This window comes from Melanostigma gelatinosum (genome assembly GCF_949748355.1).
Source record: "Melanostigma gelatinosum genome assembly, chromosome: 2".
In the NCBI taxonomy this organism is placed as follows: domain Eukaryota; kingdom Metazoa; phylum Chordata; class Actinopteri; order Perciformes; family Zoarcidae; genus Melanostigma; species Melanostigma gelatinosum.
Window position 1 is genome coordinate 21,453,716 of NC_136635.1, and position 101,906 is coordinate 21,555,621.

A 101,906-nucleotide genomic window follows, 5' to 3' on the forward strand; every position below is an offset into this window, starting at 1 on the left:
ATAATAATGATGTGTCCGTTTCTGGATTCTCAGTGGAGACGTCAGTTTTTATTATTGTAATGTCAGTTAACTCTATAGACTCAAGCACAATTAGTTCGAGCTTCTCAGCACATGTTGGTTATGCACTTCTATGATTAATACCAGACTTCAAATGTCACCTTTCTTTAACCATAATGTATCAATGTACTTATAGACGATAAACTCCATGCAAGGTCGGATAAAGAGTTTTAAGTCGAAGGCAAGGGTAATACATCTTCTACATAAAACGTTTGCTGCGGGCAAATATATTCCTATTACTTGAATCCCTAAAATTGTGGAAAACATTAAGACTAGCAAGTGCACTGAAGATGGACTTTACACCAGCACTCATTAAATACTTACTTTCCTTTTTACCCCGCCTCACCAGAATCCACAGAGCAGGATTAGTCCAGCTCATCTCCACTGTACCATTGCCACTTATCCTGCAAACTAATCCAGCCGCCATACGAGGAAGGCTTATTGGCCTTCTGCTGGTCTGCGATGCTGACCAGAAGACCACGTGGACACTGGGGAGGTTTCTCTCCATGCCGTCTTCAAAAGGGCTTCAAAGTCAGGTCCCTTTTCAGGGTGTTACTCAATACATTTGTTCACAAAAGTTTCTCAGTAGTATTCTTTATTCGCACAAGCAAAAGTGAAAAGCTGCTAAGGTTTACAGATGTGCTGTGCAAACAAGAGCCAAGGCTGTTTCTAAGTTAACGCTCACCAGAAACAACGGCACAGGCAAGGGAGCTCAGTCCGGCGGAGATTTGTTGGCCAGAGAAGAGACGCTCAAAATTTAAAGACAGAGCTGACAGACGGCCGTGAGGTGCATAGCAGCCATGTGGTGGATTTTAGAACTATATGAGAATTCTTTCAGATTTGACTTTAAAATAACCAATTCTGAAAACATTTTAAAACTGTAACTCACATTCTCTTTGTGACTGAAATGTGATAAAAACCCAGGTCATCTTTTTATCGCTTGCTTTAATCTTCATTTGGATCCACTGCCCTTTAGTGTTTTAACAAAAAGTTACTTTTTTTTTTTGCTTCGTCTCTCGAAACTACAAGAAATCACAAATCCATTTTTGTTTAAACGGTGGCTTTCACATTTATGATACAGTAATACCACGTTTATTCCGGCATCACTTTTTGAAGACCCATACAAACGGATGTAGTTCATAGGAATTAACTCCGGTAGCGAATCTATTTGCTGGTCAGCTGTCCAGCCCGTGCCACGGCGCACCGGTTGCCATTGTGCAAGTGAACCTGCTCCATTCTTCCCCTCCCGCTGCAGCCGGTAGCACGCCGTCATAGCCGTTAGGAGGTAATGGACACCATGTTGTTAGGACTCAGGATCTCAATCCAGTAACCATCAGGGTCCTGAATGAAGGCCAAGCCTTTCATTTTACCTGAGGAGGAAATAAGAGGGGGGGGGGGGGGGGGGGGTTGTTCATGCTGTAAGAATAAATGTGTGAAATACTTTCTGAATGAGTGCGTTCTAACCTCGGTGCAGTAATGACAATACAGGTACTGTTGTTACGTAATGAGGCAGTGAAAGGAAAGCTCCAGCCAGTCTATACAGTGTTTTAGGACGATACATCGCTTATATCTTTTGTTAAATACATAAAAAGGTGCGAAAGTAGAAATACTTATTATCGGTTTAGAATTTGCAAACATCAAATGTATTGCTTTATTAACCTTGGGGCGACGTGAATGAAACACTGTGCCGTGTTGAAATTAAATATACAGTAACATTACCTGTGAGAAAGCTAGTGTTTCACCTTTATTGCAGTGTATTTGAGCTATTACTGCCCATCCAGAGAATTTGAATCAAGACTTCTCTCTCTTGTATGAATGGTTTCAACCCTAATTTCAGTTTGAATCATTTTCCATTTTGATTAGTCAAGCACACTAAAACGGGACTTTGAGAAATAAAGAAAGCTTTAAGGTAAACAAATAAAAGACTACCGGTAGTCTTAGTGATTGTACTGTCCATGACCCTCGTATCCACAAACACGTCACATCTTACCATCGTCTGGCTTCTTGACGAACGTCACTCCTTGCTCTTCAAACAGTTTGCAGGCCGCATAGACGTCGGGAACTGCAATTCCAATGTGTCCTGTTAACGCCACAGAGACGGGTCACAATAAATCCACAATCCAGCTGCACAACATTCACTCTAGTGAGCCTTCAAATAGTAACGGTAAACACGTAGAAAGCTAAATAAAATGTATTGTTAAAAAGGAATCAATGACAGATGAATTGGCTTATGAACTTTTAAAACACAGATGAAGACCACGAAAACGTTACAGTTTAACCAAGAGTGTTTCATCCCTTTACTGTGTGTTGCTAAATTTCAAGTGCATACAATCATATAGTAGATGCCTTCATACAAGAAAGCGCTCTCATTTGGGACAACAAAGTCTTGAAATTGTAAATCTCACTTTCAAATATAGTTCAATTGATCTTTTCTGTCTTACCAAAGCCACGTGGATCTGAGTTTCCATTGTGATAAGACTGGCTCTCATCAGCCTCAGAGCCCCAGTTACTGAAAGACAGGAGGGGGGGGGGGGGGGTACAAGAAGGTAAGAGCGGAAATGAAGAGAAGAAGAAACGAGACAAAAGAAGCTCCTATTGAAGACCCTTACTGCGTCAGCTCAATGGTGGCTCTCCTGGAGAAGGTCCAGGCCGTCTTCTCCTGCACAGCTGTGGGAATCTCCTTCTTGTCCTCGTAGCCCAAGAAGAAGAGTGAGAAGCGCATGGCGGGGAAGTCAAACTTCTGCAGGAGCCTGGAAGACAAAACCACACTTTAGCCACCAAGTCCAGTTTGCGTATGGGAGACGTGCTCAACAACCCGCGCACAAAAGCAGCTCCAAAAAATTTGCATTATGTCACTATTTGGGAATAATTTGTTGCAAGTGGAAATATAGATTCATTGAACTGAAGCCCACACCACACACTCACGTCATGCCGAGGATTTTGGTGTAAAATTCCAAGGATTTGGCCGGATCTTTAACCCGCAGCATAGTCTGCTGCATCATGAAATCCTAAAGACACAGAAACATCAACAACAACAGAGCTTTAAGACACTCTCAGTCAAGTGGTCGGCAACACAAGGAATCAAATCACAAAGATTACAAGGATGTCAGGTTATCGTTCCTCTAAAATGCAGATGGAACAGTAATTCAAATGTTCAAGTGTGCAAATACAAAACAAAATAAAGTAGAACAAAAATAGCTGTCCACAAACAAATTCAAAAGCTCCCATGTTAGCCCACATTTGAGGCTCGTCAGGGTGTTTCCCGTTATGCTAATTCCCGGTGAGTAGAATGTGCATTTGAAAAGTGCTCGCCAGAAACACTGCAGGCCCTGCTTCCACCACAGGAGAAATAGAAATACACTAAGGATTAACACGTGAGATGTAAGGCGCAGCAGGGATAGTAGATGTTTTATATAAAGAAGTGTATTATATCATTATGTTACAAAGATATGCGAAGCCTTCCAGACTCATTTGCTTGCAGGGTATGAATCTCGGTTGGCCGTGGCTGAATTCCAGCAGAGGAACAAAATTTGCACCCTGGCACTCACTCGTGAGAAAAGGGATTCCAGCCAAACTACACCTCTGTGCGAGCAGGCGCATATAAATAAATGATCACCACATATATGTGAGCTACGCCTCGGCCGGTATCGCCACACACAGCGGATCAGCCCTGTTTGGGTAAGTGAGGTCCGATGGTGTCCTAAAAAGCTAAGGGCCCGTGTCACAGAAGCGATTTGCGAGCAAACGGCGACACGAAGGATCGTTGCTCGTAGGTTGCAGGTAAATTGTGTGTTTTGATATGTTCAATGTGTCAGAACTGATGCGAGAAGAAACCCGTCTCGTGAATCGCAACGTATGCAAAGCTCGTTTTCCCTCTGATCCTAATGTCCCACGAGTGCGAGAACACAAGCGCCGCTCTGTGTCCGTGTCACAGTTGAGCGTTATCTCTGTGGGTTAGCAACCGTTCCCCTTTTCCTGTGGCCTCCCTCCAGCAGTGTCAAACTTTCACTATGTGCAAAAGTGTCAACACAGTCATAGAAACTCCCCAAAAACACTGCTGCGGCATAACCCATTTCCCCCTACTCCCCAAACAGTTCTTCTGCCACCTTGTTGCTAAAGTCATCACTTCTGGGATGGGATGACACAGAAGCTGTGCAATTAGTTACGCTGTTAAAATCTGATTATGTGGTAAACTCGAAGCAAACAAACCGCAGAGGAGAGGATCATGATGCATCAGAGGTTTCTACGGGTGTCCATACAGTATTATGACATCTCTTTTATTCCTCAGCGTCAAACTCCATCAGTTGTGGACTCTGATTCCGGGATCCTGCTCACACTTCACCTGGAGGCACATTCTTTAAAGTCCTGAGCGTGGACTTTGATGATTGAGGTGAAGAACCACCAGAGCAAATATTTGAAGAAGCTACTCCAAACGACCCCAAGTTAACACGTGCATGCGGAAGAGATGGGAATCTCCAGTGCCCAGCCAATTTGGGAGATATTGTGATTACTGACCGTGTATTGATTGATTATATTATTATGGTATTGTATGTACAAAGTTGTATACACGGTCTGAGAAAGAATACAGGCAACACAGTTGGAGGGACGTTAAATGGCGGGCAGTGAGGACGACAACACGTATAAGGAGACACTTAAGTGAAACCTGTGGATGTGGATTCATTAGCCTGGTTAGCTTCAGCCCGCTAACTTAGTTGCTTGCAACTCAGCCCACATTAGCCGTTCACAGTCCCGCTTGCTTTGCGCCAGAGCATGAGAGCACAAGTTATTCAGGCCAACTTACGGGCAGTTTTTTGTGTTAGACTTGTTGTTACGCATGCTTTGATAAAATCACGTCTCAACTTTTCCAACAAGTTTGGAGTGAGTTTCTGTCCACACGAAAAAAAGTTGGGCTGCAAGTTAGCTAGCTTACAACAGCCCCGTATTTAAGAAAACACACCAAATACGAGTTACCTGAAATGGGCACGTGGCTACAACACTCGCTGTGAGCATGGGCACACTTGTTTTACAGAAGCGCATCACTGGTCACCGGGTAACTAACGCACATTTGAGAAGAAACCTCGATGTCCGATAATGGACGCAGTGCGCAGATCTCGCTCAGCCTGCCTGGGAGACGTTGGCCTGTTGGGTTTCCTGGTGTCTGGTAGAAGTTTAAAAAAGGACGACAACAGACTTACCTTTGTGATCGGGTCTCCATCTTTGCAAGCCGATGTCGCTGCCTCGTCTGACAGACCTTTGTCGCTCATTTTCGCGAACAGACCGTACGAAGCAGGACCTCAGCTCGGCACGGGGCGGACTGACAGGGAGCGGGACTAGGCTGCGGGGAACTTCAACAGAAACAGCTTCCGGCGCCAGATTCCAAAAATAAAAGACGCCTTTAAAAGCAGATGGGAGAAGCAGAATTCATTTGCATTGCAGGACAGCGCTGGTGGTCCATTGACCCGTCAGAAGAACTTCCTCCTTTATAGTTGTCAATGCAGTGCCTGTTGAAAATATGGCATTACGATCGCGATTGACAATGAGGATATAGAGTGATTGTGCGAGAGAGCTGTCACTGGCTTTTATTTCCACACTTTGCTCCGTTACACGATCCTTATGTGCAAGATTTGGCAGATGAGGTGACTGGAGGTGCGAGACAGTCACCGCGGAGACTCCTCTGCTCCAGTGAAGTATGATACTCGCATAGAGTATCTGTTTACAGTTTGTCGGTGTACAGTATTCCTTATGTCACTACGGAATAAACATAAATGATTGGTTAGAAGATGAGGAAAAAAACGTCCCGTAACCGGTCCTTGGATAAATAAGTGTCTGAGTATTGCCAATGTATTCCTAACCCTCACCTCGTGTGAGCTCGTTGGCGCTGTAATCAGGTCGAGCATTCTCTTTTTAGCACTTGCATTCGAAGTGAAGCACTCAACACATGCAAACAATATTATTTTGAAAATGGAGACAGGAAGTGCCAGTTGTGATCTGTTGGCTAGACAAAGGCTCAGTGTTATGTAACAAATGAAGCTAGGACTATTTCAGTCCATTACCACATTTACATTACCTTTCTTCATTTGACATGTGTAACACTTGCATTTCTTTTTCTTTTGGCAACACAAATAATAAAGGACCAACTGAGCTCCATCAATCTTTATTATGGATCAAAAACACAGAGCAGTTTTCCATGGTAATAATTGTATAACGGACACGTTGCAGAGTTAATTAAAGGAGAGTATCGGCAGGTGACTACATTCATATTTACCATATTCAGATGCTCACAGCTTCATGTCAGTTGGTTTTAGGTGGATCTGAGGAATTCATATTAAGCTTGAGACTAATTAATATCAAGCCTGAGTTCCTGAGACAGTTTAGCTGCGAGAGAGGAGACTGTGGGCAGGCATCGAGTACTTTTCCCCAGACGGCAATGTAAGTTTGTTTGTTTTGAGAACGTTTCCAGATTTCAAAAAAGGTGCAGACCCACTGAATTAGTACTTGATAGAAACTTTTACTAACAACAATTTAATCAAACCTTTTTATGACAGTGTTGAGTAGGAACTTATAAAAAAAATATCAATTCTGAGAGGATCGTAAAGATGTAATATTTCCTTAGTTTCTGGTTTTACTTGCGATGCTAAAACCAACCACTGCAGGACAGTTAGTGTTCTTTTAGTAAGACCTTTAAAAAGCAATGAGCCATGTGGGAGAAGCAGCGCCACACAACCATTTCCTCTCATAACGGAATTCAAAGAGTTAAAACAGTTTCTTTCACCTCCACTTTCTTCCAGATAACTACATTAACATACGTTTAAACAAAACATCTTCCCATTCTAATTCCACAGTCCAGTCACCTCATACACCTGTCACCCTATACACTCACAAGAGATCATACAAAAAGAAATAGATGAGAGAAGCTAGGAAAGCCCTTTTTGACGAAGCTGTTCATCCACGTGCTCCGGCAGAGCAGGTGTTCAGTAGCTGCGTCCGAACAGGGTGTAGTACTGGGCAGGCTCCTTGCCGCAGACGCACATCTGACCGGGCTGCAGTGTCCTCAGGGGTGAGAAGGGGATGCAGAGGCTCTTGGCTCCCATGGAAGGAGCTCCAGGCTCCAGGTCCTGGTCCCTACAGGGCCACCAAGCACAACAACGTCTTTTAATGGTTGAAATTCTAACACAAAGCAAAATGGGGTCAACACGGCCAGGAAACACTAATATTTAACATTTGGTATTTAAAAAAAAACAAAAAAAAAGGATGTGAATGGGAAGAATCATATATAGTACTTTACAAACAACCTGAATCTTGAATACATGCGTTGGAAAATGACTTTTTACCCCCCTGGATGTGCTTATTGCATATGTATATTTTACATCATCTGTACTGTAATGATGTGGTCGGCTTGGTTGTCGGGTTAAACAAAGCATGAACTCAATCGTTTTGGCCGGTGACATGTTGGACGTACTTGGCAGTGGTTTTCTTGATCCAATCTTCGCACTCGTTCCCTCCACAGAACGGGATCTGGACAATCTACCAAGCAAGGTGAATGTATTGTCAATCGTTCCCTCAGGTGAGAGACAGACAATTTGAACGTTGTGTGCCGCATGTGGCGGTTTGTGTTCCTCACCTTGCCCTGTTCCAACTCTTTCTGGAACTGCTCCATCGTGTCTGCGGGCACCATGTTACTCTTCAGGTCGTCTGAAGCTCTGACAAACACACACACACACACACACACTTTCATCAGTCTTCTTGTATGTTTACGAACGCCACGTAAGCGTCTCTTCATTCTGCTGTGTATTCTCGTTTGGCAGCTGGATCCGTCACAGTGTACATCGGTTCTGACACAATGCTGCCCCCAGCTGGTTGGGGGACACATGATCATTTAAAATTTTGCCCACTTGTCTTTCTTCTATCACATGAAAGGAAGACACATGGTGTTAAAATCCTTTCAGTGAGGCGAGAAAGGTTTCACTGCAGCTTTTTCTTCCATAACTACAAAACATGCCTTTCTGTGGTCGGTTGTACTTGAATGCTCATATGTCAAGTTTCTAGCAGAGTGTAGTGCTGCATCTTACTTGTTGAACAGGTTGTTCTGGATGTCCGCCAACATGGCGACCAGCCTCTTCTCCACCTCGGCCTCTGGAATTGTCCCCTTTGCGCCCGAGTCTCTCCTCACTGCGACGCACTGACGCTGCTGCATATCTTTAGGACCCACTTCCAGACGGATAGGAACTCCCTGGACGAAACACGCAGACATACAGAGGTAGAAACAACAAAGAGAGAGAAAGATAAAGACGCAGTCACTATCAATGCCTTCACAACAATCCTGCCTGTGGTGACTCTTCCCTTCTTTGTTTTCGATGTCTCATATTGCTGCCTTTAGATAAAGCACTTCAGTAACCTATTATTTCTGACCTTGAGTTCCCAGTGGTTGAACTTCCATCCTGGGGAGTAATTGTCTCGGAGGTCAGTCTTCACCCTGACGCCAGCATCCTGCAGCCTGGTCGTGTACTTAGAGCACTGGGTCAACACTGCCTCCTTCTCCTGCTCCGGCAGAGAGACAGTGATCCCACATGGGATGACGACAACCTGGAAATAAGAAGAGACTTTTTACCCAGTGCTGTATGAGAGAGGGATATAAAACAAAGCAGGTGAATTGGGCTTAAATGGCATGTCATTATTACACATTTGTCAGTCAACCTGCTGTATTTCCACGTCTCGGTGTGTCTACCTGCACGCAGGCCACCCTGGGTGGCAGTACGAGTCCCATGTTGTCTCCGTGGACCATGGTGAGGACACCGATGGTCCTGGTTGTGATTCCCCAGGAGTTCTGGAAAACCAGCTGTTTCTCGCCCGGCTTCTTCGGATCCTCAAACATGATATCGAACATCTTGGCGAAGTTCTGACCGAGGTGGTGAGACGTAGCACCCTGAGGAGGCACAAGGCAAGATGATTTTATCTTTTGTTTTGCAGTGCAACGCCTACTTTGTTCTACATCATCAACTCTAACCAATCGCTGTCCGACTGCATGAGGACTAAGTGTCGAAATGAAGAGAAAAATGATCACGAATCACTGTCAAAGGAATTAAACGTAATATTCTGCTGGCCTCTGTGTGAAGGGATCAAATGAAGTCAACCAGTATACCACAGTACCTGAATGGCTCGGCCGCTGGCAGAGATGAATGCCTCCACCGTGGTGGTGTAATCTCCTCCGGCAAACTTCTCCTTCTCCGTCTTCCTCCCCTTCACCACGGGGATCGCCATCAGCTCCTCATACACCCTGGCGTACAGGTCCAGGATCTGAAGCACCTGCAGACACATAATGTGTGAAGCACACAAAGACTTAGTTTTGTACAATACAGCATCGTTAAAACAACGGCACAAATGTTGGGACTGTAAATGTGCTGCGCTGTTACACATCAGTTGTGGTGTATTTCATCAGACATAACAGACAGAGGCGCGCTCGTGGTAGATGTAAGGCAGCGCTGCCGGGGCCGTTACCTCCTCAGCTGCCTCCTCTTTGGTGGCAAAGGCTGAATGTCCCTCCTGCCACAGGAACTCTCTCGTCCTCAGGAAGGGCTGGGGGTGTTTGAACTCCCATCTCTGGAGGGAGAAGCGGGGGAGAGAAAAATACGTCAGTCTTCTTTGTACCAGTTTTTGAACAAGCTTGAAACTACGAAGTAAAGATGTATAAATGGTAGGTGTGGAGTAGCTGTGACTGTGGGAGGATACTGACCACGACGTTACACCACTGGTTGAGTTTGATTGGCAGGTCTCTGTGGGACTGGACCCATTTAGCGTAGGCAGGGTACATGGCTGAAGCAAAACAAAACAGACCACAGGTTCATATGGAACAGCAAAACCATGAATAAAAAAGCTATTTACATATGAAGTTCATTGCATGCGTCTATAGTCCATGAAGGAGCTGTGGTTCAGACCTGTCTCACTGGTGGGTCTGACAGCAATGGGCTCCGCCAGCTCGGTCTTTCCTGACCGGGTTACCCAGGCAACCTGACAGAGATGGCGACATCACCATTCAAATTATTGTATTTTATGATTATTAAAGTTGTGCAGTTATATTGTTCATTTTCTTATTGTTTCAGTAAAGTACACTTCTGTTATTCTTTCTTCCCCTCCATTACGTTATTTGACCAAAGGGAGGTCCTCTCACCTCTGGAGCAAAATCTTCTATGTGGGATTTTTCCTTCTCCAGGGCAGCCTGCGAGACGAACATGGGGAAGTAGCAGTTTTCAACGCCCAATTTCTTAATCTCCTGGTTAAAGAACTCTTGGATGACCTCCCAAATGGAGTAGGACCAGGGCCGCAGCACATAGCAGCCGCTGACGTCGTAGTACTCAATCATCTCCGCTTTGGTGATGACCTGGAAGGGGAGGAGCAACATTACGTTGAGGAATTTTCAAAAGACGTTTCAGATAAAGATCGGGATTTTAAAAGTGGTTTTATTGGGGCAACTCACCTGAGAGTACCAGTCAGACAGGTTCTCCTCTTTCTTGGCTTCCAAGCCCAACCTGCCAAAAGACAGACAGCGATGTTAGCGCGACGCAACCTTGAAATCAAGAGGTCCAAAACACTGCAATACAACACATATTAAAGTGTACTGTGTGCTACGGTGTTTCTAATTTTGTAAATCACACATTTTATTTGTTATTTATGTGTGTAGACGTCACGTGTTTGAAGAAGCGAAGATAGTTTTTGTCTGTTTATTTGAGTATTCTCCAATCAAACTTTCAGTTCACTGAAAGAATAGCGTGTCAAATTAAAAGGCAGTGGCGATGAAGCGCTGCCCAAACACAGTTGCAGAGCATTATGGGAAATGAACACAACGATAATATGTCAGGCCAGGCCTCCTGGTTAGTGAGTCGAGGCGCAGGTTCGGGCTGTACCCAACGTCCTTTTCTACATTCAGAACTTCTGCTGAGCTTTTTGAAGGACGCTTAGATCGTCATCCCCCTCAGAAAAGGAAAACAATAGATTGTGTTCTTGCGGTTGTATGAATGTAACTGATGGTGTTGATAGATCGCTGCTTGACCGGCCCGTGAATACGGATGTGCCACCCTTTGAGTGCGGCAAGCGAGAGAAAACTGTTTTTGACCTCAGTCGATTTTTAAAGGCTTAACGCCAACAAAGATGGAGTGAGGCGGAATATTTCGTTTGATAAAAACATGTTGTGCATTTCGTAAACGATTCCATCCACCTGTATACATTTTGACTTTACAAAGATCATGCTAGTCGGAAACAATCCTCTGCAGCCTCCACTGGAATCCACTTCTACAGTGATAGTATTAAACCAATACTATCACTGAGTAAGATAGTATTAAACCAAGACTATCACTGAGTAAGATAGTATTAAACCAACACTATCACTGAGTAAGATAGCATTAAACCAATACTATCACTGTAGAGTAAGAACAAAGCTGCTGCACAGCATTCAAATGTTGATTTAGAATTCAAATTTTGGGGGAAACGTTACGAATGAAGCGTCAAAGCTTCGAACTGTTCGATACAGCCCTAGTGCAGGCACAAGAGTACTCAAGTGCATGAACAAAACACACAGCCATTCCCAGAGACAACCATGCAACTCACATCAGTAGCAATGAAGCCAGCAAACCGGCTTCCAACTGCTAACGGACAACACGGAGATAGAGCTGCACCATGAAGGCAAAACCCTCATCTCCATTATTGGGGCGATAGTGTGATCATGATTAAGAGTCTTTATCCGAGGAACAGAGGTTTTTATACTTTTGCATCTTAGATCAAAACCTTTAAGAGTGCTGGTGTGTTCTGTAGTTACTCTGGATAGAAAACCATGCAGGATATAGATGTTTAAATATATATATTAGTTGTGCAGTGTATCAAAGAGCGATCACATTTCATCCATAAGGCTTACAGCAGACTACAAGCACTGATCAAGCAGAGGGAAAACACACCAACCATTAAAAACTCACCAAATCTTGAATACAAACAAAACCTCTTCAGTCGTTAAGCAACTGTAGCATCCATCTTCAGTGTCCAGGTAAGAAATCCAAGCATGTGCCTCTGTCACCGCTCCAGTATTTGCTTAAAGACTAAAAACATACAACTCACGGCATCGTACGGTTTCAATGAAACCATCCGCTGAATGTTCACTGTTTTGTGGAAACAAATCAACACCTCCGTACAACACAAATGCATCTCGCTAGTGAAGCACCTCACTCAACAATCTATATCGTGTCCAAAGCAGAAAATGCATGACTCCACTGAACCGTCAATTTTAGCCAAATCATTTCCAGAACAACCAACTGTAGCTGCCGTATAATCTCGCCATACATGTGTTCATCTAACTGCCTGTAACTCCACACACCTTTCTTCAGTCTGCAGAGCCGTGCTGCTCATGTGGGACGACTGTAGTTCGACAACTGAAAGCAGGTTCATGCTTAGAAAACGCTGCGGGAGGTTAAATCTGCACTTACAGAGCGAGGCTGAAAGGGTTCCAGGTAGAAAAGTTGACTTCGGATGCAAAAGAAGTGCAATAACATTTTGTTCCTCAGTGTTAAAGCCACACAGCTGATTGAAATGTTGTCAAAATCACAACATGAACTGCAGCAATTATAAAATCGTAGGAGGCGAAGGAGAAATGTGTGAAAATACCATTTTTAATTAAATATTGCCGTACTGCAGAGTAGTTCTGGCCTATTCTCCACACTTCAGAATAGAAACTACAGATTTGAGCAAAAATCACATCATAATCATTTTCATTAACATTGTGCCGGCTGGTAACAGTTCACACGACTGCCAGAGGAGGAAAGCGCTAGTTTATCATCAGCTGGATCTACTTCTCAAACCCTCTTCTTCTATATCCGTTTCCAGTCTCTCACCGTGTTTGTTTCTTAGGTCCTTGACCCTCTCCTGAGCCTCCTGCTCCTCCTGAAGCCTCCTTGCCCTGGTTGGCTTTGTCTCCTTTACCCTTCTTCCCTCCTCCTGGTCCTCCTCCTCCCTGTTTCTCAGACTTGTTCTCCCTCTCCTTGCGGTTTTTGTCCTCTCCTCCAGTGGCTCCAGCAGCGGCCACTGGTTTGTAGTCCTGTCCAGTAAGCGTCTTGTACTTGCTCTTCAGGTCCAGGAGAGTCTTCACGGCTTCATCCACCTTGTCCTGAAATGGAAAGAGAGTTGTGGTTCTTTTCTTTTCCAGTACTACCTGTGTATTCAACACTCTGTGACTTGCGCCTTACCTTGGGGGCCTTCTCGGATTTCAACTTTCTCACGAGCTCTCCCTGTTGGGTCACCTGGGAGAAGAGTTCCTCGCCCTGCGCGGGAGAGCCGGACTTGGTCGAGGAAGCGCTGGACTGGGTCTGGGCCTGGCTACCTGGGGCTTGCAATCCGGGCTTGTAATCCTGTCCGGTCTGCTGTTTATACTCTGCCTTCAGAGCCAACAGCTGCTTCACTGCAGCGTCTACCTGATCCTGATGAAGAGCCAGCACGGAGAGAACCATTTAGGTCTAGCAGCAGTGACAGTTGCAGGACTATCCAACAATACAAAGACTCTGAAAGCAGGTCAAACACTGGTACCAGATGGATATGTAGTGGTTGTGATGCTGCAGTTATAGTCTCACCTTGGACGCCTTTTCAACCTTCAGTTTCCTGACCACTTCTCCCTGCTCAGAGACCTTCTCATACAGGCCGGTGGCAGCAGGGGCAGAGCTAGGGCTGTTCTGGACTGGGGCCTGGGCCGTCTGGACTGGGGCCTGGGCCGTCTGGACTGGGGCCTGGGCCGTCTGGACTGGGGCCTGGGCCGTCTGGACTGGGGCCTGGGCCGTCTGGACTGGGGCCTGGGCCGTCTGGACTGGGGCCTGGGCCGTCTGGACTGGGGCCTGGGCCGTCTGGACTGGGGCCTGGGCCGTCTGGACTGGGGCCGCTCCAGGCTTGTAGTCCTGACCTGTGACCTGTTTGTATTCGGCCTTCAGGGCAAGCAGCTGTTTCACTGCTGCGTCAACCTGGTCCTGGGGACACACGGACAAGCATACTGTGACTCACTTCATATTTCCATTATCCTGTAATGGGTAAACACTGTTGTATCAACACATGAGCATAATCAGCAAAAGACCTGGGTAAAAATATTGGTATTGTGCTGATAAAAATCACTGGCCAGGCCAGCACAAATCTAGCTTTGTTTTAGCGTCGATGTCATGTCTACGTATCGACTGATAGTAGACGTCTTTCAAGCGCAAGATTGCTTGTTTGTCTTCGGCTACGTTTGGACGTCGAGTAAACTTCACTGACAGCCCAAAGTAATCAGCTGTGATTCAGCATATAGGACAAACACCAGTAAGACGTTTCCCACTGTAGCCCAGTCGGCAGCTAAGAACAGCGGTTTGTTTCTCCGTTTCTTGGACAGAGGAAAATGTAGAGGCAGATTCGATAATGCGTGAGAGAGAGAGAGGAGTGTGCCATGCAGCAAAGGTCCCACGGTTGGAATCGAAACGGGGACTTATCGGTTAAGTGGCATTCGCTGGAACCATTCGGAATCCCTTTCTCATATGTTCTACTAAGACTTGTCTTTTGCATAATCCTGTTTGACAATCATTGAATGAAGCATATCAAATAAGACCAGAACTAGCCCTCGAACTACATATACTCTGTTGTACAGGGATCTGTGAAGCAGATTTCCATGACTTTTTCTCAACTTTCCGAGTTTAATCTTATTTGCAGAACTTCTCCGTGCCTTGAAATTACTATTTTGGATCAGCCACTAGCTAGTGAGCCTGAAATGATTTCTACCTCTATCCAGTCAAATGTTATATTGACAGCGTCTTGATCATACACCAATACCTTGGGGGCTTTTTCAGACTTCAGTTTCCTCACATTCTCCCCCCGTTGTGAAACACGCTCATACAGGCCCGAAGAAGAGCAGGAAGAGGAGGAAGAGGAGGAGGTCGCAGGAGATGGAGCAGAGGAGGAGGCAGGAGCGGAAGGGGCCATCCCAGGCTTGTAATCCTGACCAGTCAGCTTTTTAAACTCCGCCTTGAGAGCGAGGAGCTGCTTCACTGCTACGTCAACCTGGTCCTGGTGCCACCAACAAACCAGCTTATCGTTGCAGGTAGTTATGGATGAAATTGACTGGCATGCAAACGACGTGGGGACATGCGCAATGACAGCACAAATAACTTGGGACACGAGCAGCGAGCGACTAGACAAACGACTTTGGACGTGAGCATTCAGGACAAAAAATGAGGACACGAGGGATGACTGGACGAATCGCTCAGCACAATATTAATGGACGGACAGACGACTGACTGACGGATGTGGACATGAAGAGTGAGTGGACAAGCAGATGTGGACACAGTTATTGAACATCTAGATACCTTGGGTGCCTTCTCTGCCTTCAGTTTCCTGACCAGCTCGCCCTGCTGGGTAATTTGGGTGAACGGACAAGAGGCGGAGTCTGTTGATGTGGTGGGCGGGGCTGGAGCAGAGGTGGGAGCGGCCATGCCCGGCTTGTAGTCCATACCGGTCTGCTGCTTAAACTGTGCCTGCAGAGAGAGACCGTAAAAATGAGATAGCAAACATTTGAATAAATCAGGTGTTTTTTATTGCTTTTCATCACAGCTGACGTACCTTTAGGGAGAGCAGCTGCTGAACTGCCTTGTCCACTTCGTCTTTAGGAGCCTTGGCAACCTTTAGTTGACGGACAGCTTCACCTTGTGCTATGATGCTCGAGAACAAGTCACTGGCTGAGGTTGCGGCAGGCGCTGGGGCAGGGGGTGAGGCAGCTTTGGCTGGGGTGGAGGCAGCTGTGGCTGGGGTGGGGGCAGCTGTGGCTGGGGTGGGGGCAGCTTTGGCTGGGGTGGGGGCAGCTTTGGCTGGGGTGGGGGCAGCTGTGGCTGGGGCAGCTGTGGCTGGGGTGGGGGCAGGCTGAGACGAGAGGAAAGGCAGATTCAAAAACACAAGAAGAGCAAGAACCTGACGGGTACCAGTTTATCCCAGACGTCAAAGAGACTCTTCTGGTAAATCTACACTCAAAGCTCATCTATTCTTAGTCTCGTTATCATTACTGGTTGGATCAGTTAGCAATCACTAGCGCCCAGGTTCCTGCTTCTACTGCTGTTGGTGTCCCAAAACAGCTAACTCCTCTTAGAACTTCTGTCTGTCGCCAGCCCAGGGCTGAACTCCCCTTTTCCCTTCTTCAGACTATACAGCGGTCTCCCGCCGTCATTTCACATCCACCATTAGCGGAAGCTAAGAAACAAGCGATCAGAGTGCACTTTGGTCTAAATAATCAACAAGCTGACTTGAGGTGAGCGCCAGAGTGCAGCTCTTTGCTGTTGTTACAGTGTTCATTTAAGAGGTCTTATACACTGATTACAAGTCTGATTCACAGATATAATTGGGCATAATGCATACAGCAACATTTGGATGGGGTTTTCTTCAAGAGCACTCACTGCTTTGCTGGAGGCCTGGCTCTTGCTCTTGTCCTTGGATCCAGCGGTCGGCATCTCCTTGGTGTGTCCATCAGGAATGTAGAGCAGCACACAGGGACTCTCCTTACAGCTGTTGGGACTGAAGATGTTAACCACAGTTAGACACAGACAGAACCACGACAGACATGAGTGAGATCCACGTATTTGTTGATCTCCATGAAATTGGGTCCTTCCCTCTCACCTGACGGGCTCATACGGCTGGTCACAGATGTAGAAGCCCCGCCTCTGGAGCTGGATGACGTCCCCTTTCTTCAGGCTCTGCAGACACTGATCGCCGAGCATCTTCTCCTCCAGCTGAGAAAGCGACAACGAGACGATCAACCAAAACGAAACATTTGAAAATGAGAAATGCGACGCACGCCGTGTGATTAAGAACACGCGTCGCAGAGCAGACCTTGGTGTTTTTATTGATGTACTCCTTGAAGTCGTCGTCTTTGGTGAGGACAGCCTTGGAGATGAGAGGCAGGTAGTTTATGCAGACGGTGGGCACCAGGGGGGCACTGTTTGTGTCGGCCAGCCACGTGATCTTCGTCGTCTTCTTGAAGTCCTTGTTCTCCAGGGCCAGGCGAGCCTCCATGGACACGACCTTAGCGTCGGCCCCCCTGAGCAGAGATAAAAGGAAGCGTTTCGTTACTTCCACGCGACTCTCTACAACAATCCGGATGAGCTGAGCAATGATCCCACATACTTGTTGATCTTGGTGATGATGAGGTTGCCCCAGTTGATGAAGGTGACCATCTCTCCCTCTGAGAAGGTCTCAGCATCGGCTCCTTCAACCAGAACTCGAGGTCCGTACCAAATCTTCTTCATGCCCACCTCTGCGTTCTGGATGGACACAGAAATGAGATTACAATGGCTTCTAAAAGCTCCACGTGTCCAGTAGTACAGCGTTGTTTGTAACAGAATCACAGAACTGAATTGCTGTTCAAAACATGTGTGGACACCAACAGGTGACGGAGCTTCTTCATGGGGTGTGAACATGCAGCACAGCCGCCTCCTGTTGCTTTTCACTTCTACCACACTGCCCGTCTGTAGTACACGGCTGTAAATGCTCTGCACACCATCAGAGCAGTTAACAGCAATGCTCAGGGCGAAAAAAGTGTTGTAGTGGAGAGAAAAATGTATGTCAAAAGTTTAAAAAAAACGAAAAAAGAAACTCTTGAACAGGTGCTGAACACAACAGAAGATGAGAGGGCAAAAAGTCAACACTTTTTTTTCTTTATCTCCTGCATCAGAATTTCTCCAGGCACAAACAAACATCACAAGTTGGAGGTCTGCTGATAACAGTGTTGCTCTAACCTTAGGGTGTTTGGCCACCTCCTTCATCTCCTCTGTAGCCTCTGAGACGGAGACAGGAACCACGTAGGAGCTGGACAGAGCCGTGTACCTGGGAGCTACCGGGTCAATCACCTAAAACGACACACACACACACACACACACATACAGGTCAGTAAAAGAAGCAGCAGACCGGTGCTTTGTAACAATCTCTACATACAAAATGCTGAGTAATGAAAGGACAAAGCAGAGAAGGATGCAACTGAATTCATGAACGGTTTTCTTTAAAAAACAAATCAAAAATGGATCGAAAACTAAACCCAGCTCAGAAACTGACAAACGGGGAAAGCATGAAGAAAGACGAGTGGAGAAAGAAAAGCCGATTTCATGAACGAATCAGCGAGTCGAGGGAAACGAGCCTTTTCTTCAGCTGCTTCTTCAGTCCGCTTTCACTTTCACTCGTTTACCAGCCAGCTCGAGTGTTTAAGAGCCCAAATGCAGAAACAGACCAACACCACCAACAAACTATATATTACACCAGGCGATCACAGAGAAGCGTCTACTTCAATGGAAACTACTTCACAGTACAAGTACAATAGAAGTAGACATTCACAAACAACAGTCTTTTGCTTTGACTGATGGAATGGAACCAGATGATAAGCTCAGTTTCCTCAGAATATAGAACCAGACACTCTTCAAACTATTAATAATACATTTGCATGCTCATTCAAAATAATCATAATTTTAAAAAATAAACATTTATGGTGACTTCGGAAATTAAAGTGTGATGCACTTTTGAAAGCTCACATAAAGGAATGAACGTGTTAAATGAAGTGGATATTCTAAATAAAATGAAGAGGAAACGTCTTAGGTGCTCGCTCAAAAAGCTGCAATGGATTAAAGGATGACGGGAATAGATGGAGAGGAGCACATTAAGGGAGGAGGATGTGATACTGTCTCTGGTGAAGGACTGTCTGACTTTACATATAAATTTAGAAGTTTATGTCACCAGTCTGTTTTGTACAGATTCAAATCTGCATTTTGAAAATCCCTCTGTTAATTCTAGCCATCTCACTCTGAGTTTTAAATCATTCTAGATCACAGAAGGGCTGCAGACTAGAGCATCCTGACAATGCAGTCTCACTGCAGTACTTATAATGAGTCAGATAACTGGTTTGGTGTTGAATATGAGCAAATGGCATCTCCTGTACTGAAGCGCTTCCACAACATCCTGGCGTTATGTCTTATTCTTTCTCCATTACTTGTGATAAAAGCTAGGATCTATTTTAACATGAACATAGAAAACTAAACCCCCCCCAAAAATCTCCCCTCAACACCTCCATTTCGAATCAAACAGCCACATTGACTTTCTTCAAAGCCAAAACAAGCACACAGCTCATTTCAGATAAACCAGCCCATGATGAAAGCGGGGAGGGAGTGGGTGAAAATGAGCAGGAGGAGGAGGAGCGGGAGTACCTTCAGACAGCTAATTGGCAGCTTGGAAACAGAAGAGTGAGATGCTATTTAATGTCAGATACAGGGAGGAAGAGAGAGAGAGAGAGGAGAGAGGTAGAGACACATTTAAATAGAATGGAACGTTTACATTATTTCTCACTGCAACCGTTACACCTTCCTGTTATCGTTTGTTGTTAGTGTTTCCACCTCCAGCCACCTACAACTCCTGCCCTGAGGGAACATCACGCTAACCTCCATCTATGACGCTGGTCTCTTATGCGTCTATCTCGGAGCCCATCGGCCATCGGGCTGATGACGATTTAGCCTCTTGAAACAACCGCAAATATTTCTGGGGTTGCGGTGTGGCCAGCAGCCAAGACTTGCTCTTCCGTCCTCGTTTACAGCCTGATTAGCAACTTGAGACCAGAGAATGGAGTTTGAGTTAAGAGTTGACGCCTAATCTCGAAAAACATATCTGCAAGTTAATGCAGATAAATGAAATCAAAACGCTTATAAAAAGCTAAATGATGGTCAGATGATTGCCGATGGGTTCCGGGATTGCGTTTCAGCCATTGTGTTCCGCATGGACTGTTTATCTGCAGCCTGCTCACACGTGATAGGTCGATGCTACTCAGACTACAAACGGAAACCGGCAAAGCTTCCGATGCCAAAAACCCCGTTACCTACAGATTCGGCCTTCACAGGTATGTCTTTATGAAGATTAGTTATGCAGCAACACTATACTCGGGGCTAAGGAATCCCAACCCAAAACAAAACGGATAAATAAAATATAAATTAGACAAATAAATGATTGAAATGTGCTTAATATTTGACCATCAAAAGCGACTGTGAAGAATGTCTGTAACCACATTTAAACATGAGCGGCTGTTACAGCAAATTGAAATATTGGCAAGAAATTTTGGGGTCCTGAAACTGTCTGAAGAGGGCAAGGAGGAGTGGGTTAGTGGAACATGCATATGAAGCCGAAGTTTGTTCCTAAATCCTGACGCCAACTGTCATCGCTACTTTGGGTAGCTCTTCGTGGTCCTTGATGAATCCTTCGACTCTGTTTTCAACTCCACCATTCAGACGTGATGCCGTCTCCGTTTATGTGCATTTTTAAACGATAAGCTTCACACCTTTTACTTGACTCTGGGATGAAGCAGCGACTGCCAGCAAGGAAAAACCACACAGAGGAAGCAACATGGCGTCCAGACAGATGAAAATGGGGACAACAAAACATGACTGCAATCAAACGTGGGACATGGTTTTTTTGAAGTTTTCGGTGTTATCAGGGGGTGATATGGAGGGTGAGGTAATGAGGCAGGAAACCAGGTAGCAAATGAAAGCGTTCAATAGAATGAGAACGGCGAAGCAGAAAGAAGCCATGCCAGCAGCGAACCCACGTTCTCTGAACCTCTGCCAATTACAGCGTCAGATTCATTACGAACATTCTCCAACATACGAGCCAAGTCAAACTCACGTAAAATGAACCCTCAATCTTCAAAACTGTCTGCAGTTGTATCTTACGAGTTACAGTTCAACGATGGCCCACAGAGGGACCCTTTAAACAGTTTCATCGTGACCATTTCAGTGTACAGCTAGGTTCACTCCAACAGGCCTAGATGTGAGAAGACAAAGGAGAAAAATGTACCTTCTTATTGAAGGCCCAGATCTTGTCCCATTCCATGTTCACCACTGACCGAGATCCACCCTGGAAGGAGGCGGGATAAAAGAAAAACACGTTTTTAAACTGATGCGAAAGCCTTTTGCACTCTATGGAACAGTGAAGCTATAAATAATTAGATTTGAGATATTTGCTAACTCTCTTAAGTCCTTGATTCTGACACTTAAAAGTGGAAACAAAAAAGGTAATTGTGTAGATGTAGATTGTGTTGTACGCAATGTTTAAAAGTATGCTTAACCATCAAAGCCCATGTGAAAATGAAAATGTTTTCATGTGGGGTTTTTTTTTCTGGCAGAGAGGTGAGAATGTCATCAGGGAGGAATCCGGGCTTTTGCGCTGCCCGTCTCTAACTATGACAGATGTACCTGGGCTGCTATGAACTGTTTCAGACCCTCAACGGTCATTCCTCTCCTCAGGACTCCTCTGACAGTGGGGAAGCGAGGGTCATCCCTGGAGGACGAGATGAGAAGACACATAAAACAACATGGGGCTAGAGTAAGGGTAAAGAGAAGAAGGGAGGAATAAAGGGGGCATTGGGAGACAGGGGGTGGTAGAGGAGGTTGTGAAAAGGCCACCAAGAGGGAACAGAAGAAATAGACGCCTTAAACATTCCGGATAGACACACGACGAAGCATCAGTCAACAGATTGATTAAACTAGACCTACCATCCATCCACGTATCCCTGGTCGACAAACCAGGTGAGCTTCCTCTTGGACAGCACCGTGTTGTTGAGGTTGAGTCGGGCGTACTCCCAGACGTGGGGCTTCCTGAGGCCCAGTGCGTCGATTATCCAGTAGAACTGCTCGTCACGATCGTGGTACTCGGTGGTCCTGAGGGCATGGGTCACACCCTCCAAGCTGTCCACGATGGGACAGGCAAAGTCATATGTTGGGTAGACGCTGGAAAAAATGAGGGGGGACAGTTTGAACAATGAATACTTGTCGGGTATTTCAATATGTCCAATATGTGAGGTAAATACTCCAGATGTTCAAGTGCAAATCGTTTCGTTTGTTTTTTTCAAATCAATAAAACTAACAATGTAGTTTGCCCCTCCCAGGAATTGTTGAATTACGTACTTGTAGGTCTTTCCGGTGCGAGGGTGGGGAGTGTTCTTGCAGCGGTAGAGGGTGGGGTCTCTCAAGCAGCCGTTGTTGGAGTTCATGTCGATCTTGGCCCTCATGCAGCAGGTCTGACCGCTCTTTGTCCCAGCTTTCATCTCCGACCACATCTTCATGTTCTGCTCCACCGCTACACAGGAGAGAGAGAGAAAAAGAGAAGATGTAGTTTCAGGGTGTTCAGAAATCCGCACTGTAGCTTCAACCTTCACTGTGACTGGTGAACGTGGGGTGTCCCCCGCCCCCCGGGCGTACTGTTGTTTCTGCATTTGGACTCGGTGCGCTGCTCCCTCTCCAGCTTCATCTGCTCAGGAGGCGTGTTGTCGATGTACGCTTTGCCCTCAGCGAGCAGCTTTTCCGCAAATCCCATTATGGTGGTAAAATGGTCGCTGGTGTAGGTGAACTGGTCTGGATGGATCTGGAGCATGGCGACATCTTCCAGGATCACCTGAGAAGCAATAAAGACAAGTAGAAATAAGAACACAAAACACATTTGTGGCAAGTTATTTTTTTTGTGACAGTACTATTTCTTACAGGTGGCATGGAAATAACTAATTCACATCTTACCTTCTCAAAGTCCTCCTTTTCCTTCTCAGGGTTGGTGTCGTCGAAGCGCATGATGAGCTTGCCTTTGAATGTGACCTGGTAGTGCTGGTTGAGCAGAGCAGCCTTGGCATGGCCGATGTGCAGGTATCTGACCACAGAGAGAGATAGAAAATTGGTCTCCGTTAAGAAAGGTACTAAACGACCATGTGTAACATGAAGCTCTCCGAAACTCCAGATCAAAACGTACCCGCTGGCCTCAGGAGGGAAGCGAACCACCACCTTGCCCATCTCAGCTCCGGGCAAATCCACAAACTTGCCAACATCTTGCTTCTTGTCATCCGACTGCCAATCAGGGACACAAACAGTCAAAGTGAGTTCCACTGAGGTCAAACAAAGATTCGGTTTGAGTTAACTGATCACAAACGTAATAAAAACACCAAAGAATCTGTGAGGATTGAGAAGTGTGTTTTACAAGAGAGAAATGATAAATACATAGACAAGAGCTTGTGTTGTTAACAAAAATATTCACACTAAGACACTATAAATTAGGTTTTTTTCCAGTTAAGTGAGCACAAACACTCCAGATCGGTCCTGCTTGGCTGAACATTAAATCACAAATCGCTTAACAATGACTGAAATAACACTTACCGGTACGTTGGATTTGCTCGATGGAGCTTTCTTACTGGCATACTTGTTTCCCACAGCAGTGAAGGGAACCTGCGAGCTCAGGAAAGAGAACCAGCGGTTGACGTGGGTGAAGGACTTGCCCTGGCTCGGCCATTCCCCACGACCTGCAGATAAGCAACCACAACCTGTAGTGCTCCATTTCACCGTTTAAGCGGAACAAAGTCCACGTTACAATAGACAGACAGAGAACGTGGCAAAGACCCAAACTGGTACATCCTGTATGGTACTACTGACCTTTGAGAGCAGCCCAGATGGACAGGTCAGCCAGGGTGAGGGTATGTCCAACCAGGAAGGTCCGCAGGGAAAGGGCCTTATCCAATCCACCCAGCGCTTCGCTCAAAGCAGTCGGACCACACAGACACCGAGCACTGAACTCCAACCAGTGGTCGACCTGCAGGTACCAGACAGCATCTCAAATGAGCGGGTAAAAATCACCGAACAGAACAAAACATCACTTCACATGCACGAACACACACCTCAGTCTGCTCCATCATGTTGGCTCCGTAGAGGCCAAGAGCTGGAGCCACCCGGGCCAAGTACCGACTGATGGAGTTGGCATCATTGAACTGGATCGCACTGAGGGAGGTGAAGGGCGCACGGAGTAGAAATAAATGAGAAATAATAGAAACACCAAAATTGCACAACTTTTTCTACAGCACGCCGTTGGAGCTCAGCGAGCAATTTGACGAAACAATGATGTCACCTACTCTGAGACGTGAAGCTGGGTGTCTTTGCCTTCCTCCACGGATACCTGCACACTGCCCTTCACGTGCTCTGCTGTCAGCAGCGCTGCTGAAAAGGACAGAGGAGAAAATCCAGGGTGAAGAGTTTGCCGTGAGTCTCTGTAAACATGGCTGAACAGCCTCAACTCAACTTTGTTTCGAGAATCTAGAGCAATTAAGTCAATCTTCACAAACATTTTTGGTTTGAGAACCGGTTGAATTGGTCCTGTGATGCAAAGCATGCTCACTCCGGTGTTTCACGTTACTCTGTTAAATGCGATCTTTGTAGCGGTACTGCCTGCCTTATGCAGTGGTTTTATAACGTGTCAGTACTCGAGCGGCTTCGCATAACAACTCCTGTGATGCCATGGACTTGAGATCAATGCATATACGTAGTATGGCACATCAGCTCGAAGCTCAACCGAAAGATCCTCGGAAGATACATAGACAATTCTCTGGGATAAGAAAAGAAGTGAGGCATCCCTTAAGATTTTAACAGGTTAGAGAAAAAATAAACATTTGAATACAAAATAGACTAATTATGTAGTTTAGCATGCATTAATATATGGCCTTCTGAACATTTTAAGTGCTTTACACTACATGCCAACATTTACCCTATTCATACACTGATAGCAGAGGCTGCCACAAGCTGCTCATTCACACAACTAATGTTTGATCACTATGGCCTGGAGGAGTCGTGGACCCGCTCTACCTGCTGAACCACAGCCGCTCTATGCTCTCAGCATTCCTTTGTCTTTGTCTCATACCCTTACGGTACATCTCAACAGTCTACCATACATGTCTGGTGGAAGAGCTGCAGAGATGGTTTTACTTTTTAGGTTCGACTTTAAAGAGGAAGACTGAGTTTTGTGGGCACCACCTCAACCACTGACCAACGATTGCCCGTGTGCAAAGTGCTGGTGCAAAGCAAATGAAACTAGAAAAAGCATTTCCTGCTGAAAATGTGTTGGAATGCTGAAAGCTGAAATGAATCTCAAAAACATTGCTGAAAATAGATATCCAATTTAAAAAAAATTGCAAAAAGCTGAATAATTCAAAAAGTTGAAAGATTACAAATATGAAGTTATGTCACCCCTCTCCTGAAAGAGCTGAACATTTTGATATTCGAACGGTTTCTGTAGCTTTTTTGAAAGGGTGGGACTGGGTGGGGGAGGGAGGGGGAGAGGAGACATAATCATCATGTTTGACACATAAACAGAGGTTATTAAATGACAGGCTTCATCACAAGCAGTTCAGTTAGAATTCACTCTCTGGGGCTTTTATTTTGAAATGGGGTGTGGGGTGTGGGGGAGAAGGGGAGAGGAGACAGAATCATAATGTTAGATAAACACAAACCGGTTATTAAATGACAGGCTCATCACAAGCATTTCAGTTAGGATTCATTCTGTGGGGCTGGTATTTTAAAATGGCGTGTGTGTGTGTGTGTGGGGGGGGGGGGTGGAGGAGGGGGGAAAGACTTCTAAAGATCCCTAAGACCTGAATGACTGTATGAGAGACACAGAGAGAGAGAGGAGTGTAACCGTAGCTCCTATTGCTCCGATATTAATAATTGAGAGGAAGAATGAGTTGAAGAACAGATCCTGTAAAAATACACACCCATTATAAAGTCAGAAAAGGGCTTAAAAATCATAAAAGTTAAATTGCTGCAGTTCAAAAAGTTTAAAATATATCAAAAAGCTGAATGATGTTGGCAATAGTTGAGGGTTTTCTCAACATTTGAAAGTTGAAATGGTGTCTGTAGCTGAAAGTATGAGGAAGTTGAAGGATTTGAAAGTTGAAGAAGTTTAAGAGGATTTGTAAATATTCTCCATAGAGATCCCATTCAAAAAAAAGTTGCTAAAAGCTTAATAATTCAAAAGGTTTAAAGGTTAGAAATAGAAAAAGCCATAGCAGACATGAGCTGAAGGATCTGAACATTTTGATAGTTGAACGGTTTCTGTAGCTTAAAAAATGAAGAACAAGAAGCGTTGCGACGAAACGGGGGACAGAAGAAATAGTGGAATAAAGAAACAGGATAACAATAGTTGGAATGCTTAACAGCATTCCAACAATGAAATAGCAATCAGCTATTATGCAAAAATGATGCACTCCACCTCCAACACAACGTTTCAATATGCTTGCATCAGCCTGCTGTTTTAACTGGAAACGCACAGGGCGCTGTTTAGCAGCTGACACTTTGACGCACTAACCAGTGGAAAGCTTTGTTGAACACATGAAACAATCACATACTGGTAAAATATGTCATGTTATTGATACATTTTAGCAACATGTAACTGTATACGTCTAATCCAAACCCACCCAGCTGGGCTAACCTGCGTTAGCTACGCACACTGTGCCAACTAATACATAACGTGTGTGTACTACTTGTGCGTGTGTTATTTCCGAGTTCATAAAGACTTTTTGTGTTCGTCATTACGTTTTGTTCATAGGCATCCCACGGCGAAAGCTGCAAAGAGTAATGTAACGTTAGCTCATTGAAACGACTTCCACATGTGGTGCTGAGTGCCACGACGTCAACTTGGCTAACGTTAGCTTACAGAGCCGGTGCTGCCTTCTCTCATGAGCTAACGCTAGCTGGTTGGCCAACGTCATACACGCACCATTTGAACTTATATGGACATGCATACATACTCATTTGAATTCAGATAACGTGAGGCATATAATCCACGTCACATGAGTTACTTCTTTCTTTGAAATAAACAACATGGCTGCTTCGTAGTCCATTCTCGCGTTGCAAACATTCGGCTCGTTTTTATTACAAAATTGGCACAATTACGAACAAGTGGTACACTTTTAATGTTGTTTTTTTAAACATGTCTTTAAACATGTCTTCCGTCTCAACCAAATCGTAATGACTGGTCCAGTGTCTTTAATTGTCTTGGACTCGTGTATTTATATCGTTATGATACACATTAAGGGACAGTTTTAAAACAGAATTTATCTCATTTGACACGTAGAAGTGCTTGCTAACAGCTCGCTAGCCAACTGTGAGTAAGTGCACGCACGAGACTCATTGAAGAAGTTCTTATTAGGGGTCGCACGCTGCAACTCACCTAGAGGCGGATTGCTTGTGTTGATGGTGAGGTTTAACGCCATACTGTGAAATCCTCCTTCCACAACGGTTCACTGTTTAAGAAACCGAACAGCACAGCGGTAGCACAATGTGAAACAGAGACGGAGGGCTAAAACCGATTTTGATTATGACTGCAAACCAACAAGTCATTGGTGCAATACTGCCACCTACTGTTCAGGAGTATGAACAGACAGACACAAAATACAAGCACGGAACTGGAGAAAGGAGGTGTTGTGCTCTGCATATTCCCGAAACTGTTTTTGTTGTTTTTGTATTGAGCAGCATTCAGTGGGTGAAGTGCGTTCGAGTTTTGTGTTGCCAGTTAGCACGTTATTGTACTGTCTTACAACATGATGATTTGATGGTTTATAAGGCTCAGAAGGTGTTTTATCATGTGCTGCAGAATATCACAGAGTAGACTTTATGATAGAAAGCAAATGCAGAAGGGCCTTGACTCCTCACAGCAGTGTGTGGTTCAAGAATGAATGACTACTGTTTTATTTTATGATGACAAAATCATTTGACAAAAATAACAATGACAAATATACCTGAAATATATTTCACATGTAAGATATACAAATTCTGTTGATAATCAGGGTTATGTTTCTGAATTCAGAAGTTGTTTTATATTGTATCTATATATTTTAACTTGGTAAATTGAAATGAGCTCCATACTGTTCATATGCGTCCTCTTAACTGAATGTTATATTGCATTTGTGCTGCTTGTCTCTCTTTCAGAAGTTAGTCACTTGCTCACAATGGACACTCGCTTCACTTTTCAGTGAGTCCAACGAATGAGACCGTCCATTTTCTCAGAGGAAGAGAGACATCGCTACCAAGCAGAGGTCAGCCACTGTAAATTACCTTACATGTGCACTGTTCATAATGAAAATAACATTTTAGTAGCATGCCTCTGTCAGCATACTTCACACTGAATCTGTTTTGCAGAAAATTCTAATGAGACAGTTTGTGCTCATGAAGCAACAGCACCAAGTTCCTGCGCATTTACCATCGAGGACATGAAGACCTGGCTGCTGTCAGGAAGAAGGAGGAGTTAAGCTGCTCATTGATGTTACACTAAAGCTTTCTGCAGGTTGGAACAGATGAATAACAGATTATTTTATTTTTATTTGAACGGTTAAAGGATAAAGGTGATGAAATAACAGCGATGACAGAGGCAAGAAAGCCTCTCGTGGCTGAATCGTGAGTACAACACAGCTCCTGCACGTGACACTTTATAGCATACAATAAAACAATATACTACTAGCTGCATTACCTTCCTGGTGAGACTAACTAAAGAGGGATGTGCACCGGCCTGGATCACGGCGAGGCACTTCTGTCTCAGTCACATGGAGCAAGAGCTCTTGGACGAACTGGACGAAGAAAAGCGCCTGCCACAGAAGTTCAGCAAGAAGGTCAGGACAAAGGTCCAGCACGATCAACAGTGCACTCATTACATACAGTCACTCACTTCTTCTTCTCTTCTCTCTGTGTCTCTAAAGTTGACATTGGAGGGCATTCAAATGTTTGTCTCAGTGATCCGCTCAGGAGCAGAGGAGGATGTGGAAACCCTTCTTCGATCCCTCCTCAGCAAGCTGCTGGAAACTTTTTCCGGCCTTCAGATCACCAGCAGTGCATTCGCTCTGCGGAGGACGAAAGACAAGCAGAGCTCCAGAAGCTGGAGCATAGTGCTGCGCTCCTGGCACCAGATATTGTGGTAACTGCCATGACGTTCCTCCTGGAAAATCAGAGAAGACCGACGCTGCCAGTGTTGAGATTGGCAGACTGCTGGCTGAATTGGCAGGGGCCAGGAAAGGACACATCCTCGGTCAGGGTGGCGATGGGCGTGGCTGTGCGTTTGGATAATGATAATAAAGTGGACGGACCGCAGCGGGAAGAAGTGATTGATCCGGTGAAAGAGGAATACGTGTCCTTCTTCAGTTTCATCTGGGACACGATGACTTGTTGCTTTTGTGGTTGCACTGAAGAGTAAATCACAACAAACAACATACACTGTATAATAACCATATCAATAGCATTCAATTAAAGATTCATTTTAAATTACATTGTCATTTTCATTCGTCATTACATTTTGTGTCGTTTTTGTTTTACACATATGTCATGTTAAATACTATTAGAAGTCCATCCATGCCTTATAAACACTTGAAAAGTCATTAGAGATGGACACCAACAACGTTTTTGTTACACATAATTTACGAGAAAATCAGTAGAGGGGGCAAACCACAGTAAGGCTTTTCATCCCAAACTACAGGGGAGTTGGGTTTTACAGGCCTCTAACTGAGGCCTCTCTCTGATTATTTTCATTATGGATCAATTGCTGATTATTTCCCCATTAGTCAGTTGATTTGTTTGGCTTGTAAAAAATCTTAAAACAGTGAGAAATGCCATCACAAGTTCTCAGAGCCCAAAGTGACACCTTCACAACATAGTCCACAATTCCAAATGATTCAGGATGAATGAAAATGATTAAACTCATTAAAAAGGAAAAGCAACAAATCCTCACATTTTTGAACACAGCAAGTTATAATAAATTAGAATGCCAATCTCCATATTAACTGTTTGTCTAAACAGTGGTTGGTGGTCCTCACTCACCAAGGAGTGGGCCAGTTAATTTGAGTCACAATGTAATGTTCATAAATAACTGACTAACTTAATAAACATCAAACAAAAATGATTAATACAATTACAAAAACGACAAAAATAACCAACGACTAAATGTTGAACAAACAAACAGATTTATATTTGTGTAATAGCCCTTATTTGATAAAGCTATCAGCTAGTTGCTGGTTTGTATTTACGTCCCGCCGTTGACGCGGAACTACAAAACAAAGCAGGAAAAGGGAGTTTCGACCCGGACACGTGTTCCCTGTGCACCTCGTGCACTGTGGTTTGTTAATGGGAATGTATTGTATTAGGTCCGTTCAGCGGTGGAGTGAGAACAGTCACAACGTGATTCACCTGTGCTGCTGCTCACTTATCTGACTTGGTAAAGCAAGTATCACGCGCGGCCTTTATGTTACGTCATTTACGCTCTTCATAACAATAACACTGTAATATCATCTTATCGCCTGCAAATGGCAGAATTTGCATGATCTGTTCTATTTGTATGTTTTTTTATTTATTTGTGTTTACTGTATTAATCATTAGTATAAACGTTTTTTTGTTGTGTATATTTGAGTGTATGTCATATTTTGCCCGTTTTTTAACGATTTCGTCGAAGCATGCTTTGATGTTATTGTGCACATACGCATGTAGTTAATATTACACACTTTAAAATGTAGACCCAGGAGTTAGTTCCATGTTGTTGACTTTGCACTTTGCATTCATTCAAAATAACTAAATGCTGACATACTGTCACTTGGGTTTTTTCAGCTGCAAACATTGAATTGAAATGAAACCCGTCTTTATTGGGATCTTTTTTTAATAAACTAATTGTAATTGTCACAGATCACCACCAATTTAAGCTACATCAAGTCATGCTTGGTCTTGAATTGCTGGAGCTCTCCCAGTCCCATCAGTTCAGACTGGTGCCATCCGGTCTGAATGACCAGTGGCTTTTACTTCAGGCTTGCTCTCATCCTGATGCTCAGCTGATGCTTTGAACTCTCTGCATCTCTGGCCAGGCATGTCTCAGGATAGTCAACATGGCAGGTGGACCATCTCCAGCAGTGACGACGATGACGAGGCCATTCCTCTCTCTGGGACCACAACGTCCGGGCCCCACCGACCCGCTCTATCCAGTCACGGCTCCCATCCGTCTGCTTCACCCCCTAGCCCCAAAGTGGAACCAGTAACAGCCGCTGTGGAGGTGAAACCAGAACCAGCTAACGCCCCTGCATCCTCACTTGTCGTCGGCTCTGAGGCCAGACAGTCGGCAGCAACGAACCAGTTGAATCCAGTGAAGTGTGAAACCAGTCCGTCGTTGGCTGGAAAGCGGAAGAACGAGGCGTCGGACGGCTCAGGCTGGGCTCTCTCAGATAGCGACGATGACGATGGAGATGTGAAGGGGAAGGGCGTCGTTAAGAGGGGCCCGCCGAGCCCCAAAACGAAGAAACCGAAGGAGACCGAGCGCCCCCCGAGTCCCCACGGTCGCCTCTACTACATCGACGAGCCAGAGGACTTCTTTGAGTCCAGTGTTCCTTGTTTGAACGACACCTACAGGTTTTACCTCAACAAGGTCACAGGGCTGGACAGGAAGTACAACAGTGGGGCTCTGCACATCAGAGGTGAGAAGAGCTTCATTTAATAACATCTGGTACAGACAGTTCAGTTAGAGTGACAGTGAAATCATGCTTTTGATCAGTGTTGCAAGTTTATATCCCAGACCAGCAGGATGTCTGGCATCACCCTTTCTTTTCAACTCCAAATCTCCTTCATTGATCCAGTAGAGTTGCTCGGTGTGCTGGGAAGCTCCCAGTCTGAAAAGCTGAGCATGCTCTCTGGGTGAATGGAGGCTGAATATCTTCACCTTACTTGTGTTTTGGCTCTGCTTGTGTGTTAAAAGTTTTTTGTTGTCATTTTATGAAATGGCAGCAGGGCGATCTCATAGGTGGAGAAACCCTCTGGTGAGATGAAGGTGCTAGTTTCTTCCTGTTTGAAATCAGTACAGCTACCACCTCTCGTCATCCGTCTTTTATACATTACATTCTATTCTAGTAACCTGTGCTTTTTCTTTCATTCTAGACATTCTCTCGCCATTATTTGGGACCATGAAAGAGTCTGTTCAGGTGAGTTAAGTCCTGTGAGTTTTTTTTTTTTTAAAGCCATGGCAATGTGGGTCTGTTGATCGGTCTACGACTTCAGTCCAGACTAAAATATCCCAACAACGATGGGATGTATTGCTGTGAACTATTGTACAAAAACTCCTGGTCTCCAGAGGATGAATCCTACTAACTTCGGACAACATGTGACTTTTCATCTGGTCAAAAATACTAAACGAATCACAGTCACATCAGCCTCAGCTGTACTTTGTTTAGTGCTAATTAGCTAACGTTAGCATGCTAATATGCTCAACTGAGGCGGGAAACATGGTAAGCTTTTTACCTGCTGAACATCGGCATGTTTGCACGGTGAGCATGTTCGCGTGCTGACGTTAGCATTTAGCGCAAGCAAATTCTCACAGCTAGCTGCTAGCAAGGCTGAAGACCAGCGATTGTCAACCTTTTCGAGTCGCGACCCCCCAGTGCAGTTTAGTTTGAACAGCCAGCACATTGACGTTGTCCAATGTGCTCCAGGTGCTGTGGACTTTTTCTGTCCCCCTGACCTGCTGACCCTTCTTGTGGGTCCCGACCCCCAGGTTGAGAACCACCGCTGGAGACTCTTGTATGCATCTTCTTATCAGTGTTGGGGAGAAATTCGTCCATTAACACAAATGTACTCTCTTTCTTCATAGTTTAACTACTGCTTTGATTTAGCCTGGATGGTTAAGCAGTACCCGCCAGAGTTTAGGTAAGCTTTGCTTCTGCGGTCGGCCATGAATTAGTTTGGACTTTTCTTTAACAGTGCGTCACAGTTAAAAGGAGATCGGTGTTGTGTCTATAGGGATCGTCCAGTTCTGATCGTCCACGGAGATAAGAGGGAGGCCAAGGCCCGGCTGCTCAAGCAGGCTCAGCCTTTTCCACATATTCGCTTCTGCCAGGTACAGACTCACCACCACAGGACACCGTTGTTCAACATCAGCTTCTCTGAAGTGCAGTTAGGCTGATATTACATACACTGAGCTGTAAAGTAGCATAATCACACTGAGATATTCCTGTTATTTTCCCTTTAAATTGGACTGATGTGTGTGACTCTCCCTGACAGGCCAAGCTGGATATTGCTTTTGGAACTCACCACACGTAAGCTTTTCTCTTCCTGCCTGGTATCATACCTGCTCTTTTGTTCACATCAGTTTCAGATTTTGTTTGCAGCTCTATGTGAGGCTTGGTCTGTCGGTCTACCGTTTTGGTCCACATTATAGAAGTGGACGTAGTCACAGTCACGTAATCGAAATAGCACCGTCATTATTGCACTGTTAGCAACCTATATAAATGTGTAACTTGTATGGAGTATTTCTAAATTCCCCCCTAAGTTCTGGATGAAATGATTAAACATGAATGTGTGCTGACAATGCAGATACGGTCAGTGGAATTGCAAATTGCAGAAGGTGACTTTATAACAGTTGGTGACATGCATTGCATATTTAACAGGTCTCTTAGTTGTTGCCTTATAAAGCAGAACATTGTGTGTCATTGTGCAGGAAGATGATGCTGCTGTGGTACGAGGAAGGCTTCAGAGTCATCATTCTGACCTCCAACCTCATCAGAGCCGACTGGTACCAGAAAACACAAGGGTGCGTCTGTCTTGTTGTACACATCAGTCCCAGCAGCAACGTGAACTTGAGAACGACAGTAGTCTCATGTTGTTTCCAGTCGCCCCTGAATATATCATTTCCAAACCAGGATGTGGATGAGCCCCGTGTTTCCACGGTTACCGGAGGGCAGCGATGACAGCGCAGGCGAGTCACCGACCTTCTTCAAGAGGGACCTGCTGGAATACCTGGCGTCGTACCGCGCACCAGAACTCGAGGAGTGGATCCGGCGAATCAAAGAGCACGACCTGTCAGAGGCCAGGTAAACACGAGACGCGTGCGGCCGCTCGCATGCGTACGCATATGATGCACACGTTGAGTGTCTTCTGTGATGGGAGCAGCCATATAACAATAACTCAACCAGGTACATAGATATAGACATTGATCTGCTGCTAAATGATGGCCCTGCAACATTCAGTGTAGATGTGAGCGAATACAAAATCTGGATTACTCATAATCTTCTACGCATGTCTTCTATTACTAGGGTTTATTTGGTCGGCTCAACCCCTGGGAGGTATGTTGGCTCAGACATGGAGCGCTGGGGCCACCTGAGGCTGAGGAAGGTAAAGATTTATCCTCTTTAATCAGATAACAGCCTGATTACCAGGCGGAATTGGAAAAATATCTAAGTGTTGCTTGTGTAACCTCAGAAGACACTGACAACAGCACTTTGAAATGTGATGCAATGTGGTCTCTAATTGGGATTTCTTATTCTTGTTGTATTAGCTGTTGTATGACCACGCAGATCCTGTTCCCGGGGAGGAGAGGTGGCCTGTGATTGGCCAGTTCTCCAGCATCGGCTCTATGGGAGTAGATAAGACCAAATGGTTGACGGGGGAATTTCAGCGCACCATGACCACGCTGGGGAAATCCTCTCTTCGCCCAGAACCCCCCATGCACTTGGTACGTTCCCGTAGAACCCACTCGACCCTTGCTTTTGTGATGCGGCGTTCAAATCCACAGGACTAAATGTTCGATGCAAATTAGGTTTTCTGCGAGTTCTGCAGCCGCTGCTGTGTTCTCTAATAGAGAATAGCATTTGCCTCAGCTTTAAAGTGGTAGATGATTTTTACACTTCCTCCCTGCAGGACAATTGATTGCCTAAATCTGATTTGTAAAGTGTTCCAGACACAATAATGCTTGATTTGAAAAGTTAACCCTTACCTGCCCCGTTGGCATGAGTAACCGATCTCTTGCATGTAAATGTATTGTGTGTCTCAGACAAAAATAAATGAAAGTAAAACTACATAACTATTGCAAGAATTAAATAAAAAGTTCAAAACATAAGCAATACAACTTGTAAATCCTGCAATGTTTGGCCACAGTTCAGCAAGAGTTGCACAGCCTCACGAGCTCAAAATGAAAACAAGCCGCTTATTGGTTCATCCTTTTTCACAGGTGTATCCATCAGTTGAAGATGTGAGGACTAGTTTAGAAGGCTATCCAGGTAAGCAATGCTTTTTAAATTTAATTTTAAATTTAATTTGTTGACGTCGTTTGTGGAAGAGGGCACGACCTTCACTAAATGCAGGTAAAATTCACAGCATGATCACATTTGCAGTCTTTTTGCTTTCTATTTGTTCACTGAATCGTTCACTTTGAACATCGAATTGCTGGATGGATCTAGCATTGGATCATTTGGTGACTGTTACATGTCTTTTGTCCTCCAGCGGGCAGCTCTCTTCCCTACAGCATCCAGACGGCTCAGAAACAACTCTGGCTCCACTCCTTCTTCCAGTAAGCAGACTTCTGTTTAAACCTAGTCAGGATATCTTTTTTTTTTTAAATAATGCCCATATTGCACCCAAGTAGCTGGTCACACCATACAAGGTTACACACACCTAAATTACATTTGAACTTTGGTCAGAAATGATAGGGCAGGGCTACGTACAGGATGATTTAAGCTGAGTTGACACAGCCATATTCACATTTAGACATTCCATCAAGTTCAATTCCACAGATTGATTGTGTGTGTGTGTGTGTGTGTGTGTGTGTGTGTGTGTGTAGCCGTTGGAAGGCAACTGCAACAGGAAGGAGTCATGCCATGCCACACATCAAGACCTACATGAGGGCGTCACCAGATTTCACTCAGCTTGCCTGGTTCCTCGTCACAAGGTGTGTGTGTGTGTGTGTGCTCTAGCTTTGTATTTGCAGATTTTTTTGAAATGTTTGTTATGTGTCTTTGTGTACATGTGATATCCAAGAGTTTCACCTTCAAATTCATTGTGAAGAACTTTCACTCGATTCTCAAAAATCCATTGTCTTTAATAGTTTTTTATTTTCTATATAAAAACAAACTTATTTTCTTGTTGTTAATCAACACAAAGACAACTTTTCTGATTTAATTTTCCCCGATTATAGAATTAGCAGCATACTGTGTGTTGTATGCAAAACATAACTCTTTTTTGTTTGCGCAGCACTGCGTTCAAATCCTATCCAACTGAAAATGAATTGAGATGATCATATTCCGATTATTAATAAGCTGCATCTTAACATTCTGTGTTTTTAAATGTGTGTGTTTCAGTGCCAACCTGTCCAAAGCAGCCTGGGGTGCGCTGGAGAAGAGCAAGACTCAGGTGATGGTCCGTTCATACGAGCTGGGAGTCCTCTACGTGCCCGCTGCCTTCGTAAGAACAACACACGGACAAACAGCGGCAGTATAACACGTGCCGAGTAACAGTGAAACCTTTACAGAGCCGGCGTACAGTAACGTGTGGCTGTCTCCTTCCAGAACATGAAGACCTTCCCCGTTCACAAAAGTCAGTTTCCTGTCTCCTCCTCTGCTGGTTTCCCTGTGCCCTTTGACCTCCCCCCCACATGCTACTCTCCGAAAGGTACACAACAGAAGTGTGTGTGTGTGTGTGTGTGTGTGTGTGTGTGTGTGTGTGTGCACGGACTGGATTCTTCAGTGAGTCTGTTGGTTAAAATACCACATGGCCTTTGCTTTTTACTGTCACTATTTCTGCTGAAAAGAAACATTTTTAATGTCAGATTTCAGCTTCATACTGAACTCTATGGTCTTTAAGCTTCAGCTTGAAGTGCAGTCACAGTGACCTCTAGTGGCATTTAGGTGAAATAGTTTATACTAAAAGCGTAGCTGTAAAGAGGCTGAAGAGGAAACTGTATTTCTTCCACGAAACACAGGTTCAAATTAGTCTCAACAGCTAACCTGTCAACCGAGCGGTGTTTTGTGATGTGCGACTCTCCCTCTGCTGTGTTCAACAAATTGTCCGGATTAATTGCAGACGTCAAACAAAATCCATTCCCCAAATTGTCCACATCAGAAAGTGCTGTTGGGGAATCGACATATCGGAGGACAACTCCGCCGAATTGGTACTATATCATGTGTTTTGTTCAGCGTGAATCGTAATAATTCCACCAGTGAGGGTTGAATGGATTGGTAGTTTTCTTGCAGAATTAGTTCAAAGCACATCGTAGAATATAGATTATTTCTGAAGCCAGAGCCGTTGATGATCTTGGAGTGGAGCATGCTCTTCCACTGAAACAGTCAATGAAGACGGCATAAATGCTGCCATTGCCATTTTTCGAAAATATGAAACAATGTATTCTATATATTTGAATGTCACTGACCTCTTGTCTCTTTGTTTTCAGATCAGCCTTGGATCTGGAACATTCCGTACAGCCAGCCTCCCGACACACACGGCAACATCTGGGTTCCCTCCTGAACACACACACACACACACACACACCTGCTTTGTTTGTAATTGTCAGTACTGTAGCTACAGTAGGTGTTAGTTGTCATTAACATTTATTTTTATATTTTATACCTGACTGTAGACTCATGTTTTCTACCAATAAATAAAATACTGTTTTCATTGTCCAGGTGTGGTGTAAGGATTTGAATGCACACACCTCATTAGTTTGAGTTAAACATATTGATTTCATTAGATTCGGCGCTCACTAAGATTAATGTTCAGTTGTTTCTTTACACGAGGCCCGTCCAAACAAGAATCAGAACCGTTTATTGCCATTGTATGTTGAACATACAAGGAATTTGACATGACGGGAGGTGCGTAACATTTAACAAGCATCATAACGTGGACAGGAAGCCGTCGTTATCATTCAGGGATTCATTCATTTTGTTTGTATTCTTTAGACGCACTGTAGGTCGTCAAATTATGAGCAGTGAGAGAACAAATTGATCCTTTTAGAGGTCGGGTGGGCTCATATTTTGGCAACTCCTAACACTGATTCAGCAACGTGTTTGTGAAACTTGCAGAGAGTTACCAGTTTGTAGCATGTTTCCTTTCATACAGCAGTGGTGGTCAGGACTGCAGGTCTTCTAGCCTACCAGGTGGATAATTGTATTCTATGGTCTCCCAGGTGTTAATTTGTCACCGATTCAGCAGCTAGAATGCGAACCAGCAGGGCTCTCTGTGTAATGAGCTCAAGTGTCACTGATCCAGCGAAGGGTCACACACAGTTCCCTGTGTTCCTGACACACCACAGGCATTCTGGGTAAAGGAGTTCTAAGACCCTGTTATCACCTTCAGAAGACTCACAAGTAGGATAACTGCCCCTGTGCTATTTGTTCTGAGTGCTGAAGTGAGAGAGACTGTTATGTAACTAAACTGTAATACTGTGACCACCTGTCTGGTTCCATGTTTTGCAGCTCTGAGGGTACAGCACAAGGCAATGGGGGAGGTTTTATTCACAATTAAAAAAAAGGTTTGGATAATATATATTTTTTAAATACTGTTTCAGTAAATCTAAGTGTATGCTGAAATACATGGGAAACATGGATAAGGAAAAGTGATTTTGAAAAAAGGAACAAGTTGGTTGCTGCATATTATAACAGCTCTGAGTCATACATCGGCTACATAAACATAATTCATAATAAAGTCGTATTTCACATGTTAGAAACATCCTACAGTTGTCAATCTGCTGATATTGTGTTGAATTTCGGCGTTGGCCAGGTGTACCTAATAAACTGGCACCGTGTACAGTAAGTTCTGTAAACTGCGACTCCCGTCGTTCCTTGCGTCATTGTGTCAACATGGCGCCTGTCTGCCGGACAAAAGGCGAATCTGTCTGACGGAGGATTGAAACCCAATTAGAGACAGAGGAGACATTTTGGGAAAACTGTCAGTGTCCGTGTGTCCCGGCGCCCCGAGGCAACAGATATATGGTCAAACACACGTCTGCGGAGGCTCTTAGACCGGAATATTAAGGTAAGTTAAGTCCTGCAGCTCCAACTACTGCTGCCGTCAAACGATCCCGCTGGCCCGATACATTTCCTTTTCTCCGTGCGGTGATAACAGAAAACTCCTCAAAAAATAGGGCTGCGCTGCGGCGTTTCACTCGGCGGTTGCTGTCAACACCACCTCAACTGTTACACTCGGTCTTATCCGGACCATACACAGTCGGCGTGTAATTCGGCTTGCACATAGTCCACGAACAAACAGTTGATCAAACACAATGTCAACTTTTCCAGTTGGTCTACACCGCTCGCTACCGCGCTGCACGTTGTATTTTAGTGGCGATAATCACGGCGAACGAGCGACAAAATGTACAATTCCGGTGTGCGTGGAGTGGATTAGTTAATGTTAAATACGCCGGATTGAGGGGTTGTCCTTCACTATCCACATAAACGTCGTAAGACACCATCTGTCGGGCATGCTGATTTCCCCAGAAGCAGGGGGAAATAAAAATCCATATTTTCCCAACGTGATTCGGCGTGAAAGTCGATCAAGGGAGCACTCCGCACCGGGGCTACCTCGACATTTGCGATCGCTACGGTGTAGTGTCTGCGGTCACACGAGCCAGCTGTTCCGTTTCTGGTTACATTTCAAGGCCAGTTAAAAAAAAAAGAAAGAAAGTTGCCTGCTGTAATTAAATGACTTGTGTATGTGCTCAGCTGGCGCGTGTATACAACCGGGGGTACAGTTCAACGGTATGCCACGTCTGGTTAGGATCATGGGTCACGGGGTTCAGGAAGAGAGGTGTTGGTTTCTCTTTCACATGTTTCGGACAAAAGCCAGGGCCTTAGTCTTGCAAGTTTGTTTTGGGAGGTGTGATGATAGGACGCTTCAGCCGAGAGACAATCACCACAGTGCATAGATGCATCACAATGTAATCCTCTGGGGGGGGGATCGTGTTTGATAAGCTCTCTGCTCCACGGGGAGGTCATAGGTCAGGACAAGTTTAGCTACAGAGCAGCACCTGGAGCTGGTAGGCCTTCAGTGTCTTTGCTCAATGACTCCTCAGGATTTGAGTCAAAACTGTTAAAATATTACCCAGGTTTACTAGACCCTCTATCCCTACATTCTTAAACGTCATAGTTTCCTCTTTAATACAAACTACAAGACACAATCTGGAGTTCTTTGATAAGATACCTTTTTCCTTACTGTACCAATGTTATCTTACCAAAGGGAGTGTGGCTGCTGGAAAGGCTCTGTTAATGTACTGAAACTCTAGTGAGCACCAAGCTGTCTGGGTCCTCTGGGTCTTCTTTCTATATAGTGTGGGGGAAAAAAAGCTTAGACTCAAAACCGATCCGACAGCCAAATAAATAATTCCAACAACTTTCCTTACAACGGTAGCGCTGTCGCGATTGACTCGACTTAATTGATAGGAGCACAGTCAGCAGGTTCCATTCATGCAGAGCGGTTTATTTTCAAAGCTTCTAATTAGTCTTTCTTTGCCTGTGTGTGTGGTTTCAGCTCTGGTAAGAGAGAGAACAATAACGTCACCAGATATTGTACGACGAGGTAAATTAAAGCGTTGAAGGATGAAACGGACACACACATCATGTCTGAGGTCAGGAAAGGAGGAACAAAGGGGATGAAGGCAGTTTATACCGTCTCTCATTTAGTGGAAGTGATCGCACCTGAGGAGGTCCTTTCCAGGCAGGAGTTTGTTTTGTCCCAGCTGCCTCAAGTGGGGTCATGTGATCACAAGTAAAAAGAAATCTGCCCACTATGAGACAGACAATTGCACTATTTTTGATGAGAAGCGTGTATGTCAGGGCAGGGCAGCACCTTCTTGCTCTGCACCGAACTTGAAGTAGCGGCAGCTTCAGAGGCTGCCACTGGTCTTATGTGGACCAGTCAGTGGATCCATCTGGCTTCCTTTGGATCATTCCAAAGTAGACAGCATCTGGCCAACTTTCTGTGCTTGTTGTTGTCTCGTTGTAGTTCCCACAATTCACAAGTGCACGTCAAGCGACTAAACGCGGAACCGGGTCATTATAAAAGATGGAAGGTTCTGTTTTCCGTATCAGTTTTGCAGGAAGACGGTAAGCAACGCTCGATAAACACCACACTGAGATAAGTGTGTCGCTGTTAATTTGCAACAAAAATATCGGTTAGTATGAAGTGAAAACATAACAGTTGAGCCGGCCCTCTTCCCATAATTCAGCAGCCCTGTATGGAACCTATGTATCAGTCTTAACTTCATATAGCGTGACTCATCCTCTGCAGCAGTGGGAGAACGTATGGAGCTTGGCTGCCTGCGGTGTCAATTTTTTTGGCATTTTTCCCAAGACGCACGCGCGCGCGCACACACGCACGCACACAACCTCACACAACCTCCTCTATATAAGTGTTGACATGTCTGCTCTGCTGACTTTGATTCTCTGCTGTGGCCTCTTTTTCTTCTCTGCATCAGAAAGAAAAGCATCAAGACAGATGCGTTATGTTGTCTCTCAGTTCAGTTCATTATTCCGAGGATATTAAATCAGTGTGTTTTTTTTTAAAGCCACATTGTAGCGAGCATGTTTTTGGTTTGAATAAATACCATACATTATAATAGCAGGGCCACGTTATACGATTATACGGGTTGGAAACTATGATAAAAGATGTATTTAATCTGCAGGAATGCATTGTATATCTGGATAGCAGCTGCTGAGCTCTGGTGTGTGTGTGTGTGTGTGTGTGTGTGTGTGTGTGTGTGTGCACGCTGTAAATCTGCTGGCAGGAAGCTAACAGATGTGACCGTTCTTCCATTTTGTTCTGTAATTGTCTCCTTGATGGGATGTGAAGCTCAGCTTGTAGAGAGAGGTCACCAATGAGCTGAAAATGTATTTGTGAATCAGGAGTAGAAAATGTGGATTTTCCTTACAACAAGCTCCATTTTTGACAATATTTATGGCCAGCGTTCTTTATGCACGAGCCACTCAATGTGTGTCAATTTCCTCTCGACAGTACATCTTGACATTTATGTAAATAGGAAGTCACATTGAGATTAAAAACCTCTTTTGCATGCGAGACTTAAGCAAGACAGGACATAGAACATCAGATCACAGCAGTGATCAACCGTAGATATGACAAAAAAAAACAACTGGAGCTAGCAGTGACCACTTCCTGTTATTCTAAGTTCAAATTCATTTAAAGGGATAAGGCTCTCCAGTTCACGCTTTGCCTGCAGATCGTTCCAGGACCGGGGCCCGTAGTGGAACCGGCTTGTTTTTTGACCGCCTAAAATGAAGCCATTTGTGCAACCTAAGATAAGACAGCGTGCCACAGTTCCAATTTAATGTGGTCCACAGGATCTTAAAGGAACAGCGTGTAACATTTAGGGGGATTCGTTGGCCATGTATAACTATGTTTTCATTCGTGTATAATGACCTGAAACTAAGACACACACACACACGCAGAAAAGTCAGCGAGTAGAGGGGCATGGTGGAGACGATTCAGACAATACGCTTGTTACTGTACATGCGAATTAAACATTTGCAAGGAAAAAGCCTGTACTTTATCAATACGTCTGTTCAGCGAGCGTGAACATGTAAATGAAAGTGAAACCTATTTCCATTGGCTCTGGCCACAGACTCTCACCCACCATCTCTATGTTCACACAAGCGCAGCACATCAGCTCGACTGAAAGCATTTATAAACTATTTTATTGACATGTGAGATATGACTTTATATTGTGTCTTTAAACATGTGTCTGTTTTTGGAAAACCGACTCTTTATATTTTTCTTTGCCATTTACGTTCTTGTCGTTGTTTCAATCTCCTCCAGGATGTTCCAGCAGTGCGAGGAGCCTCGTTTCACCATCGAGCAGATCGACCTCCTCCAGAGGCTAAGGAGGACAGGCATCACACAGACGGAGGTCCTCCACGCCCTGGACACGCTGGACCACCTGGACCGCCAACATGGACACAAGCTGGGCCACAAACCTCCCTACGTGCCTCCCTCCTCTTCCTTGTCTTCCTCCAGCGCCGTCGTCGCCTCCTCCTCCATGACTTCCACCGCCACGCAGACAAGTTTCCCGAACAACCGACTCTCGCTGTCGCCCAACAACAACTTCGACACCGCCTCCCCGCCTCTGCCGATCCCAGTGGCCTCGCCTGTCGCCATGGCGGCGGTGGTCCAGAACGGCCTGGTTGCCGTCACCAACGGGATGCTGTCGCCACCCCGGTTTCCTCTCGGCGTGGTTAGCGGCGGCATGACGGTGGCGGGCTACGGGTTTGAGACCAGTGAAGAGGACATCGATGTCGACGACAAGGTGGAGGACTTGATGAGGTAAGACCACACCGGACTCAGCTTAGACTAGGTTGGACCAGAACTGGCTAGACCAGGAAGAAACAGGCCAGACCAGCTGACGTCAGCTGATGAATGACAAGAAATCGAAGCACAAAGAATGCCCGGAATGTTTTGAAGGGGTACCACGCTTCACTAGAGAGTAAAGACAAGTTTGTTTTGCTGCCCAGTAGATTTCTTCAGTGCATGAAGTTGTTTGTACTAGTAGGCGGACTCCATGCCTCGTGCATTGGCAGTATTTCCTCATGCTGCGTTCACACCAAACGTGCGCCGCAAAATCGCGTCCAACGCGCCGCCGGTCGTGTTCACACCAAACGCTGCAAAATCGCGCCGGAGAGGGGGCGTGGTTTATCGACTGGAAGCCGTTCACCTGGCCGTCATTTCTTTCCGCTATCAACCGTGAAAGGAATAAGGACAATTGCTGCTTTGTACGTGTTGTGGAAGTCCCTCAAACGTCGGAATGCCAAACGCCGTCATGTCTGGTTCATAATATTGTTCAGAGGAGCTCCGTGGATTGTATCGAGCTGTATTCACTGTCTAGCAAGCCACCGGTCGCTGTTTACTACAGCTGTAGGAACACAAAATAAACTGATTCGGCTGTGATTCAACGGCAATAAACCGACAAAAAGGGACTCCGAAATAACTACGTAATGATGCCGTTTTGTAGGTTACTTGTCTTCTCAATGGAGCTCTGATGGATCGGTGCTAGGCTATGCTAACATCATAGCAGCTCCACCAGCACTCAATAACGTCATGTAGACGTAAATACGGCAGCGTCTATTCATTGTTTGTACCGTATGGTTTACACACACACACACACACATGTATACACATAGTTTGGTCCGGTCTCTGTTGATATGAGGTATCGTAGACAGGAGCGGACTGGGGGAAAAAAGTGGCCCGGGAGTTACTGTCAGACCGGCTCACTCAATACACGGCGCGTTGCCCACTCAATGCATCGCACGTATCGACCAGTCAGTGGCCTACTTGGAAAAATACCATACACTTAACATTATTTTGGATGATTACAAAGAAATTGCATCATATATGTTTTTTTTATAACATTTGGATCCACCAATTTGCCCGGATGGACACATTGAATAAAATGATACTGGCTATTGTAACACTCCAAGGTAGGTATCGTTTGCTAGATGAATATGGTTATACGCAGTGGCGCTGGTGCACATGTTCTAGGTAGGGCTGTTTTCTATTTCCCTTTAATAACTTGAGGGTTACCGTAATAATTCCCTTTAACAGGAAACGATACAATCTAACTATATTCAGGTTACCTTTAATTCGAGTTTACAACAAACGCAACACACACACAAGTTGGAAAAATTAAATGAAAGAAAACCCCTCGTTGCTGGCAGGATGTCGCCTGAAGCGTGGAAGTCCAAACTCTTAGTCCGCTTCACTCCAGAGAGCAATAAGATAAAAGTGTGGTACCTTAGTTAATGCTGCTGATAAATCAGTATTACATTACTAATCCCCCCCCCCCCAAATAAAATAGTAATATGATAAATACAAAAAAATATCTACATAAAAGGCTGTAGTGATGTAGAATTAATTGTGGAAGGATAACATATAGCAGATATGTCACTATCAGTGGCGGCTGGTGGAAAATGTTCTAGGTAGGGCCATCCTATCAATTTCAGCAAACATCCCAGTATGATTTAATGCAAAAAAAATGTAAGTATCAAACACGCATTATTACTTGGCAGTTAAATATTTAACATGTATTCCAACACGAAAACAATCAGTAAATAACACTTATGTAATATAATATAACATGTTCATTTATTGAGATGCCCCTATGGACCTTGTTATAGGAGGTAAAGATCAGGAGAAGTAAACATGAAGTGTAACTAGAAAATGCATTTCCTGCTGAAAATGCGTTGGAATGCTGAAAGCTGAAATGAATCTCAAAAACATTGCTGAAAATAGATATCCAATTAAAAAAAAATTGCAAAAAGCTGAATAATTCAAAAAGTTGAAAGATTACAAATATGAAGTTATATCACCCCTCTCCTGAAAGAGCTGAACATTTTGATATTCGAACGGTTTCTGTAGCGTAAAAGAATTCCAGCAGTAGTGATATTTGTTGTAGTAGTAGTAGAAGTATTATTCGCAGTATAAGTATGAGTAGCATTTGAATAAGTACTAGTTGTAGCAGTAGTGATATTTGTAGTAGCAGTAGTAGTAGAAGTTGTCGTCGAAGTATTTGTAATTAGAAGAAGTAGTGGAAGTAGTAGTATTACTATTAGTAGTACTAATAGCTGTGGTCGTATTAGTACTGGTTATTAGTACTGGTAGTAGCAGGAATAGCAGTTGTGGTATCAGTAATAATAGTAGTGGTAGTGGTAGTAATAGCAGCAGTAGTGGTAGTAATAATATTTATGGTAGCAGTCATAGCAGTAGCAGTAGTAGTAATAGTAGCAACAGCAAAAGTTGTAGTAGTAGTGGTAATACTAGAAATATTAGCAGTAGTAGTAGTTGTCGCAGTATTAGTAAGAGCATTCATTATTTCAACAAAAAAGCCTAATTTTGAGCGAAACGTTTAAATACAGTTAATCCATGAGGCTTTTATTTTGAAAGGGTGGGACTGGGCGGGGGAGAGGAGACATAATCATCATGTTTGACGCATAAACAGAGGTTATTAAATGACAGGCTTCATCACAAGCAGTTCAGTTAGAATTCACTCTCTGTGGGGGGGGGGGGAGGAGGGGGGAAAGTACAGTAGTAGTAGTACTAGTAGCAGTCGTACTAATAGCTGTAGTAGTATTACTACTTTGAGTAGCATGAATAGCAGTAGTAGTAGTAGCAGTTGTCGTATAAGAGACATAATCATCATGTTTGACACACAAACAGAGGTTATTAAATGCCTGGCTTCATCACAAGCATTTCAATTAGAATTCACTCTTTGGGGCTTTTATTTTGAAATGGGGTGTGTGTGTGTGGGGGGGGGTCCTTGAAAAGTCTCTAAGACCTGAATGACTGTATGAGAGAGAGAGAGAGAGCGAGCGAGAGCGAGAGCGAGAGAGAGAGAGAGAGAGAGAGAGAATTTGTGAGAGAGAGAGAGAGAGAGAGAGAGAAGAAAGAATTTGTGAGAGAGAGAGAGAGAGAGAAGAAAGAATTTGTGAGAGAGAGAGAGAGAAGAAATAATTTGTGAGAGAGAGAGAGAAGAAAGAATTTGTGAGAGAGAGAGAGAGAGAGAGAGAGAGAAGAAAGAATTTGTGAGAGAGAGAGAGAGAGAGAGAGAGAGAGAGAAGAAAGAATTTGTGTGAGAGAGAGAGAGAGAAGAAATAATTTGTGAGAGAGAGAGAGAGAGAGAAGAAATAATTTGTGAGAGAGAGAGAGAGAAGAAATAATTTGTGAGAGAGAGAGAGAGAGAGAGACAGAGAGAGAAGAAATACTTTGTGAGAGAGAGAGAGAGAGAGAGAGAGAAGAAAGAATTTGTGAGGAGAGAGAGAGAAGAAAGAATTTGTGAGAGAGAGAGAAGAAAGAATTTGTGAGAGAGAGAGAAGAAAGAATTTGTGTGAGAGAGAGAGAGAGAGAGAGAGAGAGAGAGAGAGAGAGAGAGAGAGAGAGAGAGAGAGAGAGAGAGAGAGAGAGAGAGAGAGAGAGAGAGAGAGAGAGAGACTCATCGCGTCTGTGCATAGACTTTGTATGTAATCTCGACGCGCGTCAAAAAATTGACGCGTCCGGTGTGAACGCACCTTCAGAGTGCCTATAACCTAACCTTGTTGCTGACATTATTAAAGAGAGGCAGACTGAAAGTTAGCTTATTGTGATTTATTTTTGTAATCAAAAGTGTAGATGTGGCTTTAGAGCCCACTGGAAGCATGATGAGTAGACCGCTGCAGCAGACGGCAGGGCCTGATGGTCGGCTTCTCTGCCTGTAGCTCACACTGAATCTGAAGGATTCGAGGATTAATTCCTGCACGCGCGCACACACACACACACTCGACATACAGTACTGCACACACACACTCACACAGTCACTAGTGCCCCTCATCTGTAGTCTGCAGTCAGACAGCAGCAATCAGAGCGGTATTGATTCAAGGGTGTGTGAAGATGAAATCAAAGCAGAAAGCAGCGAATATTACAGCAGCGTCTGGCCTCTGATTCATGCACATGGATATATCTATATCTATATGTATGGATTGCAGATTTACAGCTGTTTTTAAGTGCGCACTATATGTGTAATGTCAGACGGTACTTTGTGATAAAACAGTACACCCCCCCTGCTTGTAGGCGGGACAGTGCTATGATCAAAGAGGAGATTAAGTCCTTCCTGGCGAACAGGCGGATCTCCCAGGCCGTGGTCGCTCAGGTAACGGGTGAGTATCGACGTCCTCCGCACTTCACCCAGCTCCACTGAATTGCCACCAGAGAGAGTTGACATGCCGGCAGGCGTCCAGCCTCCTGACCATACAGATCTCGCTCCTCTCCTCTCCCCTCCCCTCCAGGGATCAGTCAGAGCCGGATCTCCCACTGGCTCCTGCAGCAGGGATCAGACCTCAGCGAGCAGAAGAAACGGGCCTTCTTTCGCTGGTACCAGCTGGAGAAGACCAACCCCGGTAACACCACCCTCCACTTAAAAATAAATGCTTTTTTATACTGTGTTTTTCCAATAGCCAGCTGCCCTGAATGCCCGACTTGCAGTGCTGACTTTAATAACACGTAGAGTTTTCGTAACGCTGACTGAGCAAAAATCAATCCATTCAGACGAGGACAATCCTTACTAGAACAGAATGGGAAGAGCTCGTTATCTGTTCAAAAACATGTTGCCGTCGCACACATTGTCAAAGTCTCCCCGAGTAGGACCCCCGGACACCCCCGGACTGACGGCACCGACACACCAGAGCACAGAAGTAAACTGTACCTCAGCTCATTGGTATTCAGAGCTGTGATTTCGACATGAACTAGGAGAGGTGAGTTCCTCAGTTTGGCAGCGGAGGACGGGCTTCCGGCGATCGGAGAGTTGCCATCAAAGAGTCGTGGCATGCGTGTGCGTCTTTAATGGGCGCCTTGAGACGTCCCCGGTTACAGGAGTAAGAGGCTGTTAACTGTTTTTCTGTGATTGAACAATGACTACGTTGTGTTGAGACCAACACAGTGGAATGTACGAAGAAAATCAGTGCAGTCTAGTTATCCCTGCGTCGTCCTTCAAAAACTGGCACAGTGCCTTAATTAAGATCTCTTGACTTTAATTTGGTTCATTGGCTCGATGCTCTAAGATAAATGTCAGGGTTTGATGAATCACTTTTGAAACACGCTAAAGGTACATAGCAATATTCAATAATAATTTCATTTGAGACGTTTTTAGGCGGAGTGACGCTGAACAGAAAACTGCTTGTGATTTATCAGCGCACCGCATGCGACGTGCTGAAAAAAAGCCTTTCTTTGTGACTCCAGGAGCCACTCTGGCCATGCGAGCCGCCCCATTGGCCCTGGAGGACGTGATGGAGTGGCAGCAAGCCCCGCCTCCGTTTAGCTCGGCCCCCGGGGGCTTCCGTCTGCGGCGCGGGAGCAGGTTCACCTGGAGGAAGGAGTGCCTGGCTGTTATGGAGAGGTGAGGAGGAGGTATAACAAAGTATGGCGTTTAAACGGCTTCGGGATTATAACGTGTGTGTGTGTTGCTACACAGCTACTTCATTGACAACCAGTACCCCGATGAAGCGAAGAGAGAGGAGATTGCCACCGCCTGCAACGCCGTCATTCAGAAACCAGGTGGGTCAATGGAAATGGTAAATAGTGTAAATATCACTGCTTGGTTAACAAAATAGTTTTAGGCTTTTAGCAACAGAGCTGAGGTGTAGACCTGCCATGTCAAGGAGTCACATGGTCCAAATGCAAACTACATGGTTATTTCTAGATGTGTAGTTGGCTGCGAGTCAGACTCTTATTTTGTAATGACTGAGGGGAAATAGATGATCATATCGGAAAAACACTGTGGCGCTCCCTCTGTCACGGCCATTACTTTGTACACTGAGACACAACAGAAAGTGCTTTTACATCGTCCACTCATCGAGACTGCAGGCTGGCATCCTCTTTCTTTTGGTGGACGTGGTGAGTATATGTGGTTGCATCCATTTGGAGAAGTGATTTGGTTTTATTCGTTAACATATTGGTCATGTTGCAACAACAAAAAAAAATTTAAAAAACAAAGTAACCAGAAGAGTTGCATCATGACAAACGAGCGACGTAACCCCTCTGCCTCAGTTTGAACAAGTAGCTCTGATGTCCAGGACGAAAGTGTCTCCTTCGTAAAACTGCTATAGAACTATATATTCATATTATTTTCCACATTCACAGAGTCTGTCCAATCAGTTCGAATCATGAATGACAAATATTTACAGAATGCAACTCTTTAAAGATTTTTTTGCGTTGCCAAAATGCATGCCACACGCTTTAACACAGCCAACATGAGACTGTCCCTAGTGATGCTAAAGGGTTAAATACGGCATGTAGGATAAATAGCCAGGAGCATTGAATCTTTGAACTGCATTGTAAGCAAACTTGATTCAGAAAATACAGCGTCATCAGATATCTGTCAAAGGAAGACGCTTACTTTGCTGCGAAGAGACTTTCTGACCAGTGAAGTCAGAGACGCTTGAATGAGCCGTCAAAAACACTCACAGGGAGAGACTGAAGGAGTAGAAGACAGAAGCAGCAGCGCAGTAGCTGCTATTTATGTGTGTGTGTGTGTGTGTCTGTGTGTGTTGCAGGAAAGAAGCTGTCTGATTTGGAGAGGGTTACATCTCTGAAGGTCTACAACTGGTTTGCCAACCGCCGCAAAGACATCAAGAGGCGCGCCAACATTGGTAATGTCTACCCCTCTGTGTGTGTGTCTGTGTGTTGTTGGGGTTATACTCGCAATGTGTCTGTTATTGGGGTTATACTCGCAATGTGTCTAAGTGTGACTGAAGAAGCAGATACTTAAAAACTCAATGCGTGTTATCCCTTTAAGAACCATATGTCCACTGTGCTGAGCTGTCTCTAAATAAATCAATACACACACACACACACACACACACACACACACAAAAGAGCTTTTGCTTTATCCTCGTATTTCACACACCTTGGCATCAGCGACTTCCTCCTTTCTTACCTAGCGCGTCGCTTGAGGTCGATATGCTATGATGAGGTTTGTGTTTTTGAAGAAGCAGCCATCTTGGAGAGCCACGGCATCGAGGTTCAGAGTCCAGGCGGCCAGTCCAACAGCGACGAGGTGGACGGCAACGACTTCCCTGACCAGGTAAACCGGGCGGGACTGGGTGGTGTTTGCACTGAGCAGCTCAGAGGTATGCAGTAAACACACAGCAGGGCTCAGCGGGTACAAAGGGGAAATAAACCCGTTTGAGTTTACATTTAGTCCCGTATTTGACTGAGATTATTAATAACTAGCTGTGAAGAGGTCAGCGGTCGGCACTATTCTTGTGTCAGTGGAATGACCTGGTTATTGTGTAACCCGAGCGCTGCTCTGTCACAGGGTTGCGAGGTGTCCTTATTTGACAAGAGAGCTTCAGCCAAGCAGTTTGGTTTCAGTCGAGCTGACCTGTCCTCTCCAACCCAGGTACAGCCCGACCACACACACACACACACACACACACACACACACACACACACACACTGCTCAAGAAACTGCTTTGCCGCAGATTTACAGTACAAATTTCCAAGACAGTCTAGAAAGAATAAATACAACATCGACTGACCCTTCCCTCGCTCAGGTACCCACGCTGCTCCCCAGCTGGTTTTCCGTCCTGAGTAGAGGAGGCTTGTCTGGACAGAGGGGCGCCTCTCTGATTGGCCGCTCCCTCGTGTCAGGGGCGGGCCCTCAGGCAGAAGGTTCCAGATTGACAGGCGTGTCCTGGTCTCCCCCGTCGCCCTCCCTCCAGGACGAACCCAGCATTCACAGCGCGCTGTCCGAACCCCAGGACCCAATCGGCTTGGAGAAGGCGGCTGTCAATCACGGCAGCCACGCCCTGGCCAATCAGGTGGACGGGGCGGGGTGCAGCATCGGGAATGACATCAAGACGGAAACGCTGGAGGACGACTGAAATGGGCGGCGGACATTGGAGTTGTCAGAGCGATGAATGGAGCAGGATCAGAGGTGTGTTAATATGCAAGCAGATTTTATAGGAATGTAATAAGTGAAAAAAGAAACAAGACCAAAAGTCGTGTAAAGTCCAACCCTGAGATACCTCCCAACCCTACCTCCAACCTGCTCTGCTACGCTCTTATAGGGATTACTAGTATATTCTAATAATAATTATAACAATAACAATAAACTTATTTCTTAAAGTGCTCCCCAGCAGGCTATGGAAGGTTAAAAATGCCCAAATCAAACCAAGAAAGTGAAATCGATTATGCATTCTTTAATTATGACCCATAAAAGGAAGTACCCATAGCAACGAGTAGTGTTTGTTCACTTTACTTCTTTGTTGATTTGTTTTCGGCATTTAAAATCTTCCGTAGAGACACGATGCATTGTGCGGGTTTCTTTGGAAGCTGCATCTTTCAGCGCAGGACAACACTGTATTTGACCCGGGGCGCACTGTGATCACAACACAACAGCCTCAAAAGATAAACGCGCCAGTTTGAAAGTCAAGTTCACGTCAACTGATTGTTTTGAAATTCTGTCGCGCATTTCATCGCAGTTGAGTTTATTTCAAATTTTTGCTGTTGGTTCCTTCGAGTGTGAAGAAGAGCAGAATAAGCTCCGTGTTTTTTTTCCCGAGGTCACAGCGCGGTGGTGATGTGTTCTGTGGGCCTCTGATGATTTGAAAATGTAGAAAACAGAATGACACTTCTCCAGCCCCTGTCCTGGTAGGACAAGCTTAACATATGGAAGCAAAGAAAGGAAAAACCTGAATGTTTAACATTGACATTTTTAGAAAAAAAAAAAAAGAGAAGTGTTTTCAGTCACTCGTCTGAACTCCTTTCTTGCGTCACATGACTCGCAGAACATTGCCTGATAGGACAGAGATCCCGTCTCGGCTTCACTGCTTATCCTCTTGTCCCAAACTTTTGTTCAGAAAATCAATGAAGTTGAGCAACCTGAATTCAGTTATTTTGATCTTCAGATTTGTTTTAAACCAAATCAACAGATAGTTATCGATTAAATATTACAAACATACTATGAATTTAGCAGTATTTAAATATCAAATATTCACAATTAGGCATTCAGTTGCTTATGAAACTTAAATCCTCATGGCCTCTCTTTGCTTCCATATAAATAACAAGTAAAAAGTTATTCAATACATAACTGCATACAGACTTGTATGAGAACTAGAAACCCGGATGTCCAGGTGACCGGGTGTTATTAATTTGTGGTCAGACATAATGAATGATGAGCGTGAGATGATCTATAATCAATACAGATCAGTTAGTTGGGAAGTATTCAACAGTGACACTGTTTTAAATACTACAGATACAAGTGTAATTTGAATACATACATATACTACACATGTATGTATGCATATACAGTGTTATATAAACCGTGGGGTGTATATATATATATATATATATATATATATATATATATATATATATATATATATATATATATATATATATATATATATATATATATATATATATATATATATATATATATATATATATATATATATATATATATATATATATATATATATATATATATATATATATATATATATATATATATATATATATATATATATATATATATATATATATATATATATATATATATATATATATATATATATATATATATATATATATACATATACACACACACACACACACACACCCTGATCCATTTCTATATAGAAATATTAGCTTCAAATGAGAGAAAGCGTCAGTGTGAGTCTGTCTTGTTGGTGAAAGGTGAGTGATGCATTAGCCAAAGTATTAAGTTTTAAATTTTGCGTATTTTCAGAGTGTGTGTGATAGTCATGGATGGAGCTGTGTGTTTAGAGATCTGCTGATCAAAGCATCAGATGTGTCAAATTATTGCGAGGAAAATGCATTTCCTGTTTTAGGCATATCCGTGTTCGTGCTCGATATGCCATGTGTTCTAAACACACATTGTCCAGCTTCAATTGTATTTTCATTTCAAATGACACTTTATTGGATCAATATCATGGTGCTTGGAGTCCCTGCTGTTTAAACATTCGATTGATCAGTGTGACCGACTGACAGACCAGAGAGGCAGTAGGAAGAGCCGATGATTTGGGAAACTGAGTGAGTTAGGTTTCCCTTGAAACAGCCACAGCAAGAAGTGTTCTTTGGAAAAGAACGAATGAACTTGTCAATTCAAGAAATATTTATCCCAGTACAGCCGTTGTTGGAAGTCTTTTTCTGCATTTTTGTTAATCCAACACAAGGAATTATTATTATCCTTTTGCACAGGGAATATTTAACCACAGTCTGATAACTAGTTCGATCTTTAGATTTTAAAAAGGTCTACAAACATCTTACCAGGAAACGGTCTTAGCTTATGTTATACATCAAACTATATTTGTCTTCCAAACACGCTGCTCTCTTTTAGCTCCGTTTTGGCTCCACCACTCCCCGAGGAAAGTATCCGTCTCCCTAGCTGCCAAATGCTCCTATGTTCACGAACTTAACGTTACCAAAAGTTAACGTTCAAGTTCAGTAGCTGATCAGTGCTGATGCTCTTGAACACCGTAGAAGTTCCAGCAGACATCGAAACCTCCTTTTGTTTGCGTAAGTGTACTTAGCGTGTACTTTACTGACGCATTACCAGCTGCCACTGAACACTCTCACTAGCTAAAGAGAAAACAATGCTGGAGTTTGGTGCGTCAGTTACTCGGCGATCCAGCCATCCAGAATATGAAATGTACCATATTGTTTTAAGTTGAAGTGCCTTATTTATTTACTTACTTACTGTATTAACACAGGATCAGTGCACGAAGGAGGACTTCCACAATGGCTGTACATTCATCACTGTACTAGAAACCAATGCAAGAAGGAACATGGTGTTCTGTAACGGCCAACACTGAAGTGGCCTCATTCAAACCGCTCCATCATTGTTCATCACCAGGTGCTTTACAGGCTAAGCTACTACTTCAGAGTTTAAAAAACTCAACACAAATACCTCACTTTACCCCGCTCAGCTATAAGCTACACCCCGCAGGTTCCTCCACAGCTGCTTCAATGTGAATCAAAGTTCAGACAGTCGACAGTGAAAAGTGTAGGGACGAGTTATTCAGAGGAGACTGCCGGCAAACTGTGACGAGGCTGGAAAGACGGTTCACTGGCTGATCTGGGATCAGAAATGTCGGCGTCCTCTAAAAGGGAAATTCCTTCTTGAACTTGAGCCAATAATTATTAAGTTTGATCATAAAGGGAAATTCCACTCAAAAAAAAAGATCATTCATAAGCTCCTGCTTCCACCAAGTCCAAGAAATACTTATTTCATATATATATATACATATATAACTATATATATATGAGATTTTTTTCCCTCATCCTGGTGGAATACTAACAACTCGTCAGTGTTGGTTTCAGATTGAACGTCTTTAAGAATTAAAGTTTTGTGGTGGATTGTCTCACTGTACGGCAGCACAGCTGTCCCAGGTGTCTTTTGCTTTAAGCGTTTGTAAAACTGAGTCATAAGTCAGCGATGTAGCTTTCTGTCATGTTTGAATTATTTACCAAAATATACTTCTAAAGGTTAGAATTTTTATTTTTTCTATCTGCCAAGCAGAAGCCTTTCTGAGGTGAATCTATGGGTTCATTTAAGACAATTTGCTGTTTTGAGATTATTTCAGGATTTTAAACTATTTCAGTTGCTGCCTTCATGGTCTTCTCATGAAGTTGTACTTTTGAGACCTGAAGTTGCACATTATTGTGAAATGAAAAAGGAGTTGTGTGTCATTAAGTCATTTTAGAGACAAAAAATTCTGAAAGGAAAAAGAAACAGGAGTCCAAAAAAACGTCGTCCATAATGAGAAACCCAAACGTGCGATCTATTCTCATTTACAGTCGAGTTTCCCTTTGATTGGTCTTTACATTTCACTTTGCCTTCAGCTTTTGACCCTGAACTGGCTCCATACTTTTTCTTTACAGAAGTGTTTTAAAGTGTTTATTCTCATTATAATTAACTTGAAATGCACCATGAGTCAAAGTGATCATGAAACAAACACAGTAAATACCTTTTCTTTTCTCGATAAACATGACCTTTGCTCTTCCAGTTAGATTCAGCACTTTCTTTCTGACATTGCTGAGGGCAACATGTTGCATATCTTCGTTGCTTTAAATGCAGTTGTATCACCTGCCTTTAGCCCTCTGTTGCCTTGCTGTACAGTTTGGTTTAAAGGGATGAGCTTCCATTCGCTGGTTCTTCACAGGACAAAAAAAAGCAAAGAAAAGGTGCCGATGTTTCAGACGCCTGGTATCGACTAGATCTTGATCACATTTGTCTTTCTCCTGCCAAGTCCACCTTCCTCCGGCAACGTCCCCGTCCCTTTACACAGACAGTGCAGTAAATATTTGTCTTAACCACACTGTTCGGATTGGCACAGTGGGCTGTTTAGCGTGACAAAATGAGGGTGCATGTCGATGAAGGCGTTAGTGGGGGGCGTCAGAGGCTCTTGATCTGATCCGAGGTCTGCTGTGTGAACAAATAGAAAAGGACAGACGACTGCGCCGCCAGCTCACGCCTCAGGACTGACTGTTGCCGTCGTGAGTCAATATTGGGAATACACGAGATGCCGCGTGACATTTGCAGAGTGGTGTCCTCGAAATGCTGTTTTTATTTAGGTGAAGAAATAAAAAACATTCATGCATTCATCATCAAAATGTGGTTGTTCCAGTCTTAATGTCCTCATTAAATCAGCCAATGACTGTAAATAAATACTTAAAAAAAAAAAAGTTATCAGTCATGTAAAAAGAAAAGAAAAACACTTGAGTGGTTTCCATTTCAGTTTGGCAATAAACTAATTCTCTCTAGAATGAAAAATATCAAACCTCAGCAGGACGTTTGTTGTATCACTTTGACTTGATTTTTATCCCCTCGTTCTTTTCTATTTCAAGATTTAGTGCCTTTTTTGGACGGTAGACTGTTCTGTAATCGCTATGTAGATGATCTACATATGCCTTTTGTTACTTTCATCTGTTGGATAAACCTTATGTTATTTTTAAAAAGGTGTTTTTATTGATATTCTATTTACAAGGGAATAAAACGTGATCCGAGTCCATGCAGTGTGTCTTGGTTTGTTTTGTCTGATTCACTGTGTGCGTGTGTGCGCGTGTGTGCGTGCAGTTAACACAGCCGGCTGCTACTGTACTGTAAATGTGTATACGGTCAAAGTACCGTAAACTGTCCCTGAATTTCACATCTCATTTTCTTTGTCAAACTATTAATATTCACAGCTAAAAAAGCAACAGATACATTTTGGAAAAAGAGCTTTAACGTGTGTGAAATACCTCAAACAGTTAATCCTGAATCAAGGTCCGCTTACTTGCTTTTTCTGGAGCTTCCAGCGGTATCAGTCTTTACCAGATGAGGGTTTTTCGAGACGATTGTTACAATATGCTGTTTCCTTACCTCATTGAAAAGGTATTATGTATATCAAAACAGTAAAGTTACCACTTACCTTCAACTACATGCTGCGTCAGTCTCCCACAGCGCTGCACATTTCCTTCAACACTATTTGCTTTGTGGCAAATAAACAAATGAACTCTTAATCTTCCTTTTTTTACTGTTCAGATGATTAAAAGAAAATGATAAATGTATTATAATACATGTTTATTCTTTGGATTGCAGCGTCATAGAATTACAGAAAACAATTAAATTAATCAAAACCCAAACTTGTGCTCAGATTTGTCTTTTTATAAGTCTTAATATGCGCATATACACACACATAACGACCACTCACACGTACAAATGACACATCAAGGCAAAGCCGCCGCCACAAAATCTAGAGAGCCTTCTCTGCAGGAGGAACACGACTTAGCGAGCACCAAGTCCTCTCCTTTAGCTCGCATTGCGTTGATACCAACCGCCTTTAAAAATGCACCAAGACGAGAAGTCGTATCTGAACTCACGGCTGTTGAAATAAATCGGTGATTGGAAAACGAGGCTGCACTGCGTGTTGCTTGTCTGTGTGGTTTACTCTAATTGTGAGTTCTCACACACACAGAGTGCTGAACTGCTCAGCAGCGACGCAGGTTCAAACTGTCAGCTAAAAAAAAGGCCTCAGGGAAGAAGTTGGCAGAACACTCTGGAGGCGAGAAAGAGGTAGTTAAAAAAAAGGCAGGAAAACGTGTTGTAGTGCCTGTCATATACAGATCGATATATATATATATATATATATATCTCAAGCAAACTACTTTGCTGCAGGTAAAAAGTTTTTAAAATCAGAACACCTCGTCAGATCTGGTGATGATCCCAGGTAGGCAGGAGCTGTCGCTGCAGCAGGGCAGTGGTGGGTAGTAAATCCACAGATTGAGGATTTTATGGTAGTTTATAAAATTCCCTGTGTGGAAGTCAGGGCCCTCCAGCAAGGCAGTAATACAGGAGCTTAAACCAGTGGAAACCGTATTGACAAACTCCCTTTGATGTCTTTAAAACCGGACAGCAGCGGTGACCAAATGAAGATAAGGTTACTCTATCTTTAAAAGAAAAAAGAAAGGTTTCATCGAATTTTGGAATGATCCTGTCAAATAAGTTTCATAGCACAGCAGTGATGCGTGTAGTGTGAGAGCTGGCAGCGGACGCTGATCCCTCAGAGCGACGGCAGGTGAATGCAGCACAGATATGGGACCGAATTCTGAGCGAAACAGAAGCACGTAAACACACGAGAAGACAACGAAAACAAAAATGAATTCTGAGGGGAAGATTTGAACATACAAATATGAATATGCTGGGACATAAATCGCATCAATACAAATGGAACTGGATGTGGTTCTTGGAGTCGACACAGTCCCATAAATAACACTTCTGGCTTTGCGCTAATCTCTACAGTGGCAGATATGGAGGCCACTGAATTACAAGTTACAACATTAAATCCGTTGTGAGCAAACCGGTTGTCTCCAACGCTAGGTTTTACAGTTCCTTATTGAAATGACTGCCGGGGCATCAGGCAGCCCGCGAGCTGGACTTGCGCACACGTCGCCGCAGAGAGCTACAGAGGAAGATGTATGCTGGAAGAAAAGACTCATTTCTGTTGTGACCCGAGTCGCTTGTCACGCAAAATAACAGCTCTCAATTGAACCAGTCGGACTTAAAATGTAGTTGAGCAGCGAGTGATTGAAAGCAGAAAACATTACAAGGATTTAAGTACAATTAAAACACCGAACACTGGATCATAACGTGAGATCAGGTTGTATTTTCTTCAGACAGTAACAAAGTGTTCCCAGATATTAACTCTTCAATTCCCTCTTGTGCAAATGAACTGAAGCGTTGCCGAAATGAAAACACAGTGTGTGCAAGATACTCGGTCACATGGAGAGTCCACCAGCCACAGAGAGGGGTGTTCAGAACTCCTCCACACACAGAGAGCGAGAGCGAGAGCGAGAGCGAGAGCGAGAGAGAGAGAGAGAGAGAGAGAGAGAGAGAGAGAGACCCCCTCAGTGTGTTAAGGAAAGTGGCAGCTGGTGGTCATTTCTCGTCTTGGCAAGAACTCGCCGACATAACTGAATCAGAGTCACGTCCCCCCCAACATTCACACACAATCAAACACAAAAGAACTTTACTCCCTTCCTTCATTACCACATGACTGTTCTGAACCACAATATTATTAAATAAACAGCAGTCCAACCGACAAACCACTTCGCTATTCGCCAACTACTAACATACCAGACAGCCACCAATAGTAACCAGCCAGAGATATTACACACAGATTATGACTGAGCTATGGCGATGCATTGTCTCCTCGTCCAACATCACACTTCGTCTCCAGAGCTCGATGCGGGAATATTACGACCCTTTTCCTCCCAGCTCATCTTCAAAAGGCTCACATAAGTGCCTCATTTTTAGGATTTTTTATATATATTTTTTAACCGCTTCATATTTAAAAACTGAACCAAAGCGCTGACTTTAGTTTCTCCGTCCGGTTAAAAAGAAAACTCCTGGAATCCCAACCTAGTACACAGTAAGAGACACAGAGTGTTCGATAAACCGGTCCATCTACAATGCTAATAGCAGCAATTTTCATGGAATCATTTGTGCAATATTTATCAAAATAAAAAGGCGTTCATCAATTTTCATGCGATAAAAATGCATGTGTACAAGCATTTAAATATAAATAGTAAATTCAGGCCTCTCGAATGATGAAGACGCACGATAAAACATGGATGATGATGATGGCGTTTCTCCAGATACCGTGTTCATCATCGCAACAGACTCCTTAGTATACATGGATGTCACCACAGAAACCACATGTAATAACAAGCGTAAGTTCTTCATCATCAGGATATGAACTTAGTAAATGAGACATGGTGCTAAAGTAACCAAGTGCTGATCATGATGAAATATTACTTTTCCCATCATCAAAACAACAATCAGAACAGCATCGCTCCAACTCAAAGCAAACACTTTGACTTCTGACCTTCATCCAGTTCATCAGAAGGATCGCTCTCGCAGAGCGACTGAAGACATGAAACAACTGTTTTCACGAGCTCGGTAGTTTCCTCGTGCTGAGGAAACTACTGCCGTGTTGTCCCGCTGATGCTTTTCCGCAAATCAACACAGAGAACGAGGTCACTGTCAAGTGTTAAAGAGTCCCACCGGAATGTGATGTTCAATAGGAAAATATATTGTTTTAGTAAATCCCAAAGTGTGCCACATCATCTCCAACAGCCGTGCCAGGAATGTTCAGTTAGAACAGCTTTCCTGTTTTTAAACGTTCTCCCAGTTATTGTTCTCCCATTTACAACTTAAAACTAGACTCTTTCAAAAACAGATCCAATGCAGAGAAGCAACTAGATTCTCCTCCCGAGCGTGAAATACCCAGCAGAGCCTCTGCTGTGTCTCCATCACTTTCTTCTCCTCAACACGTACACATGCCCACCGACCACACCAGAGTACCACAGCGCCCCCCGGTGTCCAAACGTCAGTCACAGAGGACGACCAGCTCACAGGCTTCAAGGACTGACGTCCAACAACCGTCTTCACGTTGCCCGTTGGCTCGAGGAATCCGTCCACGCTCGGTCTGCCTCTCCGTCCCGCTGCACCGCAACAACGCGGACACTTTCTGCTCACGTACAGATGCTTCTTATTCAACATCTCCAGTGCAAAACAGACTTTTAAAGCCTCCCGGTACAAGCAACCTGCTCCCTTAGTGGCTTTGTCCCACAAAAAGGACACAACTTCTCCTGCTTTACACATAAAGTCTTTGACATCGACTATAATATGAACTCATCTGTGCACACAGGGCAACAATGTACAACATTTACACACACACACCTCGTCATTCCCCCTCTGCGGTCCCTGAGATCACCTCACACTTAGCACAAGGCATTCTCTTAAAACACAGAAATTAAATAAAGACAAAATACAAATGCAAACCAAAGCCATGGTGAAGGCACATTCTGGGAGGATCCATCTTCAAAAAAAAAAAAAAGAAAAAAGAAAAAAAAGAAAAAGGGAGTCCAGGAGGAGGAGACAATGTGTCAAAGTGTTCAGGGGAGAGAGAGCGGCAGCCAGAGCAGAGCATTCTGGGACATGCAGTCTCAGGATTACCAGGTAGAGACGTCATATCCAGGGACGTAAACACACAGTTGGATACATTGTCACGCGGTATGACCCCAAATTAAAAACAAAATCTAATTTGATCCATTTTTGTTTCCTAATTCACGAAAGCACACGATAATGAGACGTGAAAGGAGGATAAAAAAAGGCAAAAGAAACTAAAAATCAATTAAATATTTCTAGAAGTTATGACTACTAATAATAACAAATCGTTGTGAATGGTGGACAAATGAAAAAATGGCAAATAATAATAATAATAATAGCCGGCATCCAAGTGGAAAAGATGAAGCCTTTTCATTCTCGAAGTGTTTTGTCTGCACTTTAAGTTTAAATATGTATTCTCAGAAGGGAACTGGGAGTAAAATAAAGTGACCAGTTTGCATCCCTGTATATCAGCTCAGAATGCATCTCTGAGAGACAAAGTCTGCACTGCCTTCCATTCACTCTCAGCAGTCTTCCCATTGACCGCCATTCATTGAGCATCATCTTCCCACATGATAAATAGTCCTTCCACGGACTTGTATATACTCTGCATAGTCTTTCATCAACTTACTTGCATTCGTTCTGAATGGCCTCTTCATTGTCTTTGTTCTACCTCCATCCATCACTTGTGATTGGATGTAGTGAGTGTATTTCTAATAGCAAGGTAGGCAGTGTGTCAGTTCTGAATGCTTGAGCCTGTTGCATAGCTGGGAGGAGAGGAAGAGAGGAAGAGGAGGGCTGTCGGGGAGTTCATCTCTCCCATCCAGCTCCTACTTTCCCTGCCTCAACTGCTCCAGGACTTGCGGTTCTCCCCCCGTCGGGCAACAATGGCTTCTCCTCGCAACACGGGGACGTGGACGGGAGCGGTGAAGTCTCCCGTGCGCCGGCTGGTCCGGTCGCGGCAGGAGAGCCGGTCCGGGCGAACCAGCACCCCGTAACCCGGTTTGCAGTGGAAATACCGATGACCTCCGACTGAACCGTCATTTTTACCTGTGGGGAGAAAAACAAAAGAAGGCCGTCAGCGCCACCAATCAAAGGCCGTACATTAAGAAATCAATATTTGTGATTGTTACAATACTACGGTACACTCTTGTACTCGGCCAAAACCTGGTGGTTGAGTGGTTTTTCATTTATTTGCGTAATTTGTGTGAAGTGGCCCTTTAATTGTGTACTTACCTATAGGTGTGTCCAGCTCCACCCCCACCCACACTCCTTCGGCGAACTGCGTCATTCCCACGTAACGCACTGTCCCGGCCTTATTGCTTCCTACTGTAACATACGCCCCTTCTGTCAGCCAATCGGGCAGCACTTCATCAAGGCTGCGCTCGTCATCGTCCATAAAGATCTCCAGCCTCTCAAAGACGCCGCCGCCGCCTCCTTCTCCTCCTTCTCCTCCTCCTCCTGAGTCGACCAGCTTGTGTTCAGAGAAGGAGTTTTCTGCTGCGACGTTGTTGTGATTGGCTGAGCTGTGGGAGGCGGGCGGAGCGACGGCGGCCGTCTTGGTGCCACACTGAGAAGGAGAGGTTACAACAGCGTTCCTGTCAGCACCCTGCTGCTGGGGGTTTGTGGGCAACGCGGTCTCGGCAGCCAGGAGGGAGGAAGACGAGGAGGAAGGTTGGAGGACGTCACACAGGGTAACCGTAGAAACACTACCGGAGAAGTAGCCGCTCGATGACTGGCTGAGGGGGCTGAGGGGGGTGATGTCATGCGGGTCATGCACGGGAAGAGGAGGGACGTCTGGGAACTCTGCCCGTCTGTCTTTGGCCGGGGGCCGTAGAACCGCAGTCTACAGGAAATCAACGGTTTCAGACGAGAGCGTGCAAGGCAAAACAACAGAACAAAAAATCATCAACTTCCCCCCAAAAAATGTCAGTCACCCTTTGGACCAATCAGCTGCTCTTAAATCTAGGGTCCGTTATGTGCAGCATGAAAACATTGACATTTGCAGCTACATGCTGCTTGACAACAATAAACAACGCAGTCGCCCTTTGGGCGAATGAGTAAATACATGAAAAGGTCTTTGGAACAAAACCACAAATACACTTATGTTACTGCAAACGGCACCAGATCAGGAACCAATAAGGAAGCAGAACAGTCGGTTAAAGGGGTTCATTTCCCAGGCAGAGAGCGTCTAACACAAAGATACGGTTGCCTGCATTATTGGAGGTGTATGATCCAGTGTATCTAGAGCAGGGGTGTCAAACATACGGCCCGCGGGCCGCATCCGGCCCGCCACGTCATTTTATGTGGCCCGCGAATCCGCCAGCAAAAAAAAATAAAAAAAATAAAAGAAATTATTTTTATTATTATTATTTTTTACAAAAATTAAAAGTTAGATGTGAAAATAAAAATATCCCCATGGTCGAAATTATGAGATAGACAACATGCTATCTCATCACTTCGACTTTCTGTGTGCCGACATTAAAACGATCACAACAGGTGGACAGGAGATGCAACAGCCCACAAAGAGGATTTCCAACAAGTGATCGTGGCTTTCTCAACATGCGTACTTCTCTGCACTTGTAAACTCGTGGACTTGTGAAACGTCATCAGTCTCAGCCCAAGTACTGTTCCAATTCAAAGTTCACATCGAGCGGAGATGTTTGAGTATAAAAAAAACTTTGAGTTGAGCCATTCGCGCCGCCGGTCTCACCGGGGGCTATTTGTGTTCATTCGCACTGGACGCGTCGGAGAGGGGGCGGGGCTTATCGCCCTGAAAGCCATTCAACTGTCCGCCATTAACCATGGAAAAAATAACCTCTATTTCTGCTTAGTACGTGTTGTGGAAGTCACAGATATCCCGGGAAACTAAACTAAATATGTTAGGAGTGGTTACATTTACAACCGGCCCTTTGAGGGCGACCGTGATGCTGATGTGGCCCCAGAGTGAAAATGAGTTTGACACCCCTGATCTAGAGCTTGGCCCATACTGTGGACTAACATACAGGGTTATCTCAGCCTCTGCTGATTCTCCGTCTGTCAGTCCACCAAAATTTATAGCTGTAATAAATAGCTGCAGCGACCCTTAAACGCAGTATGGCAGTAGACAATTTAATGTCCAGAGGGGCCCCAGATTGCAATTGCGGAAAGTGTTGTGCAGCTTGAATATGACTGTGTATTAGATTGATGAACGCTGCAGTGCTTATCCACAGACCAATAACTTGATCCAATTACAAATACACAAAAAAAGCTGAAGATTTTTGTAACGTTTTGGCACAAAACAATCCCCATATTGATCAAATCCAATCATGACATGAATCACAATGTGAGCGACAGGGGATCAAACAGGAGAAACTCACCGTGTCAGCTTTGACTCGATTGTCGTCCCCTCCGGATGTCACGATGCGAGGGACATGCTGCAGAGTAACAACAAACAAGGTCATGACATGGCAACACACCTGTACACTCACCTCGCTGCCAGAGCTCGGCCTTTTTTAAACCAGTCTGGCGTCATTTACCACTGATTATATGCTTAAACTTTGTAATCTCTATTCCGTCAGCGAGGCTAACTGGGCCCCAGCTTCACCATCCACACAGTAAAACAAAGCACGGAGCTCTGCCGACCTGCTGGCTGTGCGGCGACGGTCTCAGCTCCTTCTTCTCGTCCCGCGCTGGAAACAGAGACTTGAGCAGTTTGGGCATCTGAGGAACCAGCGCCTTAACTGAAAGATAAGAGGCAGCAAGTCCTGAACGACCTGGGGGGGAGGGGGTTGAGGTGAGAGAGGAGGAGGAGGCAGAGGAGGAGGAAGGAGCAAGGAAAGAGGAGCAGGTGTGGGAGGTAGAGGAGGTGTGAAAGAGTAAGACAAGAAAGTTGAAAGCAGGTCCAGGAAATGGCAAAAAACAACAACACAGTGATAGACTGACAGAAGAAGACATCCGCCAGCAATAAGACACACTGACGGTTGATTTGGCAATTACAACGTGATTAAAAAAACAACATACTATTAAAAAATATGAATTCTGTTCACGGAATTAATCTAAAGCACGTCACAATAACACGCATTCTGACATGGACAAGAAATCACGATGAGGCAGAATATACTCAGACTGATTACAATGAAAAGCTTTGGTGATGACCATGAGGAGAGAGGAGGAGGAGGAAGTTCGCAGCACTGCGTTAGACGAAGGCGGTTACAGAAATGGATGTAAGCGACACCAGAAGGAGCAGATAGGAAGAGCCGCATCATCTTACGCGTCAAAGAACGGGAACAGAGCATTGAGACCCAGCATTTAGTCACGTTAACAATGACACAGTGATATTTTTGGCAACATCAAAACACAAGGAGTGGAGTCTCATGATGGAGATGAAAGTCTTATTGAGATCAGCGTGTAGTAGAAATGAATGAACCCGTTCAGGAGAGAAGAGGGCTGAAGGAACTGGGAGGAGAGGAAAAGTGACGAGGGATGTATGACAGAGAAGAGTAGAGGGAGTAAAGGGAGGAGGCTTACCTTGCTCCGGCTCCTGGTTCTGCGGGGGCGACATGCCGAAGGGAGTCGGGGATGAAGACGGGGAGGTGGAGTAGGTGGAAGGGGACGAGGCGGGCCGGGGGAGGGTGCGGTAAAACTGAGAGGGCATGAAGATATCCTGCTGACTCTCCCATCGGCCCTGAGAAACAGACAGGCAGGACATGGAAATGTGTTATTCAGTTGCATCAAACTCGTCACTCTTAACCAGCTGTTGCTGAGAAGAGTCAACATGTAGAGGCAAGAAGCTAATAGTGTGTTACCTTGTCGTCCAGGCAGGTTGTGGACAGGTCTTGTCTACTTCCAGACAGCTGAGGATGGATGGACAGTGAGAGAGAGAGAGTGAAATCAGATCATGTTGTACTATTGTGCATCGTTTTGTAGTATTATTATAGTGGCACTGTATGTGTTTTACCCTGTGGACAGAAGGAGAACTGATGCTCCGTCTGTTGCTCTTCCCTCTGCTCGTCAGTTGCTCCTTCACTGCCACCTCCTAAAACACACACACACACACACACACACACACACACACACACACAGCACACGTCAATGTATTAGAAAGTGCCGTGTCTTCTAGGCAGCTGTGTGTTAAAACACTGCATGTCTGCTTATCGATCGACAGATCTAATTTCTATCGACTTGCGATTGCCTGCCTCTCTACCGGTTTCTGCACCTACCTGTCTGAGTCTATCCAGAGTCAGGATGTTCTCCAGGCTGAGGACGCTGCGGAGGTATTTCTCAATTGCGGCCTCGTTGTCAGCCGACTGGCTGTTGTGTGCGCTGGCGGCGAGGTTGGCCAGCATCTCCCTGTCCTCTGAACCAGGGGCGTCCTGATGGCACAACAACATCATAAAAGATTTGTGATAAGTGATCCACCCGTCTGAAAGTTTCTTAGGCGAAACCCGCCCGATATCTTCCCCTGGCCTTACCCCGGGGATGTTGGAGACCACCTCGAAGGTGACCCCGCAGCCAGGTATGGTGCTGCGGGTGGACATCCTTCTGAGAAAGTTGTGTGCAAAACCCTGGCGTCCCGGGTTAACGTTGACGCAGATCCTCTTCCTCAGGACCAGCTGCATGTCGGCGGGGTGGCTGAGCTGCACCACCACTCGAACCGTCAGGTATACCCGGTGCTCCGGCCACGCCCCCCCGCGACTGAGCTGGGGACACTCGTGGACGGTGGAGTCCCATGATGCCTCTGCTTTGACCTGCAGGTGTCGACAAACACACACTTGGTTAATGACACGGTTTCCCCAAGTGGACGTCCTCTGGGGGGGGGGGGGGGTAACACCTCATGCGGGTCAGTCATCCTCACCTCTCCATCGTAGTGTTTGACGATCTGCAGGTCAAAGAAGTCGTCCTCGTCCTCTCCGCTCAGGATGGCGTCCCAACCTCCGGCCTCGTGAACCTCGAACTGCTCTTGAGAGCTGAGGTCATCAGCTGGGGAAAACCAGCAGAACACATGGCAAATCAGCCGGCGTGTAGAAAAACACGTGAGCAGGCATATCTTATTTGGCAAAGAAGTGACATACGTTTGAGGTTCAGGAAGAGGACAGGAGTATGAGTCTCCATGCCCGGCAGAGGAACCCTGTGAACAAACATGCGATACACACCGGGATCAACATACACACGAGTCTGTCCCTTACGGATGTAAAGCTGAGCGAGGCCTTCACAAAGAAACATCAAATGAATCTATTTAGAGACGCGCACACGTCCTGCCGCGTGTCATACCATTCAGCAGGCGCTCCAGGAATGCCGCTGCCAGCAGAGGGCACCATGACAGCGTTCCTCTCCTCCGTCAGAGTCAAGCGCCACTCCAGCAGCTGGGCCTCCCTCTCCATGTCATCCTCTGTCTTTTCTGTGCACACAACAACGCTCACGCATTAACACTTCCTACACTGAAAGACACCAAACAACCCAAAGAGAGGGCGGATTTTGGAATGTGTAAGCTTGTTTTTATGACTGTTTGCGTGTGTGTGTGTGTGTGTGTGTGTGTGTGTGTGTTACCTGCTTTGCTGACCAGGCTCTGCAGGTGCTGGTCGAGGTATTCCTGTCTCTTGGTGAGAGCAGCTAACCACTGCCGCCGCAAACGTTCCAGGTCTCTTTCCTGCAACAACAAACCAGTAAGTTCAACATTTCGGGGTCCAGTTCACTTTTAAGTCAATTTAAGACGCATTAAAGGAGGCGAACGAGCTGTGGACAGCGCTGTATTCGTCTGATCTACCTGATAGCTGTCCATCTCGTCTCCTTCCTGGTCTGCTGCTGTGTTTCGGATCTCCACACAACCCACTGACACTGCGAGCAGTATTTCAGCGATCAGAGGCATGGTGCCCGAGTCCTGAACCGAAAGCACGTCCACCTGGATTCGCCTCGACTGACCCTGGAGATGAGGAGGAGGAGGCGCGAGACACAGAAAATAATTAGCAGCTGGCTTTTCAGTTGACGTTTTCTCGTTCCGCCTGCTGTGATCAAATCGACTGTGGTTGCGTTTTCCCCTACCTGCCGAAGCTGGAAGATTCCCCCGGTCTGCACATCCCTGGCAGGAACCACTTCCACTGGGACAAAGTCTCCGTTCTCGTTTATCTCTAGGATTTGAATCCACAGCTCCAGGCGACGCGTTACCTCACTCCACCTTCCAAAAACAAACATCATCAGCACATCTGGCCCACACCAGCGCATCGGTTTTTCATCATTTACTGGAAAGCAAAGGGGAAACGTAAACAGTCAAAGGTGACCGTCTACCTGTCTCGTAGTGTGCGCGTCTTGGCCTGGATGATGCTGAGGTCCCACAGGGCGGGGTTTCTTCCTGCATCCGCCTGTCTGTGTCCAAATACCTCGATGACAACGGCCCCTTCAGTCAGGTATTCGATGAAATCCTCAGTCACTGACACTGCCACCTCCTGCGGCACCAAATGAAGATCAGTCTTACACCAACAACATGTCCCCACACACCACCTTTTACAGAAATATCAGCTTTCCAGCTGATAGAACAAGGATTATAGTTGCCCGCCTCCTCCCTCCCAGGCTTCACCTTGCAGCTGTCAAACACCACCATGCAGTGTGGGTCCTTGGTGGTGGGCGACGAGGACGCTGGGTCTACTTCAGGAGCCACGATGATGGGCTCAGGCTGGTCCCAGAAGGAGTACTGACAGAATACGAAGTTGGACAGGTACTGGGGAAGACCAGTGGCCTGCAGGATCTTAATCTGTCGAGGGAACACGGGTCAAAAGTCATTTCAGAATAAACTCCAGAATTGATTGCAGGACTGTGCAGGTCCTCCTGGAAGGATTTGAAACTACTGACTGACCCAGGTCTGAATACCATAGTATAGATAGTGTACTTCTCCCTGATGCTCCCTCTGTCTTACCATGCAGACCAGTTTGCGATCGTGCACTTCAGTGTCTTGATTGTTGTCGGGTTCATCTCCTCCAGCCATGTTGTCCTCTAATCCCCCTCCAACCCTCACCACCTCCACATGGAGACGCCCTGCCACCTGACGAGAGGAGAGCAGACAGGAAAACATTATAAAACACTTTGACCCCAATCCATACCTAGAAAAAGTGTGTCAATAAAGGTTGATCGACTCCAAAGCTACTCATCCACCATTTAGAGTTCTATTTAAAAAAAATCTAGCTGAAATGTACTTAAACATTTGCTTTATTTGTCACAACCTTTGGAGTATTTTGTTATATTTTAGCATTCTGGCAACATGATTATCATCTGACAATCATGCAACCTTTAACTCAGACACCCATGATGATCCAGAAATGAAAAGACTGCTGATCTCAATGAAAGTCATTCTGGAATGGTGTCAGAGGTTACTAGAAAAATCTCAACAGAAGTAGCTGCAGGAAATTAAAAAACCACAACAGAAACTACAGTAAAGAAGTTTATAATACACCAAGTCTGGAGACTATCTCCAAAGCTCTGATTCCTTACCGATTCCCTTTCTTATGACAAAGAGATGGAGGGATCAAATTGATAACCAACAGGTCTGGGACTACTGTACCTCTCCCTTCTGGTTGATGATGGGAACAGCGTACTGCAGCTTGACATCATAGAAGAGACAGGAAAGGAAGACATTTGCAACGCCGATCAGACTGTGGTTTTCCTGCTCGTCGAAGAACGGGTCTGCCCGGCGGAAATACGAGCGCATCACCTGAACAAGGAAAGGAGGAAAATGTGGAATACAATAAAACGTTGTTTTACCGATATGAGAGTCCTAGCGCATCTTAACTTTGTCAAGTAACTCACAGGGTTGTCTTGGTGATGGAGGTGGTAGTCCTGCCACTCTTGGTAGAGCTCTCTCATGTCAACCAGACGGTTCTCCATCTTCTCCAGACTCCAGATCTGCTTCCCTCGACACCGTCGTCTGACCTGAATCGCTGGTTCGCTGAGCACTGCATCCCTCTACACACACACACACAGATGTATTTTGAGAATTGTCTGTGGTAAAAACAGATGACAGGGAGCTCTGTGCATGTGTGTTTGTCTACATGCTCTTTTGTGTGTGTGTGTGTGTGTGAGAGAGAGAGAGACCTTGCGGTTTGCGTTGAGGTTGTCTGATGGGATTTGGAGAGTGACTCTGTACTCTGTGTGTCGCTCCAGCTCCTCAGAGATGAAACAGGCTTCTTGCACCAGGAGGTTTGCTCTCACTATCTGCTCCCTCAACCGCCGCAGACTCCTGACCAACACTGCCTCCCTGAAGGAGGAGCGGGGGTGGCAGTGAAGAAGAGGGGACAGATGCGAGGGGGAGGGAATTAGAAAGAGGTGGTGTAAAAAGAGATGTAAAAATGAAATGAATTCACTCTAACCTGTCCTCATTCCACTGTCTCAGTCTGCTCTGAGCGCTGGTTGAATGACTCATCCCTCCCATGCTGAGCCTCTCCAGGCTGCGGTAGTGAGACTGCAGTCCGGGACCTTGCTGGCCGGACGCCGGCCCTCCAAAGGGGCCGGCCGACAGGCGGTCCGGGTTCAGCTTCTTGCGGAGCTGCTGGAGTTCCTGCTCGTACATTTGTCTCTGCCGCTCCAGAGCAGAGCGCTTCTCCTCCTCGTGCTGCCTCTCCAGAGATTGCAGGACTGCTTGCATGGGGTCTGATGGAGCGAAACGTAGAGGAGTCAGAAAACACAGGAGCCTAAACCAACTAACGCTCCGTCAATGCAGAATATAGATATTGGATTTCCTTCACGCCTCCTTACCATTATTGCCCAGGGCCTTCATCATGACCTCTGTCTGGGCGAACTCGTAGGAGAAGCTGACTTCACTGGACACTTCGCTGGCTGTGTCACCATCCGCATCCAGCTGCTCACTGCTGCCGCTGTTCTTCATCACGCCACCCTCCCCCTCCTCGTCCTCAGCTCCCCGAGAGCGCCGTTTCGGCAGGTTGATCCTGCAGGTGGGATGTCCAGTTAATTGACCGTAATCTTTGGTATCATTTCTGTCGGTTGAGTTGCTATCAACTCAGCGATATGTTGTATATCTTTAGATGGCACAATATCTTCAATCCTCACGCTGGTGCAGAAACCATTGCTAGGATGTAATACAACTGTGTTTAAATAACAACTCAAATAAATTGAGCGAATTTCTATATTGAAGAAAATGATACGTATATTTAAAAGAGGTGCAACTTATGTCAACTTGAATTTACATAATAGCTCTTGTGTATACAGGCTGGGAAAACAAAAACCAACCAACCAAATATGAGTAATATTTGATCATTTACCTGAAGAAGTGGTTGTTTCCCCAGAAGATTCGGTCGCCGTGGTGAAGCTGCAGAGCACTGGTCACTGGAGAACCATTAACACATGTCCTAGAACACAACACAGACCGCATCAGGATTCATTGTTGAAGACGGATGCCTCTAAACCCTGGCTGTAGGTGCTCCCCCCCCCCATACACACTCAGACCTCGGGGTCTGAGATATCGGCGTTCCTTACCGAGCATTGCGGTAGGGGCTGAGGATGAACGCAGAATCCTCCGTTATGTCGATGACGCAGTGCTCTGCCTGGATGCCCATGCCGCACAGCTGAATGTCCTGAGAGTCGGCCGAGCCCACCTTTGTGTGCTCCTAAAAAAAAACAACATTCCACATATGACTAAACGTTATCCGCAGAGAGTTGGATAATATAACCACCTTGACAGAGTCATGTCTACAGGATTAAAGCCACACAACTTCATAATGTGCATGGACTTTTGTTTTTTGAAATGCAATCACAGATTGTATCTTTATCTGCTCCGATTGTTATTCGGTGTGTACCTTCAGATAGTACACCAGCAGCTCGTTGAGGGCAGGATCGGCGTTGAGGTTGACGAGGAAACTCTTATCGTCTCCAACTTTAATCCCTGAAGACTGGAGAGAAATACCCAGACTCTCTAACTGCTTCTGGCGCTCCTGCAAAACACAGAGATCGCATTCACAAAGTGTATCATCCAATCTCTAAAGTCATTGCTGGAGAGTAGTTTTACCAAATGTAGCGATTATGTATTGTAGCTCAACAGGTTTGGTTTAATAACCGTATATTCACCACTCGAGTGTGTCTCACCTGTGCGACCTCCTCTGTTTTGCGAAGCTTCTGCTCCCACGTGATGGTCATCTCTTGAATCAACTTCTCTGACTCTTCCAGTCGGTCTTTCAGCTCGGGAGCCTTCAAAGACTGGAGAGAAAAAACAAAACAGAAAAAGCAGATCAGCATGGGAAAGCAGAGAGTTCTACGTGCCGATTTCTAAGATTCCAAAGACCTCTCACCTCCGCCTGAGTCAGTTGCACTCGCAGTTTCTCTACTTCCTCTCGGAGTTCCCTGATGATGCGAGCATTGGGGTCCTCGTTGACCACCGCGTGGTTAACGATGCTCTTCGCTCGGTCCGCATAGCGCAGCGTCGACAGCGTCTCCTCGTAGTTGTCGGCTGCTGGACTCACGGTAGCAACCATCGCCGTGCGACTGTTGCCGCCCAGACAGTCCTGGAGGAGGCAGAGACGGGAAAGAGAAATTATAAGACAATAAAGAACATGCACTGGACAGTCGAACAAGGGGGAAATGCTTCCAGTGTATGGTGGACGTGTTAATCGTGTACCTTCAGCAGCCATGTCAGAACAGAGTCTCTGTAAGGAACAAACTTGTTCTTGTTCTTGGCTGTTCCCTGTTCAGCTAGCGCCGAGATCACAAGGCCCAGCGTGGTGAGAGACCTGACACACATGCACAAAAACACTCGGGTTAAGTGCTTCTCATGTCATTTCATGCATCTGTTCAATGGTCGATATGTCCCTGTGTGTTGGGATTACCTAAAATCAAGCTTGTTATTAGGGTTTTTCCAGACACATTCACTTCGTGTTATTCTATGATTTAGCTGAAAGTAAAGTTGCTGTAGTGGGGCAATAAATTCACAAAAAATAAATAAAACCAATAATGCTGTATGCTTTCTTTCACATTTATAGCTATAAATGCAAATGACCAAAACAATGAGGCATACAAGTACAATCTGTAGTTCGAAAAAAAAGAGAAACCCGAGTCATGGGTTTGTGTGTCCGTGTTGAACTGCGTTGGCGTACTTGTTGATGTTGCTTCCCTCCTTCAGCCGTTCCCCCGCCGCTCCAGTCTTTGCTGCTCGCTCGCTTCCAGCCAAGTCTACCAAACTCAACCGACTCACCTTCTCCCCGCTCGTCTGCAGAGAAAGACAGACGAGACCGATTATCATCTCATTCTCTACATATTTTTTTATTTAAACAGTAATGCCACACCCCTACTTTCCATTAGAAAAAAAAAAGGTGTATTTTGCGGATGGTTGTCCACACGAGACGGCTTTTAAAATTTGCCTCGCTGGACAATTCTGCCCAGACCACTTTAAAACTTGCCCCAACTGGCAGTATTGAACATTAGGGAATATTTTGCTCAATGAATTACCCTGTGAGAGAATTGTCTTTCTGTCTTGCAGCAACATCATGCCGTTTCAGTGGGCCGGATGGACGTGGAGCTTCAGCGGTGGCCTTGAAGCATGACATGGGTTGATTCTCATTCCTGTCCCTTGCTCAATCAAAACCAGCTGATGTTCTGGTCTAAGACACACAAATTACTTGGCGCTGCGGTCCAGGACATTAAGGAGAGCGGTGTCGTTCATCCGCATGAGGTCTGACAGGATGGCTCATTAATCACCAGGGAGACGCTACATCAAGGCAACCCTTGCTGGGGTGTTCAGCAGCTTTCAACTCAGCATGTTCTGTGATTTGCCAGCATGAAAGCAACAGACAACCCAGGAATAAACAACAAGGCGTTTTATCAGCAAAGCTCCCCTCGACAACGTTGCTCTCGCTTGGCTGGATGCTTCCGTCGGCCCTTGTTCAGACCTTCTCTATGCTTTCTTAGATTCCTGCGATTCTGCCAACCAAGGGCTCTGCAGGACTTTGGTTTCTCATCTTTCAGTCTCTTGTTGACGGGTTCCTTTGGTTTCCTCTCACGGGCTGCTGAAGGTGCGGATATCACATTGCCATCTATACCGGGACAGATCCACTCCTGGCCAAGCGCGACAGGTCAGCAGCTGACGGGGCCGAACGTTAACACCTGATCTTCACCTGACTGCTGCACAGCAGAGCAGTCCTCCGTCTGTGTCTAAGCTGGGAGTGTTCAGCCGCAGTGCTTCTGTGAAGTACAAGCCTTCACATAGCCAGTGTTTATATGTCGACTGAGAACCGTTGGTGAAACAGCATGCAGACACTCTTTGTCCTATTTAATTCATAATGTCTAGCTGGCTGATGAAATAAGAGAAAAGGAGGAAACACCAGCCAGAGGCATCTTCCTTTCTTAACAAGGGATTCGTGAAACCGAGAGGTCAGTAACCAGGTCAGCAGGCAGGACATACAGCAGCTTTAAGGTACCAGCACAGAACAAGTGTCAGGGCATCAATACACGCTAAATATCTAGGAGGTGACATCATGGGGAAAAAATTTAAAAACAAATCATTATTATTTTGAACATTCAACTATGTCACCAAAGCTTGACAGGATTCAGCAGAGCACAGAACGACACAGCAAACAACGGAGAGGTGGCAGCAAACAGGGCCAAAGTTCAGACTGACTGAACTTTGAGTCTTTGGTTGACAAGTCTGAGCAGGACACGCTACTGAAAGGAAATCCTGTGGTGAGCGACAGAATGACTCATCCCAGGATTACGCTACACGTCATAGGTAGCTCTTTCTTTTTTTTTTTTAAACCCCGTGCCTTCATCACTGTTCCTCCCACTGGCTGAGCCGTTAGGGGGCACAGACGAGCTCGAATGCTGTGATCGTTAAAACACAAGATGGTCTGCATACATTTAAAGCTCAACTGATCACTACATCCAGTTATTTGAGTCAAATGCACAACAGTTTCAAGCACCAATGATTATGTTCATTGCTGATTCACCTGGTAATTATTTCATTGATTCATTATTAATCTTTTAGACCATAAGTCAGAAAAATGCAGATCACAAGTTCTTCAATTAGTTGTTTTGTTTTGTCTATTTTTCTGACGATTGATGCTCAAAATAACTTTATAAATGTGTATCCTTGCTTTCCATATTTATGAATTAAGAAATAGTTAAACAACCAAATTAGGATATCCATTTGGCTGTTTTCATTCACACTCGGTGCATGTATTTAGCAAACACTCTGGGGTTCCATACCGGTTAGATGCTACTGTAGCTACCGTTTCTCATGAAACGTTGTCCGAGGATCAACCGTTTCGTTATAATGCACTTAAGGTTTTTTTGCACACTGTTCTCAGTTTTTCTTTCGCTCATAACTGCCGAGCACCACGAAGCAACAAAAAGTGGAACATAAAAACAGGCATCATACGACATACTAACCGACCAACGCTGTGTAAATAAAAAATAGAATGAATTACTCGGATCAGAGCTCAAGTAGAATGAGGAAAAAATGTAATAAAGCAATAAAAACAATAAAGAACTGACGCATCCAGACACAGGATGTGATTCACTGACTACACAGTCTACGTATTAGCAGGTTGCTTGATGAAGCTACTGAGTGAGTGACTCTGGGTGTGCCGTGAAAACAGAGCAGGCTGTATCAGCTGACAAACTCAAAGTCATGCCTTTGAATTATTAACAGGATTCGCTGGTGGCGAAGTCTATCTGGAAATAAGAGCAAGGAGCAGGAGAGCCCAAGCGGGTCAGTGAGGATGGAGAATTAGTCATTAAGCTCTTTTCCCAGAGTGCCCGGTCAGACAGCTGAGCTGACATCATCCCGTTTTGTAACTACCTTTTCCCCCGGTAGGCGGCAGGGGGTGATGGATCAGACACCAGGCACCGTTTGACCAGTCAAGTGTACACAATTACACATACACCTCTGGAATATGTTGACAGATACTATAAATCACAGAAAAACACCACCACATTCAAGATGTAGCAGATGGATTCTGGGGCAACAGAAGGAGGGAGGGGATGTCTGATGATGTGCAAACTAGGATGAACTTGTAGTGCACTGGTCCGTGTGTGTTGTATCTCACCCCAGACTGCAAGTCTTTCAGTGTGTGTGTGAGGATGATGTTGAAGACGCCGTGCGACCGACTGCTCTCCTCATTCATGTTGGTAGCGGCGACGGTCCGAGACTTATTCCCCTCCGACATCAGAGACTCGACGTCCTGGCAGAGCAAGAGAAATCACACAACAAACACATGAATAAACTAAACAATAACTGTGAGGAATATTATACAGTAAATTTGGTAATATTCAATGCATCTATGTATTTAGTGACTGCTTTAATTGACGAAGAGTTTGAAGGGAAGCCCAATATTAACTAAGAAAAAGGTAATTAATGCTGACATTTTTATCACCAGCCTCTTTCCAGTGTGATTGGTCGGGCACTTACTAAGCAGACTGCTGTCGTCACGTGAGCAACGCTGTTACAAATCCTCAAACTTTAAAGATAAGCCAGAAGGAATGCCAGTACGATGCGCTGCAGACATCCGTGTCAGCTGGACACCGACACACTTGGTCAGAGTGGCAGCCAGGATGCAACACAGCAGAAGACGTCAATTAGCAAGTCAATAAATGTATTTATTTTTACCTTGTAGCAGGCCACAGCGAGTCGAGACAGGCCGTCCACGTAGGGACCCAAAACTTTATGTTCCCTCACCCTCAGAGTTTGTCTTCCCCTGGACAGAAAATAAAAACAGGTTTAAAACACAGACAAACAACGTGGTCACAGCTCGTAAATTACTATTCCTCTGGTGTATTCGCAGGAGTCAATATAGGCTCAGCTGGTTCTGGTTCTGGCCACCCCCCCCCCCCCCAGTTCACAGGGACTTTGGTGAGCACTCGTCTCTCCGACGCCGATTCAAACTTGCTCCAGGCCTCACAACTTCATCATTCTCTGCTCCACAGTAAAAAGCCCATATGGCTGTCAGATGGTCTGCTTCTCTTTGGCCCCTTTCAGAGGTTAAAGGTCACATAGTGAGGGAAGGTCAGAGGTCATGCTGTCTGGGGCAGCAGCCGCAGGCCTGTGCTGCTGATTTACTGCTGACCTGCTGGAGATGAACTGGACTCGATCAGCGACTGCGAGGCAGAGAGTGATCTTTTCATCCACTGACCATCCCAGAATCCACCAGCAACTTGCTCTCCTACCAACTAACTTGTATATTTAAGGTTGATGCCCCAGCCCATGACTGAAAACTAAAAGTAACCTTAGACAGAGAGAAAGAAAATGATTCTTCCCTATAAGTTTTGAGGATTAAGTCGAGGTCGTACCCTTTGGGGTCGAGCAGATCTCGGACCTTCTCGTTGTAGATCTCCATGTAGGACACCTCAACGGTGAAGCACTCCTCCTCCCGCTGTTCCTTCTGGGTTCTGTCAAACAAAGCGCTGCACAGACGCGGAATCAGACCCGGCTGGTCCCCCGAACCCATCATGGTGTACGACTTCCCCGAACCTGGTAAAGAAAGAGACACACACACACACACGGAGTCATTAAATATTAAACAAGTGGCCACTACATTAGGTGCAAGTATGCAATATAATAAAAACCAATAAAACTGCTCAGGCGTAAATTATACCGTCACAATGTTAACAACGTTCAGTATTCCTTGGCATGGTCGCAAATGTGTAAATTCAATATGTTTATTACTGAGGTCGGAGATAAAGGTGGTGTTGCACTGGACTGGATTACATTGATCTAAATTTTAAATATAAAATTTTATAAAAAACAAGATGCTACTCCACCAACTCTGACCTCAATGCTAGAACATAAAGTTGAATTAAAACCTCTGAAGTGTCAAAAACCTGGAACACTATTTTGTCGTGTTGGTGAGAAAGTGGCCCCTGAGGGCCCAACTCATTCTGGCTTTGTGTAGACACCGGAATGACTCATCAGAATCAGAGTCTATCAAGTGTTCATTTTAACCCGTTCAGATATCTGCGCCGTATGCACAACACTGCTTACGTGCGTTTGGGTTCTAGCAACATTCTGAAGGTCTACCGTGCCTCTTAAGTTCTGCTTTTGGTTGGAAACTGCTTTTGAGCTCTTGGATTTGTTTCATACCGTAGCGAACAGAGGCTGTCCAACCTTCCTGCTGCAACACATCCACACTGACACTCCTCTCTTAATCACGATACAAAAAGCTTTAGGGCGCTACACTAATGAGGCTAAAGAGACATTGCTCACACAGCGTGCCCTGTAGGTATTTAATAGGCTCTGTAATGAAATAGATTCACATCGTATTGTTAACAGACGAGCGAGCTGTCTCTCGGTTAATTACCGGTTTGTCCATAGGCAAAGATACAGGCATTGTAGCCCTGGAAGGCGTTGCGGAGGAGACTTTCCCCAAGGCACTGGAAGACCACCTCCTGATCTGGACACACAAACACAGAAGTTTACTCAGTTTCATTGTGAATATGGATACTTTATGAACCCATATGTTTTAGTGGGAAAATGTTAAAACTTGAAATACTGTGTGAACTAACCAGCAAATCTCTCCTTGTCCGTCTCATCCATGGACCAGAAACAGTAATCGTAGGCAAAGACCTGGGAGGAGAAACATGTGGCAGCATGAGACACAAACGTCACTAATCTACGGCCGACTGTAACGCAGCAATCAAAACATTTAAGAACACATTTCACCTTTGACTTGCCAAACAGTTTTTGGAAAAAACGTCCATATATATGAAGGAGGTTCCCTCCAATTGTAGGTTGTGTTTGAATGAGTTATTTCTAAAAATGGCAGTCAACTGGGATTTGTGATGTAGATATTATCCATCTTACCAGTTTAAAATGTTTGATTTAATTGGCTTTCAGAAACGTGTAACGTGTAACGGTGCACTTTATGTGTCGTGTGGTTCATGGGTTGGGGTTAGGGCACTTATGGGGCACAAAGACAAATGCTGACATCCAGTAAAGTGAGCCGCCGCACAGCCACAGACATGTCAGTTTCCTAGCAACAAATATTCCTTGGGCGTTTAAAGTAAAAAAATTTAACTAGAAATAAAAACTGTTTTACAAATCATTACTTTACATCGCTGCATGGGCGGTTACTGCCGATTCACAAAGCGAGTCGGTGAAATACAGCGGCCTCTTTGTTCGACACCGCAATGATTCACAGCCACGGAATAAGCTCAGTCTGAGAAGTGTCTGTGCATGTCGGTGTGTGCCGTTACCTTGGACTGATTCCTGTTGATGTTGGGCGAGGTCAAGGTCCACAGCAGCATGTGGAGAGATAGGGAGATGACATTTAGTGCACACGTCACAGAAGATGCAGTTCAGCCCTTCAAAAGGCTTTTCACACTGCAGGAGGTGACCCTGGGACAACTTGGCCCCTTTTCACGCACGCATTGTTAACCCGGGGTTAACCGAAACTCAGAGGTGCAGTGTCAGTAGTACAGCGTTGTTTACTTCAGCCCCGTTTCACAACGGAAACTTTTAGCCCTGTATTTAGTCGATTTTAAAGTGACAGGCCTAACCCCGCAAACTCCAGGCTCACCCTGCAAGCCAGCGCCAGGCCGAGAATAGAAATTATTTATCAACTTTTTTGTCTTTTCTTTTTTTGACAAAGAGGGTCAGAAAGAGCAATAAAGACGGGTGAGCAGAGACGGAATGAAAGACAAAGGCCGAGATGGAGCCGCCGGCCTCGGGCCTTAGTCACTTTAGCACACATTTGATTCATAGTCGGCCTTGTGCGCGAGTAGCTTGTTGACGAGTTGTTTGTTTGTCACATGTCAAAGCAACTTCCCGGGGGATTTGGTCAGGGTGCACGTCTGTGGATGTGGATCTGTGGATGTTGGGGTAGGACCAGCATTCATGTCTGAGGGCTTGAGAGGACATAAAAAAAACCTAAAAAACTTGGATCTGAATTGTTGTGGGAATGTCTGTGTGTGGGCATGTGTGTGTGTGTGTGTGTGTGTGTGTGTGGAGGGGGTTGGTAGTGAAGTTGGAAGGGGGTTGAGTGTAGTGTGTGGTAGAATCAGATGGTGGCGTAGAGGGGTTACTGGGTCGAAGTCACGCTCAGAGAGTAACAGGGAAAACGGCTCTGACGTATACAAATAAATAAATTGACATTTAAAAAAAAAAAAAAGAGAGGGGGATTAGCCCCAATATCGGTGTGATCTTTTCCAGATAAACTGAGGAAATGTGATGCAAGCAGGCATTGACACGACACAAAGGAACCCACACACAACAGTGTCAGAATTTACAACGTTTAGCCAACAGCCATGTCCTTTAAAACCGATCTCCTCAGCACACAGCACACCCATCTGGCTATCTCTGCATATGAGGCACGGCAGAGTATCCAGACTAAAGCTGAAGCTTAAGAAAAGCTAAAGAAGTACAAAATGAATAAATACATAAAACAAAGCTGCAGAAAGATGAACCTATCTTAAACATTCAATATGCCTGTCCAATATAAAATAAATGTCTTCCTCTCTGTAAAACATCTACTTCAAGCATGTAGTTGGCAGGACAAGATAGTGACAGGGTTTGTACTTTGTTATGTTTAAGCCACTGCGTCAAATGAGCAGACAATGAATCTGCTAATGTCATGTCAATTCCTTGTCAAATTTGAATAAAACTAACTGACACGCTTTCTCGTGGCAGTGACTTGTCATTCGGGCATTAATGTCAAACATTCGGTCGGCGCTTCCTGTAATATGACAACGTCCCAGCGAGCCCTGAGGAAACAGAACGCTCAACAATGGCAGTCCCTCCTCATGAGGACCCCTCAACTACATTCATTCTTACTACATTCTCAGTAATGCTCTTCATCAGTGCTAAACGCCTGACCTGACCCCGGATCCTCTAACCTTGACCCCGAGCCACATCACAAAAATGTCTCCGACTGGCTCTCGTACAGGAACACACACACACACACACACACAAAGACACACCTGTTTCCTTTTACCCGTGCACATTCTTTACAGAACGCCAAAGCTGCAGTTCTCGCGCGAAACCAGCCAGCATCCAGTCCAAAAATCTGCAACACTTCATATTTCACCGACGTTCCGCATTCAGAGAGCGAATGCACGCAGGGTAAAGCCTAACCGATTCCAGCAGCGCGACGCTATTGGGACGTCTTCTACGCGGGGGTTGACGTTCATCCAGAAGACTGTTTTTGGGGCATTAAGAGACAGGTTTCTGGTGTTCACTCGGTCCTAATATTGGACAAAAATGTGTAAAAAGCTTTGGGAGCATCCTACATGCCGACCATCTCCCCACGGTCACATGTCCAGACACTATAGGGCTGAAATCCGTGTGGCAGGTTTTGACGTACGTAGTGATGACAGTTGTCGTGGCCGCTTCAGAGGCTGCGGGCGAGAGGGGTCGCCCATGAACGAAGCTAAAGCCCGACCAATGAGACGGGAGAATGAGGCCAGGAGAGCCCTGAGCCCGCCTCCCTCGGCCCTCGAACACTGCCATTCATCCCTCCTCCCTTCGGCCTGCTCTGATCACCGTCATTTAAAAAATAACTTAATGCATGGCTGCTCCCCCCCCCCCCACCCCTTCTCTACCGTCCTTGCATTATTCTTTCTTCTTTTCTCCCCTCTGGGACTGTACCATCCTCGGCTGTGTAGGGAGGAATGGAGGAAAGAGGCTGGGCCTGAGACTGGAATGTTAAGCTGAAGCAGGAAGGGCATCAGCGTAGCACAGTACACAGTGACGGCGGAGGACAACAGGACATGTAACAGGCTAATACAGTTCAGAACATATACTGAACAACATTGTGTAGCTCCCCACATACTGTGAAAATGATTATACGGTAGACGGCCCGAGCATCTCCTCCTACATACACAAGCTGTACTTAAAGTGGATGATACCAACCACTGCTCAGTGCTCAGGTGCTGTATTTTACTTGCATCTAAGCCATTTAAAATGTGAATGTAAATACGTGGTATGTGTATCTGTGGGCTCAAGGCAGATTTGTTCTATAGCGCATGCTTCGTAATAATTCAGAGTACGGTCTGCTTCTACTCTCATTCTGCTTGCCCATTAGCACCAGAATGAGAAATTCTTCAACCAGGCTCTACCAGACTCTAGATTGTCATGTCAAACACAAGCTCGACGCTAATTCCATCCATTCGTACCATCTCACACAGTCAGGGTTCAGCCTCACCAGCAGAAAAATGTGCATATTTGTATTCAGCGCTGCTGTCCAACGATGCATAGTTGGACAGCAGCGCTCTTAACTGGGCAGCAGTGACGATGGTAGCCTCCTCACATGTGTGAGAGATGGACCAGTGCTCTCCTCCTGCCCCCTGGAGCTTGCTTCCTCTTCTCTCTTATTAGTCCTTTATTCTTCAGACCAGCTCAATTTATGCTCATCATGGTGATGTATTCATGAGAAAGTCCCAATATTCGGCGGGCTGCAGCACAACAGCTTGTGAATGTTTGTCTGTCGCCCGAAAAGAGGCCTCAAGACACGCACCACATACTGTTAAAGGCATATGTTGCAAAAATGTTTGCTATACTTTGATATTCACTTTTTCTAAATGAGTTTTGTTAACTCGGCAGCCTCTACCTGAGCCTGGTCTGAAACTGGAAAAGTGTGTTAAATGAGCCAGCGTGGCCTGTGAACGAATGAGACTCTCTTTCCTAAATTCCTAACTCTGTCATTATGTCAGCGGGCCGTAAGCAACTCCAACCACCACATGGTTGGTTACAGGCTGGACTGTTTAAGCACTTTGCCTTGCATCAAAACATCACGTCTCTGTTCCTACAGGATCAAATACACTGTAGATCCTCCACGTCCTAAAATCACATGCTAGCAAACAGACACACACAAAATGTCCAACATCTCCTTTGCATCACCGACATCTGACGGGAGACAGATCGCTGTCGGAGTGTGTCAACATCCGGCTTCACCGACCCGATGCAAAAAGCCTCGGGTCATCACGCAAACTGTTTGACAACACGGCGGCGTGGGAGCCGAGCTGTCTGCTTATCAGACGGACTGGAGAGAAAGCGCTGTGGAGGTCAGGACATCCCGGGTGGTTGCAAAGTGATTCAGGCAGAGCAGGTGCAACAGCAGAAGGGCAGACAAAATAAAATGTGCGGACTATGTAGCTTAAGATTTCCATTACAAAGAGAGACAAAAAGAAAGAAACAAAACTGAGCGCTTGTACATCACAGCCTTGATGATCCTCTATAAGCAGTACTTAAAAAAAGATTTATGCCACAATCACCGCCGCAGTGAGTCACTGAGAGTGGCAGCGTGAGGAACTGAAGTCTCGCTGCCCAGCTCGCACTGCTGGTGGAAAAACTGAAACACACACACACACACACACACACACACACAGGCAAAACACAACTGAGGAGAGGAGGGGAAAAAAAGATTTAAAAACCTTCAAAGAAGGAAGAATTCAAAGAGAAGTCTGTGGATGCTTTGATCAGGTAAACCACAGAATGAAACTTGGTTTAGTTTCTACAAAATGTTATGGCATCAAACTGTTATCTTTTGTGGCTCATCTTTAATACATCAGGGAGGTGTGTAACAGAACTCATATTAACAATATAATAATATAATTCTGACAAATGAATTATTACAATTCACTGATTCATTCTTGTCTCGCAGCTCGGGCCTCATTCTAATGCAACAGCATGTGTAGAGAGAGAGAGATTAATATTATTGTATGTTTACATTTTTTGATGCTTTGGCAATACCGCTTCTAAACGTTCATGCCAATAAAGCAAATTTGAATTTTGAGAGAGCGAGAGAGACTGTCTACACACTGGGTGGATATATATCATATATATATATCCTATATATCATAGTATATCATAAGAGCCATTTGAAATTGTTAGTCACATTTTCGAAAAAACAACTATTTTAACTGTCGCTGAAATCAATATGTCCGCAGTGTCCACTCCGGTCGCTCGTCTAGGAAGGCTCCTCACAAACCCGGTGTGTGACGCAACATTTGATGAAACAAGGCGGGCAATGTGGTCTAAGAATTGCTTATTTTACCTTTTATCAACAGCAGAACTACACCATTCATATTACAAAGCAACAGAACACCTCTCTTTCATATCCAATCGATGTAATAACATCCGTATCTCCGACTGCAACGTCAGTCATTTTAAAGGTGAGCTGTGAAACAATAGACACCGTTTGGATTCAGTCAGGGAGCGGCACTTTCTTTTTTCTTATCTGCTGCAGATATGTCTGCTCACTTTTAAACAAAGAGGATCCTGGTAACGCACCTGCAACATCCTAACTTTACTGCCCGCTTCCTCGATGAATCCACTCACGTCTTTCTCAACTATTAAGTAATATGCTGAGTAAAAGACAATCCTCCAATTAAGCCAGTATGGAAATAGAAAACAAACAAAACAAACATAGCATCTGCACGCTGAGGGCAGCCATCAGTCAGTCCGTCCTCCTCCTGCTGCTTCCTCGCTCTTTTGTCAGCGAGAGAGACGGAGAGAGAAACTACAGCGCTGCTCTTGTTTAGTCCTCCATAAACGTCAGTGGGGAAAGTTTATGGTCGACAGATGCTCGAGTAAATGAGGTTTCTTTTTTCTTTTTTGCCCCCCCTCTTCCATCGTCTCCACACTGAAGGAAGGGGCTCCACGGTCACCCGGAGTTAACCTCCCCCCGTGTTGCCACGGAAACGGAAGAGCTGAGAAAAAAGAGAGGAAGCCGGGCGGTGGGAGTTACGACCCGGCGCAGTGAGCGAACACAAGACTGGAGTCGGTCTTCTCATGTAGAGTTGTCTCCATCCGCCTCCATGCTGTTGAAACAGCTGTATTTATTACAGCTGTTTCATTACAGATTCGGGGGGGGTTCACTTCTCAGTTAGTCCTCCCTCTCTCAGACACAGAGTACACGCAGTCGCACATTTGTGTTCGGCCCGGTGCGACCGGATCCAGAGACACTCAAGACTCCGAGCACATTTCAGCATTACCCACCAAACGGCAGCTGGTCAACAGGATGGAAACGGAGTAAAAGCCACGCGAGGGAACGAGTGATTTGAGCTGAGATACACCTGCCTCGAGGAGGCCCAACAGCTGGTTAGTCAGCTTCCTGCCAAAAGCTACATCATGACAACAAAGGAACATTCCAAACAAGTCTGAGAACAGCTTTTTGAAAGTAGCAATCGGGAAAAAGGAAGAAAATTTCCAAGGCGAAGCACATCGCTGAGAGTAAGGATTAAAGAAATAAAGCACAGCTGTGAGTCTACCCCGTGTCTGTGTGAGGGCAATGGAAAGGGGCTCATAACAACATACAGAGTTCTATGACTGAGTACTTGCTGTATTGACACACAAGTCATACAGGATGTGAAAAGTGTGTGTATCCCGTCTGTGTTTTCAGATTTGACTGCAGTATGACAGAGAGGGAATACAAATGTATGCAAATTGAAGCAACTGGACGATAAGTGTTAACTTCCCATTGTTTTCAGAACACCTGCAGGCACCTGTCCATTTCACCTCACGCCTCCCAGTACCACGTCTCATATTCAGTGCTGTGTAAGATGTATGTTGCAATACACAATTCCCCTCGAAAAAAAAAATATATATATATTCATTCATTCATTCATTCATTCATTCATTCATTCATTCATTCATAGGCACTGACTTGTGTAGGACACAGACTGTGGTCAAACTTGTGACGAACGTACCTGGAGTCTCCTTTGCCCAGGTTAGCTCCTCCAGGATGGAGGATCGTCTGGTTCTTCTCCATCTCCACGATACATTTCGTGTTTAAATCCTTTTCTGTGGATCAGATGACACACAGTGTTACAACCAAAGCGCCAAAACCTCACAACAACACGTTTCTATGGTTGTCCCTTGATCGTTTTTCAACATTTTTAAAACACAATGGCACGGATGGAGCACACGAGCTAAATAGTTATTTTGGCAGAATAATTTCCTGTGGCACGTCAAGTTCAAACAGTTGTGTGAGCGGGCCGGCAAACACCAGCTCTGAAAAAGGACCTTTGAGCGAGCATTAAGTTAATCAATTGAACAGGACTTGTCCAGGGAATCAGTTTCTTTCCCTTCCTCACAAACACACAAACACACGACTAAAAGGACCTCCCATGCTGACCCTGGGCTGTCATGACGCAACACTCGGCATACAGAGTGGTCCTAATGCTCCGTCCACTCGGGTATTTATGCTAATCCCCTGTACAGGTCAGCATATACTTGAGGCTATTTCAACAAGGTTTTCACTTTTCATAGCTGAGTCAGTCTTACAGCCTTCTAATAGAAGCCTTGCCGTGAAGAGTTGGAAAATAACAACATGAACCGCACTGGAAATTCACGAGGCTGGTAAGTCTCCATTCATCCGTCTGGCCAATGAGTCCTAATGATGGCTGTCCGAACACGGCCAGCGTGTCCTGGGCATCCAGTTGTTGTCAGAACTGGTTGTATATTTAAAAATAAAAAACACGTTTTTTTTACTGCTGGTGAGTGTTTTTTCTTATTTCAAAAAAAATTGTTTTATTGCCATAAACACCAATTGCTGCAATTAATTACACTGACTACAGCACTTTACTTTATCACCAAAATAAAAAAGGGTCACAAAATATTGTATTAACATAATTAGGATCACGCCAATTCGTTTTTTTTAAAGAAAATACTTAAGTTAAAAGTGGGACTCCCCCCTGTGTTGCTCCCGGTGAGGATATCATCTTCTATTGTGCCTACCTTCCACAGGGAGGTCAGAGGTCAAGGCTGGAACAGCACTCCTTTATTTGCAAAGCAATGCTTGCTCGAGGACACTACAGCAGAGAGGGGGACTTGCTGGTAATAAATAATGTCCTTCAACTGCAAGACCTGGTTCAAGCCTCCCACGTAAACAAGCAGCCATCCTGAGGTTTAAAGTGTATCGCTGTGTTGGCCGTCACCATCTGATGACCTCAACTATCATGCAACCATTATGCAGAACTTCAGCAGATGTGTTCAGGACAGCAGAAAACGGTCTGCAGTTTCAATTCCTTTCTTCTACAGGAACTGTCTGAAGCAGTACGACACTGTGTCAGTTCATGGCATTCATGCCTTCGGTTGCTTTTTGTCTTTCGTGACGAGTATGAACGCCGTTGCAAGAAGCATTCTTACCAAACAGCACCGGGCCATACCTGCCAGCTCTGTTCCTGCCCAGCGTGTTTTCAACTGCTGTGCAGGTGCTCAGCCGGCTGTGCGTGTGCTTTGCATGCCAAATTATGAGCGTGGTATTGTTTTTCCTAACAAACGCATAGAAATGACCTTTGTCTCTGGCTGTAGCAGGTAGAAGTCACTTCACCAGTTTGGTCATTTTTCTAAAAAGGCGGCTGCTTGAGTAGACTACTCGAACTTCCCATTCACAGTCAAAATCTAGCGCCACTTCCCTCTCGGAAATACAAAAGGGGAATCCCGACCTGAGGAGCTCTATGTGTGAGGAAGAAGCTAGCTGTGCAACCCAGGAACATTAGGGATCTGATGCTAAACGCTGCTGCTCCTGGCAGCAACACGGGGGCAGAGCCATGGAAACTTGGTGTCAGACAGTCAGAGGACCTGAATCACCCTCCAATTCTTCTGCTGTCAAACACACCACAGAGTGAAAAGAAAGAAAGCAGCGTGAGCCAACAGAGTGTGAGTGACAAAAAGACAGTGAGAGCGAAAGAACAAGATAAAGTTAAACAGGGGGCTGAACTTTCTCTCTTCCTCTGCTGCGGCTGCCTACATTACCCACGTGCCCCTGCGGCTTCACTTCCTGCTAAATAGAGGGGAAAGTTTGATGCGATGTGGTGGTGATGAGGATAAATGTACCCATTGTTATCTGCCTCTCCCTGCTCCATAACCGGCGGCTCCCACTGTCCACTTCGCGCTGGTCCTTCTACCGGTGCGGAGGGTTTTTTGGCACACTGGCCGGGGAGCCGATTGGCCGCGGTGTTGCCGTTGCTACGCCTGGGGTTGCTCTGTTCTTCGAAGGCCATGGGAACGTGGAGCATTACGCAACGTTAGCAAATATTCATTCAGACTCACTCCCTTCCTGCCTTTGTCCAGCTGGGCTGTTAAACCACCTCTCCTCCTCCTCCTCCTCCTCCTCCTCAACCTGGGACACGCGGGGGCCGGTCCCTCGAGGTTAAAGAAGACGGCTTATTATTTCAAATGCGCAGGTCTGAATCACTGCACCAGCTGGGGAAATGAGAGCGCCATCCCATAACTACTGCTGATGTGTCCTGAAGCAAATGTCTGGCAGCAGGGGACAGGGAGGGAGTTGTACCTGAACTGAGCAGCTCAAAGAATGTGCAGAGGACTGGATTGCAAATAATGTGGAATTTGTATTTTTCGAGGGGCAATTCAGTCCTTCTGGACTGACGTGCGACGGAATAATTTTGTGTCCAGTCAGAGCTAATAAAGTATTCGGGGGCTATTTGAAATCATAAAAGTCTGACATTAACACAGGTATGGACAGAAGCTCCATTCAGATGGGGGGGGGGGGGGGGGGGGGGGGGAAATCAGAAAGACACTGCTGGAAACTTGGCACTGCTGGTTCCAAACCCCTTTACCACTGCCTTTGGTAAGCCATCGCTCTTTCACCATCACCCAAATCATAATTAACCTTCACCGCTGAGCAATGGACGACTTGTGGAGGAATTTGTTTACACTGTTAACAGAATAAGCGTTGCATGTTTGATACCGAGCAACAGGGAACGCAGGTCGCCTCTCTTGAAAACTTGGCTGAACCCGGGAGACTTTGGTCTTTTGAGGGTGGATTTGTTGGCGCTTGACTCGTGGTTATTTTAAAAATGAACAAAAACAGTGAGGATTTTGTTGTCTATAGTCAGAGTTCAATCAACACTGGAATTAAAGGGGAACACAAAAAAAAGAAAGAGGTGGTGTGTTGGTCAAGTGAATCTGGCAGACAGGTTTGCCTTCACCTGTATGAATGGGATGTGGCCAAAGAAGTGCATTACAGTAAATCATCGCTTTTTGAATCTAACCGTACCGGATCTGAAGCTGGATTCCACCAGAGCTGACCTGTGACCCCTCCATCTCGGTCGCACCGTTTAGTTGAGTAAACGTCACCTGACTCGTGTTTGTCGTCCAAAAACTAGGAACACATGGATTTTTTTTGCATCCCCCAAAACAAATGTCTAACCTTGCAGTGTTATGGCTGAAATGACAACACAGTGTTGACTGCTGAGGTTCTCTAGATTCGAAGGTCACGGTAGATCCCTGCTTATGGGAACAGTGTGGCGATCCACTGCCTTGGTCTTGTGACCGACTTCTCAAGCTCACGGAGGAGAGAGTGAGAGAGAGAGAGAGAGAGAGAGGGGGAGAAGGATACACATGATTCATTCTGCCAGTTGTCGGTCAACCACTCTGCCTCAGCAGCTCTCCTCCTCCTCCTCCTTTCATGGGACACATGGTCTCCCACGGCAAAAACACCACTTGGCAATCAACCAGAAAAAAAAAAAAGTGATCCGGCCTTTACTGTGTGCTGCATTGAAAATGTTGCAATATAATTGACCGGAGCATTTGCATGCAGATTTGTGTAACACTGAGCCTTTGTTACCCCGGGCTTTTCTAAAACTAGCGCCGAGGATGTGACAATACATAGACAGAATATGTAGCGTCCCAGGAGGGAACTTGGCGGACTGAAGATGCGTGCGTGTTTGCCAAATGTCAGTGAGGCAGCGATGATGGGAGTAAGAAAACAGCCTCTGTTCAGATAAATACATCATCCCCGAGCAACTTCATTTCTAGTGAAAGATACTTTGTAACCGATGATGCTCGTGAGAAAAGTTGTATCTGATTTATTTCTGTTGCCCACGTTAAATGTTGTTGCAGCAAGTGACAGATGAAGTCAAGAGGCTATTTGGCATCTGGGTGTCAGCCAGCGAAGAAGCCGAAAGCATCTGGACTTATTAACAGTAGATCTCACACAACAGCTCAGCTTTAAATCTAGCGGGATGGCAGGCAGCCATGAGGGAAGCCCTTATGGCAGCACTGTGTACAAACATGTGCCATCCAGACCAGCCAGACCACAGCTTCTTTTTTATCTGCAGGAGCTCATTTCACTAATGGGTGGGTGACTTCTGACTGACAGGAAATTAACTGGGGGGGTACTTAAGTGGAGCCGGTCTCCTGTTATTGTGCAATGCACTTTGTTTACAGTAAGCCTGTGGTTGTTTATGCATCATATAAACCTGAGATGTTCTATGTGCAATAATGTTAACCTGACATTTAGATGCACTACACAGTCTCAGTGTTTCCATTGTGTTAACCTGGAAAAAATAAAATAAAAAAATCTGACAATGAAAACAGTTGCAGCCTCCATGTACAGCGTTCGTTTGAGAGTCAGTGTAACGATAACAAATCCACAGACTGGAGCCCCCCTCACCTCTCCGGTTCATGGGCCGTACACGGACGGCCACCTTGACGTTGGCGTCGTCCAGGCTGGGCTCCCCCATGTTGACTCCTTACACGGGTAGGGGAGGTAGCGCTGATCCCAAATAAAATCAGCTCCTTCGGCTAAACGATCATCCAAAAGCCTGGAAATGTCGCGCTAGCCAGACTGTCAGCCAGCTAGCTGCGCTCCGCTTTGCTCCATAGACGAGGCATGTCCACGGGCGGAGAAAAAAAACAAAAAAAAAGCCTGGACAGAATCCCGCAGGAAGCCAGCCTCCACCGCTGCTGCTGCTTATCGTCTTCTGCTCATATTCCAGGCTAATTTAAATCCACAGAGGCGTGGACGCTGGAAGGAAAATGAGAAATATAAATTAAGTACGATGTTAAAGCAGCTGGTGGATGTGACCGAGCAAACACATGCTATCTTCAAAGGCACGAAAAAAACAAAACGGGCTAGCCAGCTAATTTGCCAGGCAAGCTGAAGGGTCGTAGCGGCAGGAAAGGAAGAACGTTTTGGCCATTTCCTACCGATTGACTACATAACATCCCCAAAAAACAACCCCGCCTTCGAGCTACGCACCTTGGTGGATTCATTCCGGAGGTGACACCACCAACCTACACGTATAACGGAGAGAGATCGCCAGAGAAGCGCCTGGCGATGATCTACTTCTTCCCAATGAAATCCACTCCGTCCTCCCTCTGTATCGCGCTAGAGGCAGCGAGCAGCATCCGCTCTTCCGGCAAATTATTACCCCTTCAAATTAAAAGCGCGTCGGTTAAACTCTCGTCTGTCAAACTCAGTTCTAAGTAGAATATACATTGTTTCCACACAACACAATAATAGTAACTTTTAGGACGAGACGAGTAGCCTTATAGCTAAAACATAGATCATTTTAGCTGACGTTAGTCCTGACGTATTTATTTGTTCGTCGAACCAAACCACCAAAGAAGGACCGCTGTCGAATAGGAATACAGTTTAACGTTAGTTCAGAAACCCTATAATCGGAATTAAAAGATAGCGATAGGGAAAATAACGTGAGCTAAAACCCTTTACGTTACCGCACAGTGCCTCACCTAACCTGTTCCACCATTAACGTTCATTTAAGTTATATAACGCTAGACCAAATTATTGTTTTCACCAGAAGCACAAGTTTACATTGACGTATTCGTGTACTTTGGTCGACAGTATCTGTTGAACATGTTTCACGTTACATCTCTTACGTTTGTGGTTAATCTTGCGGTTGCTGCAACCAGTTTCCACAGGGGGACATATTAGCTGCAGCCGGTGACCGTTAACGTCAAGTTAGCGGGCAGCTAAACGTGCCGGTCAGGCTCGGTAAGTAAGAAGGTCACTTACAATGTTTAACTCCACCCCAGGAGAAAATGACTAAATGCCAACTTAAAATACCGTTATTTAGGATGAAGTATGGGGGGAAAACGTGCCTGTTACCAGATGTGCTGAAGACCCCAGTCAGTCACGCGACACTTCCGCTGTCCACCGTCAACGTAAACACGTTAAAACGTTACACTTCCTGCTATAGTTTTCAAAATAAATCCTGATATTCGCTTGAATTCAGTCACCTTACATCGTGTTACAGTTACGTTCAGTGGCATTCCGCCAGTCCAGTTAAATCTCATTCCACTTCACACAAGAGAGCACTAAACAGCAATTAATCATCTGTATTGTTCAACATTTATCAATATGTATTTCTTCATGACAGACAAGCTCCTTTACCTGTTATCTTTCTGTAAATCTTGCAGTTCCTGATCTAAAATTGCAGCAAATACCACGCATTAAACATTTACTAAAAACTTTTTTTTTAATTCTTATTTTAGAATCAGCTATTATATTGAAAAACAAGTACCGGAAGTAGTGACACATCCTTCAACGAAACAAAGGATTCTTGTCAATTTCAATTCCGACTGTGCTATAGGCTCATAAGACTGGAAGGTTGCTGACTCCTGCTGAGCACTGTCGGTACTACGTGACAATATTACTAGACAACAATAAGACACTATCTTGCCTAATATTAGGCATTATCTCGTGAGGGAGTTGGTCTTTCTAACTAAAGTCATGAGTGACTATACATTTAAATATGGTCAACAACGGCCACTTGACCTGCACCTTATCCATGTCATCTGCTTCCACAGTGAATGTGAGGAAGTGTGTTGATGTGAAGCCAGATGGAGGTGGTTTTATTAAGTTTGAAATATGAGGGAAGGGATGAAGAGGGCCTCCATCAGCTGTAGTGAGGACATTTAATGAATACACTAGAACACTGCAGTTTTGCAAACAAACAAAAAAACATTTATGGTTAAAAATTTCATTCGGACTACTTAAAAAAGAACAAAAAACAAAACAGTGAAAAGCAGAATCTTTCTCCGTCTTGAAGAAAGCTTCACGGTCATATCTACGCAGAGGGGTCAGAGGTCACGTAGAGGGTTTGATGTCATATTCATCAAGCTCTGGAGCAGTTGAAACCCCTAGAGGGCACTCTGCTGCAAGATGTGACCGCATTGAAGCGTAATGGTGGTGGATACCACGGAGAACAGTTTGAAAAAAAATTAAAATACCACTCATTGCAGTGCACTGTAGAGTTGCAGGAGTATGATAGTATACAAATTTGATTGGAAATCATATCAAAGTAAGAACACAAGTTGAAGATGTTCTTCACAGATATGACTGATGGTGTGCCTAATGATGAAAGAGTAGCGGTCGACTTACACTCTTTTTATCTTTGCCCCTACATCACTGGTAAATAGTGACCGGAAGGACGGAGAGTAATGAGCTCTAGTCGTCACACTGCTGAGTGCGTAGGCAGAGGGGAGGAAAAACGCAGACAGATTGGTACCCCGCCTCTTTTTTCAGGAACCACGCACACACACACACACACACACACACACACACACACACACACACACACACACACACACACACACACACACACACACACACACACACCAGAGTCTGCTGTCAATGCTTATGTTTTACTGCGGTCACTTCTTCCCCACTGGGTGGCTCCCAGTGTTGGTTAGAAATAAGTGCATTGGTCAGCTGTAGCATTTCCTCAAAAGATTGAGATTTTGGAGATGAAGGTTGTAGAAACAGCAAAGGCATATTTGAAAATAGAAGATACAGTATCAAGGTGCTCTTCAGCAGTGAAACAGTGAGATGGCTGGTTTCAGTACTGAAGTGTTTGTCAAGAATACTCAGTGCTTGAGAGACAAACATGCTGTATTGACTCATTCGTAATTTAGAGAATCTCTGAAACCATTCTGACCAATAAAAAGTTATTATTGGAATTGTGAGATTCAGGATACGGGCAGTTGAGGAAAAAAGGCTTGTGTGACTTTATATTGTCTAGCGTTGGTATGAAGCACGTCTTATTTATGTTCGATAAATGAGATAAGTAGGAGAAGATATCATGATGCACAAAATCTTAATCAGAAATTTAAATAAAACAGGTAAACAATCCATCCATCCAAACATGCACTAAAGTGGACAATAAAAAAGTACACAGCAAAAATCAGTGCATACTGTGCTCCACAAGTGTACATTAAACACCTGTCATCTTAGTAATATTACAATTATTAACTTTGGACAACTTCTTTTTAAAAATAAGCTTCACCTTTTGAAATCGTTAAACATTTATTACTTTTAAATGGCTAATGCACATGTTTACATTTCAGGGTACATCTACTTTGAAATGATTTAAATACATGGCATTAGCTAAAGTATAATGTTATGAACCGGCACTTCTTTGGCAATTAATGTAGAACCAATCTATTTAAAAAAAAAAAAAAACGTTTTTAAAATTGCATATTTTGTGCACTTTTGAGGCAACTGAGTGGCAGTGGAGTTAAAGAATAGTTTAAAAAGGGCAAAGAGGGCAGGAGGAGGGAGAGAACTGCAGCAGTGATGCAGACAAAGACTGCTGGTAGCAGCAGGGAACACCAGGTCCAGGTGTTCCATTTAGCACTGACCATCCCCTGCCATCTGGGAAACAAGTAAGGAAGGCAGGGGTCGTCACAATACGTAGTCGCTTCAAAGTATTCAGACCCCTTCACTTTCTCCACACTTGATTGTGTTTGACAACATTTTTAAAAACACGTTTTCACACGTTAGATCGATGGGGGAAAAAGTGTATATTTTATTCATTTAAAATTCTATTTACAACACATTCCGGTGTGCAAAAAATGAAAGGGATCTGAATACTTTCTGAAGCTATGCACTGTACCTCACATTCAAATCATGCCAGCCCACAGTAGCTCAGTACAGCAGTGTTAGTGTGGCTTAAACATAAAGCCACTTTGGGGATGCCAAGACAGTTTTGTAACACATCATTCTGTCCGTGATCCCCAGAGTTGTATTCTGCAAAAGGAATTGGAAAGTTGTGTCTATTTATAAAAAGCTCACCGTATAAGGCCATGTTCATCAAAAATAAACAAAATGTTGACAATAGTTCTTTGGACTTAAGCTATCAAAGAGATGTATTCCTTATTGTAATATTGTCATTATTCCATAATAAAGTTTTGTGAGGAGAAAAGTTGGAGATGAAGCATGACTTCCCTGCAAGAAGGGATTGCTGATGAAACTTAGATAAAGAAAGTTTGTTAGATGAGTAATTACAGTTTAAAACAAAAGAGAAACTGCCATTTTATTTTAAAAGAAAATATAGTGAGGATAGTGAGGGGGCAAAGTACGTAGGCGAGAAGGATGTCGCAGCTGTCACCATGACACTTTGTAAGTGGCTGGAAAAAATAAAATAAATAAATCTAGTTGTGCCCCACAGGTCTGTTTGCTTTCTTTCAAGCTGTTTAATTCAAAGTAAATGTTTGCGCCCCACAACTGAAGGAAACGTGGAGGGCTTAGATTGATTAAGACTCCCGAGGGGTTTTCCTAAGCAAAGGGCAGGGGCTTTGAAGTATTAATGCCACTACTGTTCATATTACTATTCAATTTCAATCAGCATCTTCCACTCAGCAGCAAGGAAGCAACGACTGCAGGAAGTGTGGCCTTGTGTCTCATTGTGTGTGGCCGGAATTAGTCTAGTAAGTACAATTTATATTAGTGAAAGAAATAATTATAAACTGCAAAAAATCAAGATCTTAGTTATAAAACCAGGAGCAGAAGACGGTAACCAATTAGGCATTTTAAAGTGGAGGATAAATAAATTACACTGTTTTTGGTACAGCACCAAAAGTTAACGACATTGATATTTTGTGGAAACCTAAAAATAATGATAGTTTTTCAGATATCACAGTTAGAAAGGCTGTGGGGTGACGAAAGGGGCTTAGGGAAACTAGAAATAATAATAAATCATGTAAAATATATGGTTAGGTTATGCTGGGGTCTACAGCAATGCAGTTGTGTGTGTTTTGGGGTAAGAGGCTCAATGAAAAGGGGTACAAGTGTTGGAATAATAAGGCATTGTCAATATGTAATAAAGCAACATATTTGAGGGGATTTAGCCAATCAGCTTATGTTATTCTGGTGTTATACAGTGTAGGTGCTGCTCCTCTTAATGGACAAAGTATGGCAAAAACAAATACTCTTTCCCTTCTGCTCATGGCAGTTATCAGATAAGCTGTCCCCAACAGAAAACCTGACGGAAACTATGGATAATGTAGTTTTTATACAGAGAATCCTGTCCGGCTCTTTTGTCCTGTCCCTTTACAGCAACAACAAACAAAAAACAATTTAAAACAGTCTTTGATAAAACGCTTTAATAATTGTTATTGCAGTGTGTTGGAGAAAATATGAACAAAAATATGGACAATTACACATCTTCAATGCTCATTGCATTCGATTTATTTTCTTCAGGGTGAACATATGTCGGAAATAGAGCTTTCTCCTGTATTTCTGTCCGTATATTTATGTGTGTGTGTGTGTGTGTGTGTGTGTGTGTGTGTGTGTGTGTGTGTGTGTGTGTGTGTGTGCGTGCGTGTGTGGTAATCTGAGTGATAAGGGCGGAGGGGTGGAGTGGTGGAGGAAAAGGTCTGACTCCTTATCTGCTCCTTTGCTAAGATGACTCGATTACAGTAATTGTTCCGGCCACTAATCAGACCACAGCAGGAGATGGTGTGTGTGTGTGTGTGTATATGTGTGTGTGTGTGTGTGTGTGTGCGTATATATACTGTATATATATATATATATATGCTTTGTGTGTGATGATTAGCTTAAAGATGGGTGTCGGGAATTCTCAGCATTATCTAAGCTGGTCTTCAGCCCAGCAACAGGTAGTTTCATTTGGGCAACCTGATTGGTTACAGCTGTCTATCATTTCCATTTTTATGCATGTGCACGTGTGCTTTTTCTGTGTTTGTGTGTAATATCACAACTGTGGATAATCCCTCTTACAGATTCATAGTTATGATCCACAGCTTTTCATCAGGCCAGTGTTCTATTTTTCTTTTTTTTCCATTAACCTTCCACAGAATGTTTTTGGTGTTTTCCATTATTGGCCGACATTTATATTTTAAAGAGATATATTAAATGTTCCACACAGTGGGGACATTAACCAGTTTTTCTTGTGTCCTGGTCAGTCTGCAGCAGACATCAGTCGCAGCAGGTTACAGGAGCCAGCTGGTGATTGGAGGGCCACTCGGTTGAATTCCCGAAAGGCTCGGGGAAATCCAGGCGGGATGAAGACATAATTGAGTGATGCCACCCTCCGGCGGTGTTCTGTGCACACACAAACACACTGTTTTAGTGTTTTTTTTTGTGATAATGATGTCTGCTAGTGCAACACTACTTTTTAGCCCCCAGGTTATAACCTCTATCCTCACTCAATCGATGTTAAAAACAAGGCTGTGTGAGACCTACGCTGGGAAACTGATATTGTCAATCAGACAGACTTGTTCATCACAAACTTAAAAATGTCCTCTATTTTACCAGTCAGTTAAATATTTAATGTTGAACATGACTTTACACCAGTTTTGACTGTCCTACCCAAAGAAATAGAATCGATGTAGAAGCAGGATGGCCAGAGTGGCGGCCATTTTTACGTGTACCCTTGCCATTGCGACCATTGTAGGAGGCTTACTTACATATTAACTAAACCGACTTACGGCAAACAACTGAGGTGAGGGTTAACAGTAACGACCAAAATGAGCAGTGGTGTGGTAACGTTACGATGCGTAGAGAGCCAATTGACAAGCTAGTTAGCGAGCGGACATCTGGCTAGTTAGCTAGCTTGTTGCCCCTCCACCTCACTCCCCGCCGCTCTGGAGTAGGACAAGCTACTTACATAACTAGCCAGCCATCTGCCTTCCTGAAGCTGCGTCCGCTCTCTTCCCCAGCGAGCTGCGACAACACTTTCTGGCCCAACTGACGTGTGTCGTCACTTTGGCAGCACACAACAATCTGCATTTGTTTTTTTGGGCCGGTCAAATGACCACTCGCCACGGTTCACTGTCCGTTCTACTCCTATTCTATTTCTGTGGTCCTACGCAAGCTGGAGAACATCATCCAGTGACGTTTACCATCTGGACATGATCTGATTGCAGGCCACCTGAGAACACAGTCACGACCTGAGCGATGTGATGTCATCCTGGCCATTACAAGAGGCAAAGCGATGCATCAAACCTCCCACATCTCCCAAACCTTAAGCGCCAGACGACCAAATCCTAATGGGATCTCAAATGGTTGCTTAATATAATTGTCTTTATTGCCAATTGCCTCAGTGCAGGGCATGGCGGGGGTTTGGGGTGCAGTTAGTGTTGGATGTGTGCAGGGGTGAGGGGGGTAGGTATGCGCCTTAAAGCAGAGCCCTGCTTAGGAGACATTGGAGATTGCTCTTTATGGCCTTGGTGGCGGATGTCCATGCCAGAATATGGCCGTTCATTACAGCGGGCTCTTTAAGGTTATGACTTTAGCAGCTTTATGGCCATGAGCTCATTACTTAGTCAGGCCAATATAATCAGCAGCCACACTGGTGACCACCAACAAGCAAACTGGTGTGTTGGTAAAAACGGTACCCAGGATTTTCCCTGTGCAGCCTGGGAGATCTGAGTAGGCAGAAACTACTGACACCACCCATGTACTGTGCACTTGAAGAAAGAGGCTCTCCATATAGCTTTGATGATTGCAGTGGTAGATTTTTATTTCCAACTAACATCTCAATTACAAAAAAGAAACCCAGGCTATGATGTACATACACTGACAAAATTAGAAAGGTTGTTAAAATGTCTTGAACAGCATGTGTGTGTCTGTGCATCAGCGGCAGCAGCATTGACTGTTCCTGCATCGACTTATCAGCTTGGTGCTTCCTGAGTCCTGCGGTGTTTAATAGGAAGCTGCAGGAGTTTGGTTGAACCACCTCATAGATCAACCAGTGACAGGGCTATTTTAAACCCAGAGTTTGATGGTACACAGTGGTCTAGAAGCTGGGGCTGTGGCTTGTGATGGCCAGGGTGAAATGTGATTCCCCATTTGTTTTACCACATGTTCAGCGCATCTGAGATTACATTTGCTAATATTTTTGGCTGTTCAATGCCACTGTTTTTTAATAAATTGAATGAATGTTAAATGTTAAATGTCCTCCATTTAGAGCTGTCGCTGCAATACCAGTCAAAGCTACAGTGCAACAGTGATTTTTGTACTCCACTGTGTAGTTTCATGAAATGTGAAGCTTTGCTGCTGCTGTATGGGTCTGTGAATGATTCTAAGTCTGAGAGTGTTGTGTGTGTGTGTGTGTGTGTGTGTGTGTGTGTTTGAGAGACAGAGACATGACGGCAGAAGTGAAGCATCCTGGGAACACTGCTAGATAACAGAATGTTTCTGCTCTCTGCTCTGCTGAACACCAATCACTTCCTCACTCAGATAAAACCCCAGAGGAGTGAAAATAGACTGGTGTGTATGTGCCAGTGTGTTTTTAAGTCCACACCGGGATGTGTGACAATAAAACGTTGACTGTTTAAGAAGTCGCGTATTAAATATTTCAGCAGTTGTGCTGATGCAGCTGTCCTTGAATCCATTTTTCACATCTTGGTTCGGACTGAACCTCAGGCAGAAAACCCCCCACCTCAAACCATTGGGGCCAGGCATCTCTCAGTCCCTGATGCTTTGGCCTGCTGTCCACATCCAGATTCCTTGGCTAATGGTTCTGACCTCTATTAGTGCCCCTTTCCATCAGAGACTCACCTCTTCCGTCCTCCTCCACATGTCGGCCTCCTTCTGTTCTGCTCCCGACTCCTCCCGTTTCTTAAAAGTAGCCTTTACTCTTTCTTTTCAGCCATCCTCGCCTTGTCCAAATCCAAGAAGGATGCCGCCGTCCCTCACATTGGGAATATCGGCACTGGATCAAGACATCGTGACATTCCTGGGGTTAAACCATTAAGAACACGAGGTTCGGTAAAGGTAACTTGAACAGCAGTGTTGGTAGTCTCAGAACGGTTTCAAGAACACTTGTTGATTGTCGACCACAGTTTTACTCGGCCCTGTGATGTTCTCAGACGAAGAGGACGTAGGTTTTTATTTGACCATAAATCTGGGGATATCACTAAAATCCCTGTGATGTCCCCGTCTGATTTATTTATTCACAAAATTTCCGTGATAGCTTATAGAGAACAAAGGAAAAGTCCGACACATGCATTTCACAAATGCCTTTTGATTATTTTACCAATACATTTGGTAGACTTATAGACATATGGCAATGATCTGGTCTTGACTTTGTCCTCAATATCAGGCAAACCGTAGAGACTCAAGGAAGAGATGGCACTCAGCCACAAACTACTACTGCACATAGCTGCTTTTACAACTGTCTGAGATATAACATGGTAGTTAGTGCTTTAGAGGTGCTGGTATCTTTCTACCTGTGGACGGAGCGCCTCTGACCAATTAGATCACCTAGAATTCAGAGCTTGACAATTACAAATAGGATTCAGGTGTGACCTTTGGTGTACACATCAATGGAGGCCAATTTTGAAGAGAGAGTTAGAGGACTTGTATTGCAATAAACTGTATTTTGTTTACAGTACAATACAGTAACATGTCGTCTTCAGTGAAAGTCACTTGTAATAAAGACCTTCAGCTCTAGCATTGATCAGTCACCATCCAGATAAGAGCCTCAGTTGGCTGGGGAGGGAACACATCTGTCCGTGAACGCAGAAATCCCAGATGTGGCACTGCTGCCCATTTAGCTTGGAATTGAGCAGCGTGCTGTATTCCTTTTCTCTTCTCAGTTTGATCCTCCTCCTTCATCTTGTTTTCCTCCACTCTCCGACAGCGTTCAGCTCAGCGACCGATGGCTAGATCATTGACGCTCTCGCCATTGACCAGCTGATGACTCCTCGCCATGAATAATGGGTGATGCATTGAATTTTTACAGCGCCACACCAGCTCTCTGTCATCGTTAAACTCCTTGGATGCAACGGGCCATCACAAGACAGTGATGGAGAAAAGTGTTTATCCAATCTTTTGCTCATGAGTTCCAGCTAATGTGACCATCACGATGTGGCCTTTAGAGGCTGATAAATCACCCGTCAGGGTGGAGGCGGGATTAAAGCCTGATTGGCTCTAGCCTCGACGTCTACTGTTAAATGAAGCAGTGCGATGGCGAAGAGAGCAAAAAAAACTAGCTGCGATCCCCACTGTCGTTACCGTAGGCATCAGTCAAGGGCACGACGACAAAGCTTCCTTTCAAGAATCAGGATCACAAAAGAATTGTATATTTTCTGAAATGTATGTGGGAATATGAGAGGAGAAAATCTGAATACAGAAATACAAAATGATCTCCTTCTTTTGATTCTTTTGAACTATTCCACTCTATGAAACCAGCTCCAGTGCTCCAGTGTTGCTTCCACAGCCAAGGTTTACATCATCATTGTTAACCGAGAAAGAGAAAGCTTGACAGTAACTCAGCAAACGATCCACGGATTTACTTTGGCTTTGAATGTGTCACAATTCAGAAACTGTATAATTGGACCAGAACGAAGCTCAACTAGGAGGAGGTAGAAGGAAGAGTTCTATGATTTGCTGAGTAAATAAACTTACAGTCCACATAAAGTACCGTAGTTGTCGTGGATGGAAGGGAGCAGGTAAATAAATCCAAAGAGCGAGGATGACCATTAACCTTAATAGACAGCGGCTCAATTATATGGGGAAGAATGGCAGCCAGCTGCCTCCTGGAGGAAGGGGGCAGTCCCGGTAACCTTTTTGGCATCTTGGTGGGTAAGAAAATGACAAGGTCTGACGCCTTCTGAGTGAATCACATCTATGACATTTGGTCCATCGAGAGGTTTTCACACGTACAGCAGCGCACCGGCAACTAAACAACAATCGACATGACTCGGGGTTGTTCAAGAATGTACACTGAGCTCTTCTTTATTTGATTCAGGAAGTTGTGTTGGATGAGTGTTGAATCCAAAACTCCTAACACCTAACGCGTGCTTCCAAAAAAAACACCCAGCACATTGTTGTCTCAATTAGAATCTCTTTTGACGTCAGTCAAAAAACAAATCTTTCAAAAACACCCCACTTAAATCCCTGCAACGCTCCTTCAAGATGACATAAAATCCAACAAAACGACCCTCCTCCCTTCATCAACACCTTTGTTTTCCCCTGAACCTATTTCTTATTGAGGCTCGGCTGTAGAAGTCGATGATTTGTTTTAACCAGGTCTCGATCGGATCAGGCCTCTCAGCATCTGGCGGGGAGAAGATAAGACCTGTTATCTCTTTCCGACAAACCCGCAACCTCTCTCCGTCCTCCCCGTGACTGGACCAGAGGGAGGGAAGGAGATGAACGACACAAATACATCAGCTTAGATATAATTACCAATGGTGGTAATGACATAACTAAATATATGTATATATATATATATATATATATATATATATGAAACTGAAAATCAATACATTTGAGGGAATTTGTAAACGGCAGAATTCTTTTCTTTTTTAAGTGCAGCTGTACTGAACTAATAATTACTAATGTAAACGCTGGCACTTTTGCCAATATTGATCG

General features: G+C 44.7%; 5 protein-coding genes across 9 annotated transcripts; 2 read left to right on the forward strand and 3 right to left on the reverse strand.

Annotated features, from left to right (window-relative positions):
* Positions 1-641: 641 nt before the first annotated feature.
* On the reverse strand, positions 642-5,436 carry LOC306789658 (lactoylglutathione lyase-like). Its single transcript, XM_079285711.1, has 6 exons — positions 5,253-5,436; positions 2,983-3,065; positions 2,667-2,807; positions 2,499-2,566; positions 2,048-2,137; positions 642-1,427 (listed from the first exon to the last, which is right to left on the reverse strand). The coding sequence occupies exons 1-6, from the start codon at positions 5,319-5,321 to the stop codon at positions 1,336-1,338; spliced, it is 543 nt and encodes a 180-aa protein (XP_079141837.1). The 5' UTR covers positions 5,322-5,436; the 3' UTR covers positions 642-1,335.
* Positions 5,437-6,179: 743 nt separating this feature from the next.
* eprs1 (glutamyl-prolyl-tRNA synthetase 1) lies at positions 6,180-27,229 on the reverse strand. Of its 3 annotated transcripts, none has more exons than XM_079288277.1 (35): positions 27,085-27,229; positions 23,996-24,080; positions 23,765-23,864; positions 23,523-23,679; positions 23,250-23,392; positions 22,849-22,943; positions 22,623-22,749; positions 22,311-22,503; positions 22,017-22,188; positions 21,606-21,839; positions 21,306-21,390; positions 20,908-20,967; positions 17,823-17,933; positions 17,212-17,348; positions 16,918-17,125; positions 16,705-16,817; positions 16,485-16,602; positions 15,661-15,957; positions 15,408-15,575; positions 14,875-15,108; positions 13,659-14,045; positions 13,278-13,508; positions 12,927-13,198; positions 10,529-10,580; positions 10,223-10,432; positions 9,990-10,062; positions 9,788-9,867; positions 9,553-9,654; positions 9,205-9,360; positions 8,783-8,980; positions 8,467-8,640; positions 8,127-8,287; positions 7,679-7,757; positions 7,517-7,581; positions 6,180-7,179 (listed from the first exon to the last, which is right to left on the reverse strand). In XM_079288277.1, the coding sequence occupies exons 1-35, from the start codon at positions 27,125-27,127 to the stop codon at positions 7,029-7,031; spliced, it is 5,271 nt and encodes a 1,756-aa protein (XP_079144403.1). In that variant the 5' UTR covers positions 27,128-27,229; the 3' UTR covers positions 6,180-7,028. The 3 variants fall into 3 exon arrangements, with proteins under 3 accessions (XP_079144403.1, XP_079144404.1, XP_079144405.1); XM_079288278.1 differs by having other exon boundaries at positions 23,996-24,077; positions 27,085-27,222; XM_079288279.1 differs by lacking the exon at positions 14,875-15,108.
* Positions 27,230-30,011: 2,782 nt separating this feature from the next.
* tdp1 (tyrosyl-DNA phosphodiesterase 1) lies at positions 30,012-37,239 on the forward strand. Of its 2 annotated transcripts, none has more exons than XM_079295392.1 (16): positions 30,012-30,111; positions 30,749-31,351; positions 31,809-31,852; positions 32,518-32,573; positions 32,667-32,763; positions 32,928-32,962; positions 33,364-33,456; positions 33,566-33,736; positions 33,959-34,037; positions 34,201-34,377; positions 34,873-34,921; positions 35,145-35,211; positions 35,482-35,589; positions 35,999-36,101; positions 36,206-36,308; positions 37,087-37,239. In XM_079295392.1, exons 2-16 carry the CDS (start codon positions 30,751-30,753, stop codon positions 37,158-37,160), a joined length of 1,857 nt encoding a protein of 618 aa, XP_079151518.1. In that variant the 5' UTR covers positions 30,012-30,111; positions 30,749-30,750; the 3' UTR covers positions 37,161-37,239. The 2 variants fall into 2 exon arrangements, with proteins under 2 accessions (XP_079151518.1, XP_079151517.1); XM_079295391.1 differs by having other exon boundaries at positions 30,017-30,116.
* Positions 37,240-38,556: 1,317 nt separating this feature from the next.
* On the forward strand, positions 38,557-52,508 carry LOC306790592 (homeobox-containing protein 1-like). Of its 2 annotated transcripts, none has more exons than XM_079286970.1 (10): positions 38,557-38,666; positions 42,459-42,962; positions 47,235-47,320; positions 47,450-47,560; positions 48,399-48,555; positions 48,631-48,713; positions 49,712-49,807; positions 50,147-50,241; positions 50,476-50,559; positions 50,714-52,508. In XM_079286970.1, exons 2-10 carry the CDS (start codon positions 42,460-42,462, stop codon positions 51,041-51,043), a joined length of 1,545 nt encoding a protein of 514 aa, XP_079143096.1. In that variant the 5' UTR covers positions 38,557-38,666; position 42,459; the 3' UTR covers positions 51,044-52,508. The 2 variants fall into 2 exon arrangements, with proteins under 2 accessions (XP_079143096.1, XP_079143097.1); XM_079286971.1 differs by having other exon boundaries at positions 50,150-50,241.
* A 4,250-nt stretch (positions 52,509-56,758) lies between these two features.
* Positions 56,759-90,009, reverse strand: kif13ba (kinesin family member 13Ba). Its single transcript, XM_079290004.1, has 38 exons — positions 89,934-90,009; positions 85,222-85,315; positions 78,772-78,784; positions 78,082-78,142; positions 77,877-77,969; positions 76,870-77,050; positions 76,190-76,277; positions 75,630-75,764; positions 72,684-72,796; positions 72,209-72,320; positions 71,883-72,095; positions 71,680-71,790; positions 71,394-71,528; positions 71,074-71,204; positions 70,860-70,946; positions 70,336-70,526; positions 69,951-70,230; positions 69,676-69,838; positions 69,391-69,546; positions 69,146-69,295; positions 68,504-68,629; positions 68,168-68,341; positions 67,879-68,036; positions 67,636-67,768; positions 67,361-67,516; positions 67,144-67,243; positions 66,868-66,994; positions 66,669-66,724; positions 66,452-66,576; positions 66,069-66,344; positions 65,817-65,969; positions 65,555-65,632; positions 65,403-65,450; positions 65,125-65,281; positions 64,240-64,370; positions 63,975-64,031; positions 61,852-62,461; positions 56,759-61,665 (listed from the first exon to the last, which is right to left on the reverse strand). Exons 1-38 carry the CDS (start codon positions 90,001-90,003, stop codon positions 61,460-61,462), a joined length of 5,448 nt encoding a protein of 1,815 aa, XP_079146130.1. The 5' UTR covers positions 90,004-90,009; the 3' UTR covers positions 56,759-61,459.
* Between the last annotated feature and the right edge of the window lie 11,897 nt (positions 90,010-101,906).

Excerpts from the sequence above, each read along its gene's own strand:
- tdp1 (XM_079295392.1), top strand. The coding sequence starts at position 30,751 with ATGTCTCAGGATAGTCAACATGGCAGGTGGACCATCTCCAGCAGTGAC. Across the intron at positions 34,378-34,872 it reads CAGAACCCCCCATGCACTTG|GTGTATCCATCAGTTGAAGA; the intron begins GTACGTTCCCGT and ends CCTTTTTCACAG. Across the intron at positions 35,212-35,481 it reads TGGCTCCACTCCTTCTTCCA|CCGTTGGAAGGCAACTGCAA; the intron begins GTAAGCAGACTT and ends GTGTGTGTGTAG.
- kif13ba (XM_079290004.1), bottom strand. The coding sequence starts at position 90,003 with ATGGGGGAGCCCAGCCTGGACGACGCCAACGTCAAGGTGGCCGTCCGT. Across the intron at positions 77,051-77,876 it reads CTTTGCCTATGGACAAACCG|GTTCGGGGAAGTCGTACACC; the intron begins GTAATTAACCGA and ends TTTCTTTACCAG. Across the intron at positions 67,517-67,635 it reads GAATCTTCCAGCTTCGGCAG|GGTCAGTCGAGGCGAATCCA; the intron begins GTAGGGGAAAAC and ends CCTCATCTCCAG.
- LOC306789658 (XM_079285711.1), bottom strand. The coding sequence starts at position 5,321 with ATGAGCGACAAAGGTCTGTCAGACGAGGCAGCGACATCGGCTTGCAAA. Across the intron at positions 2,567-2,666 it reads GCCACCATTGAGCTGACGCA|TAACTGGGGCTCTGAGGCTG; the intron begins GTAAGGGTCTTC and ends CCTGTCTTTCAG. Across the intron at positions 2,138-2,498 it reads CTCAGATCCACGTGGCTTTG|GACACATTGGAATTGCAGTT; the intron begins GTAAGACAGAAA and ends TGGCGTTAACAG.
- LOC306790592 (XM_079286970.1), top strand. The coding sequence starts at position 42,460 with ATGTTCCAGCAGTGCGAGGAGCCTCGTTTCACCATCGAGCAGATCGAC. Across the intron at positions 47,321-47,449 it reads CGTGGTCGCTCAGGTAACGG|GGATCAGTCAGAGCCGGATC; the intron begins GTGAGTATCGAC and ends CCTCCCCTCCAG. Across the intron at positions 47,561-48,398 it reads GCTGGAGAAGACCAACCCCG|GAGCCACTCTGGCCATGCGA; the intron begins GTAACACCACCC and ends TTGTGACTCCAG.
- eprs1 (XM_079288277.1), bottom strand. The coding sequence starts at position 27,127 with ATGGCGTTAAACCTCACCATCAACACAAGCAATCCGCCTCTAG. Across the intron at positions 23,865-23,995 it reads ACCCAGCTTCACGTCTCAGA|TGCGATCCAGTTCAATGATG; the intron begins GTAGGTGACATC and ends CACCTCCCTCAG. Across the intron at positions 16,603-16,704 it reads CAGCCGTATGAGCCCGTCAG|TCCCAACAGCTGTAAGGAGA; the intron begins GTGAGAGGGAAG and ends TAACATCTTCAG.